Source organism: Amblyraja radiata, chromosome 34 (genome assembly GCF_010909765.2).
Source record: "Amblyraja radiata isolate CabotCenter1 chromosome 34, sAmbRad1.1.pri, whole genome shotgun sequence".
In the NCBI taxonomy this organism is placed as follows: Eukaryota; Metazoa; Chordata; class Chondrichthyes; order Rajiformes; family Rajidae; genus Amblyraja; species Amblyraja radiata.
This window is the reverse complement of record NC_045989.1, coordinates 9,450,282-9,591,732: the sequence shown is the minus strand read 5'-3', so window position 1 is coordinate 9,591,732 and position 141,451 is coordinate 9,450,282. Positions and strand designations below refer to the sequence as shown.

The 141,451-nt window shown below is 43.2% G+C and overlaps 2 protein-coding genes across 2 annotated transcripts; both read left to right on the top strand.

The window, feature by feature from the left end:
* The first annotated feature begins 39,776 nt into the window (after positions 1–39,776).
* Positions 39,777–57,046, top strand: LOC116991635. The gene is made up of 3 exons (XM_033050396.1): positions 39,777–39,819; positions 52,624–52,696; positions 55,631–57,046. The coding sequence occupies exons 2-3, from the start codon at positions 52,642–52,644 to the stop codon at positions 56,743–56,745; spliced, it is 1,170 nt and encodes a 389-aa protein (XP_032906287.1). The 5' UTR covers positions 39,777–39,819; positions 52,624–52,641; the 3' UTR covers positions 56,746–57,046.
* A 3,063-nt stretch (positions 57,047–60,109) lies between these two features.
* nox5 (NADPH oxidase 5) lies at positions 60,110–131,469 on the top strand. The gene is made up of 16 exons (XM_033050097.1): positions 60,110–60,129; positions 73,819–73,942; positions 76,380–76,530; positions 78,622–78,832; positions 81,614–81,851; positions 83,578–83,731; positions 84,620–84,795; positions 90,616–90,798; positions 92,232–92,364; positions 99,233–99,375; positions 106,360–106,404; positions 107,252–107,376; positions 109,452–109,536; positions 118,835–118,934; positions 124,161–124,327; positions 130,134–131,469. The coding sequence occupies exons 1-16, from the start codon at positions 60,110–60,112 to the stop codon at positions 130,266–130,268; spliced, it is 2,190 nt and encodes a 729-aa protein (XP_032905988.1). The 3' UTR covers positions 130,269–131,469.
* The last annotated feature ends 9,982 nt before the right edge of the window (positions 131,470–141,451 follow it).

The window sequence follows — 141,451 nt, the reverse complement described above, 5'->3', positions numbered from 1 at the left end:
ACCAACCCCCCTCTAGCAGCCATTGACCGCTCCTATATTCGATTGTGCAACATTTATCTTTACGTTCTGTATTTCGACCATGCCTTTCAATATAACATTTAACATTGCATTAATCGCAATTGTTATTATTAAGGTAACGTAGTTGCAAAATATATTAGTGTTATTTTTAACACGAGTAGGTTTTATTTCAAATTGCAGTGAGATTTTTCTAATACGTTTATTTTCTTACACACATATATGGAGTAAACCTGAACTTTAATTAAATAGTATTGAGGTTTGTTAATTATTTTTATTGTATGGCGTGCACGATAAACCTTAATGTTTCGGTGATGGCTGACCCGCCCATCCTAATGTAAAAATAGTATAATGTGTCCCAACGAAACGTGTAAACCTTAATCTGCTGACTAAAACAAGATAGAAATAGGGGGCTTTCAAGCAGGAGCAGAGTTTAATAAACATTTTGATGTTCTGGTTTGAAGCACATTTAAAGGGCATTCATTAGTTATGTCATTTGAAAAATAATCTACTTTTGAAGCAAGTAAATTTGACCAAATACAATTTAATTTTGTTAAACGGATTATAATCAACTAATTGAAAAACCCGCTCAGTGTAAACAATTAGAATGCAGCTAAGGGCTGGCGTGAGAGACATGGTAACCTCAATGCTCAGTGGCAGGCTCACTAACATTTCTCATTTAGGTCAATGACTAAAGACCCCAATCCAACAATGCAGAGTGTATAGAAACGTCTTCTCTCAGGGGGCAACGGATCTCTGGCATTCTCTACTCCTGAGGGGTTTGGGGACAGATCATTAGATTCATTTAAGATGGAGAAAGAAAAATATCAAAAAGACAGGAAATTTGAGGTTTTGAGAAGCTGACACAAAAGAGGCGGGAATCGATCATATTGAATGGCAGGCCATTCTTGAGGAGCTGAGTGGCCTTCTCAGATTTCATTGTGCTGGAGTAACTCAATGTATCTCTGTGGAACATAGATTGGAATGTACCTTAGAGAGAACATAACTGCTCAATAGCAAGACCACTGACATTTCTCATTTATGTCAATGACTAACACCTGAAGAAGGGTCCAGACATGAAATGTCGAATATCCATGTTTTCAGGAGATGATACCCAACCTGTTGAGTTACTCAAGCACTTTGTGTCTTTTTCTGCAGTTCCTTGTGTCTCCAAGTTGGAAGCTCCTCGCAGGGCCGGCCTTTAGCCAATTGGACCAATTGCTCCCAATTGGGCCCCGTGCCTAAGGGGGCCCCGCGCTAGAGTAATCTACTCTCAGCTTGGGTAGATCTACTCCGGGTGGAGGGGGGAAGAGAAGGGTGGAGAGAGAGTAGAGGGGTGGAGGGGGAAGAAAGGGGTAGACGGGGAGGGGGGTATGAGGGGTGAATGGAGGAGAGGGGTCGTTCCCTCACGGTCCCGGGACAATTCTCCCGCCCCTCCAGTCGCCGTGCTTCACTCACACAACCCCGGCTCCCCCTCCTCCCTCACTCTCTCCCTGGGGAGACACGGTGAACAATACAGGGAGGGCCGGGCCGGGGGTTGTGGGGGAGCAATGTTTACAAACCTCAGCTTCAGCTCACACTCGTCCGCCCGGACTCCAGCATCCGCTCCCGCCGCCGGCCCTCTCTCTCCCTCCCTTCTCTCCTTCACTTCCCTCCCTCCCTTTCTTCCTTTCTCTCCTTCCCTCCCTCCTCTCTTTTCCCTTCTCTCCTTCCCTCCCTCCCTTCATTCTCTACTTCCGTCCCACACACATCACGCACAGACAACTAACACACACACATAACTAAGTTAGGATGGGGTAGAAGCCCAAAGGACAGGATGGGGCTGAAGCCCAAAATTTAATGCCTGGACTGGTTTTTCGCCAATAGTTATTGATTTTCCAGGATCTAGTTAATTAAATTACTTTTTTTTTCATTTCAGTCACTAAAACAAGTGGCATTGTAACTATGTACTTTTCAGAGATGATCTACACATTTTGTTAATTGCTTGTACGCTTACGTGTATGCAATATTACATTAAAATGTAGCTTAGATCTGTTTGGTCCATTAACTCACATGCACGTTTTAAGCGTACATTTTGATTACTTTCCATTCTACCATAGAGATATAAAGTCTATAATAGACTGTATTTATATTTATATGATTCTACAGACATTGGCTGGGAACCTGGGGCTCACGAAAATTGTTCACAATTGGGCCCTGCACCTCCTAAGGCCGGCCCTGGCTCCTCCTACAGATGTAGTCACCCGAAATACGTAGCAAGCCACAGTAACCCGGTATTTGCAGTTCCATGGTTCTCCTATTTCCTTGTATACATTTAGGAGTTCCTTTCTCTTAGAAAGCCTTGCACAAGAAATTCTGGAGTAGATGTTCAGCTTCCTCAGCCTATTGTTGATTTATTCCTTTACTCTGTGTGTCACGCATCAAGGACGAAGTGAGTGCAAGCGATGGAGCAATAGGCATACATAAGACGTTGTAGCAGTGGTCAAGGGGGCGAAGACCCCATGTGGGCAGCAAATATGCTGATGGCATTTGGTGAATATGTTCCTGAAGTTATTTTGATTGAAGCACCAGCAATGATGAACAGGCATCAGGGTTTGCTGTCTCAAGAGTTGCCGACTAAGTATGATTCATGCATTGTTACCTTGGCATTGGCTTGGGGTTGTTTGATAAGGTGGTAGAGGAGAATTCACTTTGTAAGTAAATATGAATCGTATTCCAGGACAGATGAACAGAATTTAGCCTTGACTCACATAGTGCATTGCGAATTATTAACTGAATGACAACTTACGGCAGGTGATGGAGGATTCGAGTATCTGTAGGCAATAACGTCATGGGCAAGACAAAGGAGTTCTACACAGTGAATATGGGAAGCTAGGCACCAAATTAAGAAGCAAAACCTGGATTATTATTCAAATCATGTGCAAATTGATATAGGGAATGTCAGATTTGAGAAAGGAAAATCTGGCCCAAAGCCTGGTGTCAAATGTGTTAGGAGAGGAGTCCTGGTTGTGGTGAGCTGGCAAAAGTACTGGGAAAAGTGGGGCCTGTACTGTTGGGACAGCACGCACCCAACCCGTTCTACGACGCATGCCCTGGTAATTAATAAGGTATTAATGTAAGAAATGATAAACAAATTGTGACAGTAAGTATTCAAGGTTACAAATCATAGAATGCATCAGCAGTTGTGGCTTAAGGCTACAACAAAAGAGCAATACTAAAGATTCTTTAGAATGTGTGCAACAGAATGCAAACAGAATTTGAAAAAAGACAGATGGATTGAGAATGCAAATAAAAATAAAGAAGGTAATTTTTCAGTTTCTTTCATCACCGAGTAGTTTAACCTCTCTGAGGCACATCTTTTGTTATTCATTATTAGTTTTTTCTCTTTCACCAACGTGGTACAACCACCAAGTGTCATTCAATGTTTACTAGTCTCCACCCTTGCAGAGCCTAATACTCTCTCTGGTTAAGTTTAGTTTAGAGATACAGCGCAGAAACAGGCCCTTCAGCCTACTGAGTTTGCACCGACCAGTGACCCCCGTACACTAACACTATCCTACACACACAAGAGACAATTTACACCTATACCAAGCATGCAAACCCAAGCCAATTAACCTACAAACCTGTACGTCTTTGGAATGTGGGAGGAATCCAAAGATCTCGGAGAAAATGCGGTCATGGGGAGAACGTACACACAGCACCCATAGTCGGGATTGAACCAGGGCCTCCGGTGCTGCAAGGCAGCAATTCTACCGCTGCGCCACCATGCTGCCCTTTCTCCTCACTTAAAACAATGTAATAGTTATTTTGCTGACAACTTTTCCTTGCCTTGATGGCTTATATTTTGTTTCACTTCCAAAAATGCTGCCTGATCTGCCGAGTATTTTCAGCACCTTCTGTTTTTATTTCATATATATTCATATATCTGCAGTATTTATTAGGCTGGAGGGGAGTGCAGTGATAGTGAAGGAATACAAAAAAAAATATGATTGAAGATAGGCCAGCAGAGATTGATGTGTAGGAACATGGAAGTTAGGACAGGGACAGCTGAGTTTGGAAGATGATGCAACCCAACGTAAAATGATCAGATTGTTTCAATGAATCCAAATGGAGAGAAGCTATAGAAATGCAGAGAGTGAATGAGGAATTAAAGTTAACCAGACAAAATAAGTATGAGGGTACACAAAATTGCTGGGGAAACTCAGCGGGTGCAGCAGCATCTATGGAGCGAAGGAAATAGGCGACGTTTCGGGCCGAAACCCTTCTTCAGACTGATAGGTGGTGGGGAAAGAAAGAAGGACAAAGGGAGGAGGAGGAGGAGCCCGAGGGCGGGCGGATGGGAGGGTGGGAGGAGACAGCTAGAGGGTGAAGGAAGGGGAGGAGACAGCACGGGCTAGCCAAATTGGGAGAATTCAATGTTGATGCCAAGGGGACGCAAGGACCCCAGACGGAATATGAGGTGCTGTTCCTCCAATTTCCGCTGTTGCTCACTCTGGCAATGGAGGAGACCCAGGACAGAGAGGTCGGATTGGGAATGGGAGGGGGAGTTGAAGTGCTGAGCCACCGGGAGGTCAGGTAGGTTATTGCGGACTGAGCGGAGGTGTTCGGCGAAACGGTCGCCCAACCTACGCTTGGTCTCACCGATGTAAATCAGCTGACATCTAGAGCAGCGGATGCAGTAGATGAGGTTGGAGGAGATACAGGTGAACCTTTGTCGCACCTGGAACGACTGCTTGGGACCTTGAATGGAGTCGAGGGGGGAGGTGAAGGGACAGGTGTTGCATTTCTTGCGGTTGCAACGGAAAGTGCCCGGGGAGGGGGTGGTGCGGGAGGGAAGTGAAGAATTGACGAGGGAGTTGCGGAGGGAGCGGTCTTTGCGGAAGGCAGACATGGGGGGAGATGGGAAGATGTGGCGAGTGGTGGGGTCACGTTGGAGGTGGCGGAAATGGCGGAGGATTATGTGTTGTATTTGCCGGCTGGTGGGGTGAAAGGTGAGGACCAGAGGGACTCTGCCCTTGTTGCGTGTGCGGGGATGGGGAGAGAGAGCAGTGTTACGGGGTATGGATGAGACCCTGGTGTGAGCCTCATCTATGGTGGCGGAGGGGAATCCCCGTTCCCTGAAGAACGAGGACATTTCCGATGCCCTGGTATGAAATGTCTCATCCTGGGAACAGATGCGGCGTAGGCGGAGGAATTGGGAGTAGGGGATGGAGTCTTTACAGGGGGCAGGGTGGGAAGACGTGTAGTCCAGATAGCCATGTGAGTCAGTGGGTTTATAATGTATGTCGGTCAGGAGTCTGTCCCCTGCGATGGAGATGGTGAGGTCAAGGAATGGTAGGGAAGTGTCTGAAATCGTCCAGGTGTATTGGAGTGCCGGATGGAAGTTGGTGGTGAAGTGGATGAAGTCAGTCAGTTGTGTGTGGGTGCAGGAGGTGGCACCAAAGCAGTCGTCAATGTAGCGGAGGTAGAGGTCGGGGATGGGGCCCTGGTACGCATTGAACAAGGATTGTTCAACGTACCCGACAAAGAGGCAGGCGTAGCTGGGGCCCATGCGTGTGCCCATAGCTACGCCTTGTGTTTGGAGGAAATGGGAGGAGTCAAATGTAAAGTTATTGAGGGTGAGGACCAACTCCGCTAAGCGGAGGAGAGTGTCAGTGGCTGGGTATAGGTTGCTCCTCTGGTCGAGGAAGAACCGGAGGGCTCTGAGGCCATCCTGGTGGGGGATGGAGGTGTAGAGTGACCGGACATCCATGGTGAAGATGAGGGGGTGAGGGCCCAGAGAGTGGAATGCGTGGAGGCGGCGGAGAGTGTCTGAGGTGTCTAGAACATAGGTGGGGAGGGATTTGACCAAGGGGGATAGGATGGAGTCAAGGTATGTGGAGATGAGTTCGGTGGGGCACGAACACGCAGAGACAATGGGTCTGCCGGGAGAGCCGGGTTTGTGGATTTTGGGGAGAAGATAAAAACGGGCCGTGCGGGGCTGGGGAACGATGAGTTTGGAGGCTTGGTCAGGTAGGGCGTGGGAATTGATGAAGTCGGTGATGGTGCTAGAAATGGTGGCCTGGTGCTCGTCAGTGGGGTCATGGTCCAAGGGTAAGTAGGAGGAGGTGTCCGAGAGTTGGCGCGTGGCCTCAGCTTTGTAGAGATCGACGCGCCAGACTACCACGGCACCTCCCTTGTCGGCTGGTTTGATGACCCAGTCTGGGTTTGTGCGGAGTGATTCGATGGCAGTGCGTTCAGAGGGGGAAAGATTGGAGTGAGACAGGGGAGTGGAGAAGTTGAGGCGGTTGACGTCGCGGCGGCAGTTCTGAATGAAGAGTTCCAGAGCCGGGACTTTCTGAGGGAGGTTCCACGAGGAGGGGGTGCGTTGGAGACGGGAAAAGGGGTCATCATTAGGGGGCGAGGACTCCTTCCCATGGAAGTGCGCTGTGAGGCGGAGACGACGGTAGAAGCTCTCCAAGTAATGGTGGGCGCGGAACTCATTGAGATGGGGACGGAGGGGGACAAAGGTGAGACCTCTGCTGAGGACTGATCAATGGTGAATGGCTGATCAATTTGTCCAGATGTATAAACTTGAGAAACTGAAAAACTTGTGGCTGAATGCCAAATTGTTGCAAAGCAATAACCTGTTGCAAAGCAATAAGTGAAGAGGATGCCAACACAAAACATCGCCTATTCATGTTCTCCAAAAATGCTGCCTGACCTGCTGAGTTACTCCAGCACTTTGTGTCCTCTTTTGTATAAAGGAAAATAAATCTTCAGCAAATGAAATGTTAAGTTGCATAGCCAGGTGGAGAGTTCTGCCCAAGGAAGTCCTCTCTGTGCCACCACCAATAAGGATGTGGGGACACTCCTTTTAACTAATATAAACAGCTTAACATTATTTTACCAACACTTAGATTCCCCCTACTTTAATAGAAAAGCAAAAAATCTGTGAATCTGGAAAGGTGTTATAAAATGAAAAATAATTAATAATCACATTGACCATTCTTTTTCCCAGATCTCTGCTCCCATTCCTTATGCCCCATTTCAGACTAGGATACAAATCTCCTTGTCCTCGTTTTTCTCCTTAAGAGCCGTCAACATTTCTCTACAATTCCTTACACCTCCAGTGTGAAGCCCAGGCCACGCCATCCTTTCTCTTTCTGCTTTTCAGCATCCCAAAGGTACACTCTTTTGTTCCAGGATGCTCTAACTCACTCCTCCATCTCCACTGCCCTTCCACAACTGCAGGAGATTCCTCATCTACAAACATCTAATGATGAATCCTTCATTTAAGTTTTGTACATACACTATGAGAAGCCACAGACCCAATACAACCACTGGAAACAGCCTCCCAATTTACTAAAATGTACATCAACCATTACCCTTTGCTTCGCACAAATGAGTCACCTTTGACTCCAATCATTTGGTTTGATCCCATGAGCTTTTACAATAACCAAGAGGTTGCCAGGTTAATCAAAACCCTTTCTAAAATGCATATCAAACACTGTGTCCTCATCTTTCAATTGTTAGATTAGTATTTTCTCTTGCAATTCCAAACTGATGGTTTTTCATCAAACGGCATATTTCTAAATGATGATATCTTGAACTTCAGAATTTATCTCCTACCATTACATAGAATTGTAAATGGTACAGGCTAGGGGAAAAGTCATAAAGGGCCTGTCCCACTTAGGCGACCTTATTTGCGAGTTCAGGAGACTCTGCGTTCGCCACATGTTCGTAGGGGTCTCTGGTGAGTCTCCTTCATGGTCGAGAGGAGTTCCCGCATGGTAGTAACTATTCGCGGCCTCAGTATGGTCGCGCAAAATTTTTCTGCGACCAAAAATTGGTCGCCATGGAGAAAATCGATACTTTTGAAGTCTTAGTGCTGTGGTAGTGGGGTCGCCATGTCGTTGTAGGTAGTCGAGGTAGCCATAGGAAATCTTCTTTGCTGACCGGGCATTTTAATTGGCTCATTGGGGAAAAAAAACGTAAGCACGAGTTTTCAGAACCATGGAAAACCAACCGGTAATGTTAAATGCCCGCTAAACTTCACAGCTGTGTATCTCTGGCTTATTAAAAGTTGTCTGGCTTCTTAAAATGTGTCTCCACTCCTTCTCCCCTTCCCTACTTACTGCACACGGTGCCAGCCATCTTTAACCTTCCTGGTCATCGCAGGTATCACCTTGGCTTTGCACCATGTGAATTTCAGACAGCGCTCCCCCGCTTCCTCCTGGTGTGTGTGTGTCTACATAAAGATAACATAAAGATACATAACATAAAGATAAAAATAACATAAAGATACATAAGTATCTGAGGAAGGGTCTCGACCCAAAATGTCAACCATTCCTTCTCTCCGGCCTGGAACATCGGGCCTCCGTAGAGGCAACTGTGGAGGCCTCAATGGGCCCGACTATGGGTGAACTGGGGTTGGGGACTTGACTTTGTGCCTTCCCTCATAATGGGAACCATTGTGGGGGGATGTTCTTTATGTTTAAAACTCTTATTAATGTTATGTCTGTATTCTTTCTTTATGTGCTGCAAAATGGCAAGAAGCATTTCACTTCACTACACCTAGGTGTATGTGAATGTGACCAATAAAATACCTTTGATTGATACCTTTGATACCTTTGATCTCCCGAGATGCTGCCGGTCCCGCTGAGTTACTCCAGCATTTTGTGTCTACCTTCACACAATAAATAATTCATTTATGACTTATTATTCTTTTACCTCACTCACTCATAAAGAACAAACAGTTAATACATTTTTTTTTAAAGCACCAGTAAAGACATCTTGAGTAAACATTGTTTACTTAAAATCTTTTTAACTGTAAATGCTAATACTGGCGAATTCTGGCGTTCTGGCAACCTCTGCTTGCCCAAGATAACGTAGGTGGAACATTGAGAAGGGAGGCAACTGGGAGTGGAGTCCTCCACATTAGCTGATGAAATTGGAGACAGAGGTAGAGGCAAGGGTGTGGGTGAGTGAGCAATACTGATAGTACCTTGTTGTACTGTACAGCACCTTGTCGGGCATCGCTGGTGACTCTGCTGCCAGGGGTAGATTTGGGAGAGTTATTTCAAAAATATGAGCAAGAATATTTGGCTTTGGTGTTACTTAAACAAGCGCCTCATTCCAAAAACGCATAAATCAAACACGCGTAAAACGTGAGGTACATCGACCCCCCCCCCCCCCCCCCCCCCTTCCATGTTGTTTTATTCCATCTCTACTCATCTAAAAATCCTGAATCTGGAACGTTGAGCTGCCATTTTTCTCTTTTTTATAGAAATATTAAAAGCAATTATATAACATTTTATTGCATCTTTCTATGGTATGAATAGTGATTTCTCTAACTTCAAGAAACCCTTGCTTTCCCCCTCTCTCTCTGTCCTTCCCCTTCCTAGTTCTCCAACCTGATTGTACCCCGATTAAATTTTAATCTCTGTATGCTTCGGTGTCAGCTTTTTCGAGCTAACTATGATCGGTTCTACATTTTCTTTGAACCTCATCCCCTTTGATGTCTCGTTTTCACACTTTACCCTTCCTTATTTCGGTGTCTCTTATGGGCCTGTCCCACTTTGGCAATTTTTCAGCAGACTGCCGGCGACTGCAAAGTCTCTTGCAGTCGCCTAAGTGAGACAGGCCCATTACTCTCAGCCTGAAGAAGTGTCTCGACCCGAAACATCACCCATTCCTTCTATCCAGAGATTCTTTCTGATCCGCTGAGTTGCTCCAGCATTTTGTGTCTATCTTTAGTGTAAACCAGCATTTGCAGTTCCTTCCTACACAAATCATTTAGCTTATTCCTCAATTCCTTGCACAGAAAAATATAGCATAGTCCTACCAATTCTATTTTTATATTTTATTCCGACACCCACACAAACTATTAAAAGTTTCCAGATTTCTACTTTTAGCGATGCTTTTCTACATTTTTAATCTACACTCAGGTTACAATTCCTTGTCAATCTAATTTAAAATTTCCCAACAATTCGGGCAAGCCCCTCTGTAACAACATGGCATCGGGGTCTGATAAAGACGCATCTTGACTGGCTTAGACAGGTTCTTCTTCCTACAAAACCTCAGCACATTAGGGATCTAAAGTTTTCCCTCACCTCACCATGTTTCCAGCACATCTTCACCTGCAACATTAGAGGGCGTGGTTTTAAGGTAAAATTGAGGAAAGCTTAAAAGGGACCTGAGAGGCAACCTTTACACACAGAGGGTGGTGCACACATAGAACAAGTTGCCAGAGGAAGTTGCAGGGAAGGCTACAATTGCTACATTTAAAAGACACTTAGGTACCTGGACAGGAAAGGTTTTTGAGAACTATGGGCCAAGTGCAAGTTGGATTAAGCTAGCTCGATTAGGCAATTTAGCCGGCACAGACAAGTTGGGCCAAAGGGCCGCTTCTGCGCTGCGCAGGTACATCCCAGTTTATGACAGGGACCTGTTCCTGAGAACCGTTTATAACCCCAATGGTTTGCAAATCAGAAATGTGGCTGCCTAACAATTTATTTAAATAAAAACATAGGCCAACCAAGAGCAATGTGCAGTTAAACCAGGAGTTTTAACAGAACCATTCAGATATTGCAGTAAATTGAGTTCCCACATGACAGAAGATGCCTAAAGCCTTGAAGCAGCAAGCAGGCAATAGTTCATAACATGGGAGGACATGTATCAGCTGTAAGAGCCTATGATGCCAACCACTTTTTCAACTTTTCTGTGTTTTGAGTTGATATCATCTCCTGCTCCAAGTTTCCAACATTCTCTCAGCCCTATTGTAATGTTTGTAAGTATTTTGATATTGGTGCATAATTAGGCAAATGATAGAAGTAATTTCAACCATACAGGATAAAATATTTGGTTTGATTTCTAGTTTGTGCTGGGTTCCTTGATCTCAGCCAATGAAGGACTTGGTTAGCTCCACGACTCTTGGGGCAGAGATGGGAGAATTCAGTCCACAATTCGATCATGTAAATATTACTACAACAAAATATGTAAGAATACAGTGAGCTGTTGGAAGAACTCTGTGGAGGGAAATGGACAGTTGACATTTTGGGTTGAGACCCATCATTGTGTCCAGTTGAAGTTCTCGACTTAAACGCTGACTGTACATTGCCCTTCACAGATGTTCCCTGGCTCGCTGAGTTCCTCCAGCAGATCATTGTTTTGCTCCAGATTCTAGCATCTGCAGTCTCTTGTGTCTCCATAAGAATGATACTTTGTTGATTGACTGTGTATTAGGTAAGTTCTTCCAAATGAAATCTGCCTGCATGATATGGTGAATGTTCATTTGCTGAACAATGAGGAGGAATCTCTTTAACCAGACAGTGGTGAATCTGTGGAATTCATTGTCACAGACAGGTGTGGAGGTCAGGTCATTGGGTATTTTTAAACCAGAGATTGATTGGTTCTGATTCGTAAGATTAAAGGTTATGGGGAGAAGGCAGGCGAATGGGTTTGAAAGGGAGAAATAGATCAGTCTTGATCAAATGGCAGAGCAGACTCGATGAGCCAAATGGCCTGATTCAGCCACTGTGTCTTATGATCTTATACTCTGAATCTCCGGGTTCTAATCTTGCAATCTCTCGACCAAATTAATAAATTTCATTTATATTTATACAAACAAAGCAGGATTTATGTAGATATTTAATGACATGCAGAAGTGGTTTGACTGGTCGTGTCTCTTTTATTGAAATAATCAGATAGAGAACACAATGAATAATAAATAGTATACTGATAAGTGCATACTAGGGAGTGAAGACTCGATAGCACTGTGGTTTATCACAAGAAAGATTTGCCTTGCTAGTTACAATTATGACATTCCTTAACACCGGTATTACCTTAGATGATAGACGTTGACTTGTAGCCTCATGATGTATTAACTGGCTGGGATAGATTGTCTACACTATCTGCACACTCCACAAACAATCTAAAAGGAAGATCCCTGAGGCAGTACTAACATTCAAATGAAGGGGGAAAGTAAAAAACGGAAATCTTGAAAATACTGACAAAACATGCATTGAAGAAAATGAGTGTCAATCAATCAATCAGATTTATTCATCACATCCACAGTAAAGTGCAGTGAAATGAACTTGCCAGCAGCGGTACAATCACAGTATGATGATGTTTTTATGTTCATTCTAACTTTTTGTAGTCATATCATGCCCATTGCCAATCCATCATACCACATACAACAAATCCATTATCTCACTTGGTCATGGCAGAATAACTTAAAACTTAAATATGGTTTTAAAACAAATGCAATTATGACAACTATTTGTGCAGCAGAGAAAATGCAGAATTTAATTGCATCAAATTATTTCAATACTAAAAGCATTTCTCCAAATGCAGAAGTTAAATTTACAAAGTTTGGAACTTAGAAACACCTTCAAGTGAAAACAAAAATAAATACATTTGGATATATATGGGTAGGTAGAATGCTAAACCATTAACTTCAAATACAATTACAATGATATCGTATGTCAAAGTGGCATTTTGGGAGTACACCCAGGAATACAGACCCAGCACCCGAACATTCAAAACATGAAGTCCACCCTGACTATCTACACCACTGTGTCAGGGTGGCACAGTGGTGCTGCTGGTAGAGCAGCTGACTCTCAGCACCAGAGACCCAGATCGATCCTGATCTCGGGTGCTGTCTGTGTGGAGTTTGCATGTTCTCCTTGGACCTTCCCTGGGTTTACTCTGGGTGCCCCAGTTTCCTCCCACATCCCAAAGACGTGCAGGTTTGTAGGTTAATTGGCCTCAGTAAAAAATTGTCAGGAGTGGATGAGAAGATGGGATAACATAGAACTAGTGTGAGCAGATGATCAATGGTCGGCATGGACTGGGGGGTGGGGGGTGGGGGGGGGATGGGAGATCTTGTTTCCTTGCTGTATCTCTAAACAATAATATCCATACCTGTAATTGTCCCTAATTTTATGTCTCCAACGTTATAAATCACTAATTCTGGTTCAAATCAAGAATATTATTAATTTACAGTATAAATTATTATATTTCTGTTTCACATGTAGGGAGTACCTTTGAACTTTTAAATGTAATTATGGAAAACAATCTCCATACATCTGTAGAATTGGAACAGCACATTGTGCTTACATTTAAATAAAGGCAGGACTTTATGAAGAAAAGGAATTGTAGTGATTGCTTCCAAAGGGTATTTGAAACCAAAACACTGCTCACTTCAGAGCCAGCTACAATTTTTGTGGCTGTATAATTGAGCAACAAGATCAAATGGATCAAAAAGATATTTTCATCTGAAACTACATTTCCAAACGGAACAATTTACATATCTCCTGACAGCAATAGTGCTGCTATAACTAGGTTAATTTACGGAAATATTCCTGTTCTCTCACAGTGAGTGACTTCAGCTGCTTTTATGCCTCCCAGACTGATTTTTTTTGCTAGCTTGCTTTCCTGCCTGTAAAGAAACACACGTAAATCCAGAATTGGAGCAAGACTAGCCCTCTCCACATCAACTGTGCACATCACTGAATCTCAGCTCAGTGTTCCTTGGTCTTGTATTGCTGGGACTATGACCCAAACAGCATCAGGGAAGATGAAGGAAGGTGCAGGGTTGAAAGATGGCGAGAGGTGTGGTGGAAATTGAAGGTGAGCAGAGAAGAAACAGTGAATGAAATATAGCCTCCCCCCCCCCCCCCCCCCCCCCCCCCCCCCATTTTCAGTTTTCTAACCACCTATTGATTTTTGATTAGTACAGGTGTCGGGCTATGGGGAGAAGGCAGGAGAATGGGTTGAGAGGTAAAGATAGATCAGCCATGGTTGTATGACAAAATAGACTTGATGGGCTGAATGGCCTAATTCTGCTCCTATAACATTAAATGTCCCATAAAGTGTTGAATGCAGCCCCTCTTCCCCCCTCTGAGCACTGCACAAAAATATCCCTTTGACCCACCAAATCCATCTCAACCTTTTTGCACTAGTCTCATCGGCCGGCATTAGGATTATATCCAACTGTGCCTTGCCAATTTTAGTACCTGACTAAATGTCTCCTAAACATTGTAATTGTACCTAATCCCACAACTTCCTATGGCTGCACGTTACAGAAATTAAACACTGTGTAAAAAAAAAAACTCATGCTGCATCTCGGAGTTCCAAGGGTTTGGATAAATATTGAACATCCCAAATGTAGTGTTTGAACAACGGGAAATTTTGCACTGGAACAGGTCGGAAGTTCTTTCTTTATTATGACATGTTCTTCCCAAGGACAAAATGCATATTCGTACTCATGGAATTGTTTTTTTGTGTTCAAGGACAGAATGCCAACTTTCCTACTGTTGACTCCATAATGATTGCAAGCCAGAAATGTTAGTTCCTTTCCACAATCTTCTCTAAGCATTACACCAGATAGAAAAGCACCAGATACGCACAATCAGCACATCCATGCTTCTCTGATAATCATGGAACCATGATGTTAAGATACAGAAATAGGCTATTGCTAACCACTGCTACTTGAAAATAAGCTACCTAGCCTAATTCGACTTAAACATATTGACCTGCCCATCTAATTTTAAGAATCAGTGGACACATAGAATAAGGTTCCATTCTTTCTCTGTACTTTTTGCTATTCTGAGAGATTCACTGGCTGCTCCCCTCCGATACATTACTTACTGAATTTTCTAGTGGAATTCCACTTACAACTTATCTGCTGAGCCAACTGATTCAGCAATTCACTTCTGCAGTCTGAGGCTTTCTTCCTCACAGTCAATCATTAAACCATTTTTTGTAGAAACAAAGAACAGCAGATGCTGATTTCCAAAAATAACAATACAAAGTGCTGGAGTAACTCAGCGGGTCATTGCACAATATCTGGAGAACATTGATAGATGACGTTTCAGGTTGGGACCCTTCTTCAGAATCAGTGAACTATATACATGCTTGAAGACAATTGCTGATTTTTTGTATTCTCTGCCATCTGTTTGATTTGCTACTCATCATTTAAGGCTAAACGATTGAAATTTCCTGCAAACGGTAAAGGGACAAATTCCAGTATCTGTAAAACCTTAGAGAGACACAAAAAGCTGGAGTAACTTCAGTCTGAAGAAGGGACTCGACCTGAAATGTCACCCATTCATTCTCTCCAGAGATGCTGCCTGTCCTGCTGACTTACTCCAGCTTTTTGTGTCTATCTTTGGTTTAATCCAGCAATTCCTTCCTACACATCTGTAAAATCCTATTGGAAGCAGTCCTCTGGAGTGCAAATGCCTGTCTACCATTACTCTAGATTCCTGACATTGGGCAATTTTGTATCCAACTTGCCACTCTCCCTTGGATCTCAGGGGCTTTCACTTTCTTAACAAGTTTTTCATTTGGAATTTTATCAAAAACTTTGGTAAAATCCACATACATTACATCAAAAAACAGTGACCACCAACACTCCGAGATACATCATAAAAAGCATCCTCAGCATTTTTTTTCATCAAACACAACTTTCCCTTAAAATGATAACTCACCTTGGTTTTCTGGTTGAATTTAAATGAAGGTTTATAATGTCCCTTGCAATTGTTTTCAATAACACTCCCATCATTTAAGTTAATTAGCTGGTCTGTAATTACTTATTTTACCTCTTTTTCCCTTTTTAAAACTGTACAGCAGTAAAAATCCTCCAGTCCTCTGACTCCACTCTTATAGACTAGACTGTTAGAGTCAATGAAATTTCCCAAGGGCAAAGCTCTGCACTGGGAACTTCAATTCATTTCTCTTCGGCATTGTAATAAAATACATATAGTGCTGTATTTATATGCTTGAAGATTATAGCTAAAATTGATTTTTACCTTGATGGTTTGTATTATTTCATGAAAAAATGTCCTTCAATTCCACATTATCTACAATTTAGTAATTTACTGATTTGTCTGCTTGTGATTTCTGGAGGATTATGATATCACAGTACTAAAGCAATCGTAAAGATGACCATGTAGAAACAAAGAACTGCAGATGCTGGTTTACAAAAAAAGACACAGAGTGCTGGAGTAACAGTGCACTGGAGTAACAGAGCAAGTCAGGGAGTATGCCTGGAGAATATGGATAGGTGATGTTTCGGTCAGGACCCTTCTTCAGATGACCATAATGTGTCACCTAATAAACCACTGATTAAAAGAAATTGCTCTGACACATCACATACCACGCATAGACTCTGATCTTGATCTTGGAAAAGGAATCACATACTTAAACAATGTTAAAATATTGTTTTTACCTGATTTATTCCTCTCATGATTTTGTACACAATCATTTCAGTTTAGTTTGAGATACAGTGTGAAAACAGCTGAAAGGCTCACCGAGTCCACGCCAACCAACACTAGTTCTATGCCCTACGCACTAGGAACAATTTACAGAAGCCAAGTTACCTACAGACCTGCACATTTTTGGAATGTGGGAGGAAACCGGAGCACCCGGAGGAAACGTACATGGTCACAAGGAGAACGTCCAAATTCCATACAGACAGCACACATAGTCAGAATCAAACCCGGGTCTCTGGCGCTGTAAGGCAGCAACTCTACTGCTGCGCCACTGTGCAGCTATAAGACATGCACTCTCTATAAGTTCACCCCTCAACTCCTGCGCACCAAGGAATAAAGTCCTAGCCTGTTCAATCTTGCCCTATAGTGGGAGAGTCTAGTGCGAGAGGTCAAAGCCTCAGTATTAAAGGATGTTCTTTTAGGAAGGAGATGAGGAGACATTTATTTAGTAAGAGGGTGGTGAATCTGTGGAATTCTTTGCCACAGAAGGCTATGGAGGCCGTCAGTGCATATTTTTAAGGCAGAGATAGATTCTTGATTAGTACGGGTGTCAGATGTTATGGGGGGGAAGGCAGGAGAATGATGTTAGGAGGGGGAGATAGATCGGCCATGATTGAATGGCAGACTTGATGGGCCTAATGGCCTCATTCTACTCCTATTCCTTATGACCTTATGATAACATGGTGACCAAAAGGGAACACTATACTGTAAATGTGGCCTCACCATCGTCTTGTATAACTGCAACATGACCTCCCAACTTCTATACCCAGTACACTGACTGCTGAAGGTCAATGTGCTGAAAACCTTTTTGACTACACTATCTACCTTTGATGCCACTTTCAAGGAACTCCTTGATGCACTCCTATTATATCCCTCTGCTCTCCAACAGAGCCCTACCATTCATTGTGTAAGTCCTGCCCATGTTAGACGTTTCAAAATGCAACACCTCACATTTCTCTGTATTAAATTCCATCAAGCTTTCCTCAGCCCATTTGCCAAACCGATCAAGATCCTGCGGCAATTTTTGACAACCATCTTCACTGTTTACAATACCACCCATTTTAGTGTCACAGCTTCCAGCAAAAAGTTCTGTTGCAGAGATACAGGTTTTAGACCAGGTGATTACCTAAGTCAATAACCCACACCAGGGAGTTTAAAATGACAGGGATGAATATGTATTGGTTGCCTTTTCACTGTGGGCTAAGAGCCCGTTCCAAGAACATGAACCTGACCACTGTACCAAATGCTGGTCAACTGTAGGGGCCACAGTTACCTTATGTCACATTATGACTTTGCTCTTGTCTGACTTCAATCTACATGTTTTAAAGAATAAAAAATAATTTGAAAAGTTCTGATGTTTTGCAAACTTTAACTCCAAAGTTGCAGGTTGCTGGAATGAGAAAAGGTTTATTGTATGGAGCACAAATTTATCAGTGGTTCACATGCTGTTTGTGTGTGGTAACATTTTGCCAGCAGCTTCAATATAGATGTCGTTTCGGGTTGAGACTTTCACCAAAATGTCGTCTATTCCTTTTCTCCAAAGATGCTGCCTGACCAGCTGAGTTTCCCCAGCATTTTGTGTCTATCTTTGGTGTAAACCAGCATATGTAGTTCTCCCTATACAAATCTTACATATATATCCATTTGATACTCCTAACGCAAAACAAATTACATAAATTGGTGCTATGTGCTACTGTGGACCAGTTTACTTGGGAAAACTGGCAATTGTATATTTATTGTTGCTGTATCGAATGTACTTGCAAAAAAGAATGTCATTGTTTTTGTTCATATCCAGCGCACATAACAAATTGACACTTGTATCTGTGCACTCAACAATGTCAATGGGTACCTGAAGCACCAGAGTAACGTATCAAATATCCGCAGTGCTTTTAATCATTCACTCGCTGTTCTTCATTTTCACAATATCAGATGGGGCATGATCAGATTCAGTGCAGTGTAAAATTCCATTTACCAACACTAAATTTATAAAGTGTAGGAAGGAACTGCAGATGCTGGTTTAAACGGAAGATAGACACAAAATGCTGGAGTAACCAAGCGGTTCTTCTGAAGAAGGGTCTCGACCTGAAACGTGACCAAATTTATAAAAACCCGCTGCACACATTTTAACTCCAACTCCCATATTGCTATCATAGTGACTGACATAAATCTCAAATCTGCAATTATTATGGTAATTATTGCATAAATTCTTGAAGGTTCATGTTTCTAAGCCAGTATGTTCTAACTCGTCAGCTTTCTGCTTTGCTCTCTAAGCCTCACCTGGCCACACATTTTCAATGAAGATGACAATCAACTTGGCTTCAGATATCACACAGTGTCACAAGGAGCACAGGAGGAATGATAATAAACAGAATCACTAACCGTTCTTTATCACTGAGTTCGACAAATCAGTGCTGCATATCTGTAAGAGTGAAGAGATACAAGTAATATTAATTCAATTTGTTTCTTTCATGCAAAATATGGGACAGCATTAACACTCTTTTCATATCTCAGCCAATGCAAGCAACAAATCAAAGATTGTTGGGCTTATACCCATTATTTTCCAACGTGCCTCCTTCACCTTTCTAAGTCATGATGCTGGGGGAATGCATATTGATAAAATCTGCCCTCTTGTATCTATCCCAAGTTATAAGACAAATATTGAATAATTACTCCCTGCTAATGGTGACATCAATAAATTGCTTTAATTATTATTTTTTTTTAAATACCCATGCAATTAAAAAAAAACCTATGAACAATTATATAAAATATTTTTTTTCCATGAATAGGAAGTATTTTTAAAGATGAATCTTTTTAATAGAACAATATGGCCACGTGATTTCAAAATATGTGTAAAAAGATGTATTATATTGTATTTCCAAGGCAACATCATGCACAATATAGACTCTATCCCAAATAAAAACAGAAAATGCTGAAAACATGTCTGTGGAATGAGAAAGAGTTAACATTTCAGGCCCAGGACCCTTATTCGGGACATTCTGATGAAGGGTCCCAGACCCGAATTGTTAGCTGTTAAATTTAGCCTCAAGGTTAAAAAGAGGCCTCACAGAATGTTATGCACGGCAGTCTTTAAGTGGGTCACCATGAAAATAACCCATCTCCTTGAAACTAGGTGAAAGGAGGACCCACCTTCAATCATGTGTGTAGAGTTGCTACAACTCTGACTGGTCAGATGATTGCTGCCAGGGACTCTTGTGTGGGGAAAATCAGCCTCAAATATAGCACAATGAATATTCTTGTCAATTAGTTGTGGTTCATAATCCCTTTATTCAGTCTAAACAGCAACTTCAGAAAAACACCTCATAACCCTTCGTCCAGTTTCCCACCTCCCAAAAATGTGACACCCAAAACTCAGCTGCAATTTGATGCCATTTTAAATTCTGTTCAGCTGGTTGTCTTGAGTGCTCAATGCATTCTAATTATCTTATACATCGTACATGGCTGAAGAATCTCCCAATTTAGTTTAGAGATGAGGCATAGAAACAGGCCCTTCAGCCCACTGAGTCCATGCCGACCATCGCCGGATAACCCACTTCTGCATCCGCTGCCTACATGTTAGGAAATAGGCAACGTTTCAGGTCTGAAGAAGGGTTTCGACCTGAAACGTTGCCTATTTCCTTCGCTCCATAGATGCTGCCTCACCCGCTGAGTTTCTCCAGCATTTTAGTCTACCTACAGCAAAAGCTTAGGTGACGTTTCGGGTCGACACCCTTCGTCAACCCGAAACGTCACCTATTCCTTTTCTCCAGAGATGCTGTCTGACCCGTTGAGTTACTCCAGCTCTTTATGTCCATCTTTGGTTAAAATGAAGATAGACATAAAAAAGCTGGAGGAACTGCATCTGCAACTCCTTCCTACACAACTGTAAAAGTATGACAGGCACTTAACAGAAATGAACAAATATTAAAGCTTTCCAACACTCTTGAATGCTTTCTCTGTCATCTAGACCTACTCACTGCTTGGTGCCTCATCTGTATTTGCAGGGCTTCAGTTGGTGCTTGTGATATGTAATTTGTGATTTAAATTTGATCCCAGATGTCTCCAAGGAGAAAAATTCAATTGGAAAGGAAGATTTTTAAAAATGGTGCGGTTTCTACAAATAAATGAGCTAAAACAAAATAAACCTGCGAGATCGGTTTTAAGTAAAATTACTCAGCACAAAAGAGAGACCTTCACAAAAGAGAACATCTATTCCTGCAAAAATCCTTTAACAGGGGGAGTGTACTTAATTTAAAGAAACTATGAACGAAAATGGAGAGGGCATACTGAGGGAAACGTGGGAAGGGAAAGAAAAGGTAAATACACCCCTATGTTTGCTCTCTTTTTTCTCTCCCTCTTTCCCTTTCTCTCCCTTCCCTTCACCCTTCCTCTTTCCCTCTCCCTCCTCTCCATCTCTTTCCCCTCTCCCCCCGTTTCCGTCTCTCCCCCTGATGCAGCGCTCCACAGGTGAGCCGCTCACACCTGGGCGTGCGCGTGACGCCGGCGGTCCCGCATTGTGACAGGCGCGCTCACGCGAGGAAGCACCGGGGCAACAGGTGGACAGGTAGGAGTGGGGTGGGGGGGAGGGGCGGGCCGGGCCGCCCGCCGCCATGTGTGGCTGGAAGGCAGGAATGATAGCACTCTGCTTCCTCTCCCTCTATGCCCTCACCTGCTTGGTGCTGCGAGGTAGGTGCCCTGATTCCATTTCCATACCTTGCACCATAACCCCTTCCCATGGTCTGAAAATGGTTTTCATGTTTCCTGCAACCCCTTGAGAGAGAATAATTTGCAGAACAAGGGGGAAGAAAGAGCAGGAGTGTGGAACTGCTTCTTGCGTATAGCGTGCACAGCCTAAAGTTGTAGGTCAAATTGTTCTATTTGATCTATTTCTTTGTACATTGATTGCATTAGTCAAAACAGGGTGGACCACGTGAAGGTTGCAATCTCAAACCCCAGTGTGGAACTGATGGGATTGTTTTACTGACACAGACTTGATGGGCCGAATGGTCTTTCATTTCACTGCACATCTTGTATGTGTATGTGACAAATAAACTTGACTTGACGACTTCTTGTCTGCCGTGATCTACTTGATGGAGTTTAGAAGGATGAGGGGGTTCTCATTGAAACCTACTGAATAAACAGAGTGGTGGTGGATACGTCTAAATTGCTTGAGGTTGAGAAGAATGTGAGTTTATACTACAGAGAGTGGTTGATATCAGAGGAGGTCATGAAATCAGATACACTTACTATGTTTTAGAGGCATTTAGACATACACTAAAATAGGCATTTTAAAGAAGGAAAAAGTTAAATTGGAGGAAATGGTACGGTCAAATAGTTCAGCCTTAATGTGTAGTCGAAAAAGGCCACAGCTTCAGAGTAAAAAGATGTACCTTTTGAATGGAGGTGAGGAATTTCTTTTGTTGGGGAAGATGAATCTGTGGAGTTCATTGCCTCAGACATCTAGGGAGGGCAAGATATTGGGTATTTTCAAAACTTAGATTGATGGGTTTTTGATTTTGAAGAGCGACAAAGGTTATGGGGAGGCAGGAGAATCGGGTTAAGGGGGAAAAAATAGGTCGGCCGTGGTAGAGTAGACTCAATATGTTGAATGGCCTAATTCTACTCCCACGTCTTATGGAGTTCATTGCCACAGGCGGCTGTGGAGGCCAAGTCATTGGGTATTTTTAAAGCAGAGATTGATAGGTTCTTGATTAGTAAGGGCGTCAAGGGTTAAGGGCCTGTCCCACTTACGCGACTTTTCAGCAAACTGTCTGCGACCTTCAAGCCCGGGGGCACTGGACTGAAAAACCGCGAGCTGGAAAGACCGTCAGCGCGGAACACACACACACACAAACACATTGCAAAGGCGGGGGCCAGGGAAAGTGGGGGAGTGCTGTCTGAAATTCACACTGTGCAAAGCCAAGATGATACCCACGATGAACTGCACATCTTGAGGTTAAAGACGGCTAGCACAGTGTACGGTAAGTCCTTTAAAAGAGCAGTGAGGTGGGAGGGGAGGGGAGAGAAGGAGGGGAGATGGAGTGGAGACACTTTTAAGAAGCCAGACAACTTTTAATAAGCCCGAGATACACAGCTGTGAAGTTTAACGGGCATTTAACATTACCGGTCGGTTTTCCTTGGTTCTGAAAACTCGTGCTTACGTTTTTTTTCCCCAATGAGCCAATAAAAATGCCCGGTCAGCAAAGGAGATTACCTACAGCTGCCTCGACTACCTACAACGCCATGGCGTGCCCACTACCACTGCAATACGACTTCAAAAGTATTGATTTTCTCCATGCTGACCAATTTCTGGTCGCAGAAAATTTTTCAACATGTTGAAATATTTCCCGCGACCAAACTGAGGCTGCAAGTAGTAACCACTATGCGGGAAATCCTCTCGACCATGAAGGAGACTTACCAGTGACCACCTACGACCATGTGTCGACTATGCTGCGAGCTTGTGGCAAGCGCAGACTCTCCTAAACTCGCCATTAAGGTCGCCTTAGTGGGACAGGCTCTTTATGTGAGGACAGTGAAGGTTTGGCCTGAGGGGGCTGTCTCTGTATTACAGGAGGCGGTACAGGAGCCTCAGGTCTCGCACAAACAGGATGAGGAACAGCTTTTTCAATAACACTATTACACTGCTGAACTCGGAGTCCCGTAGATATCTTTAGTCTCTCCCATTTGTATACAGTATTTGCCTATGTACCAGTTTTTTTCTAATCCATCCACATTCCACACATTGTTAACCAGTACTCTTTTACTCTATTGTATGCTTATTCTGTATTTTTATTTTCTACTTCTACTATCTTGCACTATGACTATGACCAGACGCTAAACTGCATTTTGTTGTACCTATACTTGTATCTGTGCAATGACAATAAAGTTGAATTGAATTGAATTGAATTGAATGGTGAGAAGCCAGGGGAATGGAGTTAAGGGGGAAAAATAGACCAGCTATGATGAATGGTGGAGCAGACTGGACATGCCAAATGGCCTAATTCTGTTACTATGTCTTTTGATCTTATGGTGAAGGTAGCATGATAGTGCAAGCTTTTGCTCTGCTACCTTATAGCTCCAGTGACCTTGAATTGAACCTCGCCTTCAGTGCTGTTGGTGTGGAATCTAAGTTTTCCCAGTGATTGTAGAGGCTTTGCAAGTCCCATATCACAAAAATATATTGGTTGGTAGGTTAGATATTGGTAGGCTATAGTGAATTACTCCTAAGGTAGGTGTTTGATAGGAGAATCTCAATGGAGTTGATGCTTACAAGAGAGCGTTACAAGGAAGCGTGGTGAAATGGGACTGTTGGCAATGCTCTGACAGCTGGTATAGATTCAATGGACTAAAGAAAATGTGAAAATATATATGCAGCAATACCATGAATATATCAGTTCTGGGAAACTGAAAATATCACATTTTAGTATTTGTGTAAGTTCCCTCAGTTTGATCCCAGGAGGGCATCAAGTCGGAACTGCAGTTATTCTGGATTAGATTTTCTGACAATTTCTAAAAAGTAGGAGTCCAGGAATTTTGGAATAACTCCAAGGCATCTGCTCCCCAGACTATGAGCCCACGCCCAGCGCCTTGGGACCTGAGTCATGACAGTTCTTGTGATGTGCACTGGGGAAGTTCCTGGGAAGGGGGGGAGGAAGGCTCATGATCATAGAGCTGAAACTCCGTGGGGTGGTCATCTGGTGTAATCCTGATCTCCTAACCTACCTTGTTCCAGCCCTTACACTTTTTTTTAACCTGCACTTTCTCTGCAGCTGTTACACCATATTCTGAACTCTGTTTATTTTCATCTTTGCACAACCTGTTGCACTTGTTCATGGTTTGCTTATACTTGTGCATGGTATGATCTGCCTGGATAGCACATAAAATAAAGTTTTTCACTGTATCTCCATATACATGACAGTAATAAACTCGTAGCAATACCAATCTGGATTATGCGACTATCGGACGAGCATTTGAATTCTAAATGTATATTTTACTTTATATTATTTATCCTGAATGACTGTGCCCATAAAGCACAAATCCATCTCATTCTGGGAACATGAAGAGTTGTGGAGTCAGAGGGAGGTGAGACTATGAAGGGATGTGGATGTGAGGATCTTGAGGTTGGTGAACGCAAAGGCAAACTGTGCTGGCCAGAAGTTAGTATTGAAGAGGATGCCTGCCGGCAGCAGACTTTTACATAAACAGACATTTATAGAAACCAAGCCATTCAGGAGAGGATTGGAAGAGTCAGATCAGGAAATGACAAAGGCGAGGGTTTGGGCAACTCATTGCCTGAGATGAGCAGAGATGTGCAAGGTCATCCAATTAAGTGGTGTCTTGTAAAAGATTCTATAACTGGTCTAGTCTTCGTTAACTCTTGTAACATTATGAAATGTAGCAGTTAATGTACGCACAGTTAGAGCCCACAAAGAGTGGAAAAGTGATTAGATATTGGTTGAGTGCCGTTGGATAAGAGATAAACATTGGCCAGGAAAATAGGTGGAATCGCACTTCAAGTTGTGCCATCACTCATGACTTTACTTCTCAAGTTTAGGATGCTCTATATTGTATTTTGTGATCTTTAGCTTGAAAAGAGCACAAATGAAAACCAGCACCATGGTCTCTCATCTCTCCTCTTCCCCAATATCCTCCTGAGATATTTGTTCCCTTAATTCTGTCTTCTTAATTATCCTGGATTTATTTGCTTCAAGATTGATTGCAGTACTGACATCTGCCATTGTCCATTTGCTCTGGATTCTCTCAGCTTCTCCACCTCTCTCCATTTAAGGTGATCATAAAAACCTACCTAAGCGTCGTAGTTTTGGTCCCTCTCTTAAAGTTTCCTTGTGTGACTTAGTGTCAATTTGCAGTTGCCAAACCCTTATGTGAATCACCTTAGGATATTTTTTGTTACGTTCAAAAGTTGTCTGAATTATATTTTTAATTTGTACTCTTTGTTATTGAAGATTACAAATGAAGTTCAAACAAATAAAGATGTAAAATGTTATTTGGTGAAACTGGGTTGAATTGCCCTTTCGAGTTCAACCCAATTTCTGAAAGTAGGAAGTTAATTGTTGCAGTCCCGCAGTGCATATGACAATTAAACACTCTTCACTCTTGACAGTTCAGAGCTACTGCTCACTTGTCAAGTCCAGTTGCTAATCTGCCCTCTCCCATTATATATGCATGGCTCTAAATAGGAAAAGTGGCAGGTAATTCTGAGCACGACTAAACAATCAATCTGACCATCATTGTACATCTTGCTCAGTCTGCAAAAGCCTCCGTTGCCATGCTGTGAGAACGGAGAGGTTGAGAAGGAGTTTCTTCCCAGAGGCCATTAGGACTGTAAACTCCTACCTCACCAGCGACTAACTTTACTGTACCATTCTACTGTGTTTTTTTTTTAATTGCTGTTTTTTTTCCTTTTTCCTTCCTCCCACAATATGTAATATGTAAAAGTATATGTGATTCTGTTCCATTCTATTTGTAGTTTGGTTTTTTGTTTGTTTTTTACACAAAGTCCACAAGCATTGTCACTTTTCATTTCACTGCACATCTCGTATGTGTATGTGACGAATAAACTTGACTTGACTTGACTTGTCTGAGGAAGGGTCTCGTCCCGAAACGTCACCCATTCCTTCTCTCCTGAGATGCTGCCTGTCCTGCTGAGTTACTCAAGCATTTTGTGTCAATCTTTGGTTTAAACCAGCATCTGCAGTTCCTTCCTAAACAATCAAACTATTTAATTTGTAACTTCTCATAAATTTCAGATTGCTCATTCAGTGACTGTTAAAGATTTCTTTGAATGTGCAAGATGTAATTGTATCGTATACATTTTAATTTTCAAAACTCATTCTGAAAACAGAACATCATATTTATGAGTATACTACAAATATTCTACAATTAAGATGCACATTATGCAATTTTAAAATGGAAGTGATATAGATTTCACTGTCGCTTTAATTATTCCCAGTAATAAAAATTACCATAAACATTACAAATCTCAACACAAATATGGATCAAGGAACGATATTCATCTGAATTGTCACTGAATGTTGAATGGTCATTGAAATTATTAGCATCTGGAGGTTTGCCCTTGCACCTGTGTTCTGGTCTTTAAAGCTGAATGCCATTGAGAGCATGTAAAATGATATTTTCAAAAGGATTCTAGTTTAGCTGCAACAGTTCATTCCTGCAGTAAAAACTGCTGAGTATAACTTTGAATTAGAAATTGCCGATGCATAGAAAACTACGGAATGAGTACTGGTAAATGAGATTAATGTAGATATGGAATTGATGGTCAGTGGGGACATGAAGGGCTGAATGGTTTGGTTCTGTGCTGTGTGACTCTGAAGGAAACAGGCCATTGTAAGCTGTTTGTAGGGTGAAAATGAGAAGCTAGTGTGACTTGGGTGGGGGAGGGATAGAGTGAGAGAGAGAAAGAGGGAATGCCGGGGCTACCTGAAGTGTGAGAAATCAATATTCATACCACTGGGCTGTAAGCTGCCCAAGCAAAATATGAGAAGCTGTTCCTCCAATTTGCATTTAGCCTCACTCTGACAATGGAGGAGACCGAGGACAGAAAGATCTGTTTCGGGATGGGAAGGAGAATTAAAGTGTCCAGCAACCGGGAGATCAGGTTGGTTCACGCGGGCTGAGCGAAGGTGTTCCACGAAACAATCACCCTGTCTGCGTTTGGTCTCGCCGATGTATAAGAGTCTACTTCTTGAACACAGTAGATGAGGTCGGAGGAGGTGCAAGTGAACCTCTGCCTAATCTGAAAGAACTGTCAGAGTCCCTGAACAGTTTAGGGAGGATGTATAGTAACAGGTGTTGCATCTTCTGCGGTTGCAGGGGAAGGTACCTGGGGAGGGGGTGGTTTGGGTGGGAAGGGATGAGTTAACCAGAGAGTTGCGGAGAGGTGGTCTTTGCGGAAGGTGGAAAGGGGTGGGGATGGGAAAATGTGGCTCGTGGCGGGATCACGTTGGAGGTGAGGGAAATTTCGGAGGATTTTGTGTTGTATGCGACGGCTGATGGGGTGGAAGGTAAGGACTAGGGGGATTCTTTCCCATCTCATCTTAAACCTTTGCCCTCTAGTTTTAGATTCCCTATCCTGGGGAAAGGATATTTATCTTATCTGTACTCTTCATGCTTTTATAGATCTCTATCAGGTCACTTCTCACCCTGCTATGGTCCAGAGAAAATAGAGGTAGCCTATCCAACCTTTCTTTTATAACCTAATGCCGCCTCCTGCATGGAAATGTGGCCTTATGCAGTTGTAACATGACATCCCAACTCCTATACTCAATACCCAAAGCAATGAGGGAAAGCCCTCTTCACTACCCTGTTCACCTGTGTCACCACCTTTATCGAACTATGCACCCTGAGATGTCTCTATTCTACAACCTTCCTCAGGGGTCTAGAGGGCAGAGATTTAATAAGAACCTGAGGGGCAACTTTTTCATACAGAAGGTGGTGGGTATATGGAATGAGCTGCCAGAGAAATTAACTGAGGCACTAACGATAACAACATACTTAAAATACATTTGGTACATGAATAGGAAAGGTTTAGATGGACATGGGCCAAATACGGGCAGGTAGGACCAGTGTATAGAGGTGGCATCTTGGTTGGTATGGGCAAGTTGGGTCGAAGGGCCTGTTTCCATGCTGTATGGCCATTATTCTACTGTACATGTCCTGCTGGAATCTGGAGCGAAAAAATACACCATTGCAGGAACTCTGTGGATTTGGCAGTGTACGTGCAGGGAGATAGACAGGCAGTGTTTCGGAGAATGTTCACGAGGAAGTTTGTTTTTTGCTCTTGCCTTTCCAAATACAGGTAAATCATGTCTCTCAAAAACCCCTCCAATAACTTACCCACTTCCGACATGAGGCTCACTGGTCTGTAGTTCCTAGGCTCTTCCTGGCAGCCTTTCTTATATAGAGGCACAACATTAGTCACCCTGTAGTCTTCCGCCATCTCACTCTTGATTATCGATGATACAAATATCTTTGCCAATGGCCCTGGCAAGTTCATCCCACAATGGTAGTTGCCCCTAGTGTTGTTGCAGCACACCAATGTACAAAGAATAATAAATCACGGTCCTTTGTGGGAAAAGTTGTGACTTCATGAACTTGTAGGGCTGACTGAGCCCTTGCATACCTCATCCGTGAACAAACTGAAGCGGAACACTGAAATGTAAGAACGGCAGACTTGAAAAGATTTGGTCTTGGGTTACTGCCGACTAGTGGTCTTTAAAGCACAAAGTATGGGTAGGTTCCAGGGCACTGATGGGTTCAATAGGCAGACATATTTGTAGCATTTATGTCCTGTTTTATACAGTGAAAATGTTATTGGCTGCTATAAACCCAACGTGAACTTGGCAGGATGAAAACTTTGCCCGGTCTTGTTCTTCACATTCAGCTAGCGTTAAAGGTACGTCTTGTTCACTTCAGATTTTCGTGTGAGTTCACGGATGTTGTACTTTAAAACTCCTGTGAACTCCAAGCCAGAATTATGTGGGAGACTAACGATTTAAGCTGGAGAGATGTAACTGCTTTGTAGCACCAAAAACAAACTTCAAGAGCAAACCTGGAGCCCAAAAGAAAGAGGATTTAATGCTATTTTATGATAAGCTTGCAAGGAAATTGTTGCAGAAACTGATCCAACAAGCAATGCAAGTTTTTTTTAATGATATTTGACAGTCAAAGTATATTGTTTGTAACTATCAAACCAACCTATTTAATTTATTTGTGAAGACAGGTTTACACCACCCTCTCCTCCCATCGCCCCGTGCCATGGGGTGATACAGCACATACATGCTGTGGGTGTGATGATAAGATTTATAGCGACAGGCTCATGCAGGCTCAGGGACAGTCTCATCTAAATAGACCCATGTTGTTGCTGAACATCTACCTTGTACCACGACCATTTCACAATTAAAGTCAATCGCACATTTAAAAAGGTAAGAAGATTATGTGGCAACTCGGATGAATATGAAGTTTCATACTTCGGAATGTGTTAAAATATTGGCGTCCTGGGAAAACTGTGGTTGTTTTTAAATGCGTTCAGCTCTGAACTGAAGTAAATCTTCATTATGCAGAAAGCAACTTTGATGTATGATGATTTTTTGCTGATTTGGGAATCCTTTGCCACAGTATCTAATTTCTCTGCTTTGGAATCTCTTTTATCCTTTTACAGACCTTGATGAGATCACTTCTTAACCTTGTACAGACAAGGGAATGTAAAATCTATCTTCGTAGTTCAACCTTCAAGCTCTGGCACAATGCTGGTGCCTCAGTACTGTATACTTTGAGTCATTAAGTTACTGGGCTTTTGAAGGAATTTAGACCTGTGATCCAGAGACCTGAATTCAAATATATATAAGGGCAATTGGGGAATTAACTTTTGATGCAATTAAATAAAAAGCATTGGTGATCAATGAAGTTACCATGTTGTTGTAAGTTATGATTTGGTAGTTTATCCCTGGTTGACAGCAATATACATTAAGGCAGACTTTTCTCATCCACTTCTAAAATTCAATTCCATTGACATCAGTGTAACTGAACTTTTTGAAGAGAAATTGAACTCCAAGCTGTTAGTGTGACTGGGTGGGGATATTTTTTGTTTATGCACCAACAATGGGAGTTAAAACAGATGTTAAATAGAAATAGAAAAATGTTTAAAAACTTCAATTCAACTTTTGTTGCCTCTATTTACTGCTGTTTTCTCTGTTCTGCCAATAACTCCCAGACAGTATTGAGTTATTTCTCATAGTTTTCAACCACCTTTCTGTGATGTATGTTGCAGAGAAGATCAAACAAGATCCAGTTGATTATAACCATGCACCAAGCTCTTGAATTAAAATCAGGAATTAATATTTTGCATTTTAAAAACAACCCTAGATAAGTTATGACGCAATTAGATCAACATTTGGAAGTTTGAACTGTACAATTATCTTGGGTTGATAACTTTGACTTATTTTAAACTGTGTAAAGATAGATTTTCAAATAGTCTTGTTTTGTTCTTTATAAAATATTATATCTGTACTTTTAAAATACAAATCAAAAGGTTCGGGTGGAGATTTGAATATTTTTATGGTGCATATACTATTGTTGAGAATGTGAAATGATGTGATAATAATTTAAAGATTTATGGACAGCAGAATTTGCATTTTATAGATTTGTTACAATTAATAAAAATGTTTTGATGTTACCAAATGGAATTGGCAAGCAGGAACTCAGAGAGGGGAAGTTTAACAGGGCTAACCAAATGCATTGTGTTATGGTCTGGGAAAAGTTTCAATAGGTTGGCAGAGCATTGGGCAGAGCGGTGTCGTGAGATAATTTCTGGCAGGACTACGTTGAGAAGTTTAAGTTGTAACTGCTGGAAAGGGTCAAAAGAAGAGTTTGGGGAAGCTACAAGAAGCCAGGGTCAGAGTGTTAATGAATGCTGGTGGAGATTGGTTGCAGAAAAGGAATGGAGCTATTGAAGTATTTAAAGACAAGTGCGAGTATTTTTATTTTGATGGATATGAATTCATTCAAGACAGAACTGAGGATCTTAAAGAGAAATGCTTGAACAAGGGATAGGTCCACTCCGATTGATGAACAACTGAAGTGGCTTTTCCACTCATTTCAGTTTAGTGAAGTAAATCTAAGAACTGATAGATCGAAGTGCAATGAAAGGAGATACTCATGAGAAAACTGATTACAAGGCAGATACTTTTCCTAGTTCCACAGCCTTGTCCCTATTTATTACATTGCTGCTTATCCAAAATAAATGGAGATAGGTTGAAGTCCAATGAATGTATTATTATTTGCTGCACCGATAAGAGCTGCAATTAGGATACAATTGATAGTATGTTTGCAGGTCTGGTGAGGTTACGTCCCTAGTACATTAAAAAAAACTCTGCCCTTTTAATGAACCTGTGTTCATTCCTCTTCAATTCCAGAAAGCCATTGTTTAGGAGTATGATTATCAATGAATGTCCTGCGTGCAAAAATGTCAAATTACATCTAGTACATTAACAGGTTTCTTTAAACATTTTAATGAAGCTGCCACCTGTTTCAAATTGGTGTTTGCCATCCCCAATTCACCTTATATGTACAGAATGTGCTAGATAGATGAGAAATGGTATTATGGATCTATTCCCAATTATTTTCACATCTGTTCTGGCCAACTAGAAATGCTGTGAAATAGAAATTATAGAGTAGATTGTTTGCACAGGATGTCAGAGCCCAGAGGCTGTTACTTCTGATACAAGCTTCTCCACAAAATAGATTTGTCATTTAAGCCTGAGCAGGTAGTTAGGAGGATCACTCCAAACCCAGATTCATAGCCACGTTTAATACTCTGCATTTCTATAGACTAAATACTGAATGACTCAGATGCAAAAGTGACAAATCCATAACATGGGGTAATATGTAAGCGATGCAGCACAACAGAAGAACACCAATAGATCTAAGTGACTCCATGCCCAACAGATTAGGTCAAAGCTCAGGAATCCTATGACAATTAGTCAACAGTGATCATGGCCAGAGACTTGATTAAAGATTTTCATAAATTTGCAATTGAAATGTTGAGTGCAGGTTTTCAGCCAAATTGATTCAGTCCACAGGACATCAATAGACGACTCAGACCACTGTACATAGCAAAGCATATAAGCCTCAGTGATAGCTTAACTGATGCTGAAGACAAGTCCAGAACTACCCATGACCCAGGGCAAGCAGATCAAGCGCAGTTACATTACTAGCATCTACCTGACAATATGCAACATTTCTCATGCTTGCCATTCAACTATATAATCTGCTTCCAACAAGCCCACTCCCAAACATCATCAAGGTGCTAGAAAGAGTCAGTGTTTTCAACTAAAACTTAGTCAACAATTAGCTTGTTCTTTTTTCCCCTTTACCTTGAGATTGACGAGTATTGGGTGGGAGAATGGGCAGGTCCATTATAGGGTTTCATAATGACTGCATAGATCAAAGGCCTTCTCTTTGAACAGCATTGCATTGTCCACAGATAAACTACAGCAAGTTTTTCAATGGAATCATAATTACAGCAAGATTGAAGCACACAGCATTAAAAGGAAGTTGATGTCACAGATATGAAGTTTACTAAGTAACAAGCAACAGATGGTTGTTTCTAAGAAAAAGGTAAATAGTTGTATATTCCAGAGATTGGCTCCATTGCTTTTTTGAACTATATTAATGATTTTGATATTGGGTTGAAACTCACAATTTCTAAATTGTAGACAATTCAACACACTGGCAATATTGTAAACTGTGAATAAGGTGGTGTAGATTGTAACAGGATAACAATGGGCAGGTGGAATGGGTGGATACAAGGTAGATGAAGGTCAGTATGACGAAATGTGAGGTGATGTATTTTGTTAGAAAAAATGAGGAGAGGCAATATAGAGTTATGGAGGGAGAGTGGTTAAGAAAGCAGTTAATAAGGCAGACACAATTCTACACTTTATCAATGGAGGAATAGAATATAAAATCAGGGAGATTATGCCAAATCTTTGTAAGCCACTGACCTCAACAAGAATATTATATTCAATTCTCGTTGCCACATTATAGGAAGGATGCAAAATTATTAGAGAGGATCCAGAAATGACTTACAAGGAAGATCGCTGTAATATTTTACAAGGGTAGATTAGAGAGGCTGAGACCATTTTATTTGTTAAAGAAAAGGTTGAGTAGTGATTTGATAGAAATACATAAAATAATGAGGGTCTCGACGGAATGGATATTGGGAAGCTGTTACTTTAGTGGATGGGTTAAGGACTAGAGGTAATGATATAAAACAAAGAAGAAGAGAAAATCCAACGTGTGGTTGGAATTTAGATTGTTGCACTCCCTGCTGGTGTGGTCGAGATGAGTTTCAGTGTGTCCTCGAGGAGAGAATTGGATAAATATATGGCAGGGAAAACATTTGCATGATTACAAAGAACATATTAATGATGTGGAAGGCAGAAGTGGAATTAGAGAATTACGTTGGGAGAGAGTCAACATGGACATGTTGGGTCCTATGGCCTCTCCTGTGTTGTAACCATTCTATGACTACCTATCACTTCTCATACTGATAGATTCTCTGAACTCTGAACAAAGTCATTAACCATTTACAAAGTGTCATCTTTACATGGGCAAGTTGATTGAGTGACATCACAAATTCTAAATGTTCTCCCTCTTTCCCCACGAAGTTAATGATCAATACGTTTTCACATTGCTGTAGCAATGCATTGTCTTCACCCTCATCCATTACCTACATACTTTTTGTCTTGATTTTTAGATGTTGATAACTCCAAACATCCCTCATGGATCTCAATTAGCTGAATCATCTCTGGCGTTGTACTAATGCATGGGCATTCTCCGAACATGTCCTCTCAAGATGATATGGGGAGAAGGCAGGCATGGGTTATTTATGTCAGACGATCAGCCATGAACACAATGAATGGTGGTGCTGGCTCGAAGGGCCAAATGGCCTCCTCCTGCACCTATTTTCTATGTTTCTATGGTTTACAAACTCATGACTTGTGTACAGCTGGTACATAGGAACATATTTTGGGAGACCGGAGGGATGGATTTGCCAGTTGTGAGACTACAGGCATCTACTGCCATGCAAGAATTGCTTTACGGTCACATTTCCAACCTGCAAATTGTTTGGGCGACAAACAGTTCACAAGGACTGAATACAGCCATGTCCTGTGGATGACGTCTACCAATCAATACATTTTGAGTGTTGTATTTCTATCGTTGAAATTCAATCTCTTCTTCCTGCAGCACCTTAAATTGCCAGTGCCAGATAGTTTATCATGGACAGTACTTTAATGCTTTAGATTCTTATTCCCCTATGATAGCAACCAAGATAATGATAAGAAGTAGATGATTGAAGTACAGATTGCAAATGAGAAGTAGCTATAGCCATAGAATGCAAGACAATAGACAATAGGTGCAGGAGTAGGCTATTCGGCCCTTCGAGCCAGCACCACCATTCACTGTGATCATGGCTGACCAGCCACACTCTGTACCCCGTTCCTGCCTTCACCACATATCCCTTGACTCCGCTATCTTTAAGAGCTCTATCTAACTCCCTCTTGAAAGCATCCAGAGAATTGGCCTCCACTGCCTTCTGAGGCAGAGAATTCCACAAATTCACAACTCTCTGGGTGAACAAGTTTTTCCTCATCTCCATTCTAAATGGCCTTATTCATAAACTGTGGCCCCTGGTTCTGGACTCCCCCAACATTGGGAACATGTTTCCTGCCTCTAGCGTGTCCAATCCCTTAATAATCTGATATGTTTCAATAAGATCCCCTCTCATCCTTCTAAATTCCAGTGTATACAAGCACAGTCGCTCCATTCTTTCAAACATATGTCAGTCCCGCTATCCCGGGAATCAACCTCGTGAACCTACGCTGCTCACCCTCAATAGCAAGAATATACTTCCTCTTTACTCCTATACTCAACTCCTCTTGTTATGAAGGCCAACATGTCATTAGCCTTTTTCACTGCCTGCTGTACCTGCATGCTTACTTTCAGTGACTGATGAACAAGGACACCCAGATCCCGTTGTACTTACCCTTTTCCTAACTTGACACCATTCAGATAATAATCTGCCTTCCTGTTTTTGCCACCTAAGTGAATAACCTCAGATTTATCTACATTAAACTGCATCGGCCATGCATCTGCCCACTCACCCAACCTGTCCAAGTCACCCTGCATCCTCATAGCATCCTCTCCACACTTCACACTGCCACCCAGCTTTGTGTCATCTGCAAATTTGCTAATGTTACTTTTAATCCCTTCATCTAAATCATTAATGTATATTGTAAATAGCTACATTTGCACCCATTCCACCGAGCCTTGCGGTACCCCACTAGTCACTGCCTGCCATTCTGAAAGGAACCTGTTGATCCCTACTCTTTGTTTCCTGCCTGCCAACCAATTTTCTATCCATCGGTATGACTCAAAAATTCAATAATTTACTTAACAAGCCAATAATCTTTGAACCAACCTCATTCCTATTCTTTGTACTCTAGTTCTTTAAGGTACCATATTTATTTTTAATGTGGGCTGTACACAGCCCTGTTTTTGTCACAATGTGAGTCAGTGTAGGCTTATTTTCTTCATGATTTCCACTTGTTGCAAAAAAGATGCACATAATATCTGCAATTATTATTTTTCAGCTTTTATAAGGAACTCAAAGGCATTTTTATTTTCCAAATTTAATCTTATTCTTCAAAGTAAGGAGTTGAAAGAAGGAAAACTGTTTAATACACTATTGAATTATCGTTGATGAAGTTAACTGCACTTTGAATTGAAATATTTGTATTTTCCATTCAGTGTAAAATTTGGTCAAAAAGATATTCTTTAAATAAGATGGCCCTTGAGTTGTGTGCAGAGTGCACCTTCATTTCTTGGTAACATGCCAGTTTCAGAAAAACGCTGTCAAATGTCAAAACAGCAAACGATTCCTGCGAGTTTCTGTTCACTTATTCCCACCTCAGCACAATCCTCATCGTCAGATTAATCCTCTCTTCTCCATGGCGGTAATTAGCGAATTTACCATCACATCCACTCTCATCATGACCAGGTCTTCAGCTATTCTGCCCTAAGTAATGGAAATGATTCACCTCTGCCTCTGTACTAAGACCCCTTTTTAAAAAAAAATCTAAATTAATAAACTTTCAGTAATCTCCCATCATGCCATAGAAGCATGGAAAGTAGTAGCAGGAGTAGGTCAGTCAGACCTTCAGGCCAGCTGCGCTATTTAATATGACCATGGCTGCCTTATTCATTACACATAGCCACTTTAGTATTAAGAATTATGTCTAATTCCTTCTTGAATATGTCTAATGACTTGGCTCCATAGCCTTTTGTAATTGGGAATTCCACTGGTTCTCTATCCTCTGGGTAAAGAAACATCTGATCTTATTTCTAAAGGGCATTAGCCATGTCCTGAAGCTGTGATCTCTGCTTCTAAACCTATCAATTTCTATGAGGTTATGAGACCTCCCCTTCATTATTCCAAAACACCAATAAATAATGCCTAATTGACACAGTCTTTATTGCTATCCCAATAATTAAATCCAGTAATCTGGCAAATACTTCCTAAGTTAGATAAGGAGACCTAAACTGCACACAAAGCTCCAGAGGGGGTCTGAGCAAGACCCTGAGCAGCGACTGCATGACATCCCTGCTCATGTACTGAAATCCTCTTATTGTTTCCCTGTGTAGTTAGGCATCAACTTTTCCCTGATGTTGCTCCTGTAAAACATATTTTATGACCCAAAATGCATTATATAAGCCAATGACCTGTTTCTACCCAATAATAGTACTGAATTCAGGAGATAATTATTTGACAAGCTAAAACCTCATTGAATCAATTAACATAATGGACAGATGTCATAGTGATACAAATAATACATATTAATAATTACTTCTGATGGACTATGGCCATAAATGTGTTTTAAAAAAATAGGCTTTCTGAATAATACATTTACACATTGGATGATTCCATAACTCATAAGCAACAACAATTAACTTCTATTAATATTTATCAAGTTCACCAATAAAAATAAATAAATAAATAAATAAATACTGTCATAGAGTGTGGATCAGACCCTTCGGCCCAACATGCCCACACTGGCCAAAATGCCCCGTTTATACTAGTCTCTTCTCAGATACTTTACCCTTCGGTCGTGGCAGACCATGGGTGTCTCCAGGGTGCTATTCCCTATATGGAGGACGCCTATGCGTGACGTTGTTTAACGTGGTGAGACTGGTTCACAGACAGTCCTTGACAGATCTTGGTCAGGATCCAGTGGCATGGAGTCCAAGACGACCGGAGACCCATTTCTGCTGCAGCTTTCATCCGCCTTCCCAGCTGTTGTGACGGCGGATGAAGGCTGCAGAGGAGGTCAGCCATCGTCCTCCGCCTGTTCCACTGCTGAGGTCTTGGTTGGATTGCTCTTTGCCCGAGACCTCCCCCTCAACCTTACCGCCATGGGTGGCCCTACCAGGAGCATGGCTCCAGACGGCATCGCTCTCAGGATCTCAGGTCCACACAAGCTTCTCCACCATGACAAGGTGACAATCCACGGAGAAGGATTCTCAGATACGTTACACATATTTCATTATTATATGCTTTTGAAGTGTCAACAGGCAGGAAGATTTGCTTGCTTAAGTTAGTAAGAACAGTAGTCATGAAACAACTTTCCACGATGTTCACAATACAATACATGCAACAACAAGAGAAGATATTGATCCAATTGTTTCTCTTGACAAAGTAATTTTTAAGCAGTGAAACACACGTTATTGAAAAGATAAATTCAATTTGGTCCACAACACTGGTGCAAGAATATTTTCTATAAAGTCCTCCCTCCCTGAGGACTTGCCATCATGATGATAAAGGGCTTGGATTTATATCTTCAGAAATGGGAAGATGAACAGGCAATAGAGGTTTAACTGCTTTACGCAGAGGAGAATAGGCTGCCAGAAAGTTTAAGATTTGAAGATAGAATATCACCTTATGGCTACAAAAAGTGTGACAAAATACTTTGTAAATCCGAAATTGTATTAAAGAATACTTGACAAAGCATACCTTATGGTATCAAGCACTAACTGAGCCAGCAATCTTTTTGTTCATCTGCCCTGCTGTTTATCAGCTGTAACATGCTTGTTTGCTGATGGAATAGTAGTTCTGAAGGTGTTTATCATTTGTCATTCTTGGTTACAGTGTTAATATGTTGCAAGTGTATGTGACATTTACTACTGAGACACCCCAAAGAAGTACAAAGAATTGTGTTCATTGTGCTTGAGGTCGTGCACATGTCTTTGGCTCATTGGGGAAATGGTTTAGTTTAGTTTATTGTCAAGTGTACCGAGGTACAGTGAAAAGCTTTTGTTGCGTGCTAACCAGTCAGCAGAAAGATAATACATGACTGCAATCGATCCGTTTACAGTGTATAGATACATGATAAGGGAATAACGTTTAGTGCAAGGTAAAGCCACCAAAGTCCAATCAAGGATAGTCCGAGGGTCATCAAAGAGGTAAATAGTAGTTCATCATTGCTCTCTGGTTGTGGTAGGATGATTCAGTTCCCTGATAACAGCTATTATCAAGGGATACCAAGCTATTACCAAGGCTGAGCTATTACCAAGGGCCGGGGTAATGGAACCATGGGGCTGATGATCTTGGGCATTTGCGAGGTGCAGGGTGGAGTGGAGTGATGGTTATTAATTGTAAGAGAACCACAGTTGGTTTTGGTTGGATGTAAGGCCCACAGTTAGGGGAAAGGACTGGGGATTGGGAGGACTGATGTTGTGATTTCTCATAGGTTGAGGGCTGCTGGAAGGCAGAAAGACTTAAGGGCCTGTCCCACTTACGAGGCGACTGCCGGCACCCGTCATAGGTCGGCAAATATTTTCACCATGTTGAAAATTCAGCGGCGACCAGAAAGACGGTACGACTCTTTGGGTGACTGGGAGACCTCTCACGACCATACAGGTGACCCCTGGCGACATATCGCAGGGGTGTCACCAGGGGGCATGTCGCCAGGGGGTCGCCTGTATGGTCGTGAGAGTCGTAGCATCTTTCTGGTCGCCGCTGAATTTTCATCATGTTGAAAATTTTGGCGACCTATGACGGGTGCTGGCAGTCGCCGAAAAGGTCGCGTAAGTGGGACAGGCCCTTTACAGTGTGTTTGTGGGAAGACGAGGAGCAGGACTGAGAGATGATCACTGGCTGCACATTGGGCAGGGCACCTGGAAATGGCTACAATTGTGTTAAACTCTAGAAAACAAATCAATTTTCAATTGTACAACATCAAAATAAGCAGCTCTATGCAATTGAATTGCTCGACAATGGCAAAGGATTGAAGGTCTGCTTTTAAATCCAGGATACAGCAGGTCTCTTGAACAGCAATCCATTCACCTGCTAGTGAGCCTGCATAATGTAGTGGTCAAATCATTCATCATACGATATGTCCTCGCACTTCAGAAGGGGCATGGAGAGACAGGAGATAGTGGACAGGAGATAGTATGAATAGGAAAATGTTAATGGACAGATGATGAATGGGAACACATTACAGAAGGTTAGAAAGGATGTAGTTGATGATTTCATCTGACCATACCTTGAAGAAGTTTGAAAAGGGTGTGGTTAATGGTTTCATCTGACTATAGCTTGAAGATTGCACTTGCTTGAAGGTGTTACAAATCTAATGATGAAGAGTGATGGCACCCCAGAGATAGGATATCGCACTGACAGCAGATCAGAAACTTTAGCTTTCGGTACCAAACGGCTTACCAACCAGTTGAAATAGAAATACATTCAGTTCTGTTTATAGAAAGTGAAACTTAGGATTTCAAATTCAGAAATGGAAAGGTGAATCCTTTGCATCTATTGCAAGTGTGAAGAAGGGTGATGTGGTAGAATTCGGTATCATCAATGAAGTTGTTCCATTTTAATAATTCTAGACATTTTCTTGTAGGTTCATTTCCTAGACTTCGTTCAAGAAGATCAGTATCGAATGAACAAGTAAGTGCCTCGTATTTTCTTTTACCATTACATCCTGCAAAGTTGTACAGGAAAATTACCCTCTATTGATTTTTCACCATTTGCCATTGGGTGTTTCAAGTATTGGTTTATTATTGTCACTTGTACTGAGATACAGTGAAAAGCTTTGTTTTGGGCGCTATCCGGGTAGACCATATCATACGTGTGTACAGGTAATGGAAAAGAGAAAATAAACAGTGCAGAATATGGTGTTATAGTTACAGAGAACATGCAGTGAAGATAAATTGCAAGGTCTGCAGCGAGATAGATTGGAAGATCAGGAATACATTCATGACATATGAGCGGTCCTTTCAAAAGTCTGATAACAAACAGTGGGGATGAAGCTGTCCTTGAAGCTAGTGCTTTCAAGCTCATGATCTTCTGCCTGATGGGAGAGCAGAGAAGAGAGAATGATCGGGATGTGATTGGACCTTAACAATGCTGGCCACTTGCCCAAGACAGCATGATGGAGTCAATGGAGGGGTGGGGTTGAGGTTGGTTTACGTGTTAGACTGGGCTGTGTCAACTACTCTCTGGAGGTTCTTGCGGTCTAGGGCAGAGCAATTACCATACCAAGCGAAGATTAATCTTTTTAGGATGCTTTCTATTGTAAGCCTGTTGTGAGTAAAAATATGCAGTCAGAAAAAGCAACATTCATGTCAGGCTTGGTCTTTTTTTTATTTGTTATCACAATTTCTAATCGCAAGTTCGGAATATTGAGAGATTACACAGTTGGTTTAGAAAATGCCTATTTTTTTTTACTAAAGGTGGAAGATAGAAATTGCATTATTACAAATGGATCTATGTACCTGGACAGTTCTTTGAAGAGCCAATATCGCCAAATTTTCTGAGAAGGTCATTAGGACTGTAGATTGTCCATGCTGATGTTTGTATGGACTTCCAGCAAAAACCCCCGACAGAATTAGCAATAACCATGTGACATTGGTAACTTTCTGGGATGTAAGAGCCAAGTTGGGATATAAGATGTGAATTGGTCAACTCTAGATGTTTGTGGTGGAGTTTCAGCTTTTCACCGTTTTGACATCTAATCAGGTGGTCGAGTGCCCTGAAGTTTGGACAAATAAGTTGATAGATTTTCGGGACTATCTTAAAGGTGAAGAGAGAGGTAGAGACAATCTGGATAGTAATCCAAGGCAACAACCATGGTGAACACTGGGAATCCATTCACCACAATAAGCCGGAATAGATAGTTTTTATCTAGCTTGTAAATGGCAGTAAGTTTGGAGACAGAGCAAGGTGCACAGGTGCCAGTGGGATACTAGTTAAAGCCTCACTGCCCTCACCAGCATTATAATTCTGAAACTATCTTTTTTGTGTGTATTCATGAGACATGGAATTATTGTCCATCCCTAGTTGTTCTAGAACTAAGGAGTTGTTTTAATTGAAATAAAATCAAAGTGCTGGACACATTCAGCAGGTCAGGAAGCATCTGGGGGAAAAGAAACAGATTTAACATTTCAGATAAAAGACTTTTAGTCAGAATTGGGAAAGGGAGAAAACACATTTTTAAGTTGCAGTTAAGATCTGGGAGGGATGGATAGGACACAAGGAAATATCCCTGATAGTGTGAGGTCCAGTTTTCCTCTCTCTGCCTCATTAACGCATCAACCAGATTGCCTCATTGACACCTTGCCACCACATCAACCATTGCCCTGCACCTTATAAGACATTGCCAGTGTCATATCTATCCCCTCACCTTTGTAATTTAAATCTAACTTATGTTTTTTCTCTTTCCCAGTAGGACTTAAATCTGAAACAACATTTCTGTTAAGCTTTCTCCAAATGCTGTATGAGTGTTTATAGCATTTTTGGATTCTATTTCAGAATTTCAGCATCTTTGGAGTAGCACGTACTCTAGAGCAAAACACTAATTAACTTGATAGGTTTGATGGCAATTTACAATCCAATACGGAATCTTTTTTTCCTACCTTTAGGAAATTCCTACTTTTAAATTCTCCAGCAGCCTTGGTGGGATTTCAAAATCGTTCATTAATTGGTAATCTAGAATTCCAGTTGCTGATCCATTAATTTAACCATCATACCACCAGATCCCTCATTGTCATGGAGTCTAAATCCTAGAACTCCCTCCCCTCCAGCACTGTGGGAGCACGTTCAGAAGACAGACACCTGCAGTTTAAGATAGTTGCTCCCACCAGCATTTTCTCCGAGAAATTTTAGGGATAGGCAATTAACAACGGGAATGACCACATCTCAAGTTCAAGTTCAAGTGAGTTTATTGTCATGTGTCCCTGCTAGGACAATGCAATTCTTGCTTTGCTTCAGCACACAGGCATTTACTACAAAACAGATCAATGTGTCCATATACTATAATATAAATATATACACACATGAATAAATAAAATGATAAAGTGCAAATAACAGATGATTGGTTATTAATAATCAAAGTTTTGTCCGAGCCAGGTTTAATAGCCTGGTGGCTGTGGGGAAGTAGCTATTCCTGAACCTGGTTGTTGCAGTCTTCAGGCACCTGTACCTTCTACCTGAAGGTAGCAGGGAGATGGGTGTGTGGCCAGGATGGTGTGGGTCTTTGATGATACTGCCAGCCTTCTTGTAATCTTGTAAAATTAATAAGTAGAAATTATGAAAACCAAATAATAATGGATCAAAATGGTTAAAATCATATAACTCGTGTTGTTGTGGTGTAACCCTTTTTTACTTGAGAAATGACCAGATGAATTTAGTCTAAAGTCTAAATTAAAAAAATCACATTGCTTTTAGTCATTGCACTTGATAACCAGTAATGCTTGTAAACATTGCTTGTCTAGGTTGGGTTTTTTTCATCTGCCAACCTCAGTCTCACTGACATTAGTGATTTCTTTGACAAATCATATTTTTTCCTTTCATCTATAGTGGAATGGAACAAAAGAGAGGTAGAAATACCATAACAACAACAGCAGCATTGTCCTGACAACCAGACATTGCAAAGCTCTTATAGTGTTGCCGCTGTTCTGAAGCATTCTTTCCCAAGTAATTTCACTACTGAAGAATTAAAAGGTTTGTTTGGAGAATAATTCTGCTCCTAACTTACTCACTGCTGACAAACGCTTGGATTTAGATTTTCATATTTTATATTTTCTAACAACATAGAAGGAAACTAGCTCACCAAATGGGTTTGATCCTTTGAGCAATTCCACGAGTCCCTTTAGGGCAGCACAGTAGCCCAACTGGCAGAGCTGCTCCCTCTCAGCACCAGAATCCTGGGTTTGATCCTGACCTTGTGTGTTGTCTGTGTGGAGTTTGCACACATCTTCCTGCGACCTTGTAGATTTCCTCCAGGAGCTCTGGTTTTCTCTCGCATCCCAAAGATGTGTGGGTTTGGAGGTTGAATGGACTCTGTAAAACAACTACATGCCCTTGCTGTGTAGGGAGTGGATGAGAAAGTGGGATAATATAGAATTAGGGTGATTGATAGCTGGTGTGGACTTGGTAGGCCAAATAACCTGTTTCCATGCCATATCTCTAAACTAAACTAATGTATTCTTTCAATTAATTCCCTGTAACCTATGCTCTGTCACATACCCATTTATAACTCCCAGTTCTGTTCTCACCCATCTACATTTGCGGTAACTCATATTAGTCAATTAACCTACGAACCACGACATAGTTTGGATATAGGAGGAAACCAGATCAACCATTGAAACTCTCGCATTCACCTGGAGAATGTGCAAATCTACATAACTGTCACATGAGGTCAGGATTGAACCCAGGTCACTGGAGCTGTGAGATGGAAGCATTACCTGCAGAGCCACTCTGCTGTTTTTCACTGCTTAAATTAGGTTCAGAAACATCATAAGCCATTTCCAAATTTATCTCCAAATTTTGATAGGCACCTCATATTTCGCTTGGGCTACTTACAACCCAGTGGTTGAGTGTTAAATTCTCTAACTTCAGTTAACCCTAATATTCCCCACCTCCTCTCTCCATCCCTCCCCCACTCAAGTCCTACTGCTTCAAAGTCATCTTATTGAGTCTCATTGTCTCTAACTCGTTCTCACGTGCTTATCTTTTATTGATTTGTTCTATATCTCCCTATATCATCGTCTATATATCTCGTTTCCCTTTCCCTTGACTCTCAGTCTGAAGAAGGGTCTCGACCTGAAACGTCACCTATTCCTTCTCACCAGAGATGCTGTCTGACCTACTGAGTTACTCCAGATTTTTGTTTCTCACTTCGATGTGAGCCAGCATCTGCCGTTCCTTCCTACACATTATCTCCGAGTATTGTGGACAGGCATGATATTGACACTTGTCTAAAATTCTCTTTTATTATCGAGAATGCCAGTCTTATATCAGCATCAATTCCTTTGAGTCAGATGTAAGGAACTGAGTTTCCTTCACACAGTTGCTAGGACAGGTGGTATCTGCTACCACACAACAAACCTGGATGTAAGTACTGCCCTCCGTGCCAATGACATTTTAACAGCTACATTATTATCATTTGGGTCTTGGGCTTCCTGACTAGTTTGCCTGAGTTGGTGTTGTGATGTTTAATAAGCTGATTTCATTTCCTTTGTCCAAAGGGGCAGACCAATCTTCCTAGTTGAAGACATGAGTTACCTCAGTAAGACATTGCATTGGGGGCAATAGAGTTGAGATGGGCAACAGGGTATCAGTGTAGTGAAGGCTCCATGAACATGATGCCTGGGGTTGCTAGAGGTCAGATGGAGGTGGCTTGCACATTATAAAGGCCATGACTGATTTGCCGGGACTACCCCGAGATCATCAGCACCACGGTACATGTGCCCTGATGGCAAAGGACAGCGCCCCCATGTGGTCCTGGTCTTTCTTACCAATGTAAATAAAATAAATCATGTGAGTTCACTCTACTGCGAGTGTCAATGTGGTCACTGCTGAACCCGGCATCATCCCCGACACCACACTCCCTATGACTTTAAATAAATCCTCATACAAGAGTTGTGTTTTGTTGCGGAGCTCATGATCACAATCAAGCACTATTTCATTGGGAGTTGGAAGGAAATGCAGATGCTGGTTTCCACCGAAGATAGACACAAAATGCTGGAATAACTCGGTGGGTCTGACTTCGAGTCTGAAGAAGTGTCTCGACCCGAAATGTCACCTATTCCCTTCCTCCAGACATACTGCATGATCCGCTGAGTTACTCCAACATTTTGTATCACTATTCATTTTGGGAATTTGCAAGACTCCTGCCACCACAATTGTTGCTGCATTCATATTGCTATTTCACACCACAGTTCCAGAAATTCCTGGATCTGGAAGAAAATTGGAAAAGCAAGTCAAGGCAGCTCTAATGAAGCAACTAAGATACTGAAATCAACAGTGCATTTAAGATACTGAAATCAACAGTGTATCGGAATTCATTTCAGAAGTTATCAGGTTCAAGATGGCTTCCATACTGTTGATTTTATCATTTTTTAGCAACTTTGCACTTTGATCAACTGTGTCAGTCCCTCCCCCCCCTTTCCTATCTTCCTTCCCACCCAAAAGATAGGATTATGGCAATCAGCCCACAAGTCCTGTGGCTCTAGATTATGGTTGAGCCCAATCAACCCATTCTGCTCTGTAATAATCTTAGTCATAGAAAAATACAGCAGGGAAAGAGTCCCTTCGGCCCATACCGTCTTTGCTGACCAAGATATCCCTTCTGATCAAGTCTCATTTGCTCGAGTTTGCCCCATATAGTCATAGAGTCATACTGCATGGAATCAGGCCCTTCAGCCTAACTTGCGCACGCCGACCAATATGGCCTATATACACTAGTCCCACCTGCATGCATTTGGCCCATATCCTTCTAAACCTTTACAATTCATGTACCTGGCCCAATCTCCTCTGTCAGCTCGTTCCATATATCCACTACCCTCTGTGTGAATAGTTACCCTCAGGTTCCTATTAAATCTTTGTCCTCTCATTCATGATTCCTTTATTCTGGGTAAAAAGCCTATGTGCACTTACCCTATCTTTCCCACCCAAACTTTCCTATCTATGTACTAACTAAAAATAAAATCAAACTATTCATATGGAAAATTTTCATGACAAAAATATTCCATTACAATAAGATTGTAATTTAATTGAACCTAGGAACGTTATCATCGCAGTGTGTAGACTGATCCATCATTACAGCACTGATAGAATGCTACACTATTAGAGTTCTCATTCTTTCTGCAAGATGCTAAAATTAAATCTGGGTGAAGTTAACAATTTTAGGACAGAGTTAGACTGCAGGGGAACTAGTTTACTAGCATCACTCTTCTCCTTAAAAAAAACTGCAAAGACTTGCTGAACTAGCATGTTAACCGTGAAATATAAATTATCCAAAACTCTTCCTGTTCAACAATATTCCCTGACATTTGTTACACTGCCGGAGAATGTGCCAATGCATGTAGACTGCAAGGTGAAGATGAACAAATCATCATAACTAAATATGATGCTTCTGAGGAACAACATGGATGTCTTCACAAACTGTAAAAATGTCAGATTACCAAGCCATTCATTTTATTGTTTTAGAATCTGCAAAGCGACTTAAACCTGGATAATAACACATCCCAAAGAGCAATGGTTTATTTGCGATATGTTTTTCCTGTATTATAACAATTAATAGATTTCTGAAACTCTTCATTCCACTTTGGCCCATCCTCAAATTGTGAAAGATATCATAAAATGAAAACGTATTAATTCTTTCCTGTTCTATTTACCTCTCATGTTAAATATTTGGGACGTTTATTCAATGGTCACTACTTGCCTATGGTCACTACTTGCCTAAAATGGTCACTACTTGCCTATGATAAATGCTTCCAGAATTAAACTGACTAGAGTAACAGGCTCGAGTAGATAAGAGTATTTATCATGTAATTTAGGAACTTGTGGCATGTTTTGTTCTTCACTCGTTGTGGAAGAGGTATTTTTGTAACTCAAGAAAGTTCGATGAAACATTTAGACTTTAGAGATGACTTTAGAAATTTGATTGATTATTTTAAATTTCTGAAGAAAAAATAGAACATGCTATTGCAAAATACGGGAACTAAACAGAAGAATTTGCTGTATATGAATTTTATTGTTATTTCAGGTTATCAGTAGCTATTAAATTTTTGCCAATATTTTAAAATGTTGCTGATTTTTGTTTTAATCACAACCATTTATACTCCTTTTCGGAGAAACGTTTCATAAGTCAGTTATACATTACAAGTGTTGCTCCTCAGAAGCATCACATTTAGTTATGATCATTTGTTCGTCTTCACCTTGCAGTCTACATGCATTGGCACGTTCTCCGGCAGTGTAACGAATGCCAGGGAATATTGTTGAACAGGAAGAGTTGTGGATAATTTATATTTCACGGTTAACATGCTAGTTCAGCAAGTCTTTCCAAATTTTTTTAAGGAGGGAGAAGAGTGATGCTAGTAAACTAGTTACCCTGCAGTCTAACAACCTTTGTAAGCAGAAACTTAAATCATCTGAATTAAAGCTCTGGGGTGGATTTGAAAAGTGTAAATGATCCAAGGCAAATATCTTTTATCGAAAATTAGATTAGATTAGACTACTATGTTTGAACGATGAAGCCATACGATAACACAGTAATGTAGCTGGTAAAGCTGCTGCCTCACAGCTCCAATGACCCGGGTCCAACCTTGGCCTCTTGGCTGTCAGTGTAGGGTTTGCACGTTCTTGCCGTGACTGTGTGGATTTTCCCCAGGAACCTCAATTTCCACATCCCAAAGGCATGCAGCAAAAGGCATGTTGTAAATTGACCATTGGACAAAGGGTGTGGATCAGTGTTAGGATCCAAAAGAAATTGATGGGAATGCAGAGAATGAAATGGGATTAGTATAAATGGGTGCCTCATGGTTATTGCGGCATTAGTTTAGTTTAGAGATACAGTGAAGGAAATGGGCCCTTCGGCCCACTGATGCTGACCAGTGATCACCCATACACTAATTCTATCCTACACATTTGAGGACAATTTTACAGAAGCCAAGTAACCTACAGACCTGCACGGTTTTGGAAGGTGGGAAGTAACCGGAGCACCTGGAGAAAACCCACGTGATCACATCGAGAACATGCAAACTCTGTATAGACTTATTGAATCAAATGGCTTGTCTCTATGCTTTTGGATTCTGTATAATGTGAAGGTGAATAAATTCACTTTTTAATATAAATTTAAGAAAGGATTAAAGAACCTAAAACGCATGAAGGATTAGTCAGTTCCAGTTACACAACGCAGTACAGAATAAGTCCATTTCCCCATCATTACTTCATGGTGGCACAGAGAAGGGAGAAACAGAGGTTCTGCAATATGCTTGGTTGTTTTTACAGCCTCCGATGGTAGCAATGTTGAATGCTGTATAATGAGGTGTACACCAGCCAGCCTGTCGAAAAGCTTGCCATGCTTGATGGAGGTTGCAGTATTTTTGTGCGTTTGCTGCCATCCAGTGGTTACAGTGAGCTGATTCGCTCCAACTGATTGACCTCAAATCAGGATTTATTCTTGCCAACACAATAAACAATAATCACACTTACACCGAGCATTCTGTAGTAACAGCTTGCATTCATTCTGCATGTTATGTAAGATTCCATAAATTGTCTGTTTTTGGAATCGGTTCATGGTGAGAGTGCTGCCGTTTGATTAGACTCCCTTGTCTTCACTAAACAGTGCAATTGGACAATTAATATTACCTGAACTGACAGACAAGGTTTAATTTTATCATCCAAAAGAAGCAGAGAATCAAAGAAGGTCTAGAGACTAGGGGTGTTCCCAGTCGCTTGGTAAGGTTGGATGGTGAAGAAGCAAGCAGATTAGTTTGGTGAATTAAGGTCACCCATCTCGAATGCTGCCTTCCCATGAGTTCACTTGCAAATTAGTTCTAACTTCCTGCCACCTCTTGACAACCCTTAGTTTAAACCTGCCATTCAGTGAGGACATCTCAAAGTGGTACACAGCTAATGCAATCCTTCTGATTTACAGTCACTGTTACATGGGGAACACAGCAGCCAATTTAAGCACCCCTAAGTTTAAAATTAGCGATGATATGAAGACCAGATGATGATGGCTGAAGGGAGGATATTAGTTTGGATTATCAACAAGAGTCCATATTAACTGTTTGTATGAGAATGAACTCTTGCAAGCCAGACCCTTGTGGCCATTCAGTTGATCTACATACATGTTATTTATTATATTATTGGTTATTATGTATTTATCTGCACATTACTGCATTTATAGGGCCCCGACCACGGGTGAACAAGTGGAAGATGACTGAACTTTGTTGACTTCCCTCACAGTGGGAAACGTTGATTCCGCTGTGGGGGATGTTTTTCATGTTTAATGTTAAATTCTATAGTGTTGTGTTTCTCTTATTTGTGTGCTGCATGGTAACTCAAATTTCACTGCACCAATTGGTGTATGTGACAATAAATGTCCTTTATCCTTTATCCTTTTAATGGGCCCGCTGAGCTGCAGCAAGTAATAATTTAATTGGTTTGTTGCTGACACATATGATAATTTAACACTCTTGACTCTTGAAGTTTTTGGTAGTTTTCTGAGCCTTTGACCGGATCCTAGTGTTCTCAATCAAAAGACTGCATTTCGTATCGATGGTTTTAAATAACTTGTAGATTGTGAGTGGAGGTGAAAACTGAGAAAAATAATGGGAACATCAGCACAGGCACAGCACTATTTTTGTGCTTATATTTGCTGTGCCATTGTGACCCAACCCTGCATATTAGTCTTACTTATGTAACATATTTAGTTAACAAAAATCTATCAGATTTTATTAGTAGTTGATCGAGCATCACTAGTTGTTTGATGGCAGTGAGTTCCAAATGTCTCTCATCTTTTGAATATAGAAGTACTGTACTTCCTAACACAGGGCGACACGGTGGCGCAGCGGTAGAGTTGCTACCTTACAGCGCCAGAGACCCGGGTTCGATCCTGACTACGGGTGCTGTCTGTACAGAGTTTGTACATTCTCCCCGTGACCTGCGTGGGTTTTCCCCATGACCTGCGTGGTACGTTCTCCCCGTGACCTGCGTGAACCGGGTACTCCGGTTTCCCCCCCCCCCCAAATCAGGCTTGCAGGTTAATTGGCTTAGTATGAATGTAAAATTGTCCATAGTGTGTGTAGGATGGTGTAAGTGTGCAGGGATCGCGGGTCAGTGTGGACTCGGTGTGCCGAAGGACCTGTATCCACGCTGTATCTCTAAACTAAAAATGGTAAAGAGGGAACATTAGAGAACAAGAGAGGAAGTGGATAAGTAATTGGGTAATAGTTGTGGGGGAATGATCAGTGGTTTTAGAGAAAAGCAACATTATGTTTGAATCATTACATTATTTGCAGTAATAGATTAATAAAACTTCTGATGGAGGGTAGAAATGTTATATTCATATTTTAAGAACCAAAAAACTATCTGCTGGAAAAAAACAGTGGGTTGAGCCACATTTATTTAGTTTAGCGACACAACATTTATTTAGTTTAGAGAAGCCAGTTTTTTGCCTTACCAAATCCATGCCGACCATCGATCACCCGTTCATACTAGTTCTGTGTTTTCCCACTTATCCACTTCCTACACATTAAGGGCAATTTTTACAGAGACCAATAAACCTACAAATCTGCACGTCTTTGGGATGTGATTGGAAACTGGAGCGCCTGGAGTAAACACGTGTGGTCATAGGGAGAACGTGCAAACTTCACATAGACAGGATAGAACCTGGTTCTCTGGCGCTGTGAGAGAAAGGAATTGTTGAGATTCAGGTCGAGACCCTTCATCAGAACTTTGCATCAGTTCTAGCATCATCCCAAAATTGTTTTTGCTCCATATTCCAACTTCTACAGTTTCTTGTGTCTCCATATTTAAGGCGAACTAGACAAGCACTATGTAGATAGACACAAAAAGCTGGAGTAATTCAGCGGGACAGGCAGCATCTCTGGAGAGAAGGAATGGGTGATGTTTTGGGTAAGGACCCTTCTTCCGATTATGAGGCTATGGCCCAAACTCTGGGAATTGGGTTAATATCGATAGATAATAGCTGGGCTGAAGGGTCTGTTTCTGTGCTTTTTGACTATGATTTTCTATTTTTTTGACTCAACCTTGCATTGTGGTGAAATTCATAATTGGCAACACCATCAGAAAAATGATTTTTTTTTCAATCCCGTTCTGTGTGTCCGGATGTGGCTGTAGATTCCTGTAATTGATCCATAGACTGCCACAGCGTAGGTAGGCGGTGTTTGATATGAGTGTGAAAGTGGGAACTCAGTAAGGAGCTTTTGGAGGTGAGGTAGAATATTCTAAAGAAAATAGTTAGTTTGAATACGAAGTCTGAATACTTGAACTTGTAATGACAGGTCATTGACCTGAAACATTAACTCTTTCTCTCTTTCTGCAAAAGTTTCTTGCCCTGGGGATTTCCAGTGTTTTATGCTTTATTTCTCAGATTTCCAATTCCCTCAAAAGTTCTGATGTTTTTGTTATGTGGCAAAGGAGAGTATCCGTTGCCAAATGCATAACCTCACGGCCCCTTGGAACAGACTCAAAGTGCTGAAAGGCTTACTCCTGTTCCTCTGTCACAGAAGGCAGTGGAGGCCAATTCACTGGATGTTTTCAAGAGAGAGTTAGATCTAGCTCTTTGGGCTAACAGAATCAAGGGATATGGGGGAAAAGCAGGAACGGGGTACTGATTTTGGATCATCAGCCATGATCATATTGAATGGCGGTGCTGGCTCAAAGGGCCGAATGGCCTACTCCTGCACCTATTTTCGATGTTTCTATGTTTCTAGTACTATGTACAGTTTGCCCGAATTTACCATGGTGTTACGTAAACCTGGGAAAATGTAAAGGTTTGCTGAAAGGTAAGGGGATAGTTGGCGTGAGGCACTCACATGGACCGTCACACCATGGAACCTGCACTCGGCTAAGAACGAGAGACTGAATTAAAGTTCAAGCCTGTCATTCTTTGAGAGGATGACATGCAGGAGGGGGAAGGGAGCTTACGGGCACTGCCATGCCAGGAAGAATACAACTCGCACCTTCTAATATAGACCTGGACAAAGCAGGAACAGGCCCTTCAGCCCACTGTAACTGTACTGACCATGACGTCTTGCATGGAGGTGTACCCCTCTATTCCCTGCATGTGCGTGTGTCTGTCTCCACTTCCTCTCCACCCACTCTTGGTTGGTTAAACTTGGCATGGTTACAATTGGTTTAAAAATAAACAGTTGAAGACATCGTGCTGTGAACCCATTTTTGCTGTCAGGTTTGATGCAGGTAACAAGTTACCACAGTAGTGAAACAGTGGACCAAAGATTGTCCCTTCTCCATGTGATCTCTGCGCCCCAGAGTAAAGTGCATTTGTAAGCCTTCAACCGATCAGCATGTTGACTACGTACAACGGCAGGCAGTAGATAGGGACTGTTTGGTGATCTTTTGCATCTTTGTCAGCGCCAAAACGTGACGCCCCTTGTGTACTGCCAAGGTGACATGATTTTACCAGGTTGTTTGCAAAACAAAGCATTTCACTGTACCTAGGTTCACGTGGCAATAAAGTATCATTGACATTTAGCTACATGGTATATTTCTGTGATCTAAGTTTGGACAGGATGCCTGTAAAAATATATTCTCATATGTGGACTGTGTATGTTTATACATTGTATAGATTCAGGATGATTGTTGTGCTGTTGTGTAACTTTTTATTCACCAATTCTGCTCTTACTTGAGTCCGAAGAATGGTTCCTGTATTAGAAAATAGCTTTAATTCTTGCAACTTTTTTAAATCTTTTCCAGGATATTAATATCTCATCGATGATATTTGAGATGGCGTTACTTCATGCTATAAGTGATTTCAACGAAGAAAAAGGTGAAACTATTTCATTATAACATCAATCAGAATGAGTAGCATAAAGACTGCAATAGGGTCGTAACACCAAGCTATAGCAATGTTGACCCAAAAAGTCAACTGTATGGCACTTTGCTTACAATGTATTGCACCTGAGAGATTTCTTCAGCAAGGAATGAGGTTGCAACTATTTCTGGACTAAGTTCCAACTACTTTAAAAAGTTCCACTGGATTTTTTAACGATGATTTCCGTGCAGTTTAGGCATCCATTGATGCTTTTCCCTGTCGCTCAGCTTTTAGAGCTCTGTGGGAGAAATTAGACTAAGTTGCCCTGGGAATGACCATCATTAGATACTCAGTGGACAACCAGATCTTCAAAGTAGAGAGATAGATTGGGACCCACCATCACTGGTACCAATCTTACCTTTGACCCAGTGACCTATGCCCACAGTAACAACACATTGGTGAATCAAGATCAGCAATGCACAGATGTAACCTTGGTCTATGCAACTCCACCCACCCCAATCTCGCTTGTGGTTGTCATTCATCCCTGTCTATAGTGTCTCTTGTGGAGCCGTGAAGCTCCAATCTCACCAATGTCTTCCAACTGGGCCAATTCCATGAGAGGCCACAGATTCTAAATGGCCACCAAACGTGGGGGTTACGCATGCCAAACAGATGCTTAGTTGTCAACAATAAAAACCAGTGAATTCCATAATACAGAGTATCTTTGCATAACATGTTAAACAAGGTATTGTTCACCAATTAATTACTTCAGACCATTGTCAGCAAGCTATGCCAAAGGTTAATTTTACAGGCTTTGGTTGTCTTTTGGATGCTATTTCCCATTAAAATTTTGAGAAGACCAGAGCTATTGTCATTATAACTTGCCTCAAGCTCTGTCCTTTAACCAATGGTTCATTATCTTTACCGACCTCCCTTGAAGGTCAAACCAGCTTCTTCACAGCCAGAACGTGAGCTAACGCTTGTGACTCTAACCTTTCCATTGGCACATGTATGGTTCATTATTGTATGCACTTCCTTCAGTTTATTTGCAGCTGAAAATTTAATCACTATCTCTGTTATCTTTAAATGTGACTATTTCAGTGCAATGCTGGTCACTCATTGTCTATTCTTAATAAACCTCTCGGGTGTGTGCACCAGATGGGGAAACCAATGATTCCATCCCATATAGCCTGTTGAGGTTATAAACGCACACATCCATCCACACCATAACATTAAGGTTGTGCGAGCAAGTCCTGTTAGACCTGGGAAATGTAAAGTCCTGCACACAATTCTGCCTGAACCCAACCAAAATTCAGGTGCTTCTGTTCTAATGTCTATGAGCATGTTCATCCACCACTCCTGCATTTTCCAAGCCAGTCAAAGATTAACACCACATAGAAACCGGCTCACTGAGGCCATGCTGACCATCAAGCATGTATCTATACAAATTCAGCTCTATTCCATCTTAATTTCTCAGTCAAGAGTTAAGAGTCTTTAATTGTCATATGTACTAAACGAAACAATGAAATTCTTACTTGCAGCAGCACAGCAAGTTTCTAAACACAGTATCCAATAGATAACATATTTAATTTCAATAAATAAAAACCTCAATATAGGGCAAAACAAAACAAAGCTAAAAGTCCTAGTGCAATCAAGATAGTTCCTAGATCGAAGTTTAGTTGGAGTTCATAATGTTCAATAACCTGTTGGTTGTTAGAAGAAGCTGATCCTGAAACTGGGCATTGCAGTTTTCAGACTCCTATACCTTCTTGATGGCACAAGTGAAATGAGAACGTGGCCAGGGTGGTGTGGGTCCTTTCTGAGCCATCCCTTTGATGGTGGGGAGGACAGTACCAGTGATGTACCAGTAATGCAGTTCTTTGTTCCTACTTCTTAATATCTTCGTGTTTACTTCAACTCGCCTTAGATTTTACTACTCACCTCTACACTAGGGACAATTTACATTAGGCAATTATTCCAGCACCATTTTTTTAGAACGTGGGAAGGAATCGACATGGTGAGGGGAAGAAGGTGCAAACTGCATACTGAGACTGAGACAGCACTGGAGATTGGAACACAGATTGCGGATCTGTGAGGCACCAATTCCACCCGATGCACCACTGTGTTGTTCCTTGTACCTCATCCTTCAATGATTCAACGATTCAGTTCAATCAATAATATATTAGTGCCATATGTACCTAGGTACAGTGAAATTCTTTATTTTTGCATACAATACACAAAGGGTCCCCATATATCGGGCACCGACAAAGTTACAAAAGTACTCATTAAAGTTCCGATAGTCCCTCTCGGCGTACAACTCTCATCCCCCATCACCCCCGCTGGGTCCCTCCTTGTTCTTGGTGGCCCCCTCCGCCGAATGGATGGATGTGTGCATGTAAAACCTCAACAGGCTACATTTTTACTATTCCATTAGTCAGGTACCATCTAGTCCAACAACTTTATAATTTATATTCTTGTTTCCAAATCTCTCCACAGTCCATCTCTGTTTTCTTCTGCAGCCTTTTTATTCTCTGCTGAGTCGGCATTGCTCCAAAGCTGGCCTCTAATGCCATTCTGATTTATTTTTGTCCCACCACAGGTGGTTGTACTTTCAGCTTTCAAGACTCTAGAATTTCCTCCATAAAACTCTGCACCTTTCATTCCTCCAATGATATATTCCATGAAAACTCCATCATTAGTCAAAAAGCTTGACCACATCATTGGAATTATTTTTGCCTAATAACACTCTGACAAGAACGTTGAGAAATGTTTGAAGATGAAAAATAAATGCAAGTTGCTACTGCTTACATCCAGTGCTTTTAACAAGTCAGTAATTAGCAATATATTGGCATGATAGTGTCTGATTGTTTGAGTGAAAAGATTCATATGTATTGATCATTTTAATTGTATCCTTGCTAAAAATGAATGTTATTGTCATATTTCTGCCAGATCATACTTTGCAAGATGGTGCCGCACAGAATCAAAGTGAAGTACTAGAACTTACGCCAAAGCAGTTCAAGACTTTTGTCAATTTAGTTAAGGGCATTCCCATAAAAAATGTAGCGGAGTTAAACACCACCAATGCAGTAACCCACGACACACAAAATGGTAAAGCACAAGAAAACAACCTGAAGAAGCCATCCAAAATCAACAGCATATTACAAAAAATATACCTAAATGGAAGCATTCTAAAAATAGTCAATGGTAAGTCCTTACTTCACCACCTTCCGCAGAAAGTCACTATAAAGGAATCTTCAGGTAAAGAGACCAAGTCGACAAATGAAAGGCTTGTTCTTGTTGGGATTTTGGATGTTGTTAACACATCACAGGCTAATAATAATGTCGGTGTTACAGTAAAAGCTGTAACGCAAAGTGTACCTCAAACCATTACGGCCAAGGAAGAAACTGAACCCAATGATTCGCCTACCCAGATGGCAGAGGAGATTAATAATTATTTGCAGAACGAGTTATTAGCTAATAAGACAGCGGAAATAATGTCTGCAGCCTCTGTACATGGACACGAGCACAGGCTCTCAGTGCTTATGGAAAAACTTGATAAAATGGTGGTGAAAGCACCAAGGGAATTTACAGAAAACAGAAAGAAAGAACTTCAGATGAGTGAACACATTTTGCTTCGGATCCTTAACCTCAGCAGCACTGTACTAAAGGAACTCAATGGCCAACTGTCTGGAAACCCGTCCCCCAATGATAACAAAGCTGAACAAGACAAATATTCCTTTGAGGACAAAGAATTGGCCATGGCAGAATCTGAATGGGAAGATGCCGACCAATTAAATCACTACGTCCAAATGTTTTATCAGCTGGAAGAAAACCTTTCCAATCTGAAGATATTTTTGGAAGATTACAACACTGGGGAGAAGCTCGACATGGTGGAACGTCTCCTCGATCATTCGCTCAGTGTGGTTACTCAGCTGGAACAGATCCCATGGCTAAAAGGGAGAAACTCTTATATAGACTTTGAACTGGAAGCTTTGAGAGACTTTGCAGGAATACTGTCTAATGTGGAATCGATCCCACACGACCCAAGAGTTGGATCGACCTGAGGAGAGCAGCATTCAGAGAGTTTCAAATTAAACAATTGGAGCTGTCTGCAAAAGGCTTTGGCAATGCAGGAGGTACTTTCAAAAGAAAGTAATCGCCACTTAAAAGCAATAATAGTTTAAATGTACTTTAAAGTTTAATACAGTATATATAAATACACACAAACACACACCCCACACACAGCATATTATATATATATAGCCACATAACCTGTCAAAATAGAACACGTTTGAAACATTTTCTATCATGTCTGAATAATTAAATTAAAATAGTAAGCTAAAGCATTAAAATTCTGGTTGGACATCACATTTGTTGTATTTGTTTGAAACATACTGCCACAACTAAAATAACATTATGAAGGTAATTAAAAGGGGAAGACTTGCATTTGACAGACAGCTATTTCCGTTGACAGGCCATGGAATACAAGCCCTGCTAAATGCGCTGGTTTTCCCAGCACATGGAATAAGGTAAAAGCGGGCAAATAATTGTGGAATTTCAAGCACAGATTACTTTAATTGCAAATTTCTGATTCAACTATGAAAATACTGTGCCAGAAAAAAGGACACAAAGTGCTGGAGTAACTCAGTAAGTCCGGCAGCACTCCTAGAGAACATGGATAGGTGACGTTTCGGGTCGGGACCTTTCTTCACTTCTCATGTTCTCCAGGCATTCTGCCTGACCGGCTGAGTTATTTCAGCATCTGTGTCTTTTTTTGTAAATCAGCATCTTCAGTTCCTTGTTTCTATATTGTGCTAGAAGCTGGCAAGGATTTCCATTTTGTTTAAGAAGGAACTGCAGATGCTGGAAAATCGAAGGTAGACAAAAATGCTGGAGAAACTCAGTGGGTGAGGCAGCATCTATGGAGCGAAGGGAATAGGCAACGTTTCGGGTCGAGACCCTTCTGCAGACTGTCTGAAGAAGGGTTTTGAAACAATTTGAAACTGTCTGAAGAAGGGATTCGACCGGAAACGTTGCCTATTTCCTTCGCTCCATCGATGCTGCCTCACCCGCTGAGTTTCTCTAGCATTTTTGTCTGCCAAGGATTTCCATTTTCCATTTCCTAAGACTATTTTTCCAAACAATTCTTTACAATGTTTATAAGCCACTTCTGTAATTTAAAATTGAAACAGAAAAAAATTAAGAAATACCCAGCAGATCAGGCAGCATTCGTGGAGAAAGAAAAAAAAAAACCAGAATTGGCATTTCATCAGAATGGGAAAACTTGAAGATAAAATAGTTTTAAGGTGTAGATATAGGGAAAGAGGAGAGAGAAAAATATTTTTAAAATAATTTCCAATTAAAGATAGTCAGAGGGCTGTAGTAGCTTGACTGTTCTCTAACATGTATCATTTCTAGCTGCAGTGGAGCAAAGGTATGGTGTTGGAGGAGTGATGAATGAGTGAGTATAGGTGTCTTATTTTCACTTCACCTCTTCCCAGAACATTTCTGTGTTGTTGGATGTGGCCACTATTTACTCTCAGTCTTTTCGATGAGGCACTACTTTCATGTGTTGCCCCAGGCATTGCTAATCTGAAGCCCCCTGTTTAGGGGGAGTTCTAATTTAATCTAGGTTCACAATGTCAGAGTGGGGAGGGGGTGGCGGGATTGTGGGGTTCAATTAGCCTTAAGGCATCAGCTCAAGGTATGTGGAGCCGTGATAGGGAAATTAAATTGTGTAGGAAGGAACTGCAGATGCTGGTTTAAACAGAAGACAGCCAGCCACACAATGCCTGAGTAATTCAGCGGGACAGGCAGCATCTCTGGAGAGAAGGAATGGGTGATGTTTTGGGCCGAGACCCTTCTTCAGACTCAAGATTCAGGAAATTAAATTGCTGCCCAATGATTTGTGAAGAATGGACATCAGAAAATGGTCATTCATCCTTGCGTGCTGGTGTTATACAGCCTCAATTTCTTCTCCCAATAGTTGGTTCAACAAGTGATTTCAATTTAAATCATTGCCTCTTGATGTTGGCATTTACTAAATTACACTGAGTATTTTAGTATCTACGCTCTCGGATCCAAATCCCACTCCTGAGATCTAACCACACATGAAGTAGGTGCTGCAGTGTACTAAAGCAACTGGCAGCAAGGGTATCTCACAGTTGTAGTAACCTGGTTACGATCCTGGCCTCCAGAGCTGCTGTCTCTGTCTGATTTGCACGATAACCCTATGACTGTGTGGGTTCCCTCAGTTATCTGGTTGCCTCCACATTAGTTTAATGTTTGCTGTAAATGAGCACAGTGTTTAGGTAAGCGGTGGTCCATGGAGGGAGATTGATGGGAGTGTGGGGAGAGTTTAAAACTGAGATTAGGGTAGAACTAACGAGTGCTTGATATTCAATGCAAAGTCTGTGAGTCTCCTTCCAAGCTGTACAACTCTGTGTCTATAAGACCAGACAATAAACCAAGGCTCTGTCTGTCCTCTCAATTGGATACAAAGAGTTTTTGTTACAAATGTTGGTGCCAATTGTGCTGTATAATATTAACATGAGCATGTTGTACCCTCTCTTCCACATATACTCACTCCACTGTCTTCAGTCCCCAGGCACCCTTTATTCTATATTGCAGGAAGATCAGGAGAGAGCTCCCCAGTGTCCTGGTCATCATTTATCCTTACAAAAGCATCACTAAAATAGATGATCTACTGTTACTACATCGCTGTGCAATGATTTGTTGCCATGCCTCTTGGCTGACAGCTGCAAAAGTACTAAAGTGGTTGTAAAATGTTGTGGTTGCGAAATGCATTATATATTGTAATCTCTTCAAGGGGCTCTTGAAAGGTATGTGGGAATGGGCTATCAGAATCACCTGTTCCTGATAAACTATGAATCGTGGCCTTAGGAGACAATGTGAAAATTAAAGACACTTTAAAATTGTACATCTAATAGAATTGCCTGAATTTGGATACTAGATATATTTCCTTATTTTTTTTGGCACTCACTTACTTTGTAGTTGAATTGGGCATTTAAGAATCATTTAAGATCATTTTTGTTTTTTAAGCACGCGATTAATACATATTTGAGTTTTATTTTTACCAACATTAAGATTCGTGGACGGAATCAATGCTGAAAGCAACATCTTGTCATCTGAAAATGGAACCACTTGAAAGGTGTAACTGAGTATAGGTTGTCAGCAGCATATGCCTCCTGATGAACCACTCAAAAATCCTTTAATCGGGGGATGAGCAATCATAAACGGCTCAAATCAAAGCAGGCACATAACTTGTGAACATTCTGTACTACCAAACTCACAAACCAGAACGGGGTAATGTTTACTTGGATAATTCTACTTGTATAAAGGACAGAAAGGTAACAGGAAAAAGATCACTTGCAAGATGGCTTGGATGTTTACCACAGCTCTACAGACATGAACGGGAACAATGACAGGTAAACCTGGTCCTTTTCTCTATTTAACGTAATGTAAATATATATTTAATTTGTAAATATCCAAGTCATTTCATCAATATCATTATCTACAGAGGAACCTCTTTTTTTTTTGTTGCTTTGATTTGTATGCAATGGATCATTCAAAGTTTAGTTATAGCTCTGTTAAAGATATGTTTGGCTTCCCATTTAGTTTTTGTTTAGAGTTAAGAGGCCCTTCGACCCCAGTTTAGTTTAGAGATACAGCGTGGAAACAGGCCATTCGGCCCACCGAGTCCGCACAGACCTGCGATCCCCGCCGCACATTAGCACTATCCACACTAGAGACAATTGACACTTATACCAAGTCAATGAACCTACAAACCTGTACGTCTTTGGAGTGTGAGAGGAAACCGATAGGATCTCGGAGAAAACCCACACAGTCATAGGGAGAACGTACAAACTCTGTACAGACAGCACCCGTAGTCGGGATCGAACACTGATCTCCGTTATCCCACTTCCCATCCACATAAGGGACAATTTACAGTGGCCAGTTAATCTACAGACCTGCACATCTTTGGGATGTGGGAGGAAACTGGAGCACCTAGACAAAAACGATGTGATCACAGGAGAATGTGCAAACTCCACATAGACAGGCCCCAAGGTCTGGATCAAACCCAGGTGTCTGGCCCCACCATCTGTTATTCTTTTGTTGGGCAATAAAAGCTCATGTTGGCAATTTGGCTACACAAATGTTGAAAGGCTTCCGGCTCCTTACCCATCGAACTATTGAACATTGGGCAACTTGGATAGGACAATAACCCTGCAGGCTATTCAGAGGCTAATAGGGAGTTAAGCCTAGTTATATTTCCCTCTAGATATCCATGAATAGTAGCAACCAGGAAGGGAAAGTCAAATAAAAACAGAAACCGCTGAAAATACTCTGCAGGTCAGTCCACATCTGTGGGACGATAAACAGAACTATGATTTCTGGCTGTAACCACGTTATTAGAACTGGAAAGCCCAAAGCATTTCACTAATCCAGAGCTCACGATCTCTCTACACCTAGTGTTTGAGATCAAGACAGGCCAAGATCAGGAATTTTAGGCTTCACACCTCCACTGGCTTTACACATGAAATTCCGAAAGACCAAACAATTCCCAGATATTCCTATTGTGGAGAATTCCACAGAACCCTTGCCTTCTCTTTCACTGTTATTTGATAACGCGCCAGTTTCACTGATGAATGACCATGAGTTATGCTGCACAGAGATTTTCTTGTCTTAATTCCTTCAGTTGTAAAGAGATGGCGTGACTTTTCTGATGTCACTTGCTATTTCATTTTAAGTTCAGTTGTGGTTAAAAGCAATGAGGGAGTGATTCTTTACAGTCAAAAATGCTTTGTTTCATGCAGACATCGTTATTTAAAGGAGGAGTTGGAAAAGTTGAGGAAAGAGCGTCTTTGTTGTAAAAAAAACAAACTTTAATCAGAATAAAAAATAGATACAAACCAGTGCCAAATCTCTTCCAAAATCCTCACAGTCTGTACATTTATTAGTGTTACATTCGGTAGCATTTGCAAACTATCCTTATACCAAGTACTCTTGCCACTCATGTGGCCCCCAGGGTGATATCCCTTCCCTTGTTTGAGGGGCGTCTCCACCAGACCCTGCCCCTCAGTGTCCAGCAGCGGAAGGACCCTAGACTGTGTGTAGGAAGGAACTGCAGATACTGGAGTAACTCAGCGAGACAGGCAGCATCTCTGTATAGATGGAATGGCTGACGTTTCGGGTCGATACCCATCTTTAGACTGTTGACCGACTTCAGGCTGAAGAAGGGTCTCGACCCAAAACGTCACCCGTGTCCCGCTGAGTAACGCCAGCATTTGTGACGACGCTAGGCTGTGGTTTCCCCCCCCCCCCCGAGTCTTGGTATTGATTGCACATCCAAAGGGTAACACTGTGAAATGGGTGTGAGGGGCAGAAACCTTCATCATATTTAAGAAGTAATTGAACATACAGATGAAGGGATATTTGTATGATAAGGTTGTTTTGTGCTTTTATGATTAGCACTCATAAGAACAGCGGAATGGCTGCTGGTGTGTAATAAATTTATTTTGCCCTTTGTTTCAATTACATCATGAACAAGTTCTCTTTCTTCACTGTGTGTAAATTTGGTGTCAACCGAGAATGTGATAAGTTTTACAGAATGATTGGTCACTAAGGGATTGGGATTAGCTCTGGTTTCAAGCGGCATACTCTCAATAAATATCAAGAGAAAGGAACTTAAAATACCTGGGAGTCCACATCGCAGAGGATCTGACATGGACAACACACATTGCCACACTGATGAGAAAGGCAAGGCAGCTCCTTTACCACCTCGGGCAGCTGAGGAAATTCAGATTCTCTTCTGAGGATCCTTCAATCCTTCTACTCTGGTGCTGTAGGAAGCACCCTGTCTGGAAACATCTCGATCTGGTTTGGCAACGGGTCTGCCCAGGACAGGAAGGCTCTGCAGGGAGTAGTGCGTTCAGCCGAATGCACCATAGGAACTATACTCCTCCCCCCCCCCCCCCTGCAGGACCTATACATCAGAAGGTGCAGATCCAGAGCCAGCAAGATCATGAAGGACCCCTACTACCCCAGCAACGGACTGTTCCAGCTGCTACGGTCAGGCAAACGCCTCCGCTGTCACGCTGCAAAAACAGAGGATGAGACGGAGTTTCTTCCCACAGGCCGTCAGGACTCTAAACTCTGATCTCACCAGGGAGTCATTATTGTTGTGTCTTCATTTTAATGTAAATACTGGTTCTGTGCTGTTGTTTTGCACAATCCCGCAGGCATTGCCACTTTCATTTCACTACATCTTGTATGTGAATGTGACAAATAAAGTTGACTTGACTTAAAAGAGAAAAACAGCTGACTGTCTAGAATTCCAACATGATGTGTTCCTGTCTTTCTGGTATTGACCTGCACAGTAACGTAAATCTCTTGGTGAACGTGTGCCTTTGATTCCATCACATTCCGCAATGGGCTGAATATCTTCCTTTTGTGACGAATGACTCGATAGATCTAATGCAGATTATTATAAGACTTACTTCATGTGCTTTACAGGTGAACATCAGATGTTGACAGGTGAATGGCAAACAGAAATAAACCAACTGTACCTTCTGGTCAGTCACATTCTGAAATGCAATATTCATGCATCAGGGTCCACAACTTTGGGGTGAAATATCAGATGAAAATCCAAGTCAGTTGGTGGGAGGGAGCTCCTCTCTGACCCTGCTCAGAATCAGTCCAAGAGAATTACCTCCACAATCAGATAGCATGCAAAACAAAGTTTTTCACTATACCTCAGTACATGCGACATTAATAAACCTAAATCCAAAGAACCAAACAAGAAGGAATTCCTTCACTCCAGAGATGCTGCCTGTCCCGCTGAGTTACTCCAGCATTTTGTGTCTATCTTCGGTGTAAACCAGCATCTGTGGTTCCTTCCAACACTGATCCATTTCTATCTGAAGGAACAGAATTCATCCTCACCTCAGTATCTACAAGAACACAACATTTCTATCTGAAATTTGGCGAAATGGAAATTACGCCCGCTTCAAAACCCACCTTTGATCGTTTCTCCACAGTCACGTTTCCCACTATCATCCTAACTCTGCCCTTGTGGCTCCTCACAACCGAGGAACTCAACATGTGATTTATAGCGAGAAGCATGGGGTCAAGGAAAGAGCGTTCACGTCGCGGCCCAGTTTTCACCCATCTTTCCACCACCACGCCACAAGAAGCACAAGAAGCGCAAGACAGACACCATTGTATGCAGATGCCGAGACGTGTGTTCAACTCTGGCTGAACAACTTCTAATCGTGTGTGTGGACTCGATTAGATGAAGCGAGAAGCATTGTTTTTCTGATATTGATCTGTACGGTAATAAAACTCTTATCAGACACGTGCCTTTGATTGAATCATACTAGACCTTTTAACCAATTGGTATGGCATGACCTACACAGGTCATACACATCAATGAAGATTTTGATAGACCATGAAGAGTGAATACTGTTTACTTTGGCAGGAGGATCAGTAACCTGAAGGAATAGACAACGCTTAATTGACAACAGCTCGAAAAGTGGGATGAGGCAATTTGATTTATGTAGGACGTTGTCTTGGTCTGGACACGACTGCCTGTACAGTGGTGGAAACAGATTCAAGTTGGCACTTTAAACAAGTTGAATTGAAAAAACGTATTGGGGATTAACCTTGACCTCTTTCAATTGCTGCACTGACAGATTATGTCATTTATCTTCCCAGTGATATGTCCCTTACAAGATCATAACCTCATTCTCTGGAACTCTCTTTTTATACTCTTACACCTTCTTACTTCCCACATAGTTCAGAAACATTCTGCAGCATTGAGAGTTTGCATGTAGGAATGTGGAACTCAGTTTGTCGGGTCACCTTATATAGGGTGCTGTAATGTTTAAAACTTGTCTTAAGAAATCTCATTTTGACTTTTTTTCCTCTCTGGTCATTAAGAAATTGCAGGTTGTAATTTCACAATTGTAAATAAGTGTAATGTGTGTTTTGTCTTCAATTCATGATTCCACCCAGACCAACATCACAAGCGGGAAAGGAACAACAATTAATCCGTTTCCTCCTCTGACATTAAACTAGGAAGACGGCATCTGAGCAAGTTACAACTGGGGCCACCCAAATCAAGGGAAGGAGTCCAGTTACACAAGCGAAGACAGAGCCTCAGGTAACCACACTTTACTGAAAACATTCAGGAAATGCAGTTTATTTAAAACCAACAGCTTATTTCTGCACCAAACTGTGCTGAGGTTTTTACAAAAATTGTCCTGTTTGTTTTCCGGAAAGCACTGATGGTTGTAAATCACATTTCCACTCCTGGCATTGGCTTGGGGAAGCTTCTTCTGTTCCAACTAAGAGTTAGGAATGGGAGTGAGAATACTGACTTATTTTTCTCTGCCTGGTTTGGGTGACATTGGATTCATGAAGTTGTCCTCGTATCCTACCCGGGCCGTAAACCAATGCTGAGCACTCATGACAGGGTGACAATGCAAAGAGTCCCTGGTTTCCATTCCTGAGAACTGCCTGCCTGCTGATTTCTCTGTAAGACATAAAAATCCGTTTTCTCTAGCTACCCATATTAGAATATAGAACAGTACAGCACAAGAACAGGCCCTTCGGCCCACGACGTCTGTGCTGAACATAATGCCTCTTCTTGTGTATGGGGTGCACAGCCTAAAGTTTGTAGGACAACTTGTTCTATTTAATTGTGCACGCCAGGTTGATTGCATTCGTCGAAACAGGGCGGACCATGTGAAGGTTGCAATTTCACACCCCAACATAATGCCAAGACCAACTCTTATCTGCCAGCACACAATTCATATCCCTCCATTCCCTGCACATCCATATGCCTATACAAAAGCCTCTTAAATGCTTCTATTATACCACTCAGCAAATGCTTGCAGTAATTCTTTCACCAGTAAATAATCATCCTAGGAATATCCACAATTAAATTAATAGAATATCCAGTTATTAATGGATCCTATGAAATGTGTTATCATTATATTATCATTATTACTACTTGATAAATGTATGACAGATTTTTGTAAGTTCGATCATTTGATCAAAGGGTTCTCCAAATATCCCATGAAAATCCCTCCCTACGTTTTTCTTCTCTTCTTTCATTTAAGTTCTTCCTTTAAACCCTCGTCTGACACCCTGAATGAGAGCCATGTCTTCAGGTAGATATCCATTTGGCGATTGCACTTCTGCAAAGTGCATCCACTTCACTAAGGCAGTACAGTGGGCAGGTCAGACTCATTTCACACACAGCATGACTGCAATTTGTAGATAACCTTCATCGGAGGGCATGGATACAGCCCTAACAACCTACATGGAAAATCGAAAGGAAAGTGGAAAAATAGATTAAATGAAGAGAGAGAGCGTTGACCTACCAAGTTTCTTGGGTGCTCATTGTAAACAATAACTTAATGCTATGTAGTAAATGCAGCAATGTAACATATCAGCCAGTCTAGCTTTTATATTGCCCATGTCCCTGCACCAAACCATCTCCATCCACTGCCATCATTCAGTTTCTTTCTCATCTCTGCTGCATGAACATGTATCCATGCTGTTCATCTCGGTCACTCCCCCCGTCCACGAGTTCCACATTTTAACTATTTTCTGGTTATAGATGTTTCTCCTAAATTTATTTTTGGATTTATTAGTTACTCTTTTTACATTTGTTACTCTGTTCCTGCAACACACATGGAAAAAATCTCAACATCTAGAAAGCAAATTACTGCGGCAGCTGAAAATACAAAATTATAGTGGAGTACGCTTAGAATCATCGAACACAGAAGAAGTTTCCACTAGTCGGAGAGTTTTGGACCAGAGGTCATAGCCTCAGAATTATAGGATGTTCCTTTAGGAAGATGAGGATGAATTTCTTTAGTCACAGGGTAGTGAATCTGTGGAATTCATTGCCACAGAAGGCTGGTGAGGCTGTCAGTGGATATTTTTAAGGCAGAGATTGACAGATTCTTGATTAGTACGGGTGTGAGGAGAAGGCAGGAGAATGGGGTTAGGAGGGAGAGATAGATCAGCCATGATTGAATGGTGGAGTAGACTTGATGGGACGAATGGCCTAATTCTGCTCCTATCACTTATGAACTTAGGAAAATTATAATGTTCATGTCAGTCAAAAATGCGTTTATCCCATTGCCTAATTCTTGGCCAACAACAAAACGTTACCACTCGGCTTCTGTTTAAATCTTCCCTCGCTCAGGAACCTCTACCCTCTCATTTAAGACTCCCCTACCCTGGGAAAATATTATTGCCCAGGGCAATTCACCTTATCTATGTCATCATGATTAAGTTTCTGTACAGAAATACAGAAATCAGAAATCAAATCCTTATCTCTTGCCAATGAGTCTATTCCAAAATGTAGAACGTGGGACAAATCATCTGCTTCAAAAGACATCGACCCATACATTATCTAAGAAGAACCACCATATATTACGAGCTTATAAAGCTGTGGGATATTCACTTCAAACTGCTGCTTGGTTTAAAGGATTTGTATCTAAGTTTTTTTTGATTGACAGCATAACCCATTGACAATAGTTTATTTTTCCTGGAGAATGTGACTGATGATATAAAGCAGTTGGTTTGTATCTGGCATCCTCTCATGGCTTATCTTCCTGTTGATCATTTCTATTGCGCCCAGTTTATGTTTGAAAAGTAAATCATGTCAGGCAGTCCTCCCACTCCTGACTCTTCTCCAGCTGCCCAACTAAATAGAAGGTCACAAGATCAGAGGCAATAGGAGGGCTCGGCTCACAAATTTAAAATAAAGTTTGACTTGAAACAATGCTTTTTATTGATTAAAAGTGTCATTTGGTCCTGGCAGCCTCAAGTCTGCTCTCCATTCAATAAGGTCGCGTTGATCTGAGCTTGGTCTCAACTCCACTTTCCTGCCTGTTCCCTATAACCATTCACTCATCTGTAGTCCAGGCATCTGGTTATCTTGGATTTCAATAGCTCTCAGCTTTGATAGTTTATACAGTGAGAGAACACTCCAACGCATACTGATATACTGATGGCAGGGATATCTAAAGAAAGGACATCTGTTTCGGAAACATCCTTGGGTCCTCCCAAATAAGGTTGATCTCTGCGGTAAATAAATAAGTGAATATAGTGCCTCTTCACAACTACTCTCTCCTCAAATCTAATCAATATCAGTCTGAAGAAGGGTCACAATCCAAAATGTCACCTATCCTGTTCTCACATAAAACAAGCGAAAGAACACTAAAATATACATTTAACACATACTGAAAAACAACAAGGAAGGAAGGAAGGGGCGAGACAGACTGTTGGCGAGGCGGCCATTGCGGGCGCCACCCGGTCATTCTAAAGTAACTGTGAGGTTGACAGAGTGGGAGGGTGTTTATTTAGGGTTTTAATTAAATGCTAAGATGAACGGCGTGAAATCGTTTGACATCCTGCTTGCTGGTTCTGACATCTCAATAGCAATGACGACTAATTGTAATCACACATCACCTTTTTCCACGAAGGAACAAATAAGCACACTTAATTAAAGCTCGCTGCCCAGGTGTTCCTGATAGCTGATAAATAAAGATGGAACTGTGGTATGCAAATATAGCTTTTAATCCAGTTCTATTTAAAGTGTTTTGTTCATTCATTTTTCAGGTTGTGGGGGGGTCACCCGCCTGTTTTTGTTGCCCGTCTAATTGCCTCAGAAACCAATGTCTTGCTGGGCTAATTCAGAGGACATTTATGAGTGCTGGCTGTGAAGGCTTATAAAGTGGGGCCGCCTGCCAATGCTCACTGACCCCAGGGATAGTCAACTGATCGAGACTCGGGAAAGTTCCTGGGTGCATTTGACCCCAAGTGGTCAGCAGCTGTAGTAGAAGAGGGATGAAGAAGATCCTTGCTTCTCCTCTATTTCTCTCACGATACCTTTTAATTGCATTGAGATGGCTCTGGAGTCCCACATGCACCAGACTAGGTAGGGTTGGAAGAAGGGAAGAGCCAGATACTCTGAGCTGGTGACATTGGCGAAGTAAACAGATGTGAACATGGAAGTGAATTTCAATCAATAGTTCTTGGTTCTTGGTTTCTTGGTCCTCCAAAATATTCCAAATGGAATTCAGTAAGAACAAGAAGGAGAGCAGATGTCATTGAGGGTGGGCAAGGTGAAGGAGAGCGATGGATATCCCAAGCAGGAACACATACCTTTCCTTAGCAAATATCTGTCTGCATCCCTCTTGACTGCCACTCCTTCGCAGGCATTTTCTTTCATTCCCTCCAACTGAAAACCTCTTTAATATCGAACTGTTGCATCCAGATTCAATCTTTCCTTGGCTTCAGGATGTCTTATCTTGGCTCCACTGATGCTGCCTGACCTGCTGTGTTGCTCCAGCATTTTTTTGTTTTCCCTAACTAAATGTAACACCCTGACTCGAAACCTATAATTGGTAATCTTCAAATATATAAGGGAGCATGAGGGAGAAGATGCACTATAGAGAGAATCTCGAATGGAGATCTGCGGGTTGCATTGCATTTCATATAATAACAGAAAGTGTTGGAAATATTCCACAAGTCTGGCTGCATCTGTAATAGTTTATGTTTTGACTTTTATTTTTTCACAGAAGGTGATGGGGGGGCTGGGGTGGTGGTGGTGGAGGCGGAGGCAAATTGAATGAGGGGACATTGTTAAAAAGTTGGGGTGCATTAGAGCAACTTCTTGTAGAAGTAAATTTCTAGCATCCTGTTATTATGGAGACTTGATCGCTGGGATTATTTAAAATGGAATCAAAGAATTATTGGAAAGATTAGGACATTGAGGTCTACAGGGAACTGGTACAGAAGAGCAGGTGAGGCCATGACCACAGTGAATAGCAGGGCAGGTTTGAGGGGCTAAGTAATGCAATCCTGCTCCTGCGAAAGACACAAAATGCTGGAGTAACCCTGCAGGTTAGGCAGCATCTCTGGAGAGAACATGAATAGGTGATGTGTCTGAAGGGGTTCCTTCTTCAGACCCGAACCGAAACGTCACCTATCCATGTTCTCAAAGGATGCTTCCTGACCCACTGAGTTCCTCCAGCATTTTGTGTCTTTCTTCGGTAAACCAGCATCTGCAGTTCCTTGTTTCTTCCGTAATCCTGTTTCTGTTTTCTCATGTTGGAGTATTCTAACCTGTTTCACAGACAGTAGGGTCTGCACAGAAGGAGATTATGTTCTCATGCTCCTGCCACCCCTTTGTTCACCATTATGCTTGAATCTTATTAAAGTAATCCATGTCCACAAACCTCCTAATACATGGGAACTTCAACAATTAAATACAACTAAATATTAAATGCAACTAAAACTTAAATACAGGCATTTGAGCCTCCATTGAACTTAGAATTCACCATGAAGAATTGTGTTTGGAGTTAGTTTTACTAAATGTCATAATCTTATTTCTCCCCATTGCCCATGTATATATATGACCTTTAATAGATAATTACATGAATTTTATCAATTAACTAAATGTAAAATCAAAAATCAATGCAAAGCACCAGTGAAATGACTTTATTCGTAATTAGTTATCATCTTTTCAAATGAGATGCTTATGTTATAATCACAGTCTTCTGTCTTTAATTAAATTATTGTCTTTGCATTACACTATTGTAATGTTTTAGATCACTGTCTTCACGTTTCATCAATGAAACCATTTTTTGGGAGCCAAGCATGAAATTAGATGAAGTAGAAGGAAGAAATGCTGGAAGCATTATGGAATTAATCCTGGTGAGGACAAGGGGATGGATTTGGAGCATTTCAACAAAGCATTCAAAGTAAAACATATCTTTAGAAGACAGAGAATATATCATTAATGTAGCCAGTCGTCTGCCTCATGGTCAACTCTGCGTGGTGTTCAGACGTGACAGTCCTGTCCAACTCCTGCTCTCCACACCTCGAACATCTGGCGGTGAAGTGCCGTCCCTTCTATCTCCCAAGAGAATTCACCTCCGTTATCCTGACCGCGGTCTACATCCCACCCCAGGCAGACGTCCGTCTGGCACTGGAGGAGCTGCAGGCCGTGGTCAACAAACACCAGACGTCTTACCCCGAGGCATTTACCACCATTGCTGGGGACTTCAATAAGGCGAACCTCAAGAAATCACTCCCCAACTTCCACCAACATGTCTCCTGCTGCACCAGAGGACCTAACACCCTCGACCACTGCTACACCACCATCAAGAATGCCTATCGTTCAATCCCTCGCCCTCACTTCGGTAAGTCCGACCATACCGCGGTGCTGCTTCTTCCTGCCTACAGGCAGCAATTAAAGAGCGCACCCCCAGAAGTGAGGACAGCACAGAGCTGGTCGGGGGGGGGGGGGGGGGGGGGGGGGCAGAAGAACAACTCCAGGACTGTTTGGAGTCTTTAGACTGGGCAATGTTCAAGGACTCGGCAACGGACTTGAACGAATATGCCACAGTCGTTACAGACTTCATAAAGAAATGTGTGGAGGACTGCATCCCTACAAAAACCTTCCGAGTGTTTCCCAATCAGAAACCTTGGATGAACTTTGAGATCCGCACTTTCCTGAAGTCCAGACACAGGGCATTCACCTCCAATGATACAGTGACCTACATGAAGACCAAATACGACCTTGGTAAGGCCATCAAAAAGGCCAAAAGGGACTTCTGCTCCAAACTGGAGGACGAGACAGATGTTCGGCAGCTGTGGCAGGGTCTGAATGCAATCACCTCCTACAAGGCAAAACCAGGAGGCAGCTCGAATGTCGGTGTAACATCACTCCCTGACGAGCTCAATGCGTTTTACGCACGCTTTGACAGGGAGAATACTGATGTGCCTTCCCGATCCCCCATTCGCTGTGATGGCATTTCAGTCTCAGTCACAGAGGCCAATGTCAGGAAATCCTTCAGAGGGGTGAACCCCCGAAAAGCACCTGGACCTGATGGTATACCCGGTCGTGTTCTAAAAACCTGTGCGGACCAACTGGCGGGAGTTTTTACGGACATTTTCAACATCTCACTTCTGAGGTCCCCACCTGCTTTAAAAGGGCATCAATTATACCGGTGCCCAAGAAGAGTAAGGTGACGTGCCTCAATGATTATCGACCAGTGGCACTAACGCCGGTGGTGATGAAGTGCTTTGAGAGGTTGATCATGGAGCAAATCAACTCCTACCTCGACAAAGACCTGGACCCACTGCAGTTCGCGTACCGCCACAACAGATCAATGGTGGATGCGATCTCGCTGGCCCTCCACTCCGCACTGGACCACTTGGGCAACAAAAACTCATATGTCAGGCTGTTATTCATTGATTACAGCTCGGCATTTAACACAATCATCCCCTCCAAACTGGTTACCAAACTCGCAGAACTGGGTCTCTGCGCATCCCTCTGCAACTGGATCCTCGACTTCCTCGTCCACAGACCACAGTCTGTTCGTATTGGTGGAAATGTGTCAGCCTCGATAACAATCAGCACGGGAGCACCTCAAGGCTGCGTGCTCAGCCGCCTGCTGTACTCACTCTATACCCATGACTGCGTAGCGAATCACACTGCGAACTCCATCATCAAGTTCGCTGACGACACCACTATTGTGGGGCGTATCACTGATGGGGATGAGTCAGAGTACAGAAGAGAGATCGAGCAACTGTCCATATGGTGCCAGCGCAATAACCTGGCCCTCAACACCAGCAAAACCAAGGAACTGATTGTGGACTTTGGAAGGAGTAGGAGGGGGACCCACAGCCCCATTTATATCAACGGGTCGATAGTTGAAAGGGTCAAGAACTTCAAATTCCTGGGCGTGCACATCTCTGAAGATCATTCCTGGTCCGAGAACACTAACGCAATTATCAAAAAAGCTCATCAGCGCCTCTACTTCCTGAGAAGATTACGGAGAGTCGGATTGTCAAGGAAGACTCTCTCTAACTTCTACAGGTGCACAGTCGAGAGCATGCTGACCGGTTGTATCGTGGCTTGGTTCGGCAATTTGAGCGCCCTGGAGAGGAAAAGATTACAAAAAGTAGTAAACACTGCCCAGTCCATCATCGGCTCTGACCTTCCTTCCATCGAGGGGATCTATCGCAGTCGCTGCCTCAAAAAGGCTGGCAGTATCATCAAAGACCCACACCATCCAGGCCACACACTCATCTCCCTGCTGCCTTCAGGTAGAAGGTACAGGAGCCTGAAGACTGCAACAACCAGGTTCAGGAATAGCTACTTCCCCTCAGCCATCAGGCTATTAAACCTGGCTCGGACAAAACTCTGATTATTAACAACCACTTTCTGTTATTTGCACTTTACCAGTTTATTTATTCATGTGTGTATATATTTATATCATGGTATATGGACACATTTATCTGTTTTGTAGTAAATGCCTACTATTTTCTGTGTGCTTAAGCAAAGCAAGAATTTCATTGTCCTATACAGGGACACATGACAATAAACTCACTTGTACTTGAACTTGAAGATTTTGCTAGATTCAATAAATGAGAATTTATGTGGCTTGTCTCTTTGACCGGAAGGTGTATCTGAGTTTTATGCACATTTACAATATTCTGCAATAATAAGTAAAAATCTTCCTTAATATATGTTGTAAATATATAGTCAATTTCTCAGCATTAAAAGAGATCAATTAATATTTTTTGGGAGGTGTTTACCTGAGACTCCATGTGGTTAGATTCCCCATTTGTATCTGTATTTTTCTTAAAGCATCAATGTTTCCTTGAAGGTTTGGAGCATAAAGTTGCAAGTACTGTTACAGATATTACTTCCCCGATAACTTGATGAAGTTAAAATGACATCTGTCAAAATTATACTTTTCTCATTGTTTGTTATGACAACAGGTCAATAGACATGGTCTAAATGCAAGTCTAAAATAGACAATAGACATGGTCTAAATGCAGCAGAATGCAAGTTGGGAATAATAAGTAAGTAGAGAGAAACGTTTATAATCAATATCTCTCGGACTTTCAAAAAAATGTATTGAAGGCTTCAATGGATAAGTAAACCTTTTGTGAGGTTTTAGGGAATGATTGGTAACTTTGGACAGAAAGGTTGGAGGGACTGAGATGTTATTTCCAACGACATTTGCTATTTCCATGTATTGATCCGTTGTGGAATCATGCTTTGCCTGTTACAGCACTATCAGCATGGATGATGATGCCAAGTGGTTGGAGTGGGTAACTAAACAGTTCGAAAATATCGCCGGCGAGGATAAGGAGATTGATTTGGAAGAATTCAAGAAAGCTCTCAAAGTGAAAGAGGCAAGCATTAATTCGCGCACTAAGAGAGTATTTCACATCCGCTGATATTTCATGCCTCAGTCATCGCAGCTTGTTGGAGTTAAACTGGAATAGGTGCAATATCTTTCCTGTGAACAACCACTGTAGGCGGGCAATCAAATTGCCACACGCCATAATTTTATGTGCTGTGTGGTTTAACTTAAACAAAAAATAAGCGCAAAGGTAAAATGTGGACTCTCCTTTATGTTCAAGTGTTGAGGATCACAGAGATATATAGTGGCATCTGAATTCGAAACATTTGAATGCCACCATTATGATTTTGGATCACAGACAGGGTGGCCACTCATGCAGATGTTATTATAATATAAATATAAATAATATAATATAATATAATTGATATAAAATCTTTTCAATCTGCTTTGATATAACTAGAGAGCCCCTACCTGTGGGAACCGCAGGTTGACAACTCCAGCATTGGGTACCAACAACTCTTGGATATGTACTGACCCGTCATGACGGCTCTCATTTGGACAAACCTCCCCTTCCGACCATCAGCACATCCATCTGCCAGCAGAACCTTTGCTTGGCTTCCCCTCACATTTGCCTATTTGTAGCCTAACCCCCTTAAACTTCACATAGAGCTATCACCCTCCCTAATAAGATCCCTTCTGCCTTTACAATCACTAGCCCTATCCATGCCCCTCCCACCACAAACTTGACTATCAACTTCCTGCTACAACCTGCCCCCAACCCACTTACACATTGAGCTAAACAAGACCCAACCCCTTACTTATACTCAATTCTAACGTGCCTCCTACCCCACCCCCTACCCCCATTCAACTCTACCACATGATCTGGACTTGGTCGGAGCTGAACCTACCTGGTTATTTTGACAGTGCATCAGGGTAAAACTGCTGAAGTTTGTATTGATAGATCATCATATCAAACCAATAAAGATCAGGAAGGGTTATGATCCGAAACGTCACCCATCCTTTTTCTCCAGAGATGCTGCCTGACTCGCTGAGTTACTCCAGCACTTTGTGTTGAAGATTAGGACACATCTGGCCCACAGGCATCTGACCAATAGGCATTGTTACAATGTTTAATACACCAGTTGCAGCTGCTATCCCCTCAACCCCTCCCCTCCCTCCCCACAATTAAAAAAAAAAATTTAAATTTATTTTTAATTTTTTATTTTTTATTTATTTTTAATTTATTTTTTTATTTAAATTTTTTTTTTTTTTAATCGTATTTGTGTGGATGTGTACGTATGTGAGTGTTGTTTATCCCCGGGTGGCGAGGGTGGGTAAGGGTAAGGGTAAGGGTTTTGAGGGTCGTTTACATACTGTTGTACAATTATGTCCTGATTATCACTGTCTGTTATCATTGTATGTATGCAAATTGCTGTTAAATTCAAAATTCAAATAAAAAGATTTAAACTAATACACCAGTTGAATTCCTCTTAGATAGTTCAATAAGCAAAATAAATCTTCTCTCCTGTTGAAGTCCTAAGTCCACTGATCCCAGCCAGGATAATGATTATCTCGTCATCAACACTGCTTCTGTGTTCTTGCTGGAGATTCCAATTCTTACACTCCTTCTTGTTCCCTTTCCCCTGCACTCTTTTCAAATCTTCCATTGCAAGTTCAAATTTTGCACTGAAGCTTCGACTTCAATCTGTTCCCTAACACTTAAAATCCACTATACAAAGGGTAATATTTCAAAATCAAGAACCAGAGCGAAACACGAGAACGCCTTTTTAATGGAGAACGTTGTTCGGACCAGGAAAGTTCCGACCAGCTATCGTCATTGTTAAGACCAGTAATACCATTCCTGAAAAGGTTACTGGAGGCAGATTAAAAGATAACCTGAAAAAGGAACATGGTTAAGAAATTGAAATGTAAGCGTTTATAATGCTTTGGACAATGAAGAGGTGAAAGAATCTGTAAAGAGCTTAATCTCACACATGTAAATACCATAGTCTCTCACAGGTTGAAGCACAAGCATCTTTATTGTTCAGGTCTCCATCATCTAAGCAGTACATCACACTTTCTCACTACTGCTGCTACTGGCAGAGAGTCGGCGAGTTCTTACAGTATAAATGTTACCATTAGGCGAGGTTATAATTACTAAGCATTCTAACTATCTAACATGCAATAGCCAATCTACATAATCTAATTAAATAGTCCTTTCAAAGACCTGATGCACGTGCTATGAAGGTCCCGACAACAGAAAGAGAAATGTTTCCCAAGTGTCACAAACCAGAGAACACAGAACTAAGTGATAGGATAAAGAAACACATGTTACCTGAAATAAAATTGTAATGAGGAGATGGGGTCTAGAATAAATGAACAAGGACATGTTGAGACTTTACTGTGATTGCAGGATGGGCTGGGATTTGTGCTATTGATTCCAGGAAGGCTTGATTTTCTTTTTGTTTCTTTCTCTATTTTGCCAGTCCTTCTTCGCAGAAAGGTTTTTTGCTCTGTTTGACTCTGATGGGAGTGGCAGCATAAGCCTGGATGAATTGCTGAAGGCTCTAAATCTCCTTACGCATGGGAGTGAAACAGACAAGCTACGCTTCCTCTTCCAAGTCTATGATGTCGATGGTAATAATCTTTACTTCATGACGTACCCTTGTGGAGCAGACCTGATGGGCTGAATGGCATAATTCTGCTCCTATGTCTTTTGATAAAAGTGAATTGCGTTTTATGGCACATGCATTATAATCATTATTCTAATGCCACACTCAGGACTGAAGAAACGTTGTCCTCTACTTTATAGAATAATGAGAGGTGATCTCATTGAGGTGGATTATCAGGGTAAACGTTGAAGATTAGTTCCTGTATCTGGAGAGTTGAGAACTGGAAACACACTTCATAGATTGGCCACTTAGGACAGCTATGAGGACAAATATCTTCATTTGGAGATATTTGGAATTTTTGGAATTCTTTAGGCCAGAATGTTGCCAATGCTCGGTCAATGTGTATGTTCACGGCTGTGGTCAATACTGCTCCAGACACAAAGGTATTGAGTTGGGGATTGGCCTTCGGACAGGACCTACCAAAATGAAGATTTGAGGAAACTAAAGATCTCTTTCGTCTCAACAGAGTTGGTGCCAATTTGGAGAGAATCTGTTGCAGGGAGTGAGATTGCTCCCTCAGATGGCAAAGGCTCAATACCCCCATCTTTGCAAAATTAGAGGGTTAAATTAGTCTTTGAATGTCAGCACTAGATATGTGAATACACACTGATGGCTGGTTCAGCTGACCTCCACACACTCACCTTTGTCACCTTCAAAGGGTTGAATGCTCAAAGGGTAGTTTTGTTTAGAGATATAGCTCGGAAACAGGCCCTTCAGCCAACCAAGTCTGCACCGATCAGCAATCCCCGCACATTAACACTACCCTACACACTAGGGACAATTTACATTGATACCAAGCTAATTAACCTACAAACCTGTACGTCTTTGGAGTGTGGGAGGAAACCGAAGATCTTGGAGAAAACCCATGCAGGTCACGGGGAGAACGTGCAAACTCTGTACAGACAGTATCCGTAGTCGGGATCGAACCCGGTTCTCTGGTGTTCTAAGGCAGCAACTCTACCGCTGCGCCACCGTGCCGACCCTACATCAGACGTATCATCAGCTGCCAATTGCTACACTCACCTTGGATGCTGATGAATAAAGATGAATTTCTCCCCATAATCTTACTTGTTTTTTTCTAAAATCATGTGGAAAGTACAAGGTTACAGCACATCATTTGACCCAGCAATTCCTCTACTAACAGCAGTCTTCATCTCATACGCCTCCCTTCTTCTCTATCTTTTTATAACTCTTGTATGTAATATATTCCTCAATATTGGCATGATTTCGGCTTTGATCAGAACCTCCAATAGTGCATTCCCTTCTGCTTTTCTGTTCTAAATCATTTCCAATTTGTAGCGAATGCACAGAAGTGGAATCAATTGAAATGTGACACTGAACCATCCAAAGAGCTGTTGCAACAAACACTTAATCGGAACAGGTAGACAAAAATGCTGGAGAAACTCAGCGGGTGCGGCAGCATCTATGGAACGAAGGATATAGGCAACGTTTTGGCCCGAAACGTTGCCTATTTCCTTCGCTCCATAGATGCTGCCGCACTCGCTGAGTTTCTCAAGCATTTTTGTCTACCTTCGATTTTCCAGCATCTGCAGTTCCTTCTTGATCACATAATCGGAACAATAAGTTTTTAAGGAAAGATTTGGAGAAATAGTTTCCGATCTAAGGGCCCAGGAATATTTTGTCACAATGGTCAGAAGTGCAGCAAAGTTATTTCTGGAATGTGATTGCGAGGATTGGACAGGTACATGGAGAGGGAAGGTTTAGAGGAACATGGGCCAAACGCTGGCAGGTGGGACTGGTGTAGATGGGGCATCTTGGTCGGCAAGTTGGGCTGAAGAGCCTGTTTCCATGCTGTATGACTCTAATTGGAGGTGCGGCGTGCCCTTGGAGGTTGGAGGGGGTCACAAATAAGACACACGTTGGAGGCCATCGAAGGATTTGAAAATAAGGAAGATTATTTTCTCTAGTTAACGCCTGACAGCAATTGAACCCTTTGGTCTCTCTTTGTTACCATCCTTGTTAAGCCATGCTGTAACTCTCTGTTCTAATGAAGATAGCCACAGTTTACCATTGTTGACATTGAATCTAACCACAGGCAGCGGCTCCATTGACCCTGATGAGCTGCGCACGGTCCTCAAATCCTGCTTGCGGGAAAGTGCCATATCGTTGCCGGAGGAGAAGTTGGATGACCTCACTCTGGCGCTCTTTGAATCTGCTGATAAAGACAACAGTGGCACCATTACCTTTGAGGAGCTTAAGGAGGAGCTAGAAAACCTTCCAGAAGTAATGGAGAACTTAACAATCAGGTAATCAGTTTGAAACAAATCCAGTTCTTAGCCCGCTCTTGGCTGTGTCAACATTGACTGGAACAACATTTTTCATTTCACTTGATACATTTGATAAAAGCAACAGATCAAGTTGATTGGTTTAGCTTGATGTTTTGTTCATTATTGGGGAGAAAAGAAGAAACTTAAACTTACATCCAACCCCTTAGCATCCTGGGGCTCACCTGGGCTTACATGGATAGGGGGTGCCCTGTACTTCAAACATGTGGACAGGAGTTTGGACTTTTGACTGTTTCTTTTCCTTTGCAAATGGCGCCAAAATATGGCAACTGTGCATTTGTGGTTGTGCAAAAGAATTTTACGGTGATGTGCATACGTGAAAATAAAGAGCCATTGAACGCCTGAACCCCTGACCTGGGGATAATCCTGACCTCAGGTGCTTTTGGCGTGAGGTTTGCACGTTCTCCCTGTGACCGTCTGAATTTAACTAGAGTGCTCCAGTTTCCTCCCAAATCCCAAAGCCAATGAGTTTGCAGATTAATTGGCAGTTGTAAATTTCCTCCAATGTGTAGTTGGGGCGAGAGAGTTGATGCCAATGTGAAGAGAATTTGTGATGGGGAAAACTAGTGAGGAGTGGGATTGCTCACTCAGTTGGCTAAGACTCAATACCCCAAAATAGTACCCTTTGTCATAAGGAAATATGGAAACCCACACTGTGACTAACACAGGGTTCAGATTTTCCCACAAATAGTAAGAGGCAGATGATGATCTATCCTGGTGACATTTGTTTGTGGATACTGAGCACCATTTTTTTCAATTGCATTATGATCAGTGTAGTGAAGCTACAGGTAGTGCAACAATCTCACCACTCCAGCAACCCGGGTTTAATCCTGACTTCCAGTTTTGTCTTATGGAGTCTGCACATTCTCCAGTGATTGTGTAGGTTTTCTCCAGTTTCCTTATATATCCCAAAGTCACGCAGCAATCCCCAGATCATTCCCACATAGGGTCACAGACACAGGAATACTGACCAATGATTCCTCTCCCGAGTACAAGAATAACAAGCACATTGGAAGTGACAGTTCCGTGTAGAATCCCTGTCTCTGCACTGGGCTTGCATCTCAGATCCTTTAGTTCAGTTGGGACATACACCATGGAAACAGGCCCTTCGGCCCACCGAGTCCATGCTGAGCAGCGATTCCCACACACTAACGCTATCCTACACACACGAGGGACAATTTATAATTTTACCAAGCCAATTAGCCTACAAACCTGTATGTTTTTGGAGTGCGGGAGGAAACCGGAGATCCCGGAGAAAAACCCACGCAGGTCACGGGGAGAACGTACAAGCTCCCTACAGACAGAAGCTGTAGTCAGGATCGAACCTGGGTCTCTGGCGCTGTAAAGCAGCAACTGTTCCGCTGCGCTAGCTACCTTCTCGACTGACTCTGTCCTTTTGTGGTAAATTCATTGCATCCACTCTCAGTTCCACCAGAATCGTGCTGCAACCTCACCATCATATTAAACCAGAAAGGAGGAAGGATTGATTGCAATTTGTTTCATGCTGCTCCTTGAATACACAATCTCTAATTGCCTTCTGCTATAGGTTGATTAATTAAGTGTAAACCAGAGGCTATGTTTGACTTTGACAGTTAATTATATTTAAATATCTTTGACAGTAAGGGCCTGCACTCTTAAGTGTATACAGAGACTTCTTGTTGGTTAATGTGGAGCCGTGTAGAGTTAAGGGCCTGTCCCAATTGGGCGTCATTTGCGCGTCACGCAGATGGCATCTTGACGTGCACATGATGCATGCGCATGGTGCGTGGTGACCATGCACCATGCGCGCGTAATGTGCACCATGCGCACATCACGTGCATGTCACAATGCGCGCGTCGTGCGCCGTGACGCGTAAATGATGTCGCGTAAATTACCCGCAAATGGCGCCCAAGTGGGACAGGCCAAACTGATATTTGATCCTGAAATTGTGAAGCTTTAAATGCAAACATTTAAAAACTGATTTTCAAATCAGATAGCCTGTGTGTCACGCCTAACATTAAAATAACTATTTAAAGAGCAGACAAGGTATCAATTCTGTATTTGTTACTGCAGGCATTTTGTGGTTCAAAGCACATGTGTTGTGGACCAGCAACAGAAGTGTGTGTTAGTTTCTAGAGGAAGGATTCATATTTGTTGAGTGATTTACCACTAGTGGGATATTCGTGGGGATTAGTCTGGGTGAGTTGATACCCATTGTAAATATGGGCTGACCATGATCAGGCTGCAGTGCTGAAATGATGCCAGCACAGCCAATCTGGAGCTCCGGCCGGTGGCACTACTTACTCACGCATTGTTCTGAATGCTTGGGGACAAGGAGACACATCCTTCCATCCCCACCGCACACCACTGGTCAGCATGGAGTAGTTGGGCCGAAGGGCCTGTTTCTGTGCCTTGTGACCACTCTCTCAAACCAGTGATATTAAAGGGACTACTTTCAATTTTATTGTTGATTATTTTCTACCATTTGGACTGGTTCTCCGTTTAATATTGGGCAATATATGCAGGTTTTCCTCGTGACTCTTGCATCCTAAAAAATGAATTAAAAAAAGCCAAAAATAAGTTGGCAGTGGGATAAGTAGAGGAACAAAGGGTGGATCCAGCGATATAAATGGGATTAGCAGAACCCTATGTGAGATATTGAATGCAATGATGATTATGGCTGATTAATAATACCCTTGAGGATATCTCCAGTGAGTACGTTCTAACAGAAGCTAACTTGGTGATATGTTCAATCTCCTCCAGCGCTGCCAACTGGTTAAAACCACCGATTGCGGAGAACTACACAAGAAAACCCCCCCGTTACCTGACTCCAGCCTACTGGCACAATAACAGCCGCAAGCTGCTCTTCATGTGCTGCTACCTGCTGATCAACATCTTGCTTTTTGCATTTGCGGCAGTGAACCAAAGCAGCTTTGGTGAATGGTATATGGTGGCAAAAGGCTGTGGTCAGTGCCTTAACTTCAATTGCACCTTCATCGTGGTGAGTGATGGCACGCCGGTTTTACTCCGTCTGCAAATCTCTAATTCACCTTTCAATTTCTATGCTGTGCTTTATGGCACCTGCGTGGGTTTCATCCTCCAGGCCCAGCGTGAATAAATGTACTGTATCTTCCCCTCATCTTGCCTCAACCCTAATAGGTATCTTGGTTCATCGTGGGTCACTGGCCAGTAAGCTAGGTTGCCCAGGACTCTCCCTTCTCAGGGTAGCCCTCCCGTCCCCTTTTCAGTTATGACTATTTTATCATTCCCTTTTATTTCGCCCTATATTCGTTCGAATCCCGTTACAATTGTGACCCTGTCGACTACGCCAATTCTGTTTCTGCACTGTATTATTAACTAAACTAAACTAAACTAAATGAGAAGGGAGATTACCATGAAAGGGTGTGTCTTAAGAAAGGCAGTTTCCAAGGCTAGAGAAATCTACTGTTTTGAAAACACATTTGAACCTCTGGACCATAGAGAGTAAAACCAAATATAAATAAGAATTTGCCCTTCCAATGGGGCAGTGTCTGACCCACCCGATGGCCAACTCAAGAGAACCGTTGGTGAATGGCTGTGACTGCTGGCTTTGAACATTATTCACAATCCAGACAGTTGGAAATGTAAAATACTTTATAAAATATTATACGCTGACTAAATAGGACACCAAATGTTGAATCTGGTGAAAATCCACAATACTGGTCAAAGTCCGAAGATGGATCATTGGCCACTGGTTTCTTTGTCCATCAGATCATTTATTTATAGAATATAGAACATAACATTGTACAGCACAGGAACAGTTCCTTTGGCCCTCAAATTCTTTACCGAACAGGAGGCCAAGATAAACTAATCTCATCTGCCTGCACACATGATTCCTATTCCTCCAGTCCCTGCATATCCATGTATCTATTCAAATGTCTCTTGAATAGCCATTATCATATCTGCCTTCACCACCAGCCATCGGAGCATACTCCAAACACCCACCACTCTCTGTGTAAAAAAGACTTGCCCCACATATCACCTTTAAACCTTGCCCTTCTCACCTTAATGTTATGCCCTCTCGTCTCTGTCACCATGTTTTTCATTCCTGCAACAATACCAGTCGGCGCAACTAGCCTGGTGATTATAGGTGCCACCACTCCCAGTAAAGATCTTATCAATTCCCAGATTCATTTATAACTATATTACATTTATGACTGATTTTAGCTGAATGCAAGAGATGTCAAAGCGTAGGTTCATTAGTGAAAGGAGCATAATTAGGCCATTTGGCCCATCAAGCCATAGTCCACCATTCAATCATGGCTGATCTATCTTTCCCTCTCAACCCCATTTTCCTGTCTTCTCCCCATAGCCCCTGACACCCGCAATAAGCAATAACCTATCTATCTCTGCCTTAAAATTATCCATCGACAGCCTCCACAACCTTCTGTGGCAATGAATTCCACAGTATCACCACCCTCTGACGAAATAAATTCTTCCTCATCTCCTTCCTAAAGGAATGTCCTTTAATTCTGAGACTATGATGTATGGTCCTAGACTCTCCCCCGAGTGGAAACATCCTCTCCACATCAACTCCATCCAGGCCTTTCACTACTCGGTAAAGTGTGCTGTATCAAAAAAAAGTGATGGATTTGGAGCGAATTTGTGTGAACTGATTTTTGTTTTTGTTACTAAGTTTGCTAAAGATTTAAGATGACATTATAGTTTGAAGGTTTTCCATCTTGAAGGTCCTGATGCTGCGCCGATGCCTGACCTGGTTAAGAGCCACCTGGGTGGTGAAGGTGTTGCCTCTGGACCAGCACGTGCTCCTGCACCAGCTGGTGGGATTTGCTATCTGTGGACTGAGTATCGCTCATGCTACTGCACATGTTGCCAACTTTGGTAAGTTGCTCCGAAACAGCAACCGGCAAATATTGCTCGGACACCAAAACACCAAGCAATGTTTTGCAATCAGTAAGACATTTTTCAAGAACTCTAACGGGCCTGTCCCACTGTACGAGGTAATTCAAGAGTTCTCCCGAGTTCTCCCCTGATTCGAGCTCGTGTAATGTACGTAGCGGGTACGTAGGAGCTCGTGGATGTCACGTAGCGGCTCGTACGAGTAACGGTAGGTACTCGGGAAATCCGGTAAACTCGTGACTTTTTTTCAACACTGTGAAAAATGTCCCCGAGTAAAAAAATACTCGTGATGAAGAAAATTGTTACTTTTTGCTCGTACGAGCCGCTACGTACCCGCTACGTACATTACACAAGCTCGAATCAGGGGAGAACTCGGGAGAACTCTTGAATTACCTCGTACAGTGCGACAGGCCCTTACTCAACATCTCCTGTCCCACTTTTGCTCTTTTCCTTTCCCTCTTAAATATGTAATTTCACCCTGTGGGGTGTGTACACATCATGATCCACGCAATGAATATTCAATCAATGAAAGATTTTTTAAAGGACTGTGCACTTGTAGCAATTTTCCTAGAGTGTTCAAAATTAATTTCACATTTATATCTCAAATTAATATTATAGAAGCAGGCCTTTGGTGTATAATCCCCATGCTTCACATGCAATCTTCTCCCAAGACTATTCAGCTCGCCCTGCTCTCTGCTCCTTAACCATGCCACAGACATTGTATATAGTTGAAGAAGGGTCTCCCTCAGAAACGTCACCCATTCCTTCGCTCCAGAGATGCTGCCTGTCCCGCTGAGTTACTCCAGCTTTTTGTTTCTCTCCTTTGTATATCGTTACATGTTTATTGAGGCTTGCTTCATTTTGCTTCAGGGAAAATGACTCACACAGATGGAACCTACCAGCTGTGGGAGTATCTGTTTACCACAAGGCCTGGGATTGGATGGATATATGGATTGGCTTCCATCACTGGCATCATCTTGCAGTTCCTCATCGTTTTGATGTTAATCTGCTCAAGCACGTTCATTCGCAGGAGAGGACACTTTGAGGTACAAGAAAATGAAATTCAACATTAGAGTATGGGTTCACTCTAGTCTGGCACTGTTGGGACCTGACTGGTCAGGCAACAGAAAATGCCAGGCCAGAGAATTCCAACCTATGTGTAAATTAGTGTGCATCACTGAATGACGCCTTGATGTGTGCTTATCATTGTGCATTTGTGTGCAATCTGAGCAGGTGCTCGATTATCCAGATGCATCTCTTTAGACCTCTCCATATTTCCCCTGTGTTAATCTGCTCCTCCCTGTATTTTACCACCTGTTACTAAGAACCCAGAGGGATATATATGTAACAGCAATGACGAGGATGGAACAGAAAAGTAATTGATTGCATTGACTGATTCTCTACTTGTGATGTAAAAAAGACAATGTGCTGGAGGAACTGAACGAGTCAGGCAGCATCTGCAAAGGGAAATGTACAGTTGACGTTTTGGGTTGAGACTCAAGACAAGTCAAGTCAAGTCAAGAGAGTTTATTGTCATGTGTCCCAGATAGGACAATAAAATTCTTGCTTTGCATCAGCACAATGGAATATAGTAGGCATGAATACAGAACATATCATATCAGTAAGTCCATACACCATTATATTAATATACACACACATCAATAAAGAAGCAGATAAAGTGCAAATAACCAGATAATGGTCTATTAGTGTTCAGAGATTTGTTTCAGTTGAGTTTAAAACCTCCTTCTTTCATCTCCGCAACATCGCCAAACTCAGACCCTCCCTCACACATCCCGCTGCTGAAAGACTCATCCATGCCTTCATCTCCTCCCGACTGGACTATTGCAACTCACTTCTCCTTGGCATCAGCTCCACCTACATCAACCGACTCCAACTGGTCCAGAACGCAGCCGCCCGACTCATCACCCACACCAAATCCTGGCATCACATCACTCCAGTCCTCAAACAACTTCACTGGCTTCCCATTTCCCACCGGATCACCTACAAAATCTTTATCCTCACCTACAAAGCCCTCCACCATCTTCCCCCCCCCCCCCCCCCATATCTCACTGACCTCCTCTCCCCCTACCAACCCTCACGGTCCCTCAGATCCACATCAGCCGGTCTCCTCTCCATCCACGTCCAACCTCCGCAGTTTTGGGGACATAGCCTTCTCCAGGGCAGCTCCCAGGCTCTGGAACTCCCTCCCCCAACTGATCCGCAATTCCGTGTCCCTCACCATCTTCCAGTCCCGCCTCAAGACCCATCTCTTCACCTCTGCCTATCCTTAGCCCCACGTCCCCCTCCCTTTTCATCTGTGCATTAATTGCCTCATATTGTGTTTTGAATTGAATTCTGTCTTTACTTTGTGTACTAGTCATGTCTCTACTATTTATTTCATTCCCCTTACATGTTTTTTCTCTACCTGTTAAATTTTGTAAGGTGTCCTTGAGACTCTTGAAAGGCGCCCATAAATAAAATGTATTATTATTATTATTATTAATAGCCTGATGGCTGCGGGGAAGTAGCTTTCTGAACCTGGACATTGCAGTCTTCAGGCTCCTGCACCTTCTACCTGAAGGTAGCGGGCAGATGAGTCTTTAGATTGAAGAAGAAGAGAGTCCGAAGAAGTGTCTCTACCCAAAAATGGCACCTATCTATTTCCCTCAAAAGATGTCGCCTGACCCACTGAGTTTCTCCAGTACTTTGTTTTTCACTCAAAGTTCCAGCATCGGCAGTCTCTTGTGTGTCCAGTGCACTTGTGATTGTTGGGTGAGTCTGACAATTCATGATTAGTCATGGTAACCGCAGCTTGCAGATTTGATAGAATGGTGCAGGAATTCAGATAAGGAATAAAGGGCAGTACATGGATATGCAATGGAAGACATTTAAAGACTGCATGGATGAACTACAAAAATTGTTCATCCCAGTTTGGCAAAAGAATAAATCAGGGAAGGTAGTGCATCCGTGGATAACAAGGGAAATCAGGGATAGTATCAAAGCGAAGGATGATGCGTACAAATTAGCCAGAAAAAGCAGCATACCGGAGGACTGGGAGAAATTCAGAGACCAGCAGAGGAGGACAAAGGGCTTAATTAGGAAAGGAAAAATAGATTATGAAAGAAAACTGGCAGGGAACATAAAAACTGACTGCAAAAGTTTTTATAGATATGTGAAAAGAAAGAGATTAGTTAAAACAAATGTAGGTCCCTTGCAGTCAGAAACGGGTGAGTTGATCATGGGGAACAAGGATATGGCGGACCAATTGAATAACTACTTTGGTTCTGTCTTCACTAAGGAAGACATAAATAATCTGCCGGAAATAGCAGGGGACCGCGGGTCAAAGGAGTTGGAGGAATTGAGTGAAATCCAGGTTAGCCGGGAAGTGGTGTTGGGTAAATTAAATGGATTAAAGGCCGATAAATCCCCAGGGCCAGATAGGCTGCATCCCAGAGTACTTAAGGAAGTAGCTCCAGAAATAGTGGATGCATTAGTAATAATCTTTCAAAACTCTTTAGATTCTGGAGTAGTTCCTGAGGATTGGCGGGTAGCAAACGTAACCCCACTTTTTAAGAAGGGAGGGAGAGAGAAAACGGGGAATTACAGACCAGTTAGTCTAACATCGGTAGTGGGGAAACTGCTAGAGTCAGTTATTAAAGATGGGATAGCAGCACATTTGGAAAGTGGTGAAATCATTGGACAAAGTCAGCATGGATTTACAAAAGGTAAATCATGTCTGACGAATCTTATAGAATTTTTCGAGGATGTAACTAGTAGCGTGGATAGGGGAGAACCAGTGGATGTGGTGTATCTGGACTTCCAGAAGGCTTTCGACAAGGTCCCACATAAGAGATTAGTTTACAAACTTAAAGCACACGGCATTGGGGGTTCAGTATTGATGTGGATAGAGAACTGGCTGGCAAACAGGAAGCAAAGAGTAGGAGTAAACGGGTCCTTTTCACAATGGCAGGCAGTGACTAGTGGGGTACCGCAAGGCTCAGTGCTGGGACCCCAGCTATTTACAATATATATTAATGATCTGGATGAGGGAATTGAAGGCAATATCTCCAAGTTTGCGGATGACACTAAGCTTGGGGGCAGTGTTAGCTGTGAGGAGGATGCTAGGAGACTGCAAGGTGACTTGGATAGGCTGGGCGAGTGGGCAAATGTTTGGCAGATGCAGTATAATGTGGATAAATGTGAGGTTATCCATTTTGGTGGCAAAAACATGAAAGCAGACTATTATCTAAATGGTGGCCGACTAGGAAAAGGGGAGATGCAGCGAGACCTGGGTGTCATGGTACACCAGTCATTGAAAGTGGGCATGCAGGTGCAGCAGGCAGTGAAGAAAGCGAATGGTATGTTAGCTTTCATAGCAAAAGGATTTGAGTATAGGAGCAGGGAGGTTCTACTGCAGTTGTACAGGGTCTTGGTGAGACCACACCTGGAGTATTGCGTACAGTTTTGGTCTCCAAATCTGAGGAAGGACATTATTGCCATAGAGGGAGTGCAGAGAAGGTTCACCAGACTGATTCCTGGGATGTCAGGACTGTCTTATGAAGAAAGACTGGATAGACTTGGTTTATACTCTCTAGAATTTAGGAGATTGAGAGGGGATCTTATAGAAACTTACAAAATTCTTAAGGGGTTGGACAGGCTAGATGCAGGAAGATTGCTCCCGATGTTGGGGAAGTCCAGGACAAGGGGTCACAGCTTAAGGATAAGGGGGAAATCCTTTAAAACCGAGATGAGGAGAACTTTTTTCACACAGAGAGTGGTGAATCTCTGGAACTCCCTGCCACAGAAGGTAGTCGAGGCCAGTTCATTGGCTATATTTAAGAGGGAGTTAGATGTGGCCCTTGTGGCTAAGGGGATCAGAGGGTATGGAGAGAAGGCAGGTACGGGATACTGAGTTGGATGATCAGCCATGATCATATTGAATGGCGGTGCAGGCTCGAAGGGCCGAATGGCCTACTCCTGCACCTAATTTCTATGTTTCTATGTTTCTATGTTACATGTGAATTGTTGAGTTAGACCGTTAAACTGTTGAGGTGTAATTGCTGCAAAACGGCAACACAAGACTGTCATGCCTTGTATCTTGCTCCAGATTCTATTTCTGCAATGTCTTGTGTCCCCCATGTGCCTGTGTCAGGAACGGCATTTATCATAAAGCATGTGAACACTTCACTTCTTCTCCAGAAAGGATGGAGGGTGTTCTTCAGGGTAAACGATATTGATTAAATTGAGGGAGAAGGTTAATGTAGTCCTGCTCAAAGACAAGAGCATGATGAAAGCAGGCTTACAAAATATGTTAGATGTGTACGGAATTTTAGAAAACCTCCTGCTTCCAACGAAGCCAAAAGACGTTGCATTTAATGAAGTAGCAGAATCACTTTAGCCGAGCACCGTCAAGCACATAAGAAACAGTTAAACAAGTACTGGATAGAACCGTGTTTAAGAAGGAACTGCAGATGCTGGAAAATCGAAGGCACACAAAAATGCTGGAGAAACTAGCGGGTGCAGCAGCATCTATGGAGCGAAGGAAATAGGCAACGTTTTGGGCCGAAACCCTTCTTCAGACTGGATAGAACCTGCAGGCTTGTAGGTTAATTGGCTTTGGTAAAGATTGTAAATTGTCCCCAGTATGTAGGATAGTGCTAGTGTACAGGGATCGCTGGTCGGTGCGAACTCGGTGGGCCGAAGGGCCTGTTTTCGCGGTGTATCTCTAAACTAAACTACCCACTAGTGGGATGGTACTTTGCTTCCTGCTCTGTTTGTTTAGTTGCAATTGTTGCTAGGAAACAAGCAGTGGCTTCTGGGAATATTGAAGCAACTATCCAATGGTAAAACAATAATTTGATTGATGTTAAATAAGTAGACACTTAGCGCGTAGCTCGTAACAATAATAACACAATTGTCAATAGCTGATCTGGCATTAAACCATACAGCAGGGTAGATAATTCAGAAAAATTGTGTCAAATGAATGCTATTGTCTGTGAGAGGTGCTGTTTGTGTTTTGCAGGTCATAAAATCTTGACATTATTACAATGTCAGCTGGCTGGCAGATGGAACAATGCAAGCTCTAAACAATTTTTGTACAGTCTGAGAGCATTGAACAGCAGACTCTTAATAATGTGACCACACACTGTAATTGGCAGTTTTCAATCAGTATAGACATCCTCTCCATGAGTACTGAATATAAGCAGTGGCTTTGCCTAGAGTACCTTTACCTCTAGTCAGATGGTCGTAAGGATTGAGACTAAAGGTTAAATATTAAGGATGCTACTTTGGTGCGGTACTATACGTGATGTTGACTTTGAGATTACACGTGAAACCAAGGTCTCTTTAATATGTAAAAATAAAACAAAGTGCTGGAGTAACCTTGCACTGCAGGTCAGGCAGCTTATGTGGAGGGCTTTGCCTGCCCGCTTCCCTCTACAGATGTTGCCTGACCCACTGAGTTACTCCAGCATCTTGCGTTTTTCATTTGTAAACCCTTCCTTGTTTCACCTCTTTAATGGGACTTAAAGATCGATGGTGAAAAGATTCAGGGAAAGTATTCCCAGTGCCCTGCTGAATATTTATCTCTTAATTGTTTTTTCTAAATAAAACATATTATCTTGTCATTTGCACAATTATTAAATTGGCTACTCTGTTTCATATCATTAGCGGTGATTAAACTTGGATAATAGCAGTAAAACATCTGGGAATTCTCAAACGACGATGAAAGCCACTATTTAAGAACAGGATTTTATGTTTTAATCCTGTCACAAAATTAATCGCAGACTGTTTGACATTGAATCGCCTCCAAATGTTTGATCCTATTGTTACTAAGGAATAACTGTTTGCTAACCCTTTTCTTCCAGCTCTTTTATTGGACTCATTTGTGCTACATTTGGGTCTGGGGTTTGTTAATTCTTCACTGCTCCAACTTCTGGAAGTGGTTCGTGGCCTCGGGATTCTTGTTTCTCATGGAAAAAATAGTCGGAATTACAGTATCGCGCATTGGTGGGACACAGATCGTGGAAGTCAACTTGCTGCCATCTAAGGTGAGTAAAGGGCCTGTCCCACTGTACGAGGTAATTCAAGAGCTCTCCCGAGTTTAAAAAAAAAATCAAACTCGTGGTAAGCACGTCGAATGTACATAGCGGGTACGTCGGAGCTTGGGACGTCTCTTAGCAGCTCGTAACGCTAACGGCAGGTACTTGGTAAACGCGGTAAGCTCGTGAAGACTCGTGAAGATTTTTCAACATGTTGAAAAATGTCCACGAGAGCCCCGAGTACCTACGAGCGGCCATTACCGTAATTCTTTGAGTTCCAATCAGGGGAAACTTGGGAGAACTCTTGAATTAGCTCGTACAGTGGGACGGGCCCTTAACTTTTCATGTTTCTCAATGGATATGGGATGGATGGGTAGACTGGATCATTATACAGAAAAAAATGAGATGGAGTGTGAGGTAAATGCTGCTTTGTGTATCTCATCACCTACACTTCAAAGGACAGTGCATTGTACAACTGGACGTAAACAAGAACTGTGAATGCTTGTTTACCAAGGAAAGACACAAAATGCTGGAGTAACTCACCCTGGAGAACATGAATAGGTTACATTTCCAGTTGGAACACTTCTTCACTCTGAAGAAGAGCCCCAACCTGAAACATCACCTCTCCGTGTTCTCCAGGGATGCTGCCTGACCTGCTGAGTTACTCCAGCAGTTTTGTGGCTTTCCATGAATGCAAACGTTTATTTGTTTCCAGATGCTTGAATAAATCAAAGAGGGAGAGTGTTTCAGCCAACATTAGGAGCAGACTGCCTGCCTGCCTTTTGGAAATTGAAGCTGAAATAAGCGTTTCTGAAGGACCCGCTTTCACCACCATTCTTCAATGGATGGCTGGGTGTGAAATATGTAACCTGAGGGCAATTAAATTAAATTATTGATAAGATGTTCATCTGCTCGAGATTGACATCTTGTGGTTAGTCCTCAAGGGCCTGTCCCACCTACGCGATATTTTCGGTGGCTTGCCGGCACCCGTCATAGTCGCAGTAGTGACCAGAAAAAGGTACAACTCTTTGGGTGACTAATCACAACCATACAGGGGTCACGTGTCGACATGTTGTCACGGGGTGACGCCTTTATGGTCGTGAGTAGTCGCCCAAAGAGTCGTACCTTTTTCTGATCGCCGCTGGATTTTCAGCATGTTGAAAAATTTCGGAGACCTGCTGCGATTATGAAGGGTGCCAGCAAGTCGCTTGTGGGACAGGCCCTTGAGATTTCGAGAAGGTTGACAGAGGTAATGCAGTAATATATAACATCACAGAGTTGTACAACACAGAAGCGGATTCTTCCAGCCCGCCGTGTAGCAACAACAAATCCTTTTGCCCTGTGACCGATGGGAGTGGGACAAGTAGATACCAGAGATCAGACCCTTGTTTGTGACACTTTCATGGAAATATCATTCTTAACATGCCCTTCTTAATATTCAGGTAACCCATCTTGTTATCAAGAGGTCGGCATTCTTCCACTACAAGCCAGGAGACTATGTATATCTCAACGTCCCAGAGATTGCCAAATATGAGTGGCATCCATTTACGATCAGCAGTGCTCCAGAACAACAAGGTATGGAGTTCCAACAGAGGGTCTCCGACCCAAAACCTTGACTGTTCCTAATTCAATTGATGCTGCCTCACCTGCTGAGTTTTTACAGCATGTGTTGTTGTTTTTTGTGATGAGGTGCAAATATGCTGCGCCTCCATCATATTTTGATAGCAGATAAAGTAAATTGGAATAGATTAATGAGCAAAGGAGGCATTTTCAAGGTTATACACTCCAAAGTTTCTTGTCGCAAGTTTCATGCAAGAGTTTTCTCGATGCATGATTAAAAGAAAAACACCTGGGCTCAATGTCAAATTGACGTTTTTACCCAAAGGATTATAAACTGCAATAATTTGCCTGGAAGAGCCAATGAAACAGGTTCATGGGAAATTGGATGTATCTTTAGTAAGAGGGAAAGACGATGTGATGAAAGAGGAATGTTTTCCAGTCCCTGAAGTGCTTTTTAAGGGCCTGTCCCACTTGGGCGTCATTTGCGCCTCACGCAGGTGGCGCGCGAGGATTTTGAGAATCCCAAAATCCTGGGGCGCCACGCACTACCGCGTTTCACTGCCTACGCCACCACATCTCACCACGCGCCATGCACGCGTAATGCACGCCATGCGTCGTGACGCATAAATGATGTCGCGTAAATGACACGCAAATAACGCCCGTGGGACAGGCCCTTTAGTCTGAAGTAAATCTTATGCTAATTACCTTCCTATTTGGTTCTCAGCCTATTGAAAACTATGAGTGGCACATACATCATTGAGGCACCAGGCCTTAATTATCCAGTTAGATTTGCATTTGGTCTCTCAAACCTGAAGTGGTGAACATAGGAAGCTCTGTAACTCTGACCTTAAACACTTGAACTGGGCTGAGCTATGAACATTAATTTCACAGCCACTACTGTGACAACTACTTCCTTGTCTGCCTTCACTTTATCTTGTAAGCCCTTAAATCCTGGAGCAACTCAGCAGGTTTAGTTTAGTTTAGAGATACAGTGGGGAAACAGGCCCCTCGGCCCACCGAGTCTGCATCGACCAGCGATCCCCGCACATTAACACTATCCTATACACACTAGGGACAATTTATATTTATACCAAGCCAATTAACCTACAAACCTGTATGTCTTTGGATTGTGGGAGGAAACTGAAGATCTTGGAGGAAATCCATGCAGGTCATGGGGAGAACTCTGTACAGACAAACACCCTTATTCAGGATCAAACCTGGGTCTGGCGCGGTAAGGCAGCAACTCAACCGCTGCACTACTGTGCTGCCCAGCACAGGTCACACAGCATCCGTAGTGTGAAACGGACAGACAACATTTTGGGTCGGGATCCTTTTTCAGACTGATCCCAACACAAAACACTATTTGACCATTTCCTTCACAGGTACTCCCTGGCCTGCTAAGTTCCTCCAGCACTTTTTCTTTTTGTTCAAGATTTCAGCATCAGAAGTATCTAGTGTTTCCAGCCTCTGAATCTTTCTCCTTCGACACACAACACCAAAGGGAAAATTATTCCCGTGAGTTAGATGTTTCGTTGGAACGGTCACATCATTGTTTTGCATCCTGGCTCCACCCTAGTAGCCAATGTAACATTGGGGAACATTCATGATGACAATTCATTTGTTTTCCTCTGACTCACTCCTGGGTATTGTGGGCAATTTTCTACCATTGCAACTGAGCTCAAATAATGTAAAACAAAAGATGGTGGCACCATCGAGTGTGGCTGCCTCGTCTGCAGATGTTTGTCCTTTCATCCTTTTTTAAGATGTTTTAGTCTGTCAAAAAGTTTTGTTTTGGAGGTCTTTTAGTCGTTTTATGTGAGGGGGGAGGGGAAGGGGGAAACTGTTTTCCACAGTCGCTACATGGTCGAGGATGCGTCTTTCCTCTGAGACGCATCTTCGCCCCCTCCTCGCGTCCTACCATCTGGATTGGCGCGGCCTTTCCTGCCGGAGACCGGCCAGAGCATCAGCTTCAACAGTGGCGCAGCACTGAAGTACCATCGCGGAGCGGGCGATGCCTTGCTCGGGTCGCCGTGTTGGAAGCTCCGGAGTGCTGGGACTGCCGACTCTAACATCGTGGAGCTGTGGTCTGCGGAGCTTCCAGCGCTGACTTTAACATCGCGGAGGCCTGGGATCTTTCGCCGAGGTCGCCAGTGTTGGAGCTCGGCCTGTGGACTTCGGGAGCCGCAGTCTCCAGTAGGAAGCGGCCGATTTGAAAACTCCAAGCCGCTGAGAGTGTTCTTCCGACGCCGGAGTACCATCATCCGGCGAGAGGGCCTGAAACATCGGGTCGCCGTTGCGGCGACTGCGGAGGCCTCAATAGGCCCTGACCACGGGTGAACAAGAGAAAGAGGACTGAACTTTGTTGCCTTCCCTCACAGTGGGAAACGTTGTTTCCGGTGTGGGGGATGGTTTTAATGTTTAATGTTAAATTCTATAGTTTTGTGTTTATCTTATTTGTGTGGCTGCATGGTAACTCAAATTTCACTTCACCAATTGGTGTATGTGAAAATAAATGTCCTTTGTCCTTAAAAGCTGGAGTAACTCAGCAGGACAGGCAGCATCTTTGGAGAGAAGGAATGAGTGACGTTTCGGGTCAAGACCCTTCTTAAGACAACATGGGAAGGGCGTTATTAAGCTGGAAACAGTGCAAAGAAGATTTATGAGGATGTTGTCAGCACTTGAAGGCCTAAACTATAGGGAGAGGTGGACAGGCTAGGAATTTATTCCTTGGAGCATAGGAAGCTGATCTTACAGAGATCACGGGAAATAGAAACATAGAAACATAGAAACATAGAATACAGTAGATAAGGTGAAAGCACTGTCTTTTCAGGGATGCCAACATTGGGTGAGAGTTGGGAGTGAGAAATTGCGAGAGACCAAGCCTGAGGGAGCATCGCGACCGGGGGGGGGGGGGGGGGGGGGGGGGGGGGTTGCATACTGTAGCGAGTCTTTTAACTTACACTTGAATGCAATATATATGCTTTAAATTGGATTGGAGCGTTTTTGAAAGGGGGGAGGCTGTGCGATCACTGATCACTGGCCTTGGGGGTACCCGGTGAGGGAGTGGAGCAACCGAGTGGGGAGAGGGTGTGGAAGAAGGGGGTCCCCCCTCCCAGGGTAGGAACTTTTTGAAATTTGATGTATTAAAATCATGTTTTAGTGCACTGTAGAAGTATGATTTCAATGTTTTTTGTATGAAGTAATTTTAAGAGGTAACTTTTTAAGGGGTAACTTTATCCACACAAAGGGTGATGGGTGAATGGAACAAGCTGCCAGAGGAGGTAGTTGAGGCAGGGACCATCCCAACATTTAAGAAAAAGTTAGATTGATGCATGGATAGGACAGGTTTGGAGGTATGGACCAAAAGCAGGTGGCGTAGCTGGGACATGTTGGCGGGTGTGGGCAAGTTGCACCGAAGGGCCTGTTTTCACACTGTATCACTCTATGACTACATTATACCTCCACCATGCATGGATGCTTCAAAATCAAGTGATCGAGTTTTATTGCCATATACTCAAGCATAGAAACATAGAAAATAGGTGCAGGAATAGGCCATTCGGCCCTTCGAGCCAGCACTGCCGTTCAATATGATCATGGCTATTCATCTAAAATCAGTACCTCTTTCCTGTTTTTTCCCCATATCCCTTGATGTCGTTAGCCCCAAGAACTAAATGTAACTCTCCCTTGAAAACATCCAGTGAATTGGCCTGCACTGCCTTCTGTGGCAGAGAATTCCACAGATTCACAACTCTCTACGTGAAGAAAGTTTGTCCTCATCTCAGTCCTAACTGCCCACCCCCCTTTATTCTTAAACTGTGACCCATGGTTCTGAACGCCCCCAACATCGGGAACATTTTCCTGCAGTTTACAGTAAGTGAAAATCTAGCAGGCAAGCAGGATGCTTTCACCAAACCACCCCCATTTGAAGTCCACTATTTTTCCACCGTTTCTAACCCAGTGCTTGGTACTTACTTCCAGCAGCCACTGGTTGTCCTCCGGAATGCACTCTCTCTCCAACACTAAACAAACACACCCAAAAAGTCGCGAGCCACGAAAAAGCAGAGCGCGCCCCGCCCAACCCGGCCCACCGCCGCGACACCAGCGCGCGCAGATACCACCCGAGCGCGACACGGGGCGCCCCCCCTCGAACGCGCGCCACCGTCGGGCGCCAGCCGCGAGAGCCACGCGCGCGCGACGCCCACACACGCGAAACCGCGAGACACCGCGGAGACGGGGAGCGAGACGCGAAACGAGAGAGAGGCCCCCAGCGCGAGCGAGGAGGCGAGCGCGCAGCGCGAGCGACGCAGCGAGGCCCGCGCCAGAGCGGCCCAAAGCGACCCCAACGCAAGACCACCAGCGGCGCGTCAGAGAGCCGAGAGGGCGAGGGGCGCGAGCGGCTGGAGGGGACCAACCAGAGCGCGCGGGGCGGGGCGCGCGGGCCACGAGCAAGCGAAACACGCGAGGGGAAAACACGCGCGAGCGAGAGGCAACCAGGAGCAAGTACCAAGAAACGCACAGGCGCCGAATTGAACGTCACACAAACTCTCCTCTCCCTCACCTTCCCCACCCTCACTCTCCCCCCTCTCTCTCCCCTACCTCTTTCCCCCTCTCCCTCTTCTCTCTCTCCATTCACCCCCCCTCTCTCTCCCCCCTGTCTCCCTGTCTCCGTCCCCTCTCTCTCTCTCTCTCTCCACCTCCCTTTGAGAGTCTGTCCCTTCGGCACAGAGACTCTCACGGCAGCGGAGCTTCCGACGCCTCCGACGGCCCGGGACACTCGCACTGTCCGGAGTGCTCCATGGCTGAAGCTGCAGCGAGCGACTCGCTAGCCGCGCAAATACTCGTCAGCCCCGCAAACTCACCAGCCCCGGCTCCCCGCATCTGTATCCGCCCGCTGCTTCCAATCCCTCCTTCAGCCCCGGCTCTCCAACACCCGCGGACCATGCAGTTTATCCGAGTTTTGAAATTTTCGTTGATCACAGAATTTATCACCACAGAGCGTGAGAGTTTGCTTGAGGGCGTGATTCTCACGCTCAAAGCGTGAGAGTTGGCAGCCCTGGTCTTTTACACAGAGTAGGAGAATCAAGAACCAGAGGACATAGATTTACGTGAGACGGGAAAGATTTAATAGGAACCTGAGAGACAACCTTTTCACACAGAGATTGATGGGTATATGGAATTAATTGCCATGAGCGAGTTGAAGCAGGCACTATAACAACATTTAAAAGACATTTGGAGAGATACGTGGATAGGAAAGATGAGAGGGATATGGTCCAAATGCAGGCAGGTGGGACTAGCATAGATTGGGAATCAGGGTCAGCATTGGCAAGTTGGGTTGAAGGAGCTGTTTCTGTGTTGAATGATTTGAGCAGCATGTGCAGAGATTGAAACCTGTAACGCTTCAGGTTGATAACCTTCAATCAGAATGGAAAAAAGTCTGATGAAAGGACATCAATCTGAATCTTTTACTTGTTATTTCTCTCTTCACATGCTCTGTGAGAACCTCCAGCAATTTCTGTTTTATTTAATGCATTAGAATTGACATTGGATCGCATTGGTCTGTTTGGCCTCGGGTCTTTCCTGTGGGCATGTGTGTGGATTTGCTACAATAATCTATTCTCCTTCTGATGAGCAATCACAATACTGCAGGTGTACTCTCAACATCTTCTCACCTTTTGAGCGCGTACTGTGGACTGTGATTGCCTTATTGGCAGTAGTAAATGAAAGCAAATCTGCCAGCCAGAATATTTTAGCCAAGCATTTGATCTTTATGTGTTTATCAGCAGGTAGAGTAGACAACAAAAACCCGCCATTCTCTAACACAGAACCTGGCCACAAAACGTTTGCAACTTGGATAAGATCAAGCAGGTCAGAGGGATCCTCGATGCTTCTCAGCAGTGTGGATGGGGAATTATTCAATGATTCAATTATATTATGTTTTCACATGTACCTACGTCAGTGAAATGATTTTTAAGAAGGAACTGCAGATGCTGGAAAATCGAAGGTACACAAAAATGTCTACCTTCAGTGAAATGATTTGTTTTGTATACAACCTGGTAAAATCTTACAGTAGATCTGTACGAAGGGGGGCACAGTGGTGCAACAGTAGAGTTTTTGCCTGACAGCACCAGAGACCCGGGTTCGATCCTGACTATGGCTGCTTGTCTGTATGGAGTTTGTAGGTTCTTACCATGACCTGTGTGGGTTTTCCCCGAGATCTCCGGTTTCCTCCCACACCCCAAAGACATGCAGGTTTGTCGGTTAATAGGCTAGGTATAAATGTAAATTGTCCCTAGTGTGTGTACATAGAAACATAGAAAATAGGTGCTGGAGTAGGCCATTCGGACCTTCGTGCCAGCACCGCCATTCAATATGATCATGGCTGATCATTCAAAATCAGTACCCCGTTCTGGCATTTTCCCCATATCTCTTGGTTCCCTGAGCCCCAAGAGCTAAATCTAACTCTGTGTTGAATACTGCTAATGTGTGGGATTGCTGGTCGGTGGGCCGAAGGGCCTGTTTCCGTGCTGTATCTCTAAACTAAACTAAACTAAACTAAACTTCACCAGGACAGTACACAAGAGTCGCCATGTGTCTGGTGCTGACAAAGTTACAAGAGTTCACTGAACATTTGGTAATCTGTAATAAGATTGAAAATAATATAGATATGAAAATGTGACCCATCCACCTCCTCATTCCTGAGTGTCTGAGGGAAGGCGTGGATAATCCACAGAAGGTTGTGTGGGTGATGGTGTGCCAAGCTTGCTTCAAGCCATGCGCAATGAGCAACACCTAGTGGCAGATTGTATCTATCCATTGAATCTGAGCTGTTGCTGGATTGAAGAGCGCTGGTGACTTTGATGTTTGTGGTTGCTTTCATCCACAGACACTATCTGGCTTCACATCAGGTCCCTTGGCCAGTGGACCAACCAACTGTACGAGTACTTCCGTCTACCTGGGCAACCGGGCAACGAGCCAAAGAGGCTGACGAGAAACCTGCGGAACAAAAAGCACCAGAAATGTGCACAGGTCTGCCCTCCCCTTCGTGCTGTTTCCCAGTTCCTCGCCAAAGCAAAATTAGTCCTTTGCACACAGATCTATACTGTTGCCAATTTTCCAACTTTTTTACGATTGAAGTAATTGATTCCTATTTTAGTTCCTACTTGGTCGCCGTTGTGCTAAGATTTATCTCTGACAACCATATTGTTACTTTTCCTTTGCAAACAATCTGGTAATTGCAGCAGCAATGTCACTATTAGCAGCAACACCAGGATTAACTGCTAACAATGTGGGGATCCAGCTGAAATGTGCTTGTGTAATCAAGCCTAATCCAATAGGCCAACACAATAGACAATAGACAATAGGTGCAGGAGTAGGCCATTCGGCCCTTCGAGCCAGCTCCGCCATTCAATGTGATCATGGCAGATCATCCCCAATCAGTACCCCGTTCTTGCCTTTTCCCCATATCCCTTGACTCCGCTATCTTTAAGAGCCCTATCCAGCTCTCTCTTGAAAGCATCCAGAGAACCTGCCTCCACCGCCCTCTGAGGCGGAGAATTCCACACTCACAACTCTCTGTGAGAAAAAGTGTTTCCTCCTCTCCGTTCTAAATGGCTTACCCCTTATTCTTAAACCACCTGACTCACTGGCTCAACTTTCTGTTGGACCAATGTCAATTCCTGGCTATCCCATGGGAAAACTCCCCCCCAAGATGCCCTGTCGCCAACTACATTCTAACATTCCACCTACCTTGTACCCAATGACTTTCTTCTCCAGTTTCCTTTTACTTTACTAAGCTCTGCTATATTTCCCATTCCAATGGTTTAGTTTGGTTTCTTATTATTGTCATGTGCTCCAAGATACAATGAAAAACTTCATATGTTATGGGGCAAATCATACACACATGTATATAAGGTAATGCAGAGAAAATAAACAGTACAGGATATAGTGTTACAGCTACATAGAAATGCAGCTGTAAAATGTGCAAGGGCCACCACAAAGTAGATTGGAAGATCAGGAATTCATCCATAACATGTGAGAGGTCCGTTCAAGAGTCCGATAACAACATGGAAGAAATTGTTCGTAATCTGGTGGTATGGGGAGGCAGCTTTACGTGGACTGGGCTGCATTCACATTTCTCCTCATTTTCTTGCAGTTTGGGGCAGAACAGTTGCCATACCAGGCTATAATGCATCTTAATAAGATGCTTTCTATAGTCCTTCTGTAGAAATCAGAAAGAGTCATTAGATACATGCCAAATTTGAGGAAGTAGAGGCATTGGAGCACCTTCTTGTGGTCAATGTGGAAGGACCTGGAACGATTGTTGACAATATTGACCTAGAAACTTGCCTGCATCATAAGAAGATAAGAAAATAGGAGTAGGCTACTCTGCCCCTCAAACTTGCCGCACCTTTCTACATGATCATGGCTGATCTGCCCCAAACCTCATCTCCTCTTCTGTGCCAATTCTTCATAGCCCTCAATTCACTGATTTTACAAACATTTTTTGTAACTTCCTCTTTAATTTCCACAGTTCTCTGGGGTAGAGAATTCCAGAGATTCGCCACCATCTGTACAATGTCCAGACTGTGTCCATTTCTGTTTGAGGGTCATGATCTTTAAGAAACATTGGCAATGTTTGGCCCAGAACTGATAGGTTGCATTTTTTTCTCCGTCCATGAATGTTGAGTGAGATTGCCCAGCAGCATCTTTCAAATGAGTTGGTCCTCTTCCTCGTGTAGAAGGGAACTGCAGATGCTGGTATATACCGAAGATAGACACAAAGTGCTGGAGTAGCTCAGCTGGTCAGACATTATCTCTGGAGAAAAAGGGTGGGTGACGCTTCGGGTCTGGACCCAACCAGGAGACTGAAGAAGGGTCCTGACCTGAAACATCACCCATCCTTTTTCTCCAGAGATGCTGCCTGACCCGTTGAGTTACTCCAGAACTTTGAGTCTATCTTTCGTCCTCATACTCCATCATTATTTCATATTATGCAACGATCACCATCCAGACAATGCCAGTTAAAAATAATGTACTTTTAGGGGCTGTCCCATTTGGGCGACCTAATTGACGAGTTTAGAAGAGTTTAGGATAGTTTGAAAAAATGTCATGTTGAAGACCAGCTTCGACTAACTTCGGGAAAATTGGACACCGAATAGTGGAGAGTGAAGACGACCTCCTTCGATCTCCTTCGACCTCCCTTCAACTATGATGAAGACTATCTATGACTACCTTTGACTCCCTTCGACCACCCTCGATCACCTACGACCAACATGCCGACCTACTACGACTAAACCTACGAGTAAAAAAAGTATCGATTTTTTTCCATGGCGACCTTTTTTTATTCGCGGGCATTTTTCAACATGTTGAAAAATACACCGAGACCTAGCTGAGGCCTCGAGTACACGGGGACTACTCTTGAGCATGAAGGAGAGTTACAAAGACCTCCGACGACCTTGTGTCGACCATGCTGCGAGTATGAGTCGAGGGCAAACTCGGCAGAACTCGCGGATTAGGTCGCCCAAGTGGGACAAGCCCTTTCTGTCACACCCACAGCTACCAGTTTTCAGCATTGCTGTTCCTATTCCAATGCATATTATGCCTGTCTGAAATAGCCTTGTACCCCACAAGAGCAGACATTGACTAACTAATTAGAACATCACTATGTTCCCTGTTCCTCTACCTCCTGCAAGATCCCTTCCATTCAATCCAGGCCAGATATTTGACCAATTCTTGGAAAAAAAATAAAAAAATCTCAGACCGATGGACAATTAATTACAATACCTATGCTATTAACCCTTATTGAGCTTGGATGAAGCACTATTATTTAATCACATGATATTTTGCATCTTCTGCTTATATACTTCTGGTCAGCTTTCACATATCAGTTGTGGGAGTCCACCATCTGGAGAGCCTGAGATATATCCCAGGAGAACGTCAGGCGATGTTAAGTTTGCACATATTACTGCTCCCTGTGTGTTCCTAGGCAACAGCATATTGAGAAATTCAGATGACACTGATAAATTACTTGAGCCTTAGCCTCTGGGTTAACAATGGGCAATAATATTAAATGGCTGAGAGTGAGGGAGCTGTCTGCTTTCAATGGATTGTAATGGAAATAAACATCAAGAGACCCACTTTAGGCTATTGTGATGTCAAAGTCTATCTACAGTATACTTTGTGGCATCATGTCAGCATGTGCCTGCTACAATATATGTTACTCCACCAGCATGCTAGCCTGTATCTAGTTCACTCTTAGTTCACTGCAGTCAATGCTCACTCCTTCCTACAGTATTTGGTGTGATCCATTTATGCTTTACTGTCTTCAGGAACACACGATCAACTCAGCTGGCTTTCACGATTCAGTCGCAACCAACAAGGATGATAAAGTGGAGCTGACGTCTTATAAACAGTGCAGGCGATGTCATAGTGAATCCTTGGAAATCTCCGTCGAGGTGGAGGGTGCGGATGGACCTCAGCCCAGGGAGGTATGAAGCAGATGAGGAGAATGTGTTGCATTAGAGAACAATGTGTTGATGGGATGGGAAGAGTAAGTGGAAAGACACTATGCAGCTATTGGGATGAGTCTAGTTTAGTTTAGAGATACAGCACGGGAACAGGCCCTTCCACCCACCGAGTCCGCGCTGACCAGCGACTCCCGCACATTGCCACTATCCTACACACACTGGGGACAATTTACACATACAGCAAGCTAATTAATTTACATACCTGTACGTCTTTGGAGTGTGGGAGGAAACTGAAGATCTCGGAGAAAACCCACGCAGTCACGTGGAGAACGTACAAACTGCGTACATACAGCACCCGTGGTGGGGATCGAACCCGTGTCTACGGCGCTGCAAGCACTGTAAGGCAGCAACTCTACCGCTGCGCCACCGTGCTGGAAATAACAAGTTATTAGCAGGACAGAGAATCATTCGTCCACAACTATACACTACGTCACTGTATCCCTGTAGATGAATAATTAATATAAAAGTAAAAGGCCCCAATAAGTTAAACTCTATGGAGGCTCGAACACTTGTTTAGCACCCTGGGTGTATCTGATATCTCAAGGAGAGCATTTTCTATGTGTAATGTTGATTCTGTTGCTATCGTGAAGCACTACAATCATCTTTAGGTAATCAATTTTAAACTTAACAAAATAAAGAAAAAAGCAATGCCTTTGTAGTATGATTCAAGTTTCTAATATATTCAAAAACAGATTCAAACAATAATCGTGGCAACCAATCTGTGGGCAGCAAGATCCCACAAATATCCGTAAGATCTGGTTTCATTGTCATGATTGACCAGGCCAACTAGCCTAGCTTCTTTACTAATGCCATGAGATCTTTTATATCCTCATGAGAGAGCACTCCCAAAAGTGCAGCATTCCCTCAGTACAGGGGCATCAGCCCAAAATGTGACTTGGTGTCACAGCCTTCTGAGCAATAGATGTTCTCTGCTGTTATCAACAACAGACTCTGAGCTTTTTGCCATTGAGGAAACAGAGAAACATTGAAAATAGGAGTGGGCGGTTCAGTCTTTCTGGTTGAAGAAGGGTCTCGACCCGAAACGCCACCCATTCCTTCTCTCCAGAGATGCCGCCTGTCCCGCTGAGTTTTTTATGTCTATCTTTTGTTTTTTTGGCTCTTTGTTTCCTATCTGCCCACTGGTTCCGTGTCGATGTCAGTACATTACATTCAATCACATGTGTTTTAACTCTTGCCTGCTAGTCAATTAAAAATCGTATTCAAAAGAAAGCACCCGAACTGTGCAGCAAATCCCTCAGTGCAGTGGTGGAGCACCAGCCACAAATGTTGTGCTCTGAGGTGGAACTTCAATACAAAGCCTTTTGTACCACAGTTGTTGGCAGCTGTGAGTAAATACCAGACTCTGTTGCTATTATTTCTGCAACTAATGTTTTCTAGGCTTTTCAGCTGACTGCAGGTTTACTTATTAATTAGTAATTCTGAGTCAGGAGGTTCGTGGGCTCAAATCTCACTCCAGAGATTGGAAGGCAAAAATCCCGACTGCTTCTCCTTTGCTGGCTGAGCCTATTGTTAAACTCAAGGTCACTGAAGCACTGCAGATCTCTTTTAAGTATCTTAAAATGAAAAGAGAAAATCAACCACAGACGTCTGTACTGGCAGAAAATTCTGGAAATATATATGTCGGTCCATATTAATATTTGCAAGATGAGGATATGTTAACGGTCAGAGTGAGACCCACACCAACACACTTTCATGTCTTTATTTTTTTGCTGTTTTCAAATGGTACAGAAACAAAAATAATGACTTAACCAAGAAATGCCTAAAGCAGTTGTTCATCAAAGAACTTAGAAGTTTTCCTGCCATGTTCTTTAGTTCTGCAGTATAGCAACTGTATCTCCAGCTGTACACTGCTCTTGCCTGTATTGCCAGGAGGACCTGCTTTCATGTCATCATTTTAAGTACCATTCTTTCCTCGTTTGTATTTGAATGTAATTTCCTCCCCATTAGTTCTGCTAACGTTAGTTATGTGCCATACTATTCTGAGCCTGACATGCTGAAGTTGTCCACAAGGTGGCAGACAAAACCAGCCTTGGGTGCCTGCCGTCCCTTTCAAGATGTCCCAACGCACGTTGTATCAATGAAAGGCTTTTGAGCTGAAGGCACGGCGTAATATTGGTGAACGAGCAGCTAATTGTGAACAGTAAAACAGTATTGTGTTGATGATTGGATAGTGTTTTGTGGCAGAAGGATAAATGTTGGCCAGATCACCAAGATAACCTGGAGTGGTGTCCAAGGTTCATCCAATGTTCATCCAAGGTTCATCTAAGGTTCATTGAAGCTTCTCAGTTTCTCTGAACATTATAAGCATGTAAAGTGAAAGGAAATCATGTGGATTGCTAGATGGTGGAAGGCAGGAATGTGGCTATTTGGAGGTGCCAACCCCCAATCCCAACAACTAAATGGATATCTATCACCCAAGAGCAAACACAAGAAAATGCATAGATTGGAAGCTTGGACTGTGCAGGATTAGTGTGGTTGAGTTATTGCAGTTATATAGAGTGCTGGCGGGACCATCCCTGGAATATTGCGTACAGGTCTGCTCTTCCAACTAAACCACAATCTCAGATTAAGAGCTCAGCTTTTCCAAATTGAGATGAGAAGAGATTTCTTCAGCCAGAGGACAATGAATTTTGATGTAAGTCTCCATGTAGGAAGTTTGTGGGACCTCAGTTGCAGAATTTATTCAAGACAGAAGTCAGTAGATTTTTGGACAGCTGGGAAAATGATGGCTATTCAAGTATCTGAATAGCCTACTTTAGTTGAGAGCTCCAGTATGGAAACAGACCCTTCAATCCACAGTCCATGCTGACAATCAATCACCCATTCACACTAGTTCTACACTATCCCATTTTCTCATCCACTCCTTGCACACTAGCGGCAATTTTACAGAGGCCAATTAACATAGAGACCTGCACGTCTTTGGGATGTGGGAGGAAACCGGAGCACCCATAGGAAACCCACGTGGTCACAAGGAAAACATGCAGACTCCACACAGACAGCACCCGATTTCAGGATCGAACATGGTATAACACACAAACACAGTAGCTCTGTGAGGCAGCAGCTCTACCAGCTGCACCACTGTGCTGCATGTTTTATGTTTCTTATGTTCTCCCAGCTGAAGCCATTGCATCAACAGATGAGGAATGCACACACATTACATAATGACACTTTGTCCCTGTTCTGTCATTGTTGATGGAAGTGCACATGAAGAGATGAAGATATTGGCCTTCGTTCCAATACAATTCAGGGTCAGTGATAAAACATGCCCAGTCCCTTGAAGTGCAGGAAGCCAATGGCCCTCCATAGCAGTTCCAAATTGAGATGAGAAGAGATTTCTCCATTAACCTCAAGAGTGAATACATATAGGAAGAAGGGAAGACATTTATGGAGGGAAAAGAAGACTTGTTGAATCTGTAGAATCCTGTAATTTTATCTCTTCAGTAACGAAAACCTTGTTTTTAAGGTGTCCACAAAATTGGGCGAGAATCATCAATACTGCAACATTAAGGTAAAAATCAGTTTCTCACATAAAAAAAAGGAATCTCTGGCATATTAGCACATCTATCAGGAAATTACTTTAAACTAGTGTCACTGTTACCATGTATAGAAACACGCAGTACGTTTCTACACAACAAGATCAAACAGGGTGCTATTTACAATCAAGCTATATTTTGACAATGTCAAATTATATTTTATTCCCTTCCCTCCTGCAACCCCACAAAAAGGTCCTTAGTTCAATTTATTATGTTGTTAAAAGATGTAGAATTGGCGAGGTTGTAGTCAATGAAGAGTTAATACCATTCCTGGGCAAAGCAGTTTCGGGCACTGGGTTAAATTGACTTTGGAGGAAGTGCAATATAGATTTACTAGACTGCAGCATGAACTCTTAAGGTAAAATTTCAAGTTCAGTTAACAAAGGTTATAGGTGTATTACCTGATCTTGAGTGTGATCTCAGGAATGAAATTAAGAAACACTTTCACAAAGCACCTGGCGTTCTTTTTAAGAGACAGACAATTGTAAATTGAAAGTCAAATTTAAACCCATTACTCATCCTTTATTAGAACCGCATTATAGGCATTATAGGATTTGGGATTGTGGAGTTAGGTCACAGATCACACTGAATGATGGGATAGGATTTAGGGGCTAGGTCACCCTGTTTCTTTTCCATCTTCCTAGTTTTTAAATGTTTTTCATACTCCAACACATATTCATCGAGATAAATTAAATAGGAACATTTATGTCGGACAAATAATTTGACCATTCTGTGTTTCTCTTTAAGAGGAACGGTGCAATTTTAGCAAATGTTTCCATCTGTAAATGTGTTCCCTAATGAATGTTCTGTGCTCCTTGCCAGTGCTACATTGATGGTCCTTATGGGACTCCAACCAGGACAATCTTTACCTCAGAGCATGCAGTGCTGATTGGAGCTGGAATAGGTATCACCCCATTTGCCTCTATTTTACAAAGCATTATGTACAGGTGAGTTCATATCACAAGCAGCGGTATTAATAGTAAATATATCACTCTGTTCTGTGTCCGTTTGTACCAGGCTTGGTTCATCTATTTTAGCAAACCATTATCAAAATCAAACACTTCACAGGTGAAGGCCTGGAATAGAGAGCGTTTAGGATCAGAAGGCACAGCCTCAGAACAAAAGGACATACCTTTAGAAAGGTGATGAGATGGAATTTCTTTAGTCAGAGGGTGATGAATCTGTGGAATTCATTGCCACAGACAGCTGTGGAGGTCGTCATTGTGTATTTATATGGCACAGATTGACAGATTCTTGATCAGGGGGTTATGGAGAGAAGGCAGGAAAATGGGGGTGAGAGAGAAAGATAGATAAGCCATGATTGAACAGGGGAGTAGACTTCTGTGAGAGTTCCCATAAGCAGCAATGGAACAATGGCCAGGCAATCAGTGTAGTGGCAATTTAAAGCCAAATGGCCACTACAATCAGCTAGACCTACGCAAACTGGAGGATAAATACAGGGAGAGGGAAGGAATCCCTTCTTCCTTTTCATGTGGTGCAATGGGATTGATTTATAACTATCTCTGTCCCTTGGTTGAAGCTCTCATCTGGAAATTGTCAACTGAAGTCCAGCAGAAATCAGAGCAGGGCAACCATTACTCTGCCCCGACAAGCATCCTTCAGCTTCACCTCTCAGTGTATTTCCCACCGGAGAAGCTGGTGGGAAAGATTGCCATTTCCCATACCGAGTAACCTTTGGTCTCTCAAGTCGGGGCGGGGGGGGGGGGGGGGGGGGGGGGGGGGTAATTATGTGGTGTAAACACACGTTCCGGATCTGAATTAACATCCCCAAGGAGATTATAATAATAATAATAATAATTTTTATTTGTTGGGCGCCTTTCAGACATCTCAAGGACACCTTACATAGATTAACAGGAATATAAACATATAATCAGAGTAAAATAAATAATAACGACATCACAGAGACACAAACTAAAAACAGAATTCAGTCCAAAAACAGAAAATCAAAAACACAATGTGAAGAGAGAGCAGCGGCAGCCAAAGCGCGCCAGCGTCCACTCTCCCTCCACGGCAGCCATCTTGGACAAAGACTAACAGGATTACATTACAGACAAAAAAAAAAAAATCATCCCCCCACAGTGGTATCCACTGTGGGTGAAGGCACAATGTCCAGTCCCCACCCCAAGTTCACCCCCAAGTCAGGCCTATTGATTATAATGAGCATGGGAACATTACATTTATCTATCTTTATGAGTTGAAGAGTTTTATGCACTATTGCTGTCTATTATGTTCAATCTTGTCCTGGGGAGATATTTGTCTTTGGTCACCAGGACTAAGCATAAAGTAGAATATTGACCTTAAATATTGAATTCTCCACATTTGGTTCGAATGATGTCAGCGGGATTGAATGCATAAAGCATGCGCAATCAGGGAACAATATACATCAATGCATTTAGTGGTGGCAGAGAAGGGTGAATATATCCCCCAAAAGTCTTATCACATCACCAGGTTAGAAACGGTGATGTTTGATGGTACTGTACGTTGAAATATTAGCTATGGAACACAGAGGTTTCCACCCATTCAATTAATTTGAAAATTATGTGAATTTTGCCAAATTCTTTGTGTCACGTAGAGACACAAGAAACTGCAGAAGCTTGAATCTTGTGCAAAACACAAAGTGCTGGAGGAACTCCGTGGGTCAGACAGCATTTGTGGAGGGAATGGACAAACAACGGTTCAGCTTGGGGCCCTTCTTCCATCTCGACAGACGGTGTTTTGAGTTGGGATGCTTCCTCAGACTCCTGAAAAAAGAGTCTCAACCCGAACCATAGTCTGTCCATTCCCTCCACAAATGGTGCCTGACCCGCTGAGTTCCTCCAGCACTTTGTGTTCTGTGTGACGTGAAGCTTTTTACTGAGAGAATTGAATCTGAAGATTCACCCGAAGGAAAGTTTTCATTGAGTTTTCCTTTCACTAGATATTGTTGTGAATGCCTTGAATGTTTCCTCTTATAAAAATGATGATCTCAAATCGGTAATTAGGCGCCTCTTATGTATTTCAGGTATCGCATGAGCAAACAGAATTGTCCCAATTGTAACTACTCCTGGTGTGAAAACGTCAAGGATAATGAGATGAGTCTGAAAAAGGTAACTGGACTCACAAGAGGTAGTTGCCCTGAGTTGCCAAACATCTCGGGTTGGCTTGGGATCACTGGAGGTTAAGTGTGGTCTTCTTCAGTTCTATATCACCTCGAGGACTTTGTTGTGAGCAGCCGGCAGCATGGTGGTGCAGTGGTAGAGCTGCTGCCTTACTGCACCAGAGAGTCACGTTCGATCCTGACTGTGGGTGCAGCGTGTATGGAGTTTGTACATTCTCCCCGTGACCGCGTGGGTTTTTGTCCGGCTTTTTCCCCCCACACTCCAAAGACGTACAGTTTTGTAGGTTAATTGGCTTCGGTAAAGATTGTAAATTGTCCCCAATGTGTAGCATAGTGCTAGTGTACTGGAATCATTGGTTAGCGTGGACACGGTGGGCAGAAGGGGCCAGTTTTTGCGCTGTATTCTTGGGATAAAAATCACAGGAGAAAAAAAAAAGTTTTAATGAGGGCAAGGTAACAGATATGACATGTAGAGTTTAGCAATGGCCTTTGACAATGTCCCACAGAACAATCTGGTTTAAAAGATTAGGGCCCATGGAATTCCGGGCAAGTTGGCAAACTGGATCCAATATTGGCTTGCCAAGTGGTAGAGAATTACTTTTGTGATGGGCCTCCAGCCTCCAGTCTAGAAGCATTGGCACTGAGCCACTTGCTGCTTGTAATGTATTGGATGTGGGAGGTGTGATCACAGAGTTCGCAGATGACATGACGATTGTCGGAATTGCTGATAATGGGGACGAGTCTTTGGCTGCAGGAAGATATTGATCAGCTGGTGAAATGGGTTAATCAATGGCGGATGGCATTTACTCCAGAAAAACGCAAGATGAGGGGGTGTACACATGAGGCCGGGACATACACCGTGAATGGCAAGGTCCTGGGAGTATTGAAGAACAGAGGGATCTTGGAGAACAAGCATATGGATGCTTGAATATGGCAACACAGGTGGACAACATGGCTAGGGTGGCATGGGGACGGTGGCAAAGGTTCATTAGTTGGGGCATTGAATACATTTGCAGGGAGATTATGCTCCATCTTTATAAAATCCTGGTCAGAATTCAGTTGGAGCCCTGCATGGAGTTCAAGTCACCACAAGAGAGGAAGGATTTGATCGTACTGGAGAAGATGCAGAGAAGGTTCATCAGAATGTTTCTTTGGGTGGAAAGGGTGCAGTATGAAGAGGGACTGGAGGAGCTGGGTCTGTTGTCCCTGGAGGAGAGGAGGTTTAGAAGTGACACGAGGAGCATCAATAGGGTAGCCTGGAGGAAACTTTCCCCCATCTCAGGGTTAGGTAAAACTAGAGGATATAGATTTAGGGTAAGGGGGGAGGAGATTCAGAGGGGATGTGACGGACAACTTCTTCACCCAGGGGCTGTGTTGCGGTATCAGATTAACCTACTCACCTGTACGGCTTTGGGATGTGACAGCAGATTGGAGCACCCAGAGGAAACTCAGGCGGTCCAAAGGAGAGTATGCAAACTCCACACAGAAAGCACCGGAGGTCAGGATCGAACTTGGGTCCCTGGGTCTACCAGCTGCGCCACTGTGCCACTTTGCACACACTTGTGTCCTGGCCACCTTAGGGTTAATATCGAAATAAACCTGTCAGCTCCTGACAGTTAAATGTGTACATTTAATGTCTCTCAAATGTTGACATGTGATCGGAATGGGCAATCGGAGGTAAATATCCTTCTCTAACCTCAACCTTTCACATTCTGGTCGGCTTATTGAAACTAGGGATGAAATTGAGGCCACAACAGTTTTCTTTTATTTCTGCGTAGCTTTAATTGTGCGTTTTAATGAGAAAACCACCTTGCAGCTGTCTGCAGCTTACACGCTTACCCAGTGGGCATCCGAACTCCAGCTGGGTCTGAGATGCTCATTGCATGAACTTTACTGCGCACCATGCGGTTAGGGTGGCACCAGCCCATTGCAACACGGCACTGCCAGAGAACAACCGCTACCTATTCAATTAATAGGCTGGGCCCGCCTCGCTTTGTGTGAGGCATTAATAGGCTTTGTGAAATCACTAATTGAGTTGGCACCAGCCTCTGGGAGAATTGGGGACTGTGATCTGCGAAGAATACAACGATATGCCTGTCAACGGCCTTGACTGTCAATGTGAATGGAACAGAACTCGCTTCACGGCGAGCCAATACCATTCAAAAGCATCTCACAAACGGCAATTAATTAATTAATTAATGTTATGAAATACGAATGGGTGTTTTCTGAAAGCAACAGACTTCGGTGGAGATTAGCAGGGAGCAGGAAAATGGTTAGGAGATGGTGATTTAAGTGAAGAATCCCAGCTGTGTCAGAAACCATAAGAAATAAACATCTGTGGTTCATATTTCAAATAACAAAAGCGTTTTCTCCCCCCTGTGCCCTTGAAATGTTGTAGATTGGTCACATTCTGGATATTTTCAAAGAGCTAAATGTGAAGTGCTAACAGGCTGATTATTGAAAAAGAAAGGCTCCATTGTCACTCCTCATTTCTGCCATCATCCACACTCACCCACAGCCCAGCCCCCAACACCACCCCAACTCTGCTCCTGAAATCTACACACATAGATCCATGTGCACTGTTAGCAGGGATAATTAAAGAATTTACAGTTCACCCAACAGGCCCATGTTTTTGCTCCAACCTTTCTTCATCTCGTACAGACCATGTTTCTCTCTTTCCCTTCTTCCTCATGTGTTTATCCTGCTCCCACTTAAACACATCTCTTGCCTCGAGCAGGGGAATCGAAAACCAGAGGAGATAGGTTTAAGGTGAGGGGGAGGGATACTTTTTACAAGTCACAGTGAGATGCTTTATTTTGCATAAATAGGCATACAAAGAATCGCCACGTAGAGAGGACTCCCCCACCCCCCCCACCCCCTCTAGTTCTCGATGGAACTCCACTCTGGGCCCCCCTTTGTCCTCAGTTCGTTTGCTCGTGTGTCAGATGACGTGTAGCTCGCTGTTGGCTTCTGTCGTCGTCCAACATGTTGGCAGAATTGGTCGCCCGACCCGTCACAGAGTGCATCGTGTCGTCGTTTCTGGGGGGTGGCCACGAGGCGGCTTCTGTCATGATCCCCTTGTCCTCGCTAACCTTGGGGCAATAGATTTAATAGGAACCTGACCACCAAGGTTCACTAAAACCATTTTAGTTTTTGTCCTTCAATTGCTCACAGCAATTTCTGCAATTTGCTTCAAAAATTAATATTATTCAAATGTCCTTTTGTTTTGGTTTATTATTGTCATGTATACCGAGGCACATTAAAAAAAGCTTTGCTTTGCATGCTATCCAATCCAATCAGATAATACTTTACATATATCCAATCAAGCCAAACTCAAGTCCAATAGATAGAGCAAAGGGAAAGATGCAGAGTGCAGAATATAGTTAACTACTTAAAATGGTGCTGGATTTACAGGTATAAAAGAGATTTAATTGTGTGGGGTAATTGTATTGGATGATAGTAGATCCTCCACTGGGACCAGCATGCAAAGTGTCGCCACACTCTGGCACCTTCTTGTATGAGTTTTATTTGTGACGTTCTCATATTATCGGGTCCTGTTTCTAGTCTCGGTTGTAAGTAGAACCATTTTCCTTGAATGTCACTTTATCAAACCCCATTCATAATTTGAAAGACTTTTATAGTCTCAGTCTCAGTTCAACCCTTTCTATTGGGTTTGAACCCAGAGCTCTGATCTCATTCTGGTAAATCATTTTAATATATTTTTCCCTGTGAATAGAATCATAGAATTGTTACAGCCCATTGAGTCCCTACAGGATGTTTGTTGGGTAATTCAGGCTGACCTTTTGCTATGCTCTTCCCCTGTGGCTCTGCAGATATTCTTTCATAAGGTTTAACTAAAGTTCTATACGAGTTTAACATCTCAGATTTCGATTCTGTCTCTCTTAAAGTGAACCGCACTCTTTGTTTACATTGTGGCCTTAACAGTGCTGTTATTTATAGTGTTTTGTGCCCCCAGTTTACCTTGTTCTATCGTCTCTAAACAATTATATTTCATGATGTGTGGAGTGGAGTGACCTAGCCCTCTTTCTCTTGCATATAGCTGCCATAGAATTGATGGACTTCTGTGTTGTAACCTTGTGGAGACTCTGTGAGGATGTAGTGTTATTTTGGACTTTAGAGATACAACGCAGAAACAGGCCCTTCGGCCCACCTAGTCCGTGCCTACCACTGATCACCCCGTACAGTAGCACAATCCTACACCCTAGGAACAATTTAGATTTACAGAAGCCAATTAACCTGCAAACCTGTACGTCTTTGGAATGTGGGAGGAAATTGGAGCACCCGGAGAAAACCCTCCCATTCACAGGGAGAAGGTACAAACTCCGTACAGACAGTGCCCGTTGTGAAGATCGAACCCGGGTCTCTGGCACTGTAAGGTAGCAACCCGACTACTGCGCCACTGGGGCACCAAATTTTTATTCAATTACACATCATCTGCATAAATTTCATTGATATACAGTATTTCGAATTTTGTCTGAGTTCTCACCACTAACTCTCAGAGTTCACCACTTTTGGTAATCACTTCCTTTTAGTTTTTTGTCCTTCAATGGTACACAGCAATTTATGCAAGGGCAGGGCGCAACAATTGGTTCATCATTTAACTGAAAAGCGCTGAGAGATTTTAAAAAAACACTTCATTCTTTTAACACTCTACCTGCAGCCCATGTCAAAACTGGCGGGACTTTTGTTCGCAGTGGGCATACTGTTTCAGCACGATCTTTTCATCCAGCAATGAATAAGTTTTTACCATAGTGTGCGGCTATCCTCCCATGCTTTGAAAAATCAGGCTGAAACAACTCAGTCACTGAGCAGCTAAGCCCCGTGCGTTTTAGTGTGTAATCCGATTGCTGGTTGATAAGCCTGAGAAAATTAAATTTACCCCTCTAAGAAGTCTCGCTGAACCACTGATGCCATTTTTAAAAGCTGAAGTATTCAAACTTTTCGGTTGAATAAAAAAAAAAAAATGTTTAAAGCATAAAATCTAAAAACGAACAAAATAGAGGATGTCACATGAAATAGGTACAAGAACTCAATGAGAATTTCGGGCAGCACAGTAGCGCAGCGGTAGAGTTGCTGCCTTACAGCGCCAGAGAGTCGGGTTTGATTCTGACTATGGGTGATGTCAGCACGGAGTTTGTACGTCCTCCCCGTGAACAAGTGGGTTTTCTCCCAGCGTTCCGGTTCTCTCCCACATTCCAAAGACGTGCAGGTTTGTAAATTGTAAATTGTCCCGAGTGTGTAGGGTAGTGCTAGTGATCATTGTTTGGTGCAGACTCAGTGGGCCGAATGGCCTGTTTCTGCACTGTATCTCTAAAGTCTAAAGTCTCTACCCAGAGAAAGTTTGGAACTTGCTCCTAGGTGGACAAATCAAAATGACCCAGGTGTTTTTAAGGGGAAGTTAGATTAGCATTTGAAGAAATGAATGGAGGGCTACAATAAAAGGAGCAGATGAGGAAGCGTAGGAGGAGGTTTGAGTGGAGCACGAACATCAGACCAGATTGGGTGAATGACCTGATTGTGTGTTGTAGTTTTCAATGTAAGTTCAGAGTTTAGTTTTGGAACCACTACCAGGGTATTTTGACTGTGGGATAGAATTTATAGTGAGCAGCTTTCATCAACAAACGAAAAAGTACAATGACTCAAGGCAAGTGAGTTTATTGTCATGTGTCCCTGATAGGACAATGAAATTCTTGCTTTGCTTCAGCACACAGAACATAGTAGGCATTTACTACAAAACAGATCAGTGTGTCCATATACCATAATATAAATATATACACACATGAATAAATAAACTGATAAAGTGCAAATAACAGATAATGGGTTATTAATAATCAGAGTTTTGTCCGAGCCAGGTTTAATAGCCTGATGTAGCAATGTTACAAAATTTTGAGATTTTAAAAATCAAGTCTGTAATTTATCCCATCAGATAAAGCATAAAAATAAGTTTAATTTGACACCTAATTCACTTTCATATCTCAAGTATTTAAAAAGTTATGGCCATTTTCATACTGGGAAATGAGCATCTTGTTCCCTATTGATTTTCTATGGACATAACAAAAAAGCTGTGATCGTGAACAGTCAAAAGCCCATAACTTTCTTAAAAATTAAGAGAACTGAATGAAATTTTCAGTTATCATAGATTGAAGCATTCTGAAACAAATATAAAATAATCTTACTTGGATGACCTGAAATTAAAGCATATAATTAGTTAGTTACCTAATTGTAGCTAATTTCAGACTTCAATTACTAGATCTAAACATCTATCCATTTCTTAATAAATGATTAACATTTTTAAATAGCCTAAATGTCCAAATAATATTCACAAATAATTCACAATAAAACATGATTTTTAAATCTCATTTACATTAATTTATAGGCCAAATGGAAGGAATTTAGTGTTTAATTGCTGTAAATAAATGCCCATTTAAATCAGCTTTCCAGTGGGTCCCTGTGGAACGCGCTGGTTTAGAACGTTCACATTGCGGTAGATTTGTGCTCCAAATGCCCAGAAAAATACTGCGCGATATAATGGGTCCAAATTGAGCTACTCGCAATATTAAACTTTGTATAAAGGGATCTTTAGAAGCCCTTTTTAATGTAAAAATATACAACCTAACTTCTGCTATTTGCTTTATGAGACCCTGCGGTTGCTGGCGGTCGCGGGTTTAGAGATTGATTTTTAAACTACTATAACTATTATTCAAGGCCTTTAAACCTAATAATAGCTTTTGCGACGGGGTCTTCCAGCGATTTTTCGTTAATAATTAACTAGGCTGAACATTTTCGATTGGAACAGCTTAGAGAAAATCGCGTTTTAAACCCGCCCCCTCTAAACGGCGCCAAAATCGCGCACACCCTCAGCAGCAGATCTTCAACGACGCTTCAGGTAGGCTTTGCAACATACCTACCTGATGGCTGTGGGGAAGTAGCTATTCCTGAACCTGGTTGTTGCAGTCATCAGGCTCCTGTACCTTCTACCTGAAAGGTAGCAGGGAGATGAGTGTGTGGCCAGGATGGTGTGGGTCTTTGATGATACTGCCAGCCTTTTTGAGGCAGCGGCTGCGAGAAATCCCCTCGGTGGAAGGAAGGTCAGAGCCGATGATGGACTGGGCAGTGTTTACTACTTTTTGTAGTCTTTTCCTCTCCAGGGCGCTCAAGTTGCTGAACCAAGCCACGATGCAACCGGTCAGTATGCTCTCTACTGTGCACCTGTAGAAGTTAGAGAGAGTCCTCCTTGACAAACCGACTCTCTGTAATCTTCTCAGGAAGTAGAGGCGCTGATGAGCTCTTCTCTGCTGTTCATCGTTGCTGCGATTTTGTGACGTGCCACCAGCTAGCTCCTAAGAGCAGGCTGCAGGGACTGGGTTTCCACATCTGTATCCTTCACTGCTTTGGGATCATTGAGAAACAGATAGATGTTTGCTTGGATTCTATGGCATAAAATGACGGCACAACTAATCAGATTGAAGAGGAGTTTCCCATGGGAGACAAAAATGCTGGAGAAACTCAGCGGGTGAGGCAGCATCTATGGAGCGAAGGAAATAGGCAACGTTTCGTCCCGAAACGTTGCCTATTTCCTTCGCTCCATAGATGCTGCCTCACCCGCTGAGTTTCTCCAGCATTTTTGTCTACCTTCGATTTTCCAGCACCTGCAGTTCCTTCTTAAACTGGAGTTTCCCATATCCAGTTTACTACAGAAGCTTGGGTGCTATTGTGGATTGGGGTATTTGTTGAATCAACCTTAGTTCCCTGAATTTGGTAAAATAGATATGGAGACATTCCTCCAAAACTCTAATTGGTTGCATCCTATCTTACTGGAGTGATGAAGCAGAGGTCCAGATTCATAACCCACAGACAAGGTCAAAATCCACCATGACATCAGACAGACACATGTAAGTTTATTAGGTAAACTCTGGAATTAAAATACAAGCTGTAATGAGGATCATGAACCTGCTGGATTGTTATAAAACTCATCCAGTTTACCAGTTTCCTCTGGCGAATGATTACATCCTCTGATCAAATTATAAAGAGTTTCTTTTTTTTTTCACTTACATTTTTATTGATTTTTAAGAGATATATACAAAACAGTGCAACACCTTCACCGTAAGGTCTGAATGACAATAAAGGCATTCATTCAATTCAATAAATAAAACAAAATAAGAAAACCAGCAATCAAAATTAAAAAAAATAAGTAGATAGGGAAAAAAAAAGAAGTAAATAAATAGAAAATTGGAATAAGACCGTGTGGTTCACTTACCAAATAAAAAAAAGAAAAAACATTACATTGATTAGTTAATTATAAAGAGTTTCAAAGCTGGACAGAGCATGTATTTATCCTGTACCTCTTGATCTTTCTTTGGAATGTAAACAAGAGTCCATAAAGGGACGACCCCAGCCTCCAAAGATTTGAAGTTTAGGTTTATTATTGACACGTGTACCGAGGTACAATGAAAATCTTTGTTTCGAGTCAGGGCCATACAGCATGGAAAACAGGCCCTTTTGGTCCAACTCATCCACGTTGACCAAGATGCCACGTCTAAGTTAGCTCCATTTGGCCCATATCCCCCTATACCTTTCTTATCCATGTACCTATCCAGGTGTCTTTTAAATTTGTTATTGCACTTGCCTCAACTACTTCCTCTGGCAGCCCATTCCATCTAGCCACCACCCTCTGAGTGAAATAATTGCCCCTCAGGTTTCTATTAAATCTCTCCCCTCTTACACCCACGTCCTCTGATTCTTCATTTCCCCCACCCTGGATAATAGACCCTGGTTTTGCATTCTATTCAATCACATCTGATGATGCTGTACATAGCTGCATTCAAGTCGTATTCAAGTACAATAGGTAGAGCAATGTGGAAGATACAAAGGGCAGAATATAGTTCACATCATTGAATCACATCGGTTCCATAAACAAGGTTCAATGTCTGCAATGGGGTAGAGGTGAATCCGGCAGAACCCCAGCTATGGAAGGCACACTTTCTCCATTTGACTTTATTTGAGGCGAGCAGGTTTCACAGCCCTACCCTGGACTATGACTAGCCCCCCGCCCTACAATTTCTGAGTTACATTTAAAAACATATGCCAGCGTTCACTGGCAGGTGAATGCTACAACCACCATAGTGACACCAGCCAGCTGTCTGTAACGCTTCTGCAGTATTGATGCTGATGGTCAGGGGAGCACTAATACAATTCAGATGAAAGATGTAACTTGGAATGGCATTGGTACTCGGCAAGAGATTTAAGATCCAGCTTTGTGGTTGCAGGTTGACTTTATCTGGATCAACAGAGACCAGAAGTCCTTTGAGTGGTTTGTTAGCCTCCTGACTAAACTGGAGATGGACCAGGCTGATGAGGAGATTCAAGGTAGGTTCCTGGCACCTGAGAAGGTGGTAACGTTGAAGTCATCCTCTTACTCCATGCAGGGTCCACCATATCCAGCAATGTACATGGGTACACACTATCATGTCAGACTAAATCACACCATGGAGCACATGACTCAGGGAGTACTTTTCCATTCCTTTCAATAGACAATAGGTGCAGGAGTAGGCCATTCGGCCCTTCGAGCCAGCACCGCCATTCAATGTGATCATGGCTGATCATCCCCAATCAGTACCCCGTTCCTGCCTTCTCCCCATATCCCCTGACTCCGCTATTTTTAAGAGCCCTATCTAGCTCTCTCTTGAAAGCATCCAGAGAACCTGCCTCCACCGCCCTCTGAGGCAGAGAATTCCACAGACTCACCATTCTTTGTGAGAGAAAGTGTTTCCTCGTCTCCGTTCTAAATGGCTTACTCCTTATTCTTAAACTGTGGCCCCTGGTTCTGGAGTGGTTCTTTCAGTGGAGGCAAATAGTGTTGAGGGACTAAGTTTAAGTTAAACATTGGTAATTAACATTTTCTTTAACTACTCAACATTTTTAAATGCTTATGTGTTTTTTTAATCTCAGGAATTTTACTTTAGGTTTTTGTTTTCAGAAAATGTTGATAGTTTTAAAAATGCGGATGTTTCTGATTGTTCGAACATTTTTGGTGACTTTGGCAATTCTAAGAATATGGTTTAACCATTGACTCATGCACTTTAATGTGGAGCAGGTTGTATCCAGCAACCTCTAACGGGTCCCGTTCTCCTAACTGTTATCTCATTGAGTCACAGAAGGCCCTGTCAACTTGTGTAACTTTCATCATGATCCATTTGGCTCTCAGTTTCAATTAGTGTCTGTACAGATTACGTCGGGTAAATTTGTCCTTACTTGGGAAGTCGGAAGCAACAGTGATGTCAGGTCTTGGGCTAGTGTTAATATTGACGTTGGGAGAATGAAAAATGGAATTAATGTCAGATTAGTGTAAATTGGTGGCTGATGGTCATTGCAGACTCACTGTCCCAAAGGGCCGATGTTCTGTGCTGCATCTCCGTTATTGTATGCCATAGATCCTGCCTGAGAGATTGTCAATAGAATAACGTTTTACATGTTAGTAGGTGACACTAGTGATTTGATTGTAAACAAAAGTGGACAAAAATGCTGGAGAAACTCAGAGAAGGCAGCATCTATGGAGCGAAAGAATAGGTGACGTTTCGGGTCGAGACCATTCTTCAGACATTGTAAACAAAGACATTAGCCGTCTCAGATGCAAAACTTTAAGAAGGGTATAGAAATTTGAAGGTACACAAAAAAGCTGGAGAAACTCAGCGGGTGCAGCAGCATCTATGGAGCGAAGGAAATAGGCAACGTTTCGGGCCGAAACCCTTCTTCAGACAGATAGAAATTTGAAATGTTTAAGGCACCTTTCTATGCATTTTTCTCCACCAGTTTGAGATTAAAACGTTGACAATCGCATTGAAAAACAACACTAAAGTAATACCAAAGATAGACATAAAATTCTGGAATATCTCAGCAGGACAGGCAGCATCTCTGGATAGAAGGAATGGGTGACGTTTTGGGTCGAGAAGGAAGTTACTCCAGCATTTTGTGTCTATCTTCGGTGTAAACCAGCATCTGCAGTTCCTTTCTGCACTAAATTAGTACAATGTTAATGAATCTGCCATACATGGTGTGACTATGAACAGAGCTGAAAATGTGTGCAAGTAATGGGTAATGTTTAGAACAAAGGGGGACCCGGCTGGGGGGGGGGGTCTGCGACCTTGTGCGGCAGCAGGTCTTGTTCGTCACTGTTAGCATCAGAAACGTGGCGACTCTTTGTGTACTACTTAGAAGCGGTCTGCTGTACGATTTTACGGGATTGTCTGCAAAAACGATGAATTTCACTGTACCTAGGAACATGTGACAATATAAGGTATCATTGAATAATCATTTAGAAACATAGAAACATAGAAATTAGGTGCAGGAGTAGGCCATTCGGCCCTTCGAGCCTGCACCGCCATTCAATATGATCATGGCTGATCATCCAACTCAGTATCCCGTACCTGCCTTCTCTCCATGCCCTCTGATCCCCTTAGCCACAAGGGCCACATCTAACTCCCTCTTAAATATAGCCAATGAACTGGCCTCGACTACCCTCTGTGGCAGAGAGTTCCAGAGATTCACCACTCTCTGTGTGAAAAAAGTTCTTCTCATCTCGGTTTTAAAGGATTTCCCCCTTATCCTTAAGCTGTGACCCCTTGTCCTGGACTTCCCCAACATCGGGAGCAATCTTCCTGCATCTAGCCTGTCCAACCCCTTAAGAATTATATAAGTTTCTATAAGATCCCCTCTCAATCTCCTAAATTCAAGAGAGTATAAACCAAGTCTATCCAGTCTTTCTTCATAAGACAGTCCTGACATCCCAGGAATCAGTCTGGTGAACCTTCTCTGCACTCCCTCTAGGGCAATAATGTCCTTCCTCAGATTTGGAGACCAAAACTGTACGCAATACTCCAGGTGTGGTCTCACCAAGACCCTGTACAACTGCAGCAGAACCTCCCTGCTCCTATACTCAAATCCTTTTGCTATGAAAGCCAACATACCATTTGCTTTCTTCACTGCCTGCTGCACCTGCATGCCCACTTTCAATGACTGGTGTACCATGACACCCAGGTCTCGCTGCATCTCCCCCTTTCCTAGTCGGCCACCATTTAGATAATAGTCTGCTTTCCTGTTTTTGCCACCAAAATGGATAACCTCACATTTATCCACATTATACTGCATCTGCCAAACATTTGCCCACTCACCCAGCCTATCCAAGTCACCTTGCAGTCTCCTAGCATCCTCCTCACAGCTAACACTGCCCCCAGCTTAGTGTCATCCGCAAACTTGGAGATATTGTCTTCAATTCCCTCATCCAGATCATTAATATATATTGTAAATAGCTGGGGTCCCAGCACTGAGCCTTGCGGTACCCCACTAGTCACTGCCTGCCATTGTGAAAAGGACCCGTTTACAAACCCACTGACTCACATGGCTATCTGGACTACACGTCTTCCCACCCTGCCCCCTGTAAAGACTCCATCCCCTACTCCCAATTCCTCCGCCTACGCCGCATCTGTTCCCAGGATGAGACATTTCATACCAGGGCATCGGAAATGTCCTCGTTCTTCAGGGAACGGGGATTCCCCTCCGCCACCATAGATGAGGCTCACACCAGGCTCTCATCCATACCCCGTAACACTGCTCTCTCTCCCCATCCCCGCACACGCAACAAGGGCAGAGTCCCTCTGGTCCTCACCTTTCACCCCACCAGCCGGCAAATACAACACATAATCCTCCGCCATTTCCGCCACCTCCAACGTGACCCCACCACTCGCCACATCTTCCCATCTCCCCCCATGTCTGCCTTCCGCAAAGACCGCTCCCTCCGCAACTCCCTCGTCAATTCTTCCCTTCCCTCCCGCACCACCCCCTCCCCGGGCACTTTCCGTTGCAACCGCAAGAAATGCAACACCTGTCCCTTCACCTCCCCCCTCGACTCCATTCAAGGTCCCAAGCAGTCGTTCCAGGTGCGACAAAGGTTCACCTGTATCTCCTCCAACCTCATCTACTGCATCCGCTGCTCTAGATGTAAGCTGATTTAAATCGGTGAGACCAAGCGTAGGTTGGGCGACCGTTTCGCCGAACACCTCCGCTCAGTCCGCAATAACCTACCTGACCTCCCGGTGGCTCAGCACTTCAACTCCCCCTCCCATTCCCAATCCGACCTCTCTGTCCTGGGTCTCCTCCATTGCCAGAGTGAGCAACAGCGGAAATTGGAGGAACAGCACCTCATATTCCGTCTGGGGTCCTTGCGTCCTTATGGCATCAACATTGAATTCTCCCAATTTGGCTAGCCCGTGCTGTCTCCTCCCCTTCCTTCACCCTCTAGCTGTCTCCTCCCACCCTCCCATCCGCCCGCCCTCGGGCTCCTCTTCCTCCTCCCTTTTTCCTTCTTTCTTTCCCCACCCCCCATCAGTCTGAAGAAGGGTTTTGGCCCGAAACGTCGCCTATTTCCTTCGCTCCATAGATGCTGCTGCACCCGCTGAGTTTCCCCAGCAATTTTGTGTACCCCCGTTTACTCCTACTCTTTGCTTCCTGTTTGCCAGCCAGTTCTCTATCCACATCAATACTGAACCTCCAATGCCGCGTGCTTTAAGTTTGTATACTAATCTCTTATGTGGGATCTTGTCGAAAGCCTTCTGGAAGTCCAGATACACCACATCCACTGGTTCTCCCCTATCCACGCTACTAGTTACATCCTCGAAAAATTCTATAAGATTCGTCAGACATGATTTACCTTTTGTAAATCCATGCTGACTTTGTCCAATGATTTCACCACTTTCCAAATGTGCTGCTATCCCATCTTTAATAACTGACTCTAGTAGTTTCCCCACTACCGATGTTAGACTAACTGGTCTGTAATTCCCCGTTTTCTCTCTCCCTCCCTCCCTTCTTAAAAAGTGGGGTTACGTTTGCTACCCGCCAATCCTCAGGAACTACTCCAGAATCTAAAGAGTTTTGAAAGATTATTACTAATGCATCCACTATTTCTGGAGCTACTTCCTTAAGTACTCTGGGATGCAGCCTATCTGGCCCTGGGGATTTATCGGCCTTTAATCCATTCAATTTACCCAACACCACTTCCCGGCTAACCTGGATTTCACTCAATTCCTCCAACTCCTTTGACCCGCAGTCCCCTGCTATTTCCGGCAGATTATTTATGTCTTCCTTAGTGAAGACGGAACCAAAGTAGTTATTCAATTGGTCCGCTATATCCTTGTTCCCCATGATCAACTCACCTGTTTCTGACTGCAAGGGACCTACATTTGTTTTAACTAATCTCTTTCTTTTCACATATCTATAAAAACTTTTGCAGTCAGTTTTTATGTTCCCTGCCAGTTTTCTTTCATAATCTATTTTTCCTTTCTTAATTAAGCCCTTTGTCCTCCTCTGCTGGTCTCTGAATTTCTCCCAGTCCTCCGGTATGCTGCTTTTTCTGGCTAATTTGTACGCATCATCCTTCGCTTTGATACTTTGATACTAAGCTACATTAGTCAGCACAGAACCACATCAAACATGATAGAATGGTTGGGTTATTTAATGCTATTCTTATGGAGTATTGTTAGATATGTACATTCACAAACAAACTGCAGAGTTGCTAATTGTTCAACTGTTCCCAATGTACAGGCAGGTTTCTGGAGATGCACATGTACATGACATCTGCCCTCAGTAAAAATGACATGAAGGCCTTGGGTCTACAAATGGCTCTGGATCTTCTGGCAAAGAAGGAGAAGCGTGATTCTATTACAGGCCTACGCACCAGGACCCAGCCCGGCCGGCCAGACTGGAACAAGGTACAGGTAGCACTGGGTTCCCACGGGGTTCCCTCCCTGAGAGCTGCTTGTAGCTTGAAATGTCCGTGGATCGGAATGAACAAAAACACGGTGTGAGACGGGGTGACAGAGTGGTGACGGGAGAGTGAGCAGGCGTGGAAAAAGCAGTCAGCAGCCAGCCTCACGGACTCAGTGAGTGGGTCAGCTCAGCGCTCCAAGCTATGCTCGGTACACCCAGCCCCCAACTATTGAGGGAGGGGAGGTGGGGAGAGAAAGCATGTGAAAATGTCCCGTTCTCACCCAGCAGAAGATATCTGGAGCCTCGCAGCAACTGGGAAATACATCCCCATCCATTCCACCCTTCTCCCAAATGCTTGCTGGTATGTACAGGCGGTGTCCATAAGTCGCGTGTTAGTGACCCAGGGGGGATCTGTAACATGTACCGCAGAGCTTGTAGCGCTGAGCTGACCCACTCACTGAGTCCGCCAGGCTGGCCACTGGCCGCTTTTCCCACGCCTGCTCATGTATAGAAGGAATAGAGTGAATGAGAGGCATAGATAGGGTAGACAGTCAGAATCTTTTTCTTTGGGTGGAAATGTCCAATACTAAAGGGCATAAATATAAGGTGAGAGGGGGAAGGTTTAATGGAAATGTGCGGGAAAGTCTTTTATACAGAGGGCAGTGGGGGACCTGGAACGTGTAGCCAGGGGTGGTGGTGGAGGCAGATATGACAGTGGTATCAAAGAGGCTTTTACATTGACAGATGGAAGTGCTGGGAATAGAGGCATATGGATCATGGGCAGGCAGCTGAGTTCAGTTTAACTAGGCATCATATTCGACACAAACATTGTGGGCCAAAGGGCTCATTCCTGTACTGTACAATTCTGATCTATGTTCCACAGGAACAGTATCCAAGGGCAGGAATAAACCGAGGTGACAATAGGCAATACACAATAGGTGCAGGAGTAGGCCATGTGACACTGGCTGATCATCCCCAATCAGTACCCCGTTCCTGCCTTCTCCCCATATCCCCTGACTCCGCTATCTTTAAGAGCACTATCAAGCTCTCTCTTGAAAGTATCCAGAGAACCGGCCTCCACCACCCTCTGAGGCAGAGAATTCCACAGACTCACAGCTCTCTGTGAGAAAAAGTGTTTCCTCGTCTCCGTTCTAAATGGCTTACCCTTTATTCTTAAACTGTGGCCCCTGGTTCTGGACTCCCCCAACATCGGGAACATGTTTCCTGCCTCTAGCGTCAGCATCCACGCTTCACCTTCTAGCAAGCGCAGCCGTCATTACAGATGAGCAATATTAAGGAGACGGGGGACTGGAAGAGAATACTAATTTGGTTATAAAAGCTGATAATTGTTACCTGTGGGAATTTTATGCACTGGCCAGCTCTTTACATTCAAAAGGCAAAAATGTTGAACAGACACATCAAAGATAATTTATAACACAGACACTTTACAAAGCTTCTTAAATTACATAACAACTGTAAAACGAGCTTTTAGATTATGACAGAGTGACACATTGATTGTGTACTTGTTGAGTTGTAAATCAATTGATTTTTATTCCCCCTATCTTCCCTTTGCACTATCGATTTCACACAACCATTATGTGGGTGTGAGAAGTGTATCAAATGCTTCAATAGCAATTTAATCTAATGATGCATGTTTTACAGTAACAATCACTAATGTATTGCAACCAAAAGTTGCACTAAGAGATATTTTAATAACGCGTTGTAAAACCTTCAGTTGCTCAACACCAGCGGCAATAACCTTGCCGTTTAAATTCCCCACAGGGGAATCCTCAGCAATTCTCCGTGGGTTCTATTTAATAATTCGCACTTGAACGTTGCGGTTGGTGGCTAACCACACATCTTGTAGTTCTGAGGATGTCATGATTGGGATTTCATTAGGTTTGGTTTGAAGAAATTTAATATTTGAACTTCAGGCAGGGGTGCTTAAAGAACCCCTGTCAAAAACAAAACCAAAACGGGCGGCACAGCGGTAGAGTTGCAGCCTTACAGCGCCAGAGACCCGGGTTCGATCCTGGCTCCGAGTGCTGTTGGTACGGAGTTTGTACGTTCTCCCTGTGACTGTGTGGGTTTTCTCTGAGTGTTTTGTTTTTCCTCACACATCACAAAGACGTGCAGGTTGCTAGGTTAATCGACTTTGGTAAAATTGTAAATGGTTCCTAATGTGTTGGATAGTGCTAATATACAGGTATTGCTGGTGGACATGGACTCGGTGGGTGGAAGGGCCTGTTTCCGTGCTGTATCCCTGCATCAGTAACTGAGCCTCTGCTTATGTCCCCTTCGAGCCAAACGAGTGTTGTATTGAACTTCAAGCATGGCCAGCAAGCGGCTGATCAGCATTGTCACATAACAACGCAGAAGCGGGAACACACCATTTGGCCCTTTGAGTTAACTCCACCATTCACATATGCTGATCCTAGGTCACGTTGGATCACACATCAATGTCCCCGGAAAATGCTCATTGATCCCTAGTTTATCAGTGGTGATGCTTGTGCTCCGAATGAACTTACACCCATTCTACTTCATCTCGGCATCCATCTGCACAACCTTCTCTTCCATTCGCTAACCAGCTTTCCCTCAACATTGATATTAACACCGCACCAAACAATTAGGAAGGCATGGCGCCAAGGAACTGCAGCAGATGCTGCTTTACCAAAGAAAGCTGTCCTGTCCCTCCCCTCCCAGCTTTCTATTTGGAATTCTCGCAGGTTTTCTGATCTCCATCCTGCGCCACCATCAGCTTATAATTAGGTTCATTTGCTTCACAGGTACGGAATCAATGCAATATCATTTTTAGTGAGAGAGATTCCAGGATGTTTGCCAATGTTTTTGGAAATTGCATTCCAAGTAGTTTTAAACTAATGTCCTCACACCTGATCTTTTCTCCATGGCTTCGCTCTCATCTGTCTTTGGCTTCCGATGTCCTTGTAAACATTCATATAAGTGGATGAAACACCAGTAAACAGATGCTGCAAGCAAATGTGATTTTTAAAGCACATATTCCTTTTAATTGTGTGTGGCCTGATGCTAGTATGATGCGAGCATTGTGTATATCTGAATGGGCTCAAGGTACACATCTCTGTATACCATCATCCTCTGTGTTTTCTCCATGGATTGAGCTTCATGTTTGGTCATTCAGTTTAGGGTATGGAAATAATGCACCAGGAAGTTCTGAAGCAGGAACTCATTGGTATTCCAACACAGTTGCGAAATGCACTGTGCGGAACTGAGACATGGAGACAAAGAATAACAAATCTTTAGCCCCAAGCCTGTGTAGTTATACATGCCGTTTAAGAAGGAACTGCAGATGCTGGAAGATCGAAGGTAGACAAAAGTGCTGGAGAAACTCAGCGGGTGCAGCAGCATCTATGGAGCGACGGAAATAGGCAACTTTTTTAGGCAGACTTTGAATTGAATTGAATTGAATTGAATTGAATCCTTTATTTGTCATTCAGACCTTTCGGTCTGAACGAAATGCTGTTGCCTGCAGCCATACATGTAATAATAATAAAACACAATAAACACAAATTAACATCCACCACAGTGAGTTCACCAAACACCTCCTCACTGTGATGGAGGCAAAAGTCTTAGAGTTACTGTCTCTTCCCTCCTCTTCTCCCTCTGCGCTGAGGCGATTCCCCACCAGGCGATGGTAAGTCAGTCCCGCGGTTCAAGCTCCGCGGCCCGGGGGTGGTCGGAGCTGCCGCCCTCCAGTTCAGCGGACGCAGTTGTTGCAACGGGTGCTCCGGAAAACAGGCATCAACCTGTTACCTGCGAGCTCCCGACATTGTCCTCCACTGGCCCGCGGCGAGCCCCGGATCCAGGTCGCCGCCGCCAGAACGCCGCCTCAGCCGCCGGAGCACCATCTCCGCCCCGCACCGGGCCGCCCACACGGCAACGTCTCAGCCCCGCACCGGGCTGCCCCCACGGGAGCGCCTTCCAGCCGGTAGCCGTGCCGCCCGCACGGGAGTGTCTCAGCCCCGCGCCGTCCGCCCTCACCGGAGCGCCGAGTCGTGCCGCTACCCGGACGTCGCCACAGCTCGAAGACGGCCAGCCTCGCGTTGGTGAGTCCTGGCTGGTTCTACCTCCGGACCCTCGAGGTCGGTCGCAGGTTGGAGGCCGCCAGCTCCGCCATTAGGCCTCAGCGCAGACGGGGGAAGAGAAGGGGGATACGACAAAAAAGTCGCATTCCCCCGAAGGGAGAGACAGAAAGCCCTGTTTCAACCCCCCCCCCCCCCCCCACACACACATAACACCACCTAATAACCAAAAAAATTACTAAACTAGACAAAAAAAACAACACAAAAAAGTAAAAACAGACAGACTGCAGGCGAGCCGCAGCCGTATCACAGCGCCGCCACTTCCGGACTTAAGGAAATAGGCAACTTTTGGAAACGTTGCCTATTTCCTTCGCTCCATAGATGCTGCTGCACCTGCTGAGTTTCTCCAGCACTTTTGTCTACCAGTTATACAGGCCCCTGGCGAGACTGCACTCGGAAAATTGAGGATAGTTTTAGTCTTAAGCCTGCCTAAGAAAGGATGTGTAGGAAGGAACTGAAGATGCTGCTTTACACTGAAGTCAGACACAAAATGCTGGAGTAACTCAGCGGGTCAGGCAGCACCTCTGGAGAAAAGGTGATGTTTTGGGTCGAGATCGCTTGCCATCGAGGGAGTCCGGTGCAGATTCTCTACACTTCTTGGATGGTGGGTTAAACGTAAGAGGGGAGGTTGAGCAGGTAGGCTAAAGAAATGAAAGAAAATTGAAACTTCAAAAATCTCGTAGAGCACAGCAGACTAGATGCACAGAATATGTTCCTCTTGACTGAGGGGGTCTAGAACCAGGGTTCACTGTCTCAGAATAAGGGATAGTCATTTAGGACTGAGATGAGGAGAAATGTCTTCATTTAGGTGGTGGTGAATCTTTAGCATTCTCTACTGCAGTGGAGTGCAGAGGCTCAGTAATTGAGTTCATTCAAAATGGACATCAATAGATTTGTGGACTTTACGGGAGTCAAGATATACAAGATGCACAAGGTATTAGTGAGGCCGCACTTGGAGTAGTTGTACAAGATGTTAATAAGGTCACTGTTGGTGTGCAGTTTTGACCCTGCTGTACCCATACCTCAAGGACTGCAGCAATTCAAGAACTCGGGTCACCCCCTCAATCGTAATCCGGAATTGGCAATGAAATGGTGGCTCTGCCTGTGCAACCCAAATCCACTGAATAAATAAATAAACTGCACTTTGAATTATGATTTCAAAACTCTTCACCGCTTGCATCAATGCTTTTATTTGCACCTACAATTAGAATTAGAGTTAAGGGCCTGTCTCACTGTCCGAGGTAAATCAAGAGTTCTCCCGAGTTTTCCCCTGATTCGAACTCGGAGAATGTCCGTAGCGGGTCCGTCGGAGTTGGTGGATGTCACGTAGCGGCTCGTATGAGTAACGGTGACGTTTTTTCAACACTGTGAAAAATGTCCACGATTTAAAAAAAATATTCGCTATGAAAAAAATGGTTACTTTTTACTCGTACGAGCCGCTACGTGACATCCACGAACTCCTGCGGACCCGCCACGGACATTCTCCGAGTTCGAATCAGGGGAAAACTCGGAGGAACTCTTGAATTACCTCGTACAGTGGGACAGGGGCTTTAGCTGGTCGTCATTGTTAGGTTTTGAGGGTGAATCATTTCTGGCACACCTAAAACTGAGTTTAAAAAGAGTTGCTGTTAGTGGTGTAATATAATAATGAATCTCTGTATGACGATGATCTTTTGCTTTTAACTTCCAGGTTTTTCAAAGGATTGCCGAGGAGAACAAGGGAAAGGTCCACGTATTTTTCTGCGGTTCTCCAGTCTTGGCTAAAACAATCAAGGCTCAGTGTGAGCGATTTAGCTTCAAGTTCTACAAAGAAAACTTCCAGTGACGTGTTATGGTTGTGCATCAACGCGGGCTTTCCTCTGATTCAATGTAGTGGGTATAGTGTACTGGAGCTCTCCCCTTCTAGCCTCATGCAAAGCATTTGCCCAGCAGGGTGCAGGAATGTGCTTGTGATTGAGTGATCCAAGGTGGTGGATAGAGAAACAGCTTAGACTACAGAAAGAGTCTAGACGCAGGAATGAAGGAGAGTAACAAACTCTGTATTACACTATTAGTGTCTAAGGGCTTGAATAACGTCTGACAGCATGAGGTTTAAGTGAGGAGAGATCTTGTCTGTTTATCTGAGGCATATTTTGGCTGATTATCAATGGTTCTTTATTGTCACCATTGAAATTATTTTGCACAGTCGCCATATTTTGGTGGAAAAAGTCCAAAGTCCACACGCTGGGCATCCACGCATATTCGAGGGCAGGCGTGCATTTGATTTAATATCACATCCAAAAGAGGATGCAGCAGTACTGTGCTTCTGTGTCGGTGCAGGATTTGAACACACAACCTACTGACTTGGAGACAGGAGTGCGTGCTCCACACGGGAATAATCGGAGTGTGGCTAATGAATGGCCCGTCTGATGCCACCAGTTATTCAGACCCAAAGGCCATGGGTGTCATCTCCAGCATGTACTAGGTTCCTTGAGTTGCGGTAGACTGCTGTGGAAATGTGATCAAAGGGTAAATCTACCGAGAAAGATTCCCAATCCTGATTTTCGTGAAGAGAGTCGTGCTGTTTTGTGGGTTGAATTGTGAAGCGCCTGGAAGTTGACTAACTACCCTGTGGCACTCACGGGTCACACATGAAATTCGGCATTTTGATATCGGAAGTCCCACTACCTTTGGAACTATGTTAAATACTTTGGGAGAGCATTTATAAATAAATAATTTGGGAGAGGGCGGGGTTTAAAATTAATAGAATAAGTTCAAATATTTACTGAAATCTCTCTTATGAACATTTTATTCACATTCTCCGCATCATAATGGATGGAGTAAAATCATTAGAAATGTGTATTTTAACAGAGGAAAGCCCAGGTATCTGCAATGACAATCGGAGATCTTGAGATCCAATCTGTGTCTACACTTGTACAGTGTTTCTGATGTGTGTTGGCGCCACAGAATAATAGGTATTCCAGCAGTGGTACATGTCACTAGCCTTCCAATGTGTCTGTATAATGAGTACTTTTAAAAGAGTAAAGTAGCTGATTCATGTTGCTTTCAAAAGAGGTAACTTGGCTTGTAACAAGGTCCTCGGAATGATCATGTATTATAGAGGTCCAGTCCACGCTTAGTTCTGTTGCCGCACTATAGATTTATGTACCTGATTATATCCTGCCTTTACATTTTAAGGTGAGAGGGGAAAATTTAATAGACAATAGACAATAGGTGCAGGAGTAGGCCATGTGACACTGGCTGATCATCCCCAATGAGTACCCCGTTCCTGCCTTCTCCCCATATCCCCTGACTCCGCTATCTTTAAGAGTCCTATCTAGCTCTCTCTTGAAAGTATCCAGAGAACCGGCCTCCACCGCCCTCTGAGGCAGAGAATTCCACAGACTCACAACTCTCTGTGTAAAAAAGCGTTTCCTCATCTCCGTATCTCCGTAATAGGAACGTAATGAGGGGCAACTTTTTTCACACAGAAAGGGAATATGAAATGTGGGTGTATGGAACGAGCTGCCGAAGCAGGTTGTTGAGGCAGGTGCTATCGCAACGTTTAAGAATCATTTAAACAGGTACACGGATAGGACAGGTTTAGAGGGATATGGGCCAAATGCAGGCTGGTGGGACTAGTGTTGATGGAGGGTGTGGGCAAGTTGGGCTGAAGGGCCTGTTTCCACGCTGAATGACTCTATGACTAACGTACAATGATGATGTCCATTCATTGTACTGTCCCTTGTGGGGGATTGTTGGCTTGACCCAGATATTATCTCTACAGGAATATTGTTCAGAGAATTGCATAGGAAGTCTGATTTGTCACACTCACATACTATTGTACGTTACAGAGTCATAGAGAGATATACTGTAAATGGAAACAGGCCCTTCAGCCCATCAAGTCCATGCTGACTATCAATCACCCATGTACACTAACCCTACATTCATCCTTTTCTTTTACTCTTTCCATATACTCATATTCTCCTCCCAGATTCTCCCACTTGCTTACACAGCAGGAGCACCTTGCAGTCACCAATCAATCTATAATGCCTACAACTTTGGGATATGGAGGAGGAAATGGGAGTGCCCAGGGGAGACCCACGTGGTCACCGGGAGTAGACATAAAATGCTGGAGAAACTCAGCGGGTGAGGAGAGAATGAATAGGCGACGTAATTGAATAACCAGTATAAACCACAGCAACATGTTAGCAAACCAGCAACAGGCATGAATTCCAACAAACTCCACACATCATGAGGTAGAGAGGAAACCAGAAGAATCCAATTTAATTTTAGTTTAGTTTAGTTTCAAGATACAGTGTGGAAACAGGCCCTTCGGCCCTACGAGTCTGCACTAACCAGCACTCCCCGTATACTAACACTATCCTACACACACTATGGATAATTTACAATTGTCAACCAACCTGTTGCAATTGTCTACCAACCTACCTACCTACCTGTTGCAACCAACCTACCAACCTGGTGAAAACCCATCTGGTCACAGGTAGAACGTACAAACTCCATACATACAGCATCATAGTCAGGATCAAACTCGGGTCTCTGGCGCTGTAAGGCAGCAACTCTACCACTGCGCCACCGTGCCACTCGGTGTCAATATAAAAGCCACACTTACCAGAAAATGATAGTTAAAGTTCATTTCTTTGCTTCAAACAAAATCCTGTCTATGAAAGCTTAAAAACAGTAGGGGATGAATGGAGCTTCAGTGCCAGTATTATTCAGCTATGATATTTGGTACTCTTAGGTTGCCTTTTGCTTAATGATGGGACTCTTGCATTTGTTTCATTTGCTATGCTTTGCATTTGATTGGTGTGAAATAAAATGTCTTAATACTAATTCATTCAGATGTCTTCACTTAGTGCTCTGGGCAATCGTGCTTCTGTTTGGTGAGATGGACTTCACGAGTGCCCCTTGCCAGGGCCACATGCACTGCCTCTGCACTGACACCTGGTTCTTTTGGGTTGAAACCATTCATAAATGTGGTAACCATTCGGAAATCCACACATCCTACATTTGGCCCGGAGCGATGCAGCACAGCTTTGCCTTTCCATCTGTTCATTACAACAGATACAGAGGCAGTTCATCCAAAGGAGCACTGATTCCTTTTACTATGGCAACCATCACACAGATAAAAGGTCAAAATGTTGATCCCAGCAGGCTGTGCTGAGTCAGATGGCTGTAATTGAATTGTTTCAGTACTGAAGGAGAATAGAATGAGCCAGGTTAGATACAAAGAGGAGAAAATGTCGAGCTTGCTACCACACAGGGGTGTTTGATGTAAATAGCAGGCACTTAAGGGAAATTAGACAATACAGCATTATTAGGCGTCTTTAATATTGCAAGACAAAATTTCAAACTGAATCCCAGAAGGAGAGCAGTATGAATCAGTGTTGGCTCGGATTTGATCTGTACCTTTTCATACCTCTAGTTACCCTCTCCCCTGAATCTCAGTCTGAAGAAGGGTTTTGACCCAAAACATCACCTATTCCGTTTCTCCAGGGATGCTGCCTGACGTGCTGAGTTACTCCAGGATTTTGTGTCTATCCCCAGAAGGAGATGTAGGGCAGTTTGCAAAGGCTTGGGCAGAAGACATTTTTAGCGAGGGACTTAGAAGATGAGAAAAAGACAGGGAGCTGGAGAGCTTAGGGAAGTAATTCCAAGCTTAGGGAAGCTGTGACTACCAATAGCTGGCAGGTTAAATTTGGGAAATTTAAGAGGCCAGACTTATAAGAACACAGAGATCTGAAAGGTTGGAGAAGATTATCAAGAGAGAAGATGACAAAGGCATTTGAAAAGGATTGTCAAATTGCAAGGATTTTCATCTGGGAGTTTAACAGCATCCTACCTATAGCAGGTTGACTAAAACTGAACCCAATACTCAAAGTGCAGCCTCACCAATATCTAGTACAACTATAACGTAATGTCCCAACCTCTATATTCACTTGGAAGGTACACAAAAATGCTGGGGAAACTCAGCGGGTGCAGCAGCATCTATGGAGTGAAGGAAATAGGCAACGTTTCAGCCCGAAACGTTGCCTATTTCCTTCGCTCCATAGATGCTGCTGCACCCGCTGAGTTTCTCCAGCATTTTGATGTACCTTCGATTTTCCAGCATCTGCAGTTCCTTCTATATTCACTTGCCTGACTGATGAAGGTCAACATGCCAAAAGCCTTCTTCACCACCCTATTTAACTGCAAACAACATTCAGGGAACGATGTACTTGAATTCATGGTTCCCACTGCTCTGCAACACTCCCAGGGTGCTACCATTCACTGTAAAGGCCTGACTGCCTAAGATGCAACATCTCACTCAATTAAATTCCACTTGCCATTCCTTGGGCCACTTGATCAGCTGCTCACGGTCCCACTGCAATTCCTGATGACCATTTTCACTGACCACCGAATTTAATGTCATCTGCAAATAGCAAAGGCATTAATACCAAATCATAGCAGTCTGGAAATGTATACAGAAACAGAAATCTTTGGGTGCAGGTCAGGCAGCGTCTGTGGAGGGGAAAAGACCAGCTAATGTTTCAGATCAATAACGTTTCATCATGGCAGAAGTTATTAATGTAGTTCAGATTTGGACCAGAAGAGGGAAACACTGTTCTACTGTTCCTTCCAAAAGCCCATGCCCCAGAAGAATGGAGCCCGTTCAATTAAATTCGATTTACTGCCACGGTCCATTTTATTCCCCCGCTCTATCTCCGAAAATCATAGGGACGATATAATTTACTACATTTTTACTGCTCATTTAGTGTCTGGGAGAATTTGGCGATTCTGCTGTTGACTGGACTCTGTTGTACACTTGCCAGTTAATTGCTGTTGGAGACGATAAATTAGTGCTCAAAAAGTAAATACACAATTAAATCAATTATTACAATCAAGATAAAGTTGAAACAGGTTAGCCAGTCATTATGATCAATGTTTTTTTGCGTGAAATATTGCATTGTTCATTTCAATTCACAGCAGCAAATGCAGGATAAATTGGGAAGAAGGATCCCGCCCTGAGCATTGCCTGTCCATTTCCCTCCACAGATGCTGCCTGACCTGATGAGGCCTCCAGCAGTTTGATTTTTGCTCAGAATAAAATAAACAGTGCTCATATAATATCTCAGATTAAACAAAGGTGTTTGATCACACAAAACCTGATGCCAACCCAATATTAGATTAGGTGTCTCAAAGCTACCTCAAAGAGATAGAAACATCTATATCTATATCTATTTATCTATCTTCTATATATATATAAAACTGTGTGGCTGCCGGCTGGCTGTGTGTGTTTCTGCCTGACTTGTGGCTGCCAGCCTTTGATTCGTTGCTACGCCAACACCCGACCCAGAAACGCCCTGATTTTCACCATTTCGGTAGAGATTTCACTCATTAAATTTTGTCGTGTTTATGTACACTTTTTTAATCAAATCCTTCTCCCCCCCCCCCCCCACTCACTCATTTTGTCGCCTCCTGCTGGCCAGCAACCATAACGGCTGCTGGCGCCCGCATCTCGCCTCAAAGACGCCATTTAAAAATAGCCGCACTGCTGATTCCTGAGCCGCTTGAGTTGGAGGACCACGTCTCCCGTGGGGGCTACGGGTAGGGAACGGCTGCGTTGGGGGAGCAGACCCAACGGGTTTGCACTTGTATATTACTAAAATTCTCATCTTGTTAGTTTGCTTGTATGCATATGCGTACATGTGCGTGAGATCCCAAAAGCCCGCCAAAATAGTACACGATAGCGCTACAATTTTTAGCCCGCCTTACTCACCGTTGTCCTGGGATGTAAATGAAACAAGTTTTGTTCGGATTGATGTTATATTTTACAAGTTATTGACATTTTAAACTTTACAAAAATCACGTTTCAAACCACTTTTCCACTTGCACTGCCCATCAATCGCGTTTGACGTCACAATGACGTCACAACGGGATCCCGAATATCATTTACATAAACAATCGCAATTTTTTTTTAAACTCAGTTTTAATCAAATACCTTTGTTTTCATTAACAGCTAACATTGTGTTTAGGTTATTTTAAAGAAAAAACACAATTTTCATTAGAATTTCATTAAAAAAAAAACATTGTGATTTTCATTGTGGGGGGGGGGGGGGGGGTGGGATAGTGGGGAGATGAGGAGTGGGGGGATAGATGGAGAGGAGGGGGGTATGGAGGGGAGAGGGAGGGGACAGTGAGGGAGGTGAGGAGGGAGAGTGGGGGAAGAGGGGGAGAGGAAGGGAGTGGGGATAGAGGGAGATGATGGCAGTGGGGGAGGGAGGAGGATAGGTGTAGGAAGAGGGATGGGCAAGGCGCAGTTGGGGGAGAGTTGCCGTGACTCGCGCCACAACGGGAACCCTTCAGCCGTGCCTGCGCAGTTGTGACAGCTGGGTCAGTGGTGGAATATTGCCTTGGGGGAACAGGGCCCAACGGGTCCGCACCTGGTCTAGTTGAAACATAAAAAGTAGGTCCAGGAGTAGGCCATTCGGCCCTTCGAGCCAGCACTGCCATTCAATACAATCATGGCTGATCATCCAGAATCAGTACCCTGTTCCTGCTTTTCCCCCATATCCCTTGATTCCATTAGCCCTAAGAGCTATATCTAACTCTGGCTTGAATACATCCAGTGAATTAGCCTCCACTATCTACTGTGGCAGAGAATTCCACTAGGTTTCAAGGAGCATCTTGTGGAGGAGGGAGAGGCGGTGGGGTTTAGAAAGAGCTGATGGTCTTTGGCAGCTCAAGGCACAGCCACCAGGGGTGGATCAACTAAACTCAGGGATGATAAAGAAGTCCGAGGAATGCAGAAACATTGATGCCTGGAGCAAATTACAAGAATAGGGAATGGTGAAGCCATGAAGACATTCGAAAGCTGAGCTGTGGACGAATTTGAATACTTGCCATGAACAATCAACTTCTCACCGCTCAGCTGAATGTGTAATTGGAATTGAATTAGCTCAAAACATGCACTGGGTGATCATCGTGACCTCAGTGTTAACCAATGCACCTGAGCTTGCTTAATGTGAGACCTGTGTTGATCTAAACCATGACCCTTTGGAAAGGAACCAAATCTTGTTAATGCCTGAGTATAATGGCTTCACAGTTGCCTCTGTTCATAGTGAGTCTTTGGAATTCAGTGGAGAAGAACACAGCGTATAAGGGCAGTACGGTGGCGCACCGGTAGAGTTGCTGCTGCCTGACAGCGCCAGAGACCTGGGTTCGATCCTAACTATGGATGCTGTCCGTACGTTCTCCCCGTGACCGCGTAGATTTTCTGAAGCACACGTTAGCAATTCAAGACAATACACAGTCTGAATTTAATTTTTACACTGTTTGAAATTCATGGGTACTTGACCCACTTTGCAGCAATTTTAGTCTTACTGTAGACTTTGGTGAGTTATGATAATGCTCATGTTTCAGAGTCAGTCCATGAAATCCTCCAAATCAATGCCTTTCAAATATATCTCTGCACTTACTTTATTTGTCAATTTTCATTCATCTCACTCACGGAAGAGCTGACTATTGCGGACCTCTGCAAGTACAGGTGCCATCCTATCACAGACCCCTCTGTGTAACTATCTTGCGGCTACGTTTTACGTGGCCAGCAGAAACCCTTGCATTTCTCTACCATCTTTCACAAGCTCGGTCGGGGCTGCACAAAGCTTGAAGTTCTAATGAAAACCTAAAGGGCCGGTCCCACGAGCATGTGACTGCATGTGGCAAGCGTGACCTAATGTGGTCGCTTGAGCCGTTCGGCCTCGCAGGGCCGGTCCCACTTCGATCGCCGGAGCCGTATGGAGTTGTGCGGAGCTGGTCCCGACATCGTGCGGGGCTCCGAAAAACTGACACTGTCCAAAAATTCCGCGCGGCAACTGCCTGCCAGCCCACAGCTGCATTGAGGCCGTATGCACAGCCTCGACGGGCGTGCGCAGCATCTCGACGCCATACGCAGCGTCTTGACGCCGTACGCAGCATCTTGACGGCGTACGCCTAGCGCGAACTTCCCGCGGACTTCGCTCGAACTTCACGTCAACTCGTATGGGATCACTCGACCTCCACGCGACCTCCACGCGGCCTCCTCTTCCGCTTTGGTCGCGCTCGCCGCATGCTGGTGGGACAGGTCCTGTACGGGGATCACTCGACCTCCCCGCGGCCCCCGCTTCCGGTTTGGTCGCGCTTGCCGCATGCTCGTGGGACAGGCCCTTAATTGTAACATTGGCGAAGGTGGTGCTGAAATCATCCAGCGTTCCTACCATTGACGGAGGGGGAAGGGGGGGGGGGGGGGTCTGCCTGTATGAAGCACAGCTTCAACCTCAGACGGCATTGCACGCCTGCTCGAATAACTATCCCACCGCACTGTGAGGAATGAGGAGCTGTGCTGGAAAACCAGGACTGCCAAGAAACTGTTTCCCAGCAAGAAGAAGACTCGTGGGATAAGGTGAAAAGGAAATGTGGAGGCGGGTTACATATCCGATTTTAGTCATGAGCACTGGACATCCAGTGCCAAACGTCTGATGTTCACGCCAGTGAAGTAATTTCCGCTGCAGTCTCCAAGATCAACCAGTTTGATTCATCTACTTTTTACAGTAAACTAGCAACTGGGATTATTAAATGGCTGATCTTAATCTTTCAAGAACAGGCTTTGGCGGGAGTTCACCAGATCTTAATAGTGATGCTTGTTCACTGGGGCAGAAAGGTGTTGCTAAGTAGTGGGGCCCTGGGCTGAGGGGGTGGTGTATTTACAAGGGAGGAGCTTCTCAAGGTCACTGTGCTTGGATGCAAAGGCTGGGCATCCTTTTTATTCTTTATTCGAGGGATGTGGACTTCACAGGCTCAGCCCACATTTAATTATCCATCCCCTAGGAGCTGTCTTCTTGAACTGCTGCCTTCCTTGGGGTGTGGGTAAGTCCACAATGCTGTTAGGGTGGCATTTCCAGGATGTTGACCCAGCGACAGGAAGGAACAGCGAAGGTGGATACATTAGTGCAGGAAATGGAGCCACTCCATTCGCACTGATCTGCCCTGCCCCCCTCGTTCATCGGGAAAGCGAGAAAATTATCCGTCAGTGATTATAGACTGAAGTGATTGACTTTGGACTGAGCGAGTTGCAAACAGCTCAGAACTGACTGAACAACATCAATGCAATCAGCCTAATTGAGCCCAGATCAATGAAGTGAATTTAGCAGCTGAGAGGAGACTTATTTATCCACAGCTTGTTTGAAGGCAGACAGCGTAATTAACACAGGAATTATTGAAGATTTCTAATGGGATGTAACTCTGACATTCATAAACTTCATGAAATCAAGACATTTGGGTGAGAACAAATTTGCATTTGAAAACAAAGAATTGCACCGATACAGTCCTTTACAGTCACTCTGTGGACAGGTTTATGGATGGGGGAACATAGACCAAATGGGATAGCTTAGGAAGACACCTTGGTCAGTATGAATGAGGTGGGCCAAAGGACCTGTTTCTAATTGTATTATGCCCCTGTCCCACTTAGGAAATCTGAACGGAAACCTCTGGAGACTTTGCGCCCCACCCATGTTTTCTGTGTGGTTCCCGGAGGTTTTTGTCAGTCTCCCTAATGGTCGAAAGTGGTTTCCGCTTCTTCTATGTTCCGGCGATTATTTCAAAAAATTCAAACCGGCCGCTAGTTGTAGGTGGTTGCCGGAGGTTGTAGGTCTTACCTTCCACTGCCTGCAACCTCCAGCAACCACCTGCAACCTCCGGCAACCACCTTCAACTCGCATCGCAACCGGCTTTGACTAAAAAATTACCGATTTTTAAAACGGCAACCTATTTTTAGTTGCGGCCGGTTTTGAATTTTTTGAAATAATCGCCAGAACATAGAAGAAGCGGAAACCACTTTCGACCATTAGGGAGACTGACAAAAACCTCCGGGAACCTCCAGGAACCGCACGGAAACCTTGGGTGGGGCGCAAAGTCTCCAGAGGTTTCCGTTCAGGTTTCCTAAGTGGGACAGGGGCATAACTCTGTAAATCTCTGACTGTAAATCTCAGTCTGAAGAAGGGTTTTCGACCCGAAATGTTGCCTATTTCCTTCGCTCCATAGATGCTGCCTCGCCCGCTGAGTTTCTCCAGCATTTTTGTCTCCCTTGCCGGCCAATGATCACCCATACGCCACACACCAGGGCAATTTTACACAGGCCAATTAAACTAGAAACATGCACGTTTGTGAAATGTGGGTGGAAACCAGAGAACTCAGAGGAAACCCACAGGGAGAACATACAGATAGCGCACAAAGTTAGAATCAAACAACTCTTGCAGATTTTTCAATATAAAAAGGCAGGTTCAGTGGCTGATCTCTTCGTGCTTGACATGAACAAACCTCCTTTGAAAAGAGGCAGAGTTCCATTTCCTGCAATACCTCCACCGTATCCCAAAAAAACACCAAAACTGCTAGAAATAAAGTAAAAGCATCAGTTAGTTTTAGTTCAGAGAAGCAGCGTGGAAACTGGCCCTGTGCGATGTGGGAGGAAACCGGAGCACCCGGATGAAACTCATGCGGTCAAAGAGAGAACATGCAAACTCCACACTGACAGTAGCTAGTCAGTATCAATTCAAGTCCTCAACGATCTCCTCACCTCTGCTGACACTGGTTCCCTCAACATCCTCGTCCTCCTCGACCTGAGCGCAGCCTTCGATACAGTGAACCATAACATCCTGCTCACCAGACTCAAAGACCTCGGCATTGAAGGCTCTGCACTCAGCTGGCTCCGTTCCTACCTTTCCAACAGATCCCACTTCATCTCTCTCCACAACCACACCTCTGCTACAGCCACAGTCACTCAAGGCGTTCCCCAAGGCTCCGTACTCGGCCCCCTCCTCTTCATCATCTACATCCTCCCCCTTGGTCAGATACTCCGCCACTTCAATCTGGACTTCCACTGTTACGCTGATGACACCCAGATCTACCTTGGCACCAAATCCCCCCACAACCCCCCCCCTCTCCCATATCAACTCCTGTTTGTCAGCTATAAAAACCTGGATGCAACATAATTTC

Excerpts from the sequence above, each read along its gene's own strand:
- LOC116991635 (XM_033050396.1), top strand. The coding sequence starts at position 52,642 with ATGATATTTGAGATGGCGTTACTTCATGCTATAAGTGATTTCAACGAA. Across the intron at positions 52,697-55,630 it reads TGATTTCAACGAAGAAAAAG|ATCATACTTTGCAAGATGGT; the intron begins GTGAAACTATTT and ends TATTTCTGCCAG.
- nox5 (XM_033050097.1), top strand. The coding sequence starts at position 60,110 with ATGAACGGGAACAATGACAG. Across the intron at positions 99,376-106,359 it reads AGCACCAGAAATGTGCACAG|GTGTCCACAAAATTGGGCGA; the intron begins GTCTGCCCTCCC and ends CTTGTTTTTAAG. Across the intron at positions 107,377-109,451 it reads TTACAAAGCATTATGTACAG|GTATCGCATGAGCAAACAGA; the intron begins GTGAGTTCATAT and ends TATGTATTTCAG.